This window comes from Nycticebus coucang, chromosome 22 (genome assembly GCF_027406575.1).
Source record: "Nycticebus coucang isolate mNycCou1 chromosome 22, mNycCou1.pri, whole genome shotgun sequence".
Classification (NCBI taxonomy): Eukaryota; Metazoa; Chordata; class Mammalia; order Primates; family Lorisidae; genus Nycticebus; species Nycticebus coucang.
In genome coordinates, this window is record NC_069801.1 from 43089453 (window position 1) to 43233631 (window position 144179).

General features: G+C 41.5%; 3 protein-coding genes across 7 annotated transcripts; 1 reads left to right on the top strand and 2 right to left on the bottom strand.

The window, feature by feature from the left end:
- Positions 1 to 6105: 6105 nt before the first annotated feature.
- Positions 6106 to 50717, bottom strand: ATPAF1 (ATP synthase mitochondrial F1 complex assembly factor 1). Of its 3 annotated transcripts, none has more exons than XM_053575741.1 (9): positions 50254 to 50717; positions 47312 to 47420; positions 43919 to 43969; positions 43042 to 43104; positions 38167 to 38217; positions 36351 to 36398; positions 28176 to 28271; positions 25411 to 25518; positions 6106 to 6496 (listed from the first exon to the last, which is right to left on the bottom strand). In XM_053575741.1, the coding sequence occupies exons 1-9, from the start codon at positions 50583 to 50585 to the stop codon at positions 6440 to 6442; spliced, it is 915 nt and encodes a 304-aa protein (XP_053431716.1). In that variant the 5' UTR covers positions 50586 to 50717; the 3' UTR covers positions 6106 to 6439. The 3 variants fall into 3 exon arrangements, with proteins under 3 accessions (XP_053431716.1, XP_053431714.1, XP_053431715.1); XM_053575739.1 differs by lacking the exon at positions 6106 to 6496 and adding an exon at positions 11864 to 16693 and having other exon boundaries at positions 50254 to 50714; XM_053575740.1 differs by lacking the exons at positions 6106 to 6496; positions 38167 to 38217 and adding an exon at positions 11864 to 16693 and having other exon boundaries at positions 50254 to 50715.
- Positions 50718 to 54756: 4039 nt separating this feature from the next.
- Positions 54757 to 56082, top strand: TEX38 (testis expressed 38). The gene is made up of 2 exons (XM_053575742.1): positions 54757 to 54808; positions 55408 to 56082. Exons 1-2 carry the CDS (start codon positions 54772 to 54774, stop codon positions 56013 to 56015), a joined length of 645 nt encoding a protein of 214 aa, XP_053431717.1. The 5' UTR covers positions 54757 to 54771; the 3' UTR covers positions 56016 to 56082.
- A 2579-nt stretch (positions 56083 to 58661) lies between these two features.
- EFCAB14 (EF-hand calcium binding domain 14) lies at positions 58662 to 108664 on the bottom strand. Of its 3 annotated transcripts, XM_053575736.1 has the most exons (11): positions 107497 to 108664; positions 105688 to 105836; positions 90866 to 91011; positions 79073 to 79171; positions 75147 to 75257; positions 73081 to 73185; positions 71856 to 72044; positions 70286 to 70372; positions 66689 to 66800; positions 65352 to 65477; positions 58662 to 62118 (listed from the first exon to the last, which is right to left on the bottom strand). In XM_053575736.1, exons 1-11 carry the CDS (start codon positions 107679 to 107681, stop codon positions 61943 to 61945), a joined length of 1485 nt encoding a protein of 494 aa, XP_053431711.1. In that variant the 5' UTR covers positions 107682 to 108664; the 3' UTR covers positions 58662 to 61942. The 3 variants fall into 3 exon arrangements, with proteins under 3 accessions (XP_053431711.1, XP_053431712.1, XP_053431713.1); XM_053575737.1 differs by lacking the exon at positions 71856 to 72044 and having other exon boundaries at positions 107497 to 108661; XM_053575738.1 differs by lacking the exons at positions 70286 to 70372; positions 71856 to 72044 and having other exon boundaries at positions 107497 to 108659.
- Positions 108665 to 144179: the final 35515 nt, after the last annotated feature.

Sequence of the window (144179 nt, forward strand, 5' to 3'; positions counted from 1 at the left end):
TTTTGCTGAACATTTATATTTGCCCCAGTCAGATATTTTTATATTACATTTTATTTTATATTATATTTGTATTTGCCCCAGTCAGTGTATTTTTATGTCTGAGTCTTAATTCAGCCCCAAGTCCCCTATAAACAAATACTTGCCTATGGAGGAAATTCAAGTATATTCTTTTATTTATTTGATATTCTCTTTTTTTAATTTTTTTTTTGCAGTTTTTGGCCAGGGCTGGGTTTGAACCCTCCACCTCCGGCATATGGCGCCGGTGCCCTACCCCTTTGAGCCACAGGCGCCGCCCTTATTCAGTATTCTTACCAATACCTTTGAGCACGAGTCTATACACTGAGGTCAGGGGCCTGGGTGATGAAGCTGACTGACCCAGTTGCTGACCCCAGGCACTGACGACACACACAGATAACACAAAGTCCCAGCTCAGTCATGCAGGGGTGATAACGTGGTTAGGGACTGATGGGGCTTCCCAAGAGTGGGAGTATCTGCAGGAAAGATGTGGAACACCCAAATTGGGTATTTTGAGGAGCGTTTAATGAAGGCACTATTTAGAGGTGTAATCAGAGTGTGGGAAAACCAAACAGAACTTGTATCCCTCAGGGCAGTGGGTGGCTGTCAATCTAGGCTGAAAGAGTGTGGAGAGGGAGTGGGGGGTGACAGCCATCAGGAAAGGGCTGTTGTGGTCTAAGGTGGGGCCGGCTGGGGAAGGCCCAGCCCACAGCAGTCATACAGGGAAGGACTGGGGGTAGATAAAGGCCCTCTCAACTCTCCCTTCCTCCTATCTGTGGCCACATTTCCCCATTACCTAAATCCTCCCAGAAGCTAAGGACAAGGGAACCGGTTGCTGCAGCCCATAGAGGTCAGTCATTTGGGTTATAGTACCGGGTGGTAGGTAAAGAGTCATCTGGAAGAGAAACTTCACAGAGGAAATGACTTAGAAACTGCTTGTGCTTTCCTTATCATTCTGTTCTAAACATTTCATTAATTTTGTTGCAATCTCCTTTTTAACTCTTGGATGATTTAAAAGTTTGTTTTTCAGTTTCTCAACCTATGGGAGGTTTATGTTTTTCTTGTTGACTTCTAATTACATTGCATCGTGGTCAGAGATTTATGGTCTGTAAGATTCTTTGGAATTTGACGTGACTTCCTTTGTGGCTTTGTACATGGTCATTTTCTGTACCTCTGAGCTGGATTTTATAGGCTAGGCAGGAGTTTGGTGAAGAGTTAAAAGCACAGAAACCTACACTGTGAGAAATATAGATGATCCATTTTGAAGGACCCTCAGAAGTTTCCACCTCATCTACAGAGTTCCTGGGTGTCAATGGGATGGGAGGTAGATGGAAAGGTTGGAGGAAGCCGGAGAGCCCAGATCCCTCAAACACCTGTAATCTCTTTTTGCTGCTTTCAGTCTGGGCTAGAGAGACTGGTTCTTCCAGGAGGCTCTGCTAGGGCTGAGAAGATGCAGACCTTGGAGAACAAGGTCATGGCTTTACCATGTATTAGCTGTGTGACTTTGGGTTAGGCCTGCCCTCGCCGGTGGCACGCTGTGAACCGACAGCACTGCATACCTACACAGGACAAGTGCTGTTCCCCGCTACTCTATCCTGAGAATGATGAGTGGGTCTAGAGAGGCTCACACAAAAGCCCATCTCTGAAACCTGGTGGGAGCTAGTAAGGACCGAGGAGAGTATATGCCTTTTTCCACTGTACAGCTTGGGCACATGCCGCCCCAGTGGTGTTCCAAGTGGCAGCAGGGTGGTGTCTCTGGGAAAGCCCCTGCCCTTCTCTGGACCTCAGTTTCCACCCCTACTTACAGAAGCACTTTCTACCCGTACCAAGTACTATTCCAAGTACCTTATCACAACCAGCTTCCTGCTTTTTCCCTTGCTAGGCCTGTACCCAGTAACTCATGTATATAGAGTGGTCTCTCCCTGGAGACTCCCCAGCCCCTTCTATGCCAGAAAAGGTCTCCCATCTATACCCTAGAATGAGCTGTTGCACCTTAAGTCGCCTCACCAGGCATCTGGCAGCTGCTATTGCCTGAAAGGGCCCACCCTGTCCTCACTCTTTCCCAGGAAAGAGTTTTCTATTTCAGTTTCTGCTCCTCCCTGCCCACGAGGCAGGATCTCCCTGCATCTAATAACCTGGCCCATTAAGGAAAGTCATGGACACCCTCATGGCTCTAAGAGGAATTGAGTTAGACTTCCTTTAGTCTGAAGAATACAAAGTTTAAGGGAATAAGACAGAAGACGACAAGGTTGACAAGGATGTACACTGAAATTCTATGTGACCTTGGACAAAGCATTTAGTCTCTCTGAGCCTATTTCCCCTTTTCTAAAAAAGAAACAACATCTGCCCCATGGAAGAGCTGTGAGGCTCTAATGTGGTAGCTCTTGCACACAGCAGAAGGCTGTGACCAGTCTGCTTCAGGGCTGCCTTCCAGCACTCAGCAGCTGTTTGTACAGAAGAAGGGCTGAGCTTGTTCGGGGTCCGGGAGGGCAGTGGGCAGAGACCCAGGACAATATGGGGGGACTTGGGGCACATCAGAGCTGTCCAACCATGCAGTCTGGATGGAACCCACTTATCAGGAGGAAGGGGTGCAGGTCAGACCACTGTGACACAGCTTCAGAGGGTTTCAGTCCCTCTGAAGAGGAGGGGGGTCCTCTTGCCTCTGTGAATCTCAGAGAACCTTTGCTGTCTGCTCTAAAGTCCTACTCCCTTCTAGTTGCCCCCTTGAGTTGGAGCACTGCCCTCACTTCTCCAGTTTTAGGGTCTTCCATCTGGGGAAGGAGACCTCTGGAAGCTGGAGTGGAAGCCTGGTGTGGGTGAGTGCCTGCAGACGATGTCATAACCCCACACCTTCCGCCCAGCATGGTCCTGATAGGCATTGTGCCCTCCAACCATTTGCGTTTCCAGCCAGGGATGCTGCAGCAGTGGAGTGATAGTTGGAGGGTGGTTTCATCAGTGTTCCAGGCTCAGCCTTCCATGGAACCCACCCTGAAGCCTGCATAGGAAGTTTTATCCAATCCTATCCCCTCCTCTCCCATTGTGGTACCTCAAGTTCAGCCTCTGGAGCTGCCTTCCTTGAGCACCTCCCAGTTCAAAGCTGTTCTCCTGCAGAAAGCCTCCTCAGACCACCCCGGGCCCACGTGCTTTCTTCTTTCTTCCACAGCATCCTGTCTTCAAGTGTGTTCAGTAACACCTGCTTTGGAGTTGCCAGTAGGGCGGGTGTTCCTCATAGTCCCAGAGGGCTGCGGTGCTATCTTTTAGTTTTTAAATTATGATTTAAATTATTAATAAATTATTATGGTGGGGTGGAAATAGCACATCCATTTCTCCCACATTTTTTCATGTATTCATTCATTCATTCCATAAAAAGTGTTGGGTTTTTTTTTTCTTTTTGAGACAGTGTCTCACTCTGTTGCCCAGGCTAGAGCGCCATGATGTCAGCCTAGCTCATAGCAACTACACATTCCTGGGTTCAAGTGATCTGCTCGCTTCAATTTCCCAAATAGCTGGGACTACAGGCACCTGTCATAACACCTGGCTATTTTTTATTTTTATTTTTTGCAGTTTTTGGCCAGGGCTGGCTTTGAACCTGCCACCTCCGGTATATGGGGCCAGCACCCTACTCCTTTGAGCCACAGGGCGCCACCCTAATTTTTCTATTTTTAGTAGCAATGGGATCTCACTCTTGCTCAGGTTAATCTTGAACTCCAGAGCTCAAGCAACCCACCCACCTCAGCCGCCCAGAGGGCAGGATTACAGGCAAGAGCCACTGTGCTAGGCCCTTCCATAAGGACTTACTGAGGGCCCACTAGGTATCAGGCACCATATCGGGGCCAAATGCAGACCCTTGCCTTGCTTGGTGGGTGATGACAAAGGCCTCAGTCTTCTAAGGAACTTTCACTAGGCTGAGGCATCCCACTGGCTATAGAGGATCATTAGCTGAGCAACAGATCAGGGAAGAAGTGGCTCTTAGAAGGGAGGGGTCCTCTCAGCAAACCTTCAGAGAGAGAGAGGAATGGAGGGGCAGGAAAGACAGAAAGAGTTCTACCAAGGACAGAGAAGGGATGGGACATGTTTGGATGGTTGAACGTGTCTACCCTGTGGTTCTGTCTAGGTCCTCTCTAGGCTTCATTTACAGGAAATGGGAGAATTGTATCCACTACAGTGATTTGGGCAATGGGTGGGGTCCACTTCTTGGTGGAGACTTCCTGGGCCTGTAGAGTCTGGATTCCACACAAGTCCAGCCTGTGACTTCCCACAGTTGTTATCCAGCTTGTCTTCTGGTGCATTTGGGCCTTTGTCAAGAAGCAGCTGTAGAAGCTCAGCTTTGCCCAAGGCTAAGTAAACTAAGGGTGTACTCTTCTTTTCCAGGAAATCTTCCTGAATCAAACCAGCTGCTTGGAACCAATCTTGGGGGTCTGCGGGGTGGGGGTGGGGGTGGGGAGGCTTGACACAAAAAAGTTCTTAGTGCTTTGCAGATGTGCTCCTTGGTCAGGCCCATGGAGATTGTGCCTTTCCCTTTGCACTGCATGCCCTTAAAGGTGGGGTTTTATTTATTTATTTATTTTTTATTTTTGGCCGGGGCTGGGCTTGAACCCACCACCTCCGGCATATGGGACCGGTGCCCTACCCGTTGAGCCACAGGCGCCGCCCAAAGGTGGGGTTTTATTATGTTATCTTCTCCCATGTTACCTTGTCACAAGAATTTGACAGTTGTAAGGAATTTTCTGGTTTACAAAGTGTTTTTCACTACTCTGGTCATTTTTTGAGTCCTGCAACAATGTTGGGATGCGAGTATTGGCTCCAAAAGGACTTGATTAAGAAGAGCAGCCTGAGATGGCAGAGTTGGGCCTCCCAACTCCAGTTGCATGGCCCACCCTTCTGCCCCACACCGCTGCGCGTGTAGTAGACACACTGTTTAAGTGCTATCTCACACGACCCTCCAGCAAGTGAAAGAAAGGAAAACAATTCAGTTTGAAAGTGGGCTAGGCACTTTCTTTTTTTTTTTTTTTGAGAAAGGTTTATTTTCAAATACCATGCACATGGGGAGAACCACAAGAATGATGTCCCAAAGTTTCAGTGATAGTGGCTTTTTTTTTTTTTTTGGCCAGGGCTGGGTTTGAACCTGCCACCTCTGGCTTATGGAACTGGCGCCCTACTCCTTGAACCACAGGCGCCGCCCGGGCTAGGCACTTTCTAAAACTATTCTCCTGGGAAAGTAGATGGTAATATAGACATTTGTATCCGGAATCACATTCAAGCAATTAATAGCATTAGGTACACTGACCATCCTTAGTAACCTTGACACCACCTTAGATTTCTCATTCACTCTTTTGGATACCCTTGCAAAAATCTGCTGGGGCCAGTCATATTCCAACATTTTACTGAGGACACCCAAGAGAGAAAGTCCTTTAGTGTGAGCTCAGAGTAGAAAAGGAGGAGACAGGAGGGAGGCTGAGTGCAGAGAGGAAAAAGGGGTTTTGGAAACAAAAGGCTGTCTGAGGGTCACTGGTTTCAAGAGTGGAGGTTATCTGCCTCTGAGAAGAGGGCCCAAGGCAGACTACCATAGAGGGGTCCAGAGCTTCCCTGACCTTGAGAGCAATCCCTCTCTACAGGGGCACCCAGTGGACACGGTGCAGCTTGCTGGCTCTGAGACAAACTGAGAAGGGCCAGGAAGTTCCAGCCAATCAATCCCAGCTCCAATGGGGTGTGAGTCTTCCAGTTGAGCTCTGTAGCCGCCTGGCTCGCCATATATCATCCCCTTCTGCTCACTACCACAGGCAAGAACAGATGCACACAGGATGGATGGAGAGCTTCAGCCTGCAGAGGCAACACACAATTCTCTGTGCAGCTGCAGGGGCCAGGCACACATAATCCAGGGCAACAGATAATCCCACAGCTTGCTCCACGGGTCACGAGCCTGGGAAATTCTCAGCTCTCAAAATCAAACAAGGAAAACATCTGAATTCCAAGCAGCTAGGAAGGCTTCTGCTTTCCTCTTGTGTCTCACTGAGGTCCTTACCTAAGACGTTCTGAGAACAGCTAATCTCACCACAGAAATCTTCCCTAGAGGCAGGCAATAATAAAACTCGTTTTTTTCCAGATATTTTCATCATTTCACCTGGTTTGGGGCCTCATGATTTTAAATTTATTATAATAACTATTATTGTTATTATTATTATTGAAACAGAGTCTCACTCTGTCACTTGAGTTAGAGTGCAGCGGCACCATGCTATCTCACTGCAGCCTTAAATTCCCCGGCTTAAGTGATCCAGCTGCCTCAGCCTCCCAAGTAGCTAGGACTACAGGCATACGCCACTATCACATCCAGCTAATTTTTCTATTTTTTTGTAGAGACGAGGGGCTGAGGCTGGTCTCAGACTCCCGACTTCAAGTGATTCTTCCTCCATGGCCTCCCAAAATGCTAGGATTGCAGGTGAGTGCCACAATGCATGGCCTGGTTTGGGTCCTTTTTACTCAGCTGTTAAAAAAATTAAAAAGCAAAATCACTAACTTATGGCAGGAGTTCCCAAATCAATCTGAGCTTCAGAGTTACTTGGAGAGTTATATAAAGAAAAGAAAAAAAGAAAAATCATTTTCCAAGTCCCACCCCAGAATAATAGAATTCATATGTCAGTGGTAGAGCCCAAAACTTGACAGCTTTGACAAGTTCTTTAGTTGTTTCTGATGTTCATCCAGATAAGAAAATGACAATATTAGATGGATTTAGTTTCTTTAAGCTACAAATAGTTGTCTAATGAATTGACAAGGAATTAAATAGAGGTCTGTAACCAGAAATAATTTTGTCTCAGATAAGCCATCTACAATCAGATAGGCCTGCACCTTGGCCCAGAACTCCAAGTGTTACCTTGCTCCTGATCCACATGTTAGCTTGCAGGCCCCAGGTCTGTCTCCCTGCCTACTTCTTACCCCGCTACCCTATGTCAGATGTAGGTACAAGGTCGAACCAGCTGCTGATGATAGATAAATGGAACCTACCCCAACCTGTATGATTTGGCTTAGACTTAACCCAGTCTTCCCTTCCTGTTGTCATCCATCAGCTTTCTGGGGGGTGGGGAGTGTTCCTTCAGATGACAACTTATGCAAAGCCCAGTGAATCTAGCCTTGAGATCCCCAAATCCCTAATGCTTGGCCCCTGGTCTGGTATTATTACTATTGTTCAACTCTCTATAAATTCCTGGAAGAGAATTTCCTAAAACAGCAACATGGTGCAGAAAAATAGCACAAAAGAAATGTGTTCTAAAAGTAGAAGGTTCTAGATTTGTTCTAGAAACAGAAGGTCCTACCTCCTCCCTATAGGAGATGTGTACCTTGAAAAGGTAAAGTACTTAATCTAACAGCTACTGTTTTGCATTTGTATTATATGTGAAGCATAATGCTAAACACTATACACTACATCATTTAATCCTTTCTTAGCTTTTGAAATAGGACTATTTACTGTACAGAATCGAATTAAAGGCTCAGAGTAACTTGTCCAAGGTTAGACAATTAATAAAAGGCAGGACTGGGATTCTAATTTAGACCTGACTCTTAACAAGTATGATGATGTCTCCTCAGTGTCCTCATCTGTAAAATGGGAGCAATATTACTCTCTTAATATTGTTGCAAAGATCAAATGAAAGAAACTTAGCCAGTGGAATCAAACATCTCAGAGAGTCTGCTGGGAGTCATGCACCAGCGAGACTCAGCAAAACACATCTCTGACTGCAAAATTAGTCTCAAAGTGTAAGATCTAGTGTGGCGGGCACCTGTAGTCCCAGCTGCTTGGGAGGCTGAGGCAAGATAACCCCTCACTTAACCCCAAGAGTTTGAGGTTGCTGTGATGCCACAGCACTCTACTGAGGGCAACACAGCGAAACTCTGTCTCCAAATAAATAAATAAATAAATAAATGAATATAAAAAAACAGACAAACAAAAAAGAAAATGTAAGATCTAGGCTGGACGCGGTGGCTCACGCCTGTAATCCTAGAACTCTGGGAGGCCAAGGTGAGTGGATTGCCTGAACTCAGGAGTTCAAGACCAGCCTGAGCAAGAGTGAGACTGGTCTCAAAAAAAAAAAAAAAATAGCCAGGCATTGTGGCGGGCCTGGAGTCCCAGCTATTTGGGAGGCTGAGGCAAGAGGATCACTTGAGCCCAAGAGTTTCAAGTTGCTGTGAGCTATGATTCCACAGCACTCTACTGAGGGTGACAAAGTGAGACTCTGCCTCAAACAAACAAACAAAAAATCAAAAATGTAAGATCTGTCTGCTGCTTCCCATCTGACCAGAGGTCAGGTCAAAATGGGAGGATGAACATGGGTCAAAGAAATGAGAATGCAAGTTGGGGATTCATGTCAGATCATGAAGGGAGGAGCAATGATGACAACAAAAGTGGTGTAGGATCACAGTGTACCCAAGTCAAGCATGATTCGGTGGTGATGTTTCAAACCATGGCAAGGACTTTTTTTTTGATAAATAGCGAGCTTTAGAGTTTACCACTTGCCTATGATTACTGCCACGTAGATTTAGAAGAGGAACAAGGAATTCCACATTTGTTAGTAAGGACACAGGTTCTAAGCAATAATGTGAAGATTCAAGTGAAGATGCGATGGGAACACTAGACTAAAACCAACCAGATGAAACAGAGAGATGTGTAGAGGCCTCAAAGTCAAAAGTTACAGGTAGGAAAATCCATGTTTGACAACTGATCATGAGAAGATAGGAGAGGGTAGCAGTGGGGATGAGGGTGGGCAATGTTAACTCCCAAGGTACTATTACTACAAATCCGCTCGGGTGACCCCACGAGGCCATCTTGGGCTCAACTCTAGGCCTCAGCTGTGAGGCAGACACTGATAAGTCTGCCCAGAAGTAGGTCAGCCAGAGAGTGAGGGGCAGGGGTTTTGTGTCATATAAGGAAAAACAGGGCTGAGCGCAGTGGCTCACGCCTGTAATCCTAGCACTCCGGGAGGCCAAGGTGGATGGATTGCCTGAACTCAGGAGTTTGAGACCAGCCTGAGCAAGAGATCCTGTCTCTACTAAAAATAGAAAAATTAGCATGGCATCATGGCAGGTGTCTGTAGTCACAAATACTGGCGAGGCTGAGGCAAGAAATCTCTTGAGCCCAAAAGTTTGACATTGCTGTGAGCTATGATGCCATAGCATCCTAGCCTGGGCAACAGAGTGAGACTGTCTCGAAAAAAAATAAATTATCTGTTCCAAAAGTTCATTATCATTCAGTTCTTTCTGCTCACAAACACTGGACATGGCTGCTTCCTCTGATGACTCCTTTGCTTGGTTTTCCACATGTAGCCTCTGCAATAAGAGCAAGAAAAATGGCTGCTGCCTGGGACTGGGATATGACCACAATGTGTTTGGCAGGGCTGGATCTCATCATGCAAGGACATTTGTAGGTGCAGGTGTCTGAGGTTAGTGGTCACCCGAGAAGGATTTATTTAGCATTCACATTCTCTTTGCCAGGTTTCATGCTGGATACTGCAATATAATGTCAAGTAAGATATGGTCCATCTCCTAGGGGTGTCCTGTCTAGCGGGAGGACAGTCTTGCAAAGGCTTGAGTGCAAAATGCTGGGGAACCACAGAGGAGCACATGATCCAGGTTAGGGGGCAGTGTGGAGGGGAGTAGGCCCAGAAAAAGGCGTCTGGTAGAAAGGCTTCAGTGGAGCTTTAAAGACAGACAAGCATTAACCTGATGAAGGGGAAATAGGCATTTCTATCAGGCAAAAGTATTTGAAAAGAGCAGAACAGAGGTAGGAAGAGCAGAGTGTTCAGGGAATTGCCAGCCATCCAGATTGCTGGAGCTAAAAGAGTGGGTGAGGGCCTAGCATGGGATGTTCTTGAAGTCACCACCCACTGATTCTGAAGCTCTTGTGAGCTGATCCACAGGAACTTGAATGTTCTGGGGAGCCTGGGATGATTTCTAAGCAGCTTGAACCAATTTTTTCTTGTAGATATTTCAGTTCCTAAGGCCTGAAGAGCTCAGAAGTAACCCTGTACAACTGAATGTGAGGAATGAGCCTGCTCAGTAGACATTGCAAATGATCCATTAAGCCTGGAGTGTGGACGGCTGCCTCCTGTTTCTGGTTTGGCTCCTGATGCAGGCAGCAATCTTCAAGTCATCTCTTCCCTTTCTGCGCCCCAAGTCTTTCCTTCAGCAGAACAAAGGAAAAAGATGCAGCCACCAACATGCCACATTAGAAGAACTGAGACCATTTGCCATTAAACACAGAGCACAAAAGAAGTCTTCTGTAGCTAGAACATGATGTTTTTCAAAATAGTTTGGAGGAATAAGAGACATAAAATATATGCACTTTGTTCTTTAGTTACCAGCAGGAAAATTGGTAGACATGTTTCTCAGTGCTGGTTCCAGAGACACCCTTGCTTTTTTTTTTTTTGACAGTGTCTCCCTCTATTGTCCCAGGTTAGAGTGTTGTGGCATCATAGCTCATAGCAACCTCAAATTCCTGGGCTCAAGCAATCCTCTTGCCTCAGCCTTCCGAGTAGCTGGGACTACAGGTGCCTGCCACAATGCCTGTTTTTTTTTTTTTTTGCAGTTTTTGGCTGGGGTTGGGCTTGAACCCGGCACCTCCTGCATATGGGGCCGGCACCCTACTCCTTTGAGCCACAGGTGCTGCCCTAGTTTTTCTATTTTTTAAGTAGAGAAAGGGGTTTTGCTCTTGCTCAGGCTTGTCGTGAACTCCTGAGCTCAAGCAATCCACCTGCCTCAGCCTTCCAGAGTGCTAGGATTACAGACATGAGCCATTGCACTAGGCCCACCCTTGACTTCTTAAGACTCGAATTTGCTGCTAGAACTGAGGTTAGGGGTGATTAGATTGTCCCCTTTTCTGAGCTGGAGATGGAGGAGGGCACGAGGGTACAAGGAGAGCAGTAGCACATGTTACTGACAAGCAGGTTCCTGCTGAACTTACAGGGTTGTTGGTGGGATTGGATTGAGATAATCCATGTAAAGGCTAAGCACAGTGCTCAGTACATGGTAAGCTCCCATGAAATATCAGTGGTTATGGTTATTGTGAACATAGTTATATGTTGCTTAACAATGGGGAATACACTGAGAAATGCATCATTAGGTGATTTCATCATTGTTCAAACAGCATAGGGTGTACCTACCCAAATCTAGATGGCAGAGCCTACTACACTTCTCGGCTACAAACCTGTACAGCATGTGAATACTGTAGACAATCATTACATAATAGTTAAGTATTTGTGTATCAAGACACGTATAAACAAGGAAAAGTATGGTAAAATTACGCTATAAAAGATAAAAATGGTATACCATGAGTGGAGCTTGCAGAAAAAACTAGAAGTTTTTCTGGGTGAGTCCCTGAGTACTGAGTGAATGTGAGGGTCTAGGACATGACTATACTAGGTCTCATAAACTGTATAATTAAGCTATACTAAATTTATAAAAAATTATTTTTTCTTTCTCCAATAATAAATTAATCTTAGCTTATTGTAACTTTTTTATTTCATACTTTCTATTTTTAACTTTTTGACTCCTGTAAATTTTTTTCTTTATATCCTCATTCTGTAAGTTTTTAAAAATTGTTATTTTTTGGTTAAAAACTAAGGCACAAACACACACTTTAGCTTACATGTGCACAGTACATTGTTATTACTATCTCCCATCTCCACATATCGTTTCATTGGAAGGCCGTCAGGGGTAGTAATAGGCATGGAGCTGTCATCTCTTATAACAATGTCTTCTTCTGGAATACCTCCTGAAGGACCTGCCAGAGGCTGTTTTACAGTTAACTTTTTGTTTTCATACGTAGAACACACGTTACAATAATGATAAGAAGAGCAGTGACATAAATGATTAACAGTCATTTATTAAGTATTATGGTATGTACCGTACATAGTTTTATGTGCTATGCTTTTTTTTTTTTTTTTTTTTTTTTTGAGACAGTCTCAGTCAGTTGCCCTCGGGTTGAATGCCAGAGCGTCATAGCTCACAGAAACCTCAAACTCTTGGGCTCAAGTGATTCTCTTGCTTCAGCCTCCCCAGTAGCTGGCACTACAGGTTCCCGGCAATTATTTTAGAGATGAGGTCTTGCTCTTTCTTGCTCAGGTTGGTTTCAAATTCCTGAGCTCAGGCAATCCACCTGCCTCAGCCTTCCAGACTGCTAGGATTATAGGCGTGAGCCACCATGCCTGGCCTTTCTTTTTTTTTCAGGGTCTTGCTATTGCTCAGTCTGGCCTTGACCTTCTGACATCAAGTCATCCTCCCACCATGGCCTCCCAGAGTGCTGAGATTACAGGTGTGAGCCACCAAGCCCCACTATGTGTTATACTTTTATAAGACTTGCAATGCTATTAAGTTTATTTATATAGCATCACCACAAACATACTTTGTGCTATGACATTACTAAAGCTACAATGTCACTAGGCAACAGGAAATTTTCAGCTCCATTATAATCTTATGGGGCCACTGTAGTATATGCAGGCCATTGTTGATCAAAACATTGCTAGGTTGTAGGTGACTGTAGTTTGTGAGGTCAGCTCTGAACTGTTGTCTGCTGCACAAAACACATATCCTTGGAGATTTTAATACTGTATTTGTTACTTCCTGCTAAGCCATACACTTCTTAGGCAGGTACTATTGTCTGGCAAGCTTTGCATCTTCTGCAGTACCCAGCAGGGTTTCTTAACTCTCCTTTCCCCTCTTCTGAGATGTACTGGTCAGTTTGCCTTGTAATTATTCATGTCAGTGTCTTACCTGCTGACGCATGGCCTCCTAAGGGGCAGGGATGAAACCTTTAAATCTGTGCCCAGAAACGTGCTGTTCTCACGTATCACCTGTCACCTCTGCAGAGATGGCTCTCCTGACCATTAAGTTATTGACTGTACTCCAGTCTACCACATTATTTTTAATTTTATTTTTGTAGCATTACCAGTATTTGAAATAATCTTACTGGTTTACTTGTTTGTCTTCTCCATAAGAACATAACCTACATGAGAACAAGGGCCATATTTGACATATTTGTTACTATATTATTCCCCAGTTTTCTTTAACAGTGCTTGGCATATCATAGGTGCTTAATAAATATGGATGAATGTTGAATCAATGCTAAGTCAAATGACTGGTGGAGTGAGCATTAGTACCTCTTCTCTAATAGACCGAATAGAAGGTTAATATTGTAGAGAATGCGAAAAACAGAACATATGGTTCCAGCTTTTGAATTAGTTGGAGAAGAAAGAAGTACTGGTATGAACGTCCTGAGAATGAGACAAGGTAAAGTATGAACATACACAGGTGTGAGGCACATAATCAGAGGAACAGGGAGACCAGGCGGTGACTGAAACAGAGCTTGAGAGCAGTGATCAGGGATCGGACTCTGCTCATCTTCCCGTGCCCAGCACTTAACACAGTGGCTGCAGAACAGGTGCTCTGTGCACAGTGTAAAAGTGCATTAAGATAATGTAGTGGACTAGGCAAAACACAAAGACTTCGTGCATAGCTTGGTATCCTGGTGTGCAAATATTCCTACTCAGCAAATTCTCAATCTATGTGTGTTAAGAGATTCTCTTAAATCCAGTCTTTAAAGGTAGGTATACACACAAGATAATGTTTTGGCGAACGTCCATGTCATTTATTTACGCAACAAACAACTATTTCATATGGTCCAGGCCATGTCTTTGGCACTGGGAATAGAGATAAATCCTGGCCCTCAAGGAGCCCACAGTTTAGTAGGGAGAAAAAGACACAAGGATAAATAAATTTAATGTAATTAGAATATGCAAAGGGAACCACTATGGGAGACAAAGAGCAGAGGAAACTATTTACTATGGCTAGTGTCCACAGGAAAGAAAAGACCTGGCTAACGTACATTTTTGTGAAGAATAAATAAGGCAACGGTTCCCAAAGTGTGGTGGCTGATTCCCAGTATCAGAATCACGTAGAGCACACATTAAAGTATAGATTCCCACCACCTTCTGCACATACTCTGATTCAGCAGGTTTTGAGGGGGTTTTCAGGCTGAGGAATCTGCATTTTAAGGTGCTCTAGGTGATTCTATTGCATCTTAAAGTTGCAGAACTAGTAAAATAAGCTTTGTTTTTCTAATTGGAATGAAGAATGATCTGCAAATCTGAAATGTTAATCTGTGTTGGTCTTTAATGAGGGGCAGGAAAAATAGAGAAAAGGAAGGGAATTGACATCAATTAAGTTCTATGGTAGTCTCCATGTAGGTTAATTTAATTCCCACAATAATTCTATGAGGTAGATATTATCCTCATTTTACAGATTAAAAAAACAGAATCAGAGATTTTTTTTTTTTTGAGATAGAGCCTCAAGCTGTCGCCCTCGGTAGAGTGCTGTGGCATCACAGCTCACAACAATCTCCAATTCCTGGGCTCAAACGATTCTCCTGCTTCTGCCTCCTAAGTAGCTGGGACTACAGGTGCCCACCAGCTCAGGTGTATGTGGCTGGAGCCTTAGCCGCTTGAGCCACAGGCACAGAGCCAGAATCAGAGATTTTAAGTAATTTGTTTAACATTATAGAGCTAGTGAATAGTAATGCTGGCAATGCTGACATATGAACCCAGAATCATTTACCTCTAAAGTCTGTACACTTTCTATAACATCATGCTAGCACCAAGGGACAAATTTACTGAAAAAAAAAAAAAGAAAAAAATAGTTACGATTTTCTTTTAGTCATTCACCAGAGCTGTCTCAGTAAATAAATAAAAAGAGCAGTCAGATGGTACTTTGGTCATGTCCAATGTAATTATCCATGGATATATACTTCTTGGCAAAAGGGGACTGAAGGCAAAGCCAGGAAGAATGATGAAATGACCAGCCATTTCTTATTTGTTTTTCCATCACTTTCTTATCCTCTGGTGGAGGTGTTATAAAAAGGTACTGTGGCTAAGAACTGGGTCCACTGGAGGCAAAAGCAAATATAACTGGATAACCATGAAAGCAACCCTACCTGATGTCAAAGATTCCTGGGACTCAAAATGCCCAGGTCAGAGGGCATTTAAGGAAAATGGCAGGGCTGCAAAGACTCAAGTTTCTCAAAATAGAACTGCCAGGACCAGAGACAGGTCTAGAATTTGCATTAGGAAAGAGCCCAATCACTAGAGAAATTGTGAAAGGGTAGCAGCTTCTTCAGGTTAAACAAACACTATTTCTCTCTCTCGCCACACAGACACGTCAGTGGAACAAAACAGACACAACTCAGAAAACAATGGGAAGTTCGATGCTATTTAAAGAGCTGGGAGATAGACCCCAGCCACACACACAAACTGTAAATACTTTAAATTGACCATATTCAGCATCATCCAACCAGATCTTAGGTAGGAGCAGTAGGCAAAGCGGAACACGTTAGATCAATAAAGCAAAGGCATAGAAAAGGCAGCTGACAACAACCTTGAGGGGCACTCAGGGCCCTGGATTCAGAAGGCTGGTGTGTAACCACCATCCTCTTCTATCAGTGAGCCACAACAGCAACGCTACAAACAAAAGATGGGTTTCTAGTGCTGAAGAATAACGTTATTTCTGGTGTTCCTAACAACTGCTGAGTCCCAAGATGACTTTTGATAAAATCAGCTCATACAGCTGACACTATGGATAGCATATAGCTTAAATTTCATTCTTTTGTGTAACGAAGATTGTAAGCCAGACTATAATTTTTTATTGCTACATTTTTCCATCCAGGAACATTTGTTTCTTTCTACTTTTTCATATAATGCTTAGAGTTGTTTTTAAAAAATCATGCAAATCTACATCGATCTTCTCTTTATAAAAGTATTTTGATTTATTTACCCTGCACTGATTCACCTCATCAAACACAATTTCTAACCAGCAGTTAGAGAACCAGGTGCCACAAACTATGGTTTAATAATGCAGGCATTGTACATGTTTATCTAACTATACTTGAAATTTGCTGATACTCTAAACCACCTAACTAAAGGCCTCTACTTGAAGACTTTATCCTGATGAGAATATCTGGTTGTTCTAGAGTCTAAATAGGATATCTTGGTTATGCCTTTGGGCAGTTGACTGGAGCATGGGAAGAGTATATAAAGCCCACATCTAGCAATAGCAAGTCTTCAAGCTTATGATATCTCATCACAAGTTTACAAAGATGACAAATCAATCGTTCGTACGCTATGATGTCAAAATGGCCAGAATGCAACTGCACTGTTACAGTATACAAAGTCAACTGTCCTGTAGATCGTTGGCTGTCTCTTGTTATAACCTCAAACACTTAAAAGGAAACATCAAGTATGCTGAGATAGTTACCAGAATATTTGGGTATCTTCATTCCTGAATATTAAGTAATAGAGCTCATCGCCAGAATCACTTCTTCCAATAAGCACACAGGGCAGCTCAGTACAGATGGCTCATTAATAGAAGCTGAACTCTTTGAGTTCTTGATGGGTGGGTGGGCTCTAGATTATCCAGGGCTGAGTGACTTGGTGAAGAGCCAACCCTTTTAGCTCTAAGTCTTATCTTGGTTCTGGGCATATTTCAGTTCTACTCCAAGTCCACTTTGCTCCAATGCAGTGATGACAGACATGTATTTGAACTCATTTGGTCTGAGGTTAAAGGTCTCCACTAACCCATAGGTCTCTTTCTGATCGGTGGCATAGAACAGCTGAACTTGGTTGGCGATGCACTGTGCTTCTGCAACATTCTGTAAGGTAAGAAGAGTAATGCACAGGGTCACAAAGCTCTGTGTCTGACTGCCGTGGGGGATGTGGGGCTTCACTCCTCTAAAAGAGTCACTGCTTTTAGAATGTTTCCCTGACATCCTGACCTCTCCAGTCTTGGTTAGGTGCTCTGTCTCCAGGTAAACAAATCACCCACCCTATGCCTAACTACCATTATAGTATTTTATCACACTGTATTGTATTGTCCTTTTATCCTTGTTTTCTTGTCTAACTTCCCTAGTACAAATTCCTCAAAAAATATAAAGATATAAAACCGGCTTGGCGCCTGTGGCTCAAGCGGCTAAGGCACTAGCCACATACACCTGAGCTGGAGGGTTCGAATCCAGCCTGGGCCTGCCAAACAACAATGATGGCTGCAACCAAAAAATAGCTGGGCATTGTGGCGGTTGCCTGTAGTCCCAGCTACTTGGGAGGCAGAAGGAGGAGAATCGCTTGAGCCTAGGAGTTGGAGGTTCCTGTGAGCTGTGATGCTACGGCACACTACCCGGGGTGACAGCTTGAGGCTCTGTCTCAGGAAAAAAAAAAAAAAAAAAGGCTCGGTGCCTGTAGCTCAAGCTAAGACTCCAGCCACATACACCAGAGCTGGCAGGTTCGAATCCAGCCCAGGCCTGCCAAACAGCAATGAAAACTACAACCAAAAAATGGCCAGGCTGAGGCAAGAGAATCGCTTAAGCCCAGGAGTTGGAGGTTGCTGTGAGCTGTGATGCCAGAGAACTCTTCCCAGGGTGACGACTTGGGGCTCTGTCTCAAAATACATAAATAAATTAACTAATTGAAAAAAAGATATAAAACCAAAGCTTGTTTTTTGCACATAATGACATCTGGTCAACGTTTGCTGAATAAATCAATGCACATGTTCATAATTTCTCTCTTCATTCAATTCCTTCATAACTGTTAAATATATCTCAGGGGGAAAAAAGAGCAATAGTTACCCAGTTCCAAGAACTAGTTTGTGAGTGAATACTAAGTTCCTGACTAACCAGACATATACTTGACTAAAGCCTGTTACTGATACCCATTTAGTCAGAAAATTAGTGCCCAAGCTGGCAGTGATAGTTTTAAAATTTGTTCACAGATTTTTTATGATACTTTCCCCCTTGGTAGAGATTAATTTCCCTTTCCTTAATTGAGGGCTATACTCAGAGACTTGCTTCTAATGAACAGACTATGAAAAAATTTGCTGGGTAAGGCAGCACCAGCCTGAAGTTCCAGCTGTTCTAGAGGCTGAGGTGGGAGGATCACTTCAGCCCAAGAGTTCAATGCCAGCTTGGACAACACAGCAAGACCTCACCTCTTAGAAAAATAGACTATGACAAAATGATAGATAATGGTTTCTGCTATTAAGTCATTAAACACTGCAGCTTCTGTCTTGCTTTGGGGAAAGTCAGTTGCTATGTTGTGAGAACATCCATGCAGACCTCTGGAAAAACCAGAGGTGAGAACAGGAGACCTCTGCCAACAGTCATGTGAGTGGGGCTGGAAGTGGATTCCCAAGCCTATCAACCCTCAGATAAATGTAGTACTATACAACATCTTAACAGTAACATAATGAGCCCCTGAGGCAGACTCACTTAGCTAAGCTGTTCCTGAACTCCTGACTCACAGAAACTATGAGGTAATAAATGTTTGTTGTTTTAACCACTAAGTCACTAAGTTTTGGAGTAATTTGAGTCCCTGGGAAGAGAAGTGGCCACATTCTCTAAAGCTTAGCAGTAGAAAAAATGATAAGCAGAGTATTTTATGTTATAGGTAGGGGGTTAGGACACAGGCTATGTTCTCAAAACCTTATCAAAGAATTACCTCAAACAACTTTTACTTTTGCTTTGTATACCTTCTGTATTTGCAGTTGGTCAGAGACACTTATCCATTATCACCATGTTCCTATGTCCAAAATCAAACCCCAAAAGATAATGGAAAATTCCCATTGGAAACTGAATGCTAAAAGCATGCTATGTCTAGCTGAAGAACGATGAAGATGGGTTACAGATACCATAGGCTGTGCTTCACTGCTATTCCTTCCATGGGACTTTCCAGGTCATTTCTCATGAACAGGCACTAATTTGGGACTGTAGCTTCAATCAAAAGCCTTTCCCCCAAAAGCTGGCTACTTCAAATTAACAGAATTTTAGAGCTGGAAGGGCTCTAAAGGACCACCCAACTCTGAGTTGCCTCTGGCTCTGAATTGGTTTTCGACCCATTTAAAAGGCCCAAAAACCAAGGCAGATGAGATTCGGGGGACAGGCCCAAGGTCAGAGCCAGGACCAGAGGTCTAGAATCTCAAGCTGGTGTTCCCTCTACTTTACCCTGCTAGTTTCTGGAAAGATAATTAAGATCGATCGAGGTTGATAACTCTACATCATCAATTTTACTTTTTTAAAACTCACATGTGCCTCAAGAGCAAACCATTTCTAAGGCAAGTGCGTTGCCATAATCTGGCACCACTTTTCTTAGCTCTTTTTGTTTTGAGACAGAATCTTACTTTCTTGCCCTCGGTAGACTGTTGCAGTGTTATAGTTCACAGCAATGTCAAATTCTTGGGCTCAATTGATTTTCTTGCCTCAGCCTCCCAAGTAGCTGGGACTACAGGTGTTCGCTACAATGCCCGGCTATTTTTAGAGACAGGGTCTTGCTCTTGCTCAAGGTTGGTCTCAAACTCCTGAGCTCAGGCAATCCACCCACCTCGGCCTCCCACAGTGCTAGGATTACAGGCATGAGCCACCATGTCAGGCCTATTTTTCTTAGTGAGCTCTTGAGCTGGAGGCCTCTGACATTAACTTTTATTTGAAGCCTGAGGTGGTGAAGGTAGGGTTAAGGTGAGATGTGTGCATTCTCAATCAGTGCTGTTCAAACTACTCTGCAGAGTCCTAGGGGCTGTGGAGGTGCCTTGAGTCCCTCCACCTCTTGTTGTAGCTATTAGACTCTGGGGATTTACTTAATAGGATTTTGTTTGGATAAAGATTTCCTCCCACCACTTTAACAAGAAGCTTGCAGGCCAAGAGTACAGTGTGTAGGGAGTTAGAGACAGAGAGAGGGGGGAGAGTTTGGTATGTGTCTCTCATGGAGGGTTATGGAAAGGCCTCTCCTTATTCACCCCTGCCTTTTGTTCTCGACTCTCAACATGAAGTAGTTGTCTCCTCTTTCTAAGACCCAAGATGATAAACATACTAACTCCCTGTGTTGGTCAATAAAGAGGTATTATAACAAACGTGATTTCTCCCTCTCTTTTAATCTTCCTATCTGTAATCAATGTACCAGGTCCTGCCCATTTTTATCCCTACATATTTCTGTGGTCATTCTCTCTCTTCTACCTCTACTATCATGCCTCTAACTCAGGTCTGCACCACCTCTTGCCCAGATCATTTAAACTGTCTCCGAAATGATCACACTGACCAGACCTGAACTACACAACTACACAATGTTTAAGAAGCAAATAATTAAGATTAATGTTCTTAAAACCTAGCTTTTTATGGGCTATTCCTTTTTTTTTTTTTTTAAATTAAATCATAGCTGTGGACATTAATGCAATTATGGGGTAAAATGTGTTGGTTTTATATACAATTTGAAACATTTTCATCAAACTGGTTAACATAGCCTTCCTGGCATTTTCTTAGTTATTGTATTAAGACATTTATATTCTACATTTAGTAAATTTCGCATGTACTCTTGTAAGATGGGCTATTCCTTTTAATGACTCTTTCATGTCCTCAGTTTAAAGCCTAACCTCTAAACACAACCCACTAAATCTCCTTTTTTTTTGTTAATACACCAGTGATACCAACCTATTTGCAATACCCAAAGTCATTTTATGACTGTTAGCATTTATTTAATGCTATTCCCTCTGTCTAGAACATGTCCCCTCCCCCACCCCTTGTCCTTCCTTTATCTGGCTAAACTCTTGCTGATCTTTGAAGGTTTAGTCCAGGTGTCACCTCCGGGAAGCCTTCTTACTCCCTGTGGGCCAGGGACACCACACCACCCCCCAGAACCCTCTGCATCTCTCCATCCTAGCACTTACTGTATGTCCATACAATCACCTATTAATATTGACACAGATGTAGAGCCATAGAAGGCTTTGTTTTAAATATTCCACAAACTTTTCAGCAATAAAGTTAGTACAGAAGAAACCTCTAGTTTCCATGTATTTCTGTTCATTTCAGGTTAATGCTTTACCATAGTTGAAAATACTTTGCCTAAACAGTACATTTCATGCATGAGTTTGCAATGGATCATATATTCATACCACATTTCTGGGTTTCTCTCTCTAAATCATAAACCTTTACAATAAATTCCAATATGTCTAGTTTTATACTTGTTTCTGTTGGAACCTCACAGTCAAGGTAATTTATATGAGGTAAATATATGTTGTCTGGTATGCTATCAAATGTTATAACGCCAGGAAGCAAAATTTAATAATAATGATAACTGTGCAGCAGTTTAAACAAACCAGAATGAGGTGGCAAAAATGGCAAAAAAACAGAATGCATCTTCTGTGACCTCTATCTAGGATCCACTTTTAATTTTTTTGAGACAGAGTCTCACTAAGTCACCCTCAGTAGAGTACTATGGCATCACAGCTCACAGCAACCTCAAAACTCTTGGGCTTAAGCAATTCTCTTGCCTCAGCCTCCCAAGCAGCTGGGACTACAGGTGCCCGCCATAATGCCCAGCTACTTTTTGTTGTTGTTATAGCTGCCCTTGTTGTTTTGGCAGGCCCAGGCTGGGTTCAAACTTGCCAGACCTGGTGTATGTGGTTGGTGCCCTAGCCACTGAGTTACAGGCACGGAGCCAGGATCCACTTTTTTTTTTTTTTTTTTTTTGTGGTTTTTTGGCCAGGGCTGGGTTTGAACCCACCACCTCCGGCATATGGGACCGGCGCCCCACTCCTTGAGCCACAGGCGCCGCCCAAGGATCCACTTTTAATATAGTTAAATGTTGTGTTTTGCTGAAGATCAGAAATATAGTGCAATCTCTATTTTGTTACTCACTCCCATGGTCAAATAAAACTTTGGCTTTTTTTTTTTTAGACAGAGTCTCACTTTGTCACCCTGGAGAGTGCCTTGGTTGTCACAGCAACCTCAAATTCTAATGCTCAAGCAATCCTCTTGCCTCAGCCTCCTGGGCAGTTGGGACTACAAGTGCCTGCAACAATGCCTGGCTAATTTTTCTGTTTTTTTTTTTTTTTTTTTTTTTTAGTAGAGATGGGGTCTCACTTCTGCTCAGGTTGGTCTTGAACTCCTGAGCTCAAGCAATCTTCCTGCCTTGGCTGCCCAGAGTGCTGGGATTACAGGTGTGAACGAACCACCATGCCTGGCCCAAGTCAAACTTTGTAATTATCAGCAACTATATACTTCCTCCAAATTTCAATTTGAAACATTTTGTCTATTATTTTCTATCTTCTAGATTGCTCCCATCTCCAACAATCCTTCAATTCTTACTGTCTCTAACCTTCCTTATGTTTTCAATTTCCTGTTTATCCAGCTTCCATTCCATGGTCAGCCTTTGCATTCAGCTTCCTGACTTCCAATTACTTTACTATACCACTTGGCTAAACAGTAACGTTAGGTAATCCAACTCTCAGCCTCCTCTCTCTGTGCCTGTACCTGCATACTCATTCTCTCTTCCATTCTCCAAGACATTTTCTATAAAAGAAGAGACAGTAAATATTTTAGGCTTTTGAGCCATACTGTTTTTGTTGTAGAACAAAAGCAGTCATAAAAATATGTAAGGAAGCTGGGTGTGGTGGCTCACACCTGTAACCCCAGTACTTGGGAGGCTGAGGTGGGTGGATTGCCTGAGCTCACAGGTTCAAGACCAGCCTGACCCAGAGTGAGACACTGTCTCTAAAAATAGCTGGGCATTGTAGAAGGTGCCTGTAGCCCCAGCTACTTGGGAGGCTGAGGCAAGACAATCACTTGAGCCCAAGAGTTTGAGGTTGCTGCTGAGCTATGATGCTACAGCACTCGCAAGGGTGACAAAGTGAGACTCTGTCTCAGAAAAAAAAAAAAAAAAGAATGTAAGTACATAAGCAGGGCTGTTCTAATGAAACTTCACTTACAGACACTAAAATCTGAATCTCAAATACTTTTCCAGTGTCATATTTTTCTTTAAGCTTTTCTTCCCCAACCACTTACAGATATAGAGACTGTTAACTCCAGGGCCTTATTAAAATAGGCAGTGGGTTGATTTGGCCCACAGGCTTTAGTTTGCTGACCTTTGTCCTACTCAATAATCTCACACTTCCTCTTTGACTCAAATATCCAACATTTTTCCATTTTTGCTTTCAACTGATGACCTTTCTTTCTTTTCACTAAGCAATCTAGAAATTCTACAACCTATGATTACCTCTATCCATTTAATTATATCTGTGTCCTTATACTATGGCTTCTCTCTTGTTTTTGTACTCCTGGCAAGTATCAACCCCTCATTTCCAGACTTGCCCACTCAAAAATATCACTTCCCCCTTCTTTTTCCTATATTATCAATATTTCATCTCTACTGGATCTTTTCTGTCAGTATACAATATTATGTTATTTCTTCCACATTTAAAACAAAAAAAATGCCCTTGGCCCCACTTCTCCCTCTCCAGCTAATGCCCCATTTTCTTTTCCCTTTACAAAAATGCCTCTTGAGTTTCTATGCTTGTTTATTCTTCCTAATTTCTCTTCTCATCCTCTCTTAAGTCTACTCCTATCACACTTTTATTGAATCGGTCCTTTGAAACTGCTCTTATGGAGCTCCCCAGGGACTTCCATGTTTGTGAAATCTAGTAAATTCTCAGTCAGCATCTCATTTGCCCAATAAGCAAGTAAAATTTGGCCAGCTGGGCAGTTCCTATTCTTGGAAATATTTTATCTTAGCATCCAGGGCATTCTACCATCTTAATTTCCCACCTACCTCACGACCATTCCTTCTTAATATGATTTAGTGATGTTGCTTCATCTCTCTAGGGCTTGGTTCTCAGACCTCTTCTCTATCTTTACTCACTTCTTTGGTGACTTCATTTAGTTCCATGGTTTAAAATACAATCTGTATGCTGACAATATCCATATTTATATCTCCAGTCTAACTCCAGTTTCATATACATATATCTAACTGCCTACTACTTGGATATATAATAGGCATCTCAGATCAGATATAACATACCCAAAAGTGAGCTCCTGATTTTCTTCCCAAATCTATTCCTCCTGCAATCTTACATGTATCAGTTAATGGCAACCTCATTATTGTCAGATAGAATTCTGGGTAACTTCCGGTTGAATGCGACGAATGGAAGGGTTTAAATGGCAGGAAAAATGGGAGAGATGGGACTGAATACTTTCAAGAGTAATAGATAGGGAAGTAGAGTCCTCACTGTGTCCTAGGCTCAGGGACTACCATTACTGGAGATACTGGCTGAGTGATATCACTTCTTCCTTCCCATTTTGTAGCTGGTAAGAGAAAGAAAAAAATTAGTAGATGTTATAATGAAGAATGTCAGGGGGAAGAGGCTCTAAAATGTCCACCATTTTGAAGGAATCTTGAACTTAGTCTTTGCCAGGTAAATGAGACTGAAATGAGCAAGGAGTAGATAAACAGGTTGTGCAGTAGTCCTAAACTGCTCCTGTCCCCTAGATGTGCAAAGAGAACACAATGGGCATCATTAGTTATGGGTCTGTGCTTTATCCCAGTGACTCTCATCTGGGAATGGGACAAGGAGGAAAGGAAACCACTATGTATGATCAATGCAGCACATGCGAGCAGTGTGGAAGAAGATAATTAGACTGAGAATTATCCTACTCTGAATTCTTCCCTACAATTAAGAACTGGATGTGTCTTAGATTCAGAATTATTGAATTTTAGAAAGGTTAGAGGTGCAGATACTGTACAACTGTATATTATGCAACTCCTCATAATCAAACATATTAATATTTCCCTAGTAAAATACTTACTATAAATGCCCTTACATTATTTTAAGTCAAGATGTAGTTACCAAATGAGGCCCAGTTCAGGTGAAGGCTTTTTTTTGTTTTGGGGTTTGTTCTTTTTTTTGAGACAGAGGTCGTGTTATGTTGCTCTGGCTGGTCTCAAATTCCTGGCTGAAAGTGATCCTCCTGCCTCTGCCTCCCAAAGTGCTGAGATTATAGGTACGAGCTACCATGCCTGGCTGAAGGTAAGGTTTTTTTTTTTTTGTAGAGACAGAGTCTCACTTCATAGCCCTCGGTAGAGTGCTGTGGCCCCACCCAGCTCACAGCAACCTCCAACTCCTGGGCTTAAGCGATTCTCCTGCCTCAGCCTCCCAAGTAGCTGGGACTACAGGCGCCCGCCACAATGCCCGGCGATTTTTTGGTTGCAGTTTGGCCGGGGCTGGGTTTGAACCCATCACCCTCGGTATATGGGGCCGGCGCCCTACTGACTGAGCCACAGGCGCCGCCCTGCAGGTAAGGTTTTGTGACCAAATAAGTATGAAAGAAACATTATTTTCAGAGCCTGTGGATTTCAGAATTGTGTAATAATGACTGATGATCTGTATTAAATTCAACTCGGAAGAGCTTGAGCAAGACAAAATTATTATAAACTTTAAATAACTAAGAAACAAAGTACATGTAGCTCTCTGGAACTTTATCTCTCATAAGCTTTGGCAGAGGAGTAATACCTGTTAAGGCTATTAGGTATGTCCAAAGAGGTAAAAGTTAATTCTTACCAGAAATGTGGAATCCATTTCTGCTGTCATTAGCACTATGCCCTTTTCTTCCTTAAGTTCAGGGTAGTGATATAAAACCAGTTGGCTGGCTGCAGCTTCCCCTCGGGTCTGCAAGGAGGGACACTTATCAAGGTTCAATAAGATACCATCACAACAAACTGCAATTTCAGAGCAATAGAGAGTCTAGAGGAAATTCTGGCTCTTAAGAGCCCCTTGGGTGGCTAGTGAGTTGGAAGAGTGGTGTGTGTGGGCAAAGTCAGGCCTGCAAAGGCACAGTGAAAGTGACAGTTTGCACAGTGTTATTTGTGTCTTCAGCTGGAAAAGGTTTGGCTTTTTTCTCAGAAAATGTTTACAGTAGGCAGTGAATCCTTCATTGTGGCCATACATTTAAAAACAAAACGGCACAAGCAGATACCAAATCAAGTTCTAAAGAAAGCAATGTGCCTAGTAATTGCCACTTTTATGAACTAGTACATTTCATAGCTGAAATCTACTCCCTTTGGCTGGCTCCAAAGATTGAGCTCTTTAAAGCTGTAGCAAAAACTGGAGAGTCTGCACATGGGCTATATTTGTAGTGTGTAGTTTTAAAACATAATCTGGGTGGGAGGTGAAGGGGAACAGAAGAATGGAAACATAATTTTATGAAGAATGGTTAGGGCAGTGGCTACTAGACTTCAAGCCTAGACAAGGAAGAAAGTATGGGTTCAAAGCTAAAATTCCTATACAATGTAGAAGGAAACAAATAACATTCAAAAAAGATCTCCGGGCTTCATCTTTAACATTTCAGCAAGAGTCATTTTAATTGTCAATTCCTAACTATTACTAGTGTATTCTTTTTTTTTTTTTTTAATTGTTTGGGATCCATTGAGGGTACAAAAAAATTAGGTTGTATTGATTACATTTGTTAGATAAAGTCCCTCTTATAATTGTGTCCCACCCCCAAGAGGTGTGCCACACACTATACTAGTGTACTCTTTTTTTTTTTTGAGACAGAGTTTCACTCTGTTGCCCTTGGTAGAATGCCATGGCATAACAGCTCACAGCAACCTCAAACTCTTGGGCTTAAGCAATTCTCTTGCCTCAGACTTCCAAGTAGCTGGGACTATAGGCACCCACCACAACACCCGGCTATTTTTCTGTTGCAGTTGTCATTGTTGTTCAGCTGGTCTGGTCTGGGTTCGAACCAAGCCCCATAACTAGCATACTCTTAATACTTCAGCCTCTCAGTTCTATTGAATATACTTCTAATATTATACTAATTATTTTTATCATAATTCTATATTATGCTAATCATTTTGATTATAATTATGTTACCAGAACTTTCTCCAAAACTTGGGTATGAGCTTTGTGAGGACACGAACCTGGTCTCATAGATTTCCATCCAGGTCTTAGTTCCCAAGAAAATGACATAATGTTTTAGTTCATAGACTTTGGAGTCAGATAACCTAGACTCAAACCTGACCCTGGTCACTTGTTAAAATAGCAGTGTGAACTAACTTCTTTGAGCCTGTTTTATTCTTCATAAATAGAAAATAATAACAGTAACTATCTTATGGCATATGTATCAGAATGAGATGACATAATGTATGTAAAATATCGGGCATATAGTAAGTACATCAAATGTTGGTGGCTATAGTATGTTCTTTTTTTTTTTTTTTTTTTTTGTAGAGACAGAGTCTCACTTTATGGCCCTCGGTAGAATGCCGTGGCGTCACACGGCTCACAGCAACCTCCAACTCCTGGGCTTAAGCGATTCTCTTGCCTCAGCCTCCCGAGTAGCTGGGACTACAGGCGCCCGCAACAACGCCTAGCTATTTTTTTGATTGCAGTTCAGCCCGGGCTGGGTTTGAACCCGCCACCCTCGGTATATGGGGCCGGCACCTTACTGACTGAGCCACAGGCGCCGCCCTATAGTATGTTCTTAACAAATGATTGCCAGATGAATTACAAAATAACAAAGTAAAAAGCTGCTCCCTCATTCTATTTTGTATCTTCTTGTACTCCAACTTCAAACCCTATATTGTAGATGCTTATTTTTGCCAGATTTGGTCTTTAAATAGAGAATGCCTTTCCTAGTTACGATCTGATTTCAAATATGAATTTTTATTTTAAAAGCTTCAAATGCTTTGACTCTAACTTTTAAATCTAATATTTGGGACTAAAAGAAAGAAAAAGAAGGAAGGAAGAAAGCAAACTAAATAACATTCATTAAAAGGAATCATTCACTTAGCGTGTTGGAAAGTGCTGAGTTGGTTAAGAAAACACATATAAGACAGGGAACCTTCCTCAAGGGGATTATAACTTGAGTTAAAAAGATAACGAAAGATAACCATCATAACTTCATGTTGTGAAGCCATGTTTGTTAAGTAGGGCACATGCAGTAAGTAGGATGGAGGTCAGGGGAGGAGACTGAAGAGACTTAGGAGGAGAAGGTGTTTTGGAGTGTTTTCCAATTTCTAGGTGTTGAGTGGGGCCTAAAAAACTAGTCCAACAGGGCGGTGCCTGTGGCTCAACAGAGTAGGGCGCTGGCCCCATATGCCAGAGGTGGCGGGTTCAAAACCAGCCCTGGCCAAAAACTGCAAAAACAAAACAAAACAAAACAAAAAAACCTAAAACTAGTCCAACATAACAAAGTATGACAATTTCATCAGTGGTATAGCAAAAAATGCTAGGACTTGGTAGATAGCTTATGCCTCTGAGTCTCAGCAAAGGCTCCTAGTCTCATCAAGGGGTAGTCCTCTTGAGGAAGAATGCAAGCCACTTACCTGAACATTTATAAGTGCAGTGAAGTGGAGTTCAGTACCTGTCCATTGTCCTACGAAGAACTCATAACCTTCTCTTCTTGGCAGCGCACACAGAAACTATGGGAAGTAGATACATAAGAGATAAATGAATAAATGAAATAATTTGGTCTATAGCTAACCACCTGTACCATTCACTCTGTTTCTTCAATATTTGGTTTTACAATAATTACGAAATTCAGGCCAGGCATGGTGGCTCATATCTGTAATCCCAGCACTTTGGGAGGCAGAGCCAAGAGGACTGCTTGAGGCCAGGAGTTCAAGACCAGCCTGGACAACATGGTAAGATCCTGTCTCTAAGAAAAAATAAAAGAAAAATTAGCCAAGTGGAGTGGTGTATGCCTGTGGTCTCAGGAACTCAGGAAACTGAGGGAAGAGGATTGCTTAAACCCAGGAGTTGGGAGTTGGAGGGTGCAATGAGCTATGACTGCACCACTGTCTTCCAGCCTCAGCAAAAGAGTGAGACCATATTTCTAAAAATAAATAAAAACACATAAATTATGAAATTCATATGATAATGTAATAAACAGTCATACACTTCTCAATCCACCTAAAAAAGAAAGCGTTAGAGACACAACAGAGGCTCCCTCTATACCCCATTCTAATCCCACCCCCGGGTTACCATCTACCCTGCATTTGGTTTTTCTGTGGGCTAAATTAGCCATACCTGGCTCAGGGCCTCACTATGTTGCCCAGTCTGGTCTCGAACTCCCAGCCTCAGGTGACCTTTCTGCCTTAGCCTCCTAGAATGCTGGAATTAAGGGTGTGAGCCACCACGCTTGGCTTATTCTACATTTGGTATCTGTCATTCACTTTCATATTTTTATACTTTTAATGTATATGTGTATAAATATAAACAAAAATAGTTTGGATGTTTAAAAACTTAAATTTTATCAAAGTGCATGTATACTTTTGTAACTTGCTTTTCTAATTTCACATTACACTTCTGAGATCTACCCATGTTGATAAATGCAACACTATGAATTTTTCGCTGTTGTATGAAATTCTACTGTAGAAATTTATCACAATTGGGTTTATCTGTTCTTTTCTTTTTTTCAGACAGAATCTCAAGCTGTTGCCCTGGGTAGAGTGCTGTGGTGTCATAGCTCACAGTAACCTCCAACTCTTGGATTCGAGCAATCCTCTTGCCTCGGTTTTTCTATTTTTAGTGGAGATAGGGGTCTCGCTTTTGCTCAGGGTGCCTCGAACTCATGAGCTCAAGCAGTCCACCTGCCTTGGCCTCCCAGAGTGCTAAGATTATAGGCATTAGCCACCAAACCTGGTTATCTATTCTTTTCTTAATGAATATTTGGGTCTTTTTCAATTCCTAAACTTTCTTTTTTTTTTTTTTTGTAGAGACAGAGTCTCACTTTATGGCCCTCGGTAGAGTGCCGTGGCCTCACACAGCTCACAGCAATCTCCAACTCCTGGGCTTAAGCGATTCTCTTGCCTCAGCCTCCCGAGCAGCTGGGACTACAGGCGCCCGCCACAACGCCCGGCTATTTTTTGGTTGCAGTTTTGGCTGGGGCTGGGCTTGAACCCGCCACCTTCGGTATATGGGGCCGGCGCCTTACCGACTGAGCCACAGGCGCCGCCCAGTCAATTCCTAAACTTTCTAATATTGCTAAAATAACTTTTGTTCCACTTGTTGTAAATTACTTCATCTTCTATCAGTTGGGGCTAATATTGGAACATGGCTTAGACTAAACACCAAGAAACAATTAGTTTCTTGTTCAAGATGTTTAAAATTGGGGAGAAGCGAGGGAGAAGAGAATGGTGCCAGAACAAAATTAAGTATTATCAGTCTAATGAACAAAAGTCACAGAATTGGCTTTGTGTTGTTTTTCATTCTATGCCCTGTGTAGGTACTGTGGTGTCCTATCTCACAACCTTGAACCCTGGGGCTCAAGCAATCTTCTTGCCTCAGCCTCCCAAGTAGGTGGGACTACAGATACCTGACATAATGCCCAGCTATTTTATTTCTATTTTTAGTGCAGACGGGGTCTTGCTTTTGCTTAGGTTGGTCTAAAACTCCTAAGCTTAAGCAATCGACCATCTTGGCCTTCCCAAATACAAGGATTATAGGTGTGAGCCATTGTGCTTAGCCCAGAACTGGTTTCTTATTGCCAACATCTCAGGCTCCAATTTACTGTTATTAGATGAGATAAACTTATCTATCAACTGCCTGATAGCTGATCCCTTGCTAGAGAAAAAAATTTTTTTTAGAGTTTTAGAAAATTTAATAAATTGCACATATTTAAAGTATATAATTTGATGAGTTTTATATACATGTACTGGGAAACCAAAACTACAATTAACATAACAAATGCCTGTATAATCTCTAAAAGTTTTCTTGTGTCCAACTATACTTCCCAGTATTCAACTGTTCATAGGTAATCACTGATTGTTTTCTGTCTCTATAGGTCAGTCTGTACACTTTGTAAAATTCTGTATAAATGGAACCACAGACTATATACTTCTTTTGGTTGGTTTCTTTCACTCGGCATAATTGTTTTGTGATCTAACCATGTTGTTGTATGTGTTATAGTATATTCCTTTTTATTGAAATTATGTACATACATCATTCTGTCTTTCCACAATTTCACCAAATACATTCTCTCTTTCCACAATTTCTATGCACCTGTGATGGACATTTGGATCATTTCCAGTGTTTGGTTATTACAAATAAAGCTGCTTGAACATTTGTACAAGTTCTCTTGGGAAAGTATCTAGAAAGGGAATGGTTAGTTAGTACAGCAGATATATGTCTAACCTTTTTTTTTTTTTTGAGACAGAGTCTCACTATGTAGCCCTGGGTAGAGTGCCATGGTGTCGCAGCTCACAGCAACCTCAAACTCTTGGGCTTAAGTGACTCTCTTGCCTCGGCTCCCAAGTAGCTGGTACGATAGGTGCCCAACACAACGCCTGGCTATTTGTTGTCGCAGTTGTCATTGTTGTTTAGCTGGCCCGGGCCAGGTTTGAACCTGCCACTCTTGGTGTATGTGGCTGCTGCCAAGCCTAACTTTTTTTTTTTTTTTGAGACAGAGTCTCAAGCTGTCGCCCTGGGTTGAGTGCCATGGCATCACAGCTCACAGCAACCTCAAACTCCTGGGCTTAAGCGATTCTCTTGCCTCAGCCACCCAGGTAGCCGGGACTACAGGCACCTGCCACAATGCCTGGCTGTTTTTTTTTGTTGTTGTTGCAATTGTCATTGTTGCTTTAACTGACCCAGGCCAGGTTTGAACCTGCCAGCCTCGGTGTATGTGACTGGCAGTCTACCCACTGAGCCACGGGCACCACCTATATGTCTGACTTTTAAAGAAATCACCAAACTGTTTTCTGAAGTGCTTATACCATTTTATATTATCACCAGCAAGAAAGGAGAGTTTTAGTTGTCCAAATCCTCACCAATACTTAGTATGATCAATCAAAAATTTTAACTAGCAATAAAGATTTTAGCCAGTGTAGTGGTATCTCACGGTGGTTTTCATTTGTATTCCAATTATGACTAATGATATTGAATATCTTATCTGCCATTCTACTTCTTTGGCAAGCTGTCTATTCAAAACTTCTGTCCAGGCTTGGTGCCCGGAGCACCGTGGTTATGGCGCCAGCCACATACATCTAAGATGGTGGGTTTGAACCTGGCCCTGGCCAACTAACCAACGACGACAACTGCAACAAAAAATAGCCAGGTGTTGTGGCGGGCGCCTGTAGTCCCAGCTCCTTGGGAGGCTGAGGCAAGAGAATCACTTAAGCCCAAGAGTTTGAGGTTGCTTCTGTCCATTATTACTTTTTTTTTTTTTTGAGATAGGCTCTCACTCAGCTGTACAGGCTGGAGTATAGTGGTATCATCAGAGCTTACTATAACCTCAAACATCTGGGCTCAAGTGATCCTCCTGCTTTAGCCTCCTAAGTAGCTGAGACTACTAGCACGTGCCACCATGTCCAGCTAGTTTTTCTAATTTTTGTAGGGTTAGGATCTTTTTAAACATTTTTTTCATTTTATTTATTTATTTATTAAATTATAAAGAGGTAGATCATCTATCTATTAATGCATTTATGGAGTACAATGTGCTGATTTCATACACAGTTTGGAATGCTTACATCTGTACTGGTTAATATATCCCTCACCTCATTTACTTAATTATTGGGATAGGATCTTAAGATGTTGCTCAGGCTGGTCTCAAACTCCTGGCCTCAAGCAATCCCCCTGCTTTGGCCTTCCAAAGTGCTAGGATTATAGGGACAAGCCACCATGCCCAGCCTTTTGTCTATTTTTATTTTATTTATTTATTTATTTATTTATTTTTTGTAGAGACAGAGTCTCACTTTATGGCCCTCAGTAGAGTGCCATGGCCTCACACAGCTCACAGCAACCTCCAACTCCTGGGCTTAAGCGATTCTCTTGCCTCAGCCTCCCGAGTAGCTGGGACTACAGGCGACCACCACAACACCCAGCTATTTTTTTGGTTGCAGTTTGGCCGGGCCGGGTTTCAACCCACCACCCTCGGTATATGGGGCCGGCGCCCTACCGACTGAGCCACAGGAGCCCCCCTATTTTTTATTTTTTGTAGAGACAGAGTTTCACTTTATGGCCCTCGGTAGAGTGCCATGGCATCACACAGCTCACAGCAACCTCCAACTCCTGGGCTTAAGCAATTCTCTTGCCTCAGCCTCCCTAGTAGCTGGGACTACAGGCGCCTGCCACAACACCGCCTTTTGTCTATTTTTAAATTGGGCTGTCTGTCTTCTTATTATTGAACTATAAGAGTTTCTGATATAACATGAATTGCTTCCACCTTTTGCTATTGTGACTACTGCTGCTATGAACATAGGTGTACAAATAGAATGTCTTAAATTTGATGAAATCTAATCTATTGATATTTTTCTTTTATAGTGTGTGCTTTTTGTGATGTACTTAAGAAATCTCTGGCTCAGCACCCATAGGTTAGGGTGTTGGCCACATGCACCGGGGCTGGTGGGTTCAAACCCAGCCTCAGCCTGCTAAACAAGGACAACAACAACAACAAAATAGCTGGCGTTGTGGAGCCTATAGTTCCAGTTACTTGGGAGGCTGAATCAAGAGAATCACTTAAGCCCAACAGTTTGAGGTTGCTGTGTGTCTCAAAAAATAAAGAAATCTTTGCCAAATCTAAGATCACTGAGATAGTCCCTTTTATCTTCTTCTATAAATTACATTTATGTCTAGTCTACAAGGTCAGGCAATTAAGTTTGTGAACTCATCCTAGAAGTGCTTTGAAGAAGAGGCACTGGCGTCAGTGTAGTTTCCCAAGGGGAATATTTTGAAGATGACCATAGTGATATTCAGCAATGATGTACGTAGTACTTTCTCTAGGACGAGTTCATAAACTTAATTGTCTGAGCTCATATTTTGAGTTAATTTTTGTATATAGTAAGGTAAGAGTAGAGGCTTTTTTGCACACTATATTCAATTGTTTTAGTAGCATTTGCTGAAAAGATTATCTTTTCCTACTTAATTTCTTGGCACCATTGTTGAAAAACAGCTAACCACATATAAGTTAGTCTATTCCTGGACTCTCTGTTCTGTTCCATTGATCTATATGTCTGTTTTTATACAAATACTATATTGTTTCATTACCATATCTTTGTAAGTCTCAAAATAAGGAAATGTAATTTCTCTAGCTTTATTTTTTTCAAAATTGTTTTAGGCCATTTGGATATTCAAATAAACTTTTATTTATTTTTTTTCTGAGACAGAGCCTCACTATGTTGCACCCTCGGTAGAGTGCTATGGTGTCACAGCTCACAGCAAATTCAAAACTCTTGGGCTTAAGCGATTCTCTTGCCTCAGCCTCCCAAGTAGCTGGGACTATAGGTGCCTGCCAAAATGCCCAGCTATTTTTTGGTTGTAGTTGTCATTACTGTCTTTAGCCAGCCAGGGCTGGGTTTGAACCTGCCAGCCCCGTTGTATGTGGCTGGCACGCTAGCCAATGAGCTACAGGTGCCTACCCCCAAATAAACTTTTAAAACCAGCTTTTAAATTTCTGGAAAAAAAAAAAAAAAAGAAAGCCTTTTGACGTTTTGATTGTTATCATATCTAATCTAGAGACCAATATAGGGAGAACTGTCATTTTAACAATATTAAGTCATCCAATCCATGAATATGGCATATACCGCTCCATTTGCTCAGGTATTCTTTATTTTCCGCAATGTTAGGAAAATTTTTGAAAACCCTAGAAATCATTACTGATACCAAGTTAGCTGGTTCAGGCCACCTTCTCCCTTTTCTTCAGGCTTTCTGGCAGCTTATTACTCCAGCAACAACCTCATAATTCCTTTTAGGTACATCTTAATAGGATAGCATAGCCAAAACTAGAAAGAAAACTGGCAACAAAACAGGCATCCCACCCTAGTTAGAATAGCTGTCATCAAAGATAAAAATTAACAAATGCTAGTAAGGATGCAGAGAAAGGACAACTCTTACAAATTATTAGTAGGAATAAAAGTTAGTGTAGGCATTATGGAAAACAGTATGATGGTTTTGCAAAAAAATAGAAATACCACATGATCCAACAATCCCATTACCATTTCCTTTTCTTTGGATATATAATATATATATAACTATATAACTATATATATAACTATATATCCAAAGAAAAGGAAATCATCAATATGTTACTGTAGCACTATTCACAATAGCCAAGCTATGGAATCAATCTAAGTATCCATCAATGGATAAAGAAAATGTGATGTACAAATAACAATGGAATGTTATGGCTCGGTGCCTGTAGCTCAGTGGCAAGGGTGCCAGCCACTTACACCAGAACTGGTGGGTTCGAACTCAGCCTGGGCCTGCCAAACAACAATGACTACTACAACCAAAAAATAGTCGGCGTTGTGGCGGGCGCCTGTAGTCCCAGCTACTTGGGAGGCTGAGGCAAGAGTATCACTTAAGCCCAAGAGTTTGAATTTGCTGTGAGTTGTGATGCCACGGCACTCTATGAGGGCGCAACACAGTGAGACTCTGTCTCAAAAACAAACAAACAAAAACCCCCAAAATAATGGAATGCTATTTAGCCATAAAAGAGAAAGTCTTGGCTTGGCATCTGTGGCTCAAGCAGCTAAGGCTAAGGTGCCAACCACATACATCTGAGCTGGTGGGTTTGAATCCAGCCTGGGCCCGCCAAACAACAATGATGGCTGCAACCAAAAAATAGTTGGGCATAGTGGTGGGTGCTTGTAGACCCAGCTACTTGGGAGGCAGAGGCAGGAGAATCGCTTGAGCCCAGGAGTTGGAGGTTGCTGTGAGCTGTGATGCCACAGCACTCTACCCAGGGCGGCAGCTTGAGGCGCTGTCTCAAAAATAAATAAATAAATAAATAAATAAAATAAACTCTTTCTTTCATGGTAATGTGTACAAGCTTGGTGAATACGTTAAGTGAAATGAACCAGATGCAGAATGACAAATACCACGTGTCACTCAAATGGGGAAGCTAAGAAAGTTGATCTTGTAGAAGTAGCGATTAGAGCAGTAGTTACCAGCAGAGAAGGGGGGTGGGCACAGAGGGACAGGCAAAGGTTGGTTAATGGATACAGAAGAACAGCTAGACAGGAGAAATAAATTCTAGGGCACTATAGGGTGACTACAATTAACAATTTAGTGTATATTTTCAAACAGCTAGAAGAATGGATTTTGAATGTTCCCAACAAAAAAAATAAAGATAAGTGTTTGAGGTGATGGATATGCCAATTATCCTGATTTGACCATTACACATTATATATGTGTAATGAATATCACTGTACCCCATAAATATGTGTAATTATGTGTTAATTAAAAAATAATAATAAAGGCCAAAAAAAAAAAGTTATCTTTCAAAATGCACTTATACCAACAGATTAAGATCCATACCAGAAAGGGATGAGATGTGGTAGACAGCTAAAAAGCCAGAGGCTTATTGAGCCAAACTCACACAATTTCATAAGGCTGAACTTATGAAATGATACTTATCAGTATAATCAACATACGAGCATCTTTGTTAAATAAACAGAGCATAATAACATGCAAGACAATATGGAATATGATGTGATTGGTGGGAAAACACCCTTGTTTTGCAGCATTGATAAGCAATCCTTAGATGGTCATCGAAAACTTACTGTTGGACAGGACTGAGCCCGGTTCCAGATCAAATCAAACTTTTCTTCCTGTAAGGTGGAAAAGAATAAAATTAAGCCACAAACAGGAGAACAGAAAAGGCCATATCACATTTAAATTCCCCAAGACTGGCTCGGAACCTGTAGCACAGTGGTTACGGCACCAGCCATATACACAGAAGTCGGCGGGTTCGAACCCAGCCTGGGCCAGCTAAAACAACAATGACAACTCCAACAAAAAATAGCTAGGCATTGTGGCTGGCACCTATAGTCTCAGCTACTTGGGAGGCTGAGGCAAGAAAACTGCTTAAGCCCAGGAGATTGAGGTTGCTGTGAGCTATGACTCCACAGCACTCTACCCAGGGCAATAGCTTGAGACTCTGTTTCAAATAAAGAAAAAAAAGAAAAGAAAAATAAATAAATTCCCCAAGACTAAATTCTAGAACTAAATACAACTAAAACAACCTTTCAAATTCCATTGTTTACAAACTGACAGAAAGACAGGAAAAAAACAGACATATGTTTTACTGTTCATTGTCAGAATTACATGCGAAGAGTAGTTGCTTCAACATACCAAACTCTCTGGAGACCTCTGGCAAGTGGTAGAGACATTAAGTCAGTCAGAGGGAGAGCTAAGGTTTGTTCAAACAGTGGGTATCAGAGATCTAAAACATCATGAAAAGTGCAGCTCTTTTGGCTATTGAACTCACAATGGGTAAGAACATGTATTTTTAAGAGATTGAAAAATACAGTGATACACATGGCTCGGCGCTTGTAGGTCAGCCAGCTAGGGCGCCAGCCACATACACTGGAGCTGGTGGGGTTGAATCTAGCCCGGGTCTGCCAATCAATAATGACAACTACAACCAAAAAAAAGAATAGCTGGGTATTGTGGCAGGCGCCTGTAGTCCCAGCTACTTGGGAGGCTGAGGCAAGAGAATCGCTTAAGCCCAAAAGGTGGATATTGCTGTGAGCTGTAACGCCATAGCACTCTACCCAGGGCAATAGCTTGAGACTCTGTTTCAAAAAAAACTCTGTTTCAAAAAAAACTCTCTGTTTCAAAAAAAAAAAAAAAGAAAAAATAGTGATATACTTACAACCAAAGGCTCAATTTTATCCTTCCATCTATATGTTTTTCTCCTTAATCTTATATAAATTTAGCACTATTTGTGTGTGCTTCATATAAACTTAAGCTAAGTCCCTTCATCAGGGAAGAAGAATAATTAAAACTAGTTGATAACCCAATGCTTCAAATGCTTTATTACAGTGGCTGATTTCCAGCAGCATCCCTTCTCTATCACAGATCTTAATGGTCAGGCAGTGGCTGGTGATCATCTCTAAGACAACAATTTCAAAAAGGGAAAAATAAAGAAAATGCCACTTGGTAAGGAGAAATGGCAGAGAAAGACTAGGAGAGGCTCCAGATTAGCTCAGATATAAGCTAATCCCCCTTACAGACAAGAAGGGGAAAATATGCTAGAGGCCTTGTCTTAAACTCCAACGTCTTGGTTGGAAAACACCAAAAAGAAACAAAAGACATCTGGAAATTACTCAGCAACAAGAACTTATACCATGTTCCCTTGTCAGAGACTTGACTCAAAGACATTTCTAAACCAGAAAGAGGGAAAACAAGAGCCATAAATATACCATAAGGAGCTTCCAATGTTTGGTGCTCAGGGCATAATAAAAAACCTTAGAGTTGTAAAAGGGTAGTTCTCAAGAGGCAATAAACATAGAAAAAGTAAAGGCAACTGCCTGCTAAGGTTAGAGAGGTGACCTTCATGCTGAAACACTTTCATTTTCCAACTAAACTACTTACTGGAATAACTGCGTAGACTGTATCTTTTGCTGCAAAATACTGCTGCCAAATCTGTATAAAAAAGAGAGTGTCTGTGACATGTGGGTAATCTTTTCAACCTGTGCTAAGAAATAGTGACAAGCATTCATTGTCCAGAGTAATGTGTTATTTGATAACGAGGAGAGACCCAATGTAATACTTTTATTATTAGTATGTAATTACAACAAGGATTTTATATAATCCACTCTTCTATATGATTAAATGGTAACTCTTAACAACAATTCCTGTCAGAGAAAGTGATTCTATGACTCTTTAAATCACTGCTTTCAAGATGCGCCTTGTGTGTGATAAACAACCTCTTTATTTCCATTTCTTTCTTTCCTCCCTAAACCTGCATGTCCCAGCCAACAATGGGCTTTCTCAGGGAGCCAGGATATCAGTCACTCAGAATGTAGGGTTTGGGGTTAGGCAGACCTAGATGTGAATCTTAGCTCCAATCATTTACTCACTATGCTACTGTGGGCAAATTACTGAAAACTACCTAAAAAACACCAATAAATAGCAATAAAAGCAACCTCACAGAATCACTGTGAAGACTAGCTGAAGTAATGTAGATTTGTGCCCAACACAGTGCCTGGCACAAAGTAAACACTACAAATAATAAAACTTTTATTAAGTATCATGCCGTGTTATAGGTAGCTCTTAAAAATCTTGCTTCTACAAAGTCTTCCATCTGGGGAAGAGATGGAGTCTGCTGGATCTAACTATGGCATAGAAGTTCTACTTTGGGCGGCGCCTGTGGCTCAGTCGGTAAGGCGCCGGCCCCATATACCGAGGGTGGCGGGTTCAAACCCGGCCCCGGCTGAACTGCAACCAAAAAATAGCCGGGCGTTGTGGCAGGCGCCTGTAGTCCCAGCTACTCAGGAGGCTGAGGCAAGAGAATCGCTTAAGCCCAGGAGTTGGAGGTTGCTGTGAGCTGTGTGAGGCCACGCACTCTACTGAGGGCCATAAAGTGAGACTCTGTCTCTACAAAAGAAAAAGAAGTTCTACTTCTGCTTGGCACCAAAGAACAAAGCAGGCACAATTGTTCATGATGCAAAACACCAAAAAATAAAGAATAAAAATGTATAAAGTAGAACCTCTGTAAGTTGACCAAAGGACTGTAACAAACTGGTCAACATAGGGAACTAGATCTACTGTACTGATATGTAGATATGGTGCATGCGTGGTCTATGAAAATCAGGTCAATTTAAGGAGGTAGTTAATGTAGAGAGGTGGTAGATGATGAAAGTTCTACTATGTAATGAAATTACAAAATAAGAAAATAGGAAAAAGGAAAAAAAAAAAACACCCATAGTCCTACTACCCTAACACTGCTATTTTGATGTATTTGTTTCTGGTATATCTTAGTATTTTTTTCTTTTTAGTATACATAGATATAACGTATAGTCAATCCTGTGTCCTGCTTTTTTATCATTTAGCATTATATCATATGGATGCTCTGTGCTCAGAGTTTTTACTACTATTCATATTGTCCTACATGTCTTTTCATGTTATTGGCTCTAAATGAAAAGCCTTCCCCTCTGTATCCCTGACCCCCCAAATTCTTCCTGTCCTCTAAAGCTGAGTTTATATGCCTCTTCTTCCAGGTAGTCTCCCTTGATCATTTCAGTCAAAAGTCTTCCTATGAATTGCTTTTGTACTTTCTACCTCTATAAAGAAGCCTATGATATGCTAGTTCATTACAAGGTCACCTGCACATGGATCTAGCTCCCTCACTTATTTGCAAAGGTCTTATAGGCAGGACGTCTGCTTGAGTTGTCACCAACGTCTTGCAATAAAAAATATTCAGAAATGCTGCCTGTGTTAGACGACTATGACATAGCGTAATAAAAAACATATATTTGGTTTCTGCCTTGGTTCCAGCCACAGAGCTTCTAAATGAAGCATTTAACTCAGGGAAGTTAATTTAGGGACATTTGAGCTGTATCATTAAGAATGATCAGGGGTTGGCAGCGCCTGTAGCTCAAGGAGTAGGGCGCCGGTCCTATATGCCCGAGATGGCGGGTTCAAACCCAGCCCTGGCCAAAAACCACACACACAAAAAAAAGAATGATCAGGAGTCAGTCAAGTAAACAAGCAGGCTGGGAAGGTGAAAGATAAGGCAGGAGGAGATAAGAGACATGTTCTAAGCAGGGAATGACAACACTAGCAAAGGCACAGAAGTAGGGGAAGGCATCATCATCAAGGTGACACCTGAGTGAGCTGGTGTTGAAAAATGGGTTACCCTCCTTTAGAGTTGCTCTGCTCTGGTAACATTCCTGTTGAAATGTGGGGCTCCAACTGTAGATACACAGAGCACAGATACACACAGCATAGATACACAGAGCACAAAAGGATGATTACCTCCTAGGACCCATGCAAACCACACCATTTTTTTTTAAATTTTTTTTCTATTACATCATAGCTGTGTACATTAATGCAATCATGGGGTACAATGTGCTGGTTTTATATATAATTTGAAATATTTTCATCAAACTGGTTAATAACAGCCTTCATGGCATTTTCTTAGTTATTGTGTTAAGACATTTATAGTCTACATTTAGTAAGTTTCACATGTACCCTTGTAAGATGCACTGTAGGTGTGGTCCCACCAATTACCCTTCCTCCACTCCCCTCGCTTCCCCTTATTCTTGGGCTATAATTGGGTTATAGCTTTCATATGAAAACTATAAATTAGTTTCATAGTAGCAAACCACACTATTAATGCAGCCTAAGGTTGCTTTGCTTTTTTTGTTTGTTTTTTGCATGTTAAAACATGCCTTCTCAATTTAAGGAAAGCATATTCTGATTATTTTGATTAATTTATTATGAACCAACACTGAAATTTATGAGACTGATAGATAATTCTTAATACAGCTGAACTTGGTTACTAAAATTTTTTTCAATCAATACAAATTTGTATCTAAAGCTATAGGTCTAAATCATACTTGTCATAATCAGGTCTCCTGGGCCTGGCTTCTCTCTCCCCTAAATGATTTTCTTAGTGTCCATTTTCCACTGGTACTTCTTCCCAAAGGCACAGCCTGAGTTCTCCCTGCGACTTTGCATAAGCCTCTATTAACAGAAGTTAGAACCTTGTCTGATCTAATTTGTTTTTGTGTCTGTCCTTCCACTAGGCTTAAACTTCTTGAAGGTTGGGAATTCTCTGATTTATCTCTGTCTGGCACAGAGATAGACTGATACTAAATAGGTATCAAATAAATGTCAAACCTATAGTCCTAGCTACTCAGGAGGCTGACGCAAGAGAATCACTTGAGTCCAAGAGTCTGAGGTTGCTGTGAGCTATGATGCCCTAGCACTCTACCGGGAGCAACAAAGTGAGACTGTCTCAAAATAAAGAAATAAAGAAACAAACAAATAAATAAATGGCACTGCATTCAAAGAAAACCCATGACAATGGGCACAATTCTCTCTAAGAGAATATGATACAGAGTCAAACAGACATGAGTTCAGTCCCAGCTCTATCACTGACCAAGTCACAAAATCTCTTTAAGTCATAGTTTCCTCAGTTGCAAACTGGGAACAAGAGCACCAACTTCACAGGGTTGTTAAGAGAATTTAATGGAGTAGTGCATATGAAACGCTAGGCATAGTACCTGACATACTGTATACTGCTTTCATTATTATTTTGATTCTCTCAATTTATCTAACATGTAATTCACAGGACTATACAGAATGCAAAAGAAATAGCTTACTACTGTTTAATTACAAAGAAAAGTATTGTAGACATGAGAATGTAAATAGGAATGCAAATCAAATCAAAGTACATGCGATAGATCCTAAGTGCACTGAAAGGTCTCCAGGAAGCTTCCTGCAGAAGGTCCTGTAATAATTGAGAACTACGAATGCAGGAAAAGGAATATGGAAAGTCATGGAACATTTATGAGCAGGTTCCCAGGATTTATTTTCTTTGTTGATTTAAAAACATAAATATAGCACTTACTCTCTGCCAGGCACTATTCTAAGTGCTCTATAAATGGTAACTCATTTAATTCCTCAATAACTCATTTAAACTCAATTTGAGGAATTAAATGAAATAATATATTATCTCCACTTTACAGTAGAAAAACTAAGGCCCAGAGAAGTCAACTAACTTGTCCAAGTCACACAGCTAATACGTGGCCCTTCCTGGACTTAAAACTGGCAGCTTGGTAATATACTATGCTCTTCCATAATGAAAGAAGAACTTTAAGAGGACTCAGCTGGTAAGGATATTACAGGTGGAATGGGAAAAACTAGAACAAGGTGAAAAGGCAGTACAACAATCCAGGCATTGAGTGCCAATCATTTTAAATAAAATGTGGGACAAGGCACAGTGGCTCACGCCTGTAATCCTAGCACTGGGAGGCCAAGGCAGGTGGATTGCTTGAGCTTGGGAGTTTGGGACCAGCCTGAGTAAGAGTGAGATCCTGTCTCTAAAAACAGCCAGGCATTGTGGTGGGCTCCTATAATCTCAGCTCCTTGGGAGGCTGAGGCAAAAGAATCACTTGTACCTCAAAAAGAGTTTGAGGTTGCTGTGAGCTATGATGCCACAGCACTCTACTTAGGGCAACAGAGAAAGACTCTGTCTCTAAAATAAATAAATAAAAATGTGGGCAATAGGAATGAAAAAGAAAGGAAACATTAGTTGATCAGACACATAAGAGTAAGACCAAGAAAGACAAGTTTTGTTATGCTATTAGTCTTCCTGTAATTCATCGTTTTTTGCCTTTTATTACTACCTTTCATTATGGTTAGAAAGGTGTCAGAAAATGCATGCTCTTTTCTACTCTCAGATGTAGTCCACAGAACACATATTTTCATAGAGTGTGCCAACCCATTTTCATTCATTACCTGTTTTATGTCCTCTGCAGTTTTCTCTTTTACCATCTCAATGTTAAAGACTGAACTGAGAGTCTTGAAAAAGAAAATAAAAGTAATTAATGCCAACAATTAAAAAATAAAACAGAACAGCTTAACTATCTCTAAGCTTGTGAGAGACAACATGTCAGGACAGTGAAGCAAATCTGTCATAAGTAAAGAACAAGTATAAGAAAACCTGTGTGCTCAGATAAAGTGAACCCCAAGCCCAGGCAGGTTTTCATGGTTCTATTCTTGGGGAGTATCTGTTACATCACTGCATACTTCCCAAATGCTTCTCCCTCACCAGTAAGTCCTGCAGCACTATTCAGCTGGTTAAGATGAGAAAACTTGGTTATTTTTATTTAACTGCTAGTCTACCAGGAATAATTCCTTATTTGTAAATTAAGTGACAGACTAAACATGTTTTTAATTTTTAAAAACTACTCCCTGTAGCTGGGTGTTGTGATGGGTGCCTGTAGTCCCAGCTACTTGGGAGGCTGAGGTAAGAGAATCGCTTGAGCTCAACTGTGTGAGGTTGCTGTGAGCTATGATGGCACAGTGCTCTACAGAGGGCGACAAAGTGAGACTCCATCTCAAAAAAACAAAACAAAACACTACTCCCTACAGAAATGAAGGGTGTTGCTACATTTTCTTCAGATGTCCTCTAGCATTCCCAGGACTCACATGTAGGCAAGGAGTCATGTCAAGGACACAAAAGTTCATAGACATATTTCTCATCTCTATACTTGGAATATCATCTTATACAAAATCATTGGATCACAATTCATATGTTCAAATTTGCAGCCTCTTATTACAGATGTACCATATAACTTCAGACCTGGGTCCCTCTATCTAATTAGAAACCCACCTTGGCCTTAGTGAATCCCCTGCTGATAGGCTGTTTCCCCATGGCATCTGTCTGAAATACACAATAAGACAGGGTGTTAATCTATATGTTAATGACAAGGAACAAATCACCAACCTAGATGGGATATCTAATCTCCTTAAGTAATTTTGTACCTCAGAACCCACTTCTCTCTACTTTTTATAATTGTACACCTTGTTCTAAAATTATTGTCTGTGAGACTTTTCTCTCACTAAGATTCTGAGATGCAAAGATGAGAAATTTATCAGTAACCACCATCTTCTGGTACTGAGAGTCTATTATATACCTGCCATTATGAATATGAGGAACTTCTTCCATAATCAGGCCTGTGTGGATTTACTGTGCTTTACCCTCTGACCTATTCCACACTGAGCAACAGTGGAGGTGAGAAGTGGAAAGATGTGTTATCAAAGCCCCCTTATTTCTGACAGCTTTTTGATGGCAGTCATCCTTAGCAGATTAGAGTCTTTTTTAGTACTCAGGCTTTGTATTTTCTTCATCAAATTAGACTCCCCCTCAAAAATGGCCAAAAACAACTGAAAGTGATTATTTTTCCTTCTGGCCCATTATCTCTGATAAAGGCTACAACCAGTTAGCATTTGCCGCTTGTATGTTCATGTATATTTCACAAAGAGGTGAAGAGCATCCGATGACAACCTTAGGTCTCACAGTATGGATGTGACCCAAAATTTACATACTAAAATATGTAATTTATTAAAAAATACTTTCACTTATTCTATGGTTAGGCCATCATACTGATCTCCCTTCCCAAACTATGCATGTAGGTAGGTTTTACTGTCTGCATTCCTGTTGTGCTTCATTTTAGGGTAGAAAGGGAGAATTAAAAAATTTTATTATAAAAGGGGGTATTGTGTCCTGTGTGGTAGGGAATTAGTGACTCAAAGAAAAAAAAAGACACTGGGGACTGTGCACAGTGGCTCACATCAATAATCCCAGCACTTTGGGAGGCTGAGCTGGGAGGATCCCTTGATTCAAAACCAGCCTGGCAATATGGAGAGATCCCCATTTCTACAAAAATTTTAAAAATTAGCTGGGTGTGGTCCTAGCTATTTGAGAGGCTGAGGCAGGAGGATTGCTCAAGCTGTAGAGTTTGAGGCTGTAGTTTGCTATGATCAGGCCACTGCACTCTAGATTGAGCAAGAGTGAGAATCTGTCTCAAAAAAAAAAAAAAAGCCTTTGGAAATGGACAGTATAGTTAGCCATTAGCCTTCCTCTCTAGCTACCTAGATAAGGAAGACAGTAAGTGAACATTTACCTAAGAGCTGCCATAATTTAAATTACATCTTTACTTATTCTTTATTTTATCATCATAAAGTTGAATTTCTAAGTCTGTTTATTAAAAAGGGACAAAGAGCTTTTCCATGTAATATTGAGAGTTTATAATATAGTAATATTTCCAAGAGCCACTGACTTATATCTTGCTATTACAAATGTTTGCCACAGTAAATGACGATTGTTAAAATATTTGTAGCAGAGAGCTGTTTGCTCACATAAAGTCATAAACTGTGTTTGTCACAAGAGGTTGAATTTGCTCCCCAACATTGTGATGATTAACCCACTGACTATTAACCTGGTTCTAATTAACTAGTTATCAAGACTGAGTACCTTCTCTTAAAATTTAGGACACCCAAGGTAAAAAAAAGTCCTTTCTAAGAAGAATAAATTATCTCTAATTTGACTTTAAAATGTAGAATCCCAATTTTCCACTGTAACTACCTTGTTTCAGGCTCCCAGCAGCCCATTCCCTGTTCTGGCCTCTCCCACTCCAGTTTGCTCTATGTTTCACCCTAGATTAGTATTTTTCAAATAATAGGTCGTGAAATTAGTAGATTATGATTGGAATTTTTTAAAAGATGAAAAAGAAAAATAAGAATGAACCATATGTTGTAGAAGCAAGCATTGGTTCATAAAAATTTTTTATTAATAATCATATACATACATGTGTACTGATTTGCAATGTAAAATTTTTTCTTACTGTGGGTCATGGTCAAAAAGTTTCAAAGACTACACTAATCTTCCTATACACAGCTTCCCATACACAGTATGGATATGTCCCCAAATTTACACACTGAAGCATGTATTTCACTAAAAAATATGCTTTTGCTCAGTCTTAATTCCTATTTAAGGGTAACAATGGCTAATATGTATTAAGTACATATTATGTGTAAAGGGTTTTACGTGATATTATCTTATTTGATCTTCAGCACAACTCTATGTTAACTCTACTGTTAACATTCCTATTTTACAGATAAGTAAACTGAGGCATGGAAAGGTTACATAATTTGTTCAGAGTCACCCAGCCAGTAAGTGCAAGAGTTAGGTCCTTGATACCTGGCTTCAGATCCCATCTCTGCTCCCAAATGCTTCAGCTTGGAGTTTAATGACTAACTTACGTATTTAGTCTTAACATTTCCCTCTTTATTTTAATTGGACAAGGTATCTCACTGTCCTCTGAAACACCTTTTACTTTCAAAGCTCAAAATGGGAGTGGGTGGCTGGTTGTCGGCAAACTATATCCAACTTGCCAAATGTTTTTGTAAATTAAATTTTATTGCAACACAACCACACCTATTTATTTGCTTATTGGCTATGCCAGCCTTTGCATTGTAATAGCAGAGTTCACAGTTGCAACAGGGACCACATGACCAACAAAGACTAAAATAATTACTATTTGGTCCTTTATAGAAAGTTTCATAGGCCAGACCCCGTGGCTCACGCCTGTAATCCTAGCACTCTGTGAGGCCAAGGAGGGTGGACTGCTTGAGCTCACGAGTTTGAGACCAGCCTGAGCGAGAGTAGAGACTGCGTCTCTAAAAAAAATAGCTGGATATTGTGGCAAGCACCTGTAGTCCCAGTTAAATGGGAGGCTGAGGCAAGAGGATCACTTGAGCCCAAGAGTTTGAGGTTGCTGTGAGCTATGATGTCATGGCACTCTACTGAGGATGACAAAGAGAGACTCTGTCTCAAGAAAAAAGAAAAAGTTTCATGACCCCTGCTCTATATCAAGTCCTACTTTCTCTCTGCTTAATTTAGATACTTCATATCCTTCCTAGCCTCGGTCAGGTTCTATTCCCCAGGGAACTTTTCCCTGATCCCTACCACCCACTGCCTTGTGTGCCTTGCCTTGACCACTAGACTGCACCTTCTTGGAGTAGGAACTACCCTTCTCCATCATGACCACAGTGCCTTGCCCAGAAAGAATAGGATACACATCTATGGAGGCAGACTGATGGAGAGAGGCTGTTTGGTTTACGCAGCTGACCCATCAGTGAACCCACTTCAAGGACAAGGGTTAGGGGAAGGAGGTTGGAGGAGTGCTGCTAAACTAACAACATAAAAAGGGGCAGGTCTTACCTTCTGCTCCATACATTTGATGAAATCACCTTGCCTCGAGCGCCCCACTGGTTGTTTTCGAAACTCACTGCGCTTCTCCAGGCGAGACTCAAAAGCAGCTGGGTCAGACCTGATCAAAGGTAAACCAAAAGGTAAACCACCTGGATGTTTTGGATTTTGAAATAAAAAATAACAAAGCATTATGATCCACTCCAAAGAGAAAGGACACTGGCCATTCAGAGAGGCTTAAAGATATGCTTTCAGTTATTAAGGACTAGGCAGAGGGTAAAAAATCAAGGTAGAAAAAGAAATCCAGTTTTATTCAACTACTGTTACTCCTCAAGGGACCTGTGTAACATTTTTCTCCTGCAGGAGAAGAGAGGTTGGTCTCTCCAGATACTTACACTCTGGATCACCTCCTCAAGAAAGAATCCTATAGTATTCCCACTAGGTGTCAAACTTTTATTTGGACACATCTGGACATCTTCCTCTTCCTCCCAGGTTAAATATCTGTTTTATTCTGATCCTGGTGATTCAGAGGCTCAGGCAGCCTATTTTGCAGATTTAACATATGAATGTCTTACTGACCTATGCTCCAAAAAACCTGCTCCAACAGATAAAACATCAGAACTCACCCTTCATATCAAAATGGGACTAGTCTTTGTGCCAGAAGTCCAGATTGGGGTGCTGTCCTTGTTAAGAATTCTTCAGGCTATGTAGCTGATCATGGGATATTTGGCTTTGTTTGCTTTTGTGAAGATACCATCTAGGGACTCCAGCTCCTTGGTTGTGAGACTCATACTATTATGGATGACATCTGGCAGGGGTAAAGAAACAGCAGGCTTAAGGTAAAATGTGGCCTTCTAGGTCCTGAGCCTTTTGACTGAATCGAAATTTTACACAAGAAGTTTTTATTAAAAGAGGTGCATCAGAGGAAGATAAAGCTTTTCTTGCCATCTTTGGTAGTTTAAAAAAAAAAAAATCTTGCAATCAGAAGGCTGCATGTTCTCTACCCCTGGTAGGATCTAGGGACAACTTGACTATCCCTCTGCTGGAATTTCTTAGACAAGGCATTATAGAAAGCCTCCTTTCCGTAAAATTGCTTTCTGGAGGTGACATCAAACACCATTCCCTTCACTGCCATGATGGATGGGCTGATCTTTCTTCTTTCCATAGTGAGCCAGTTCCTCCTCAGTGAACAGGAGGAGGGACTTCCTGCTTAGTGGGGCACAGTACTTCCCAGGCCAGGGCTACAGGCAGTCCTAGGACCTACACTAGGACCAGGGTCAGCCCTGCTAGTAGCCACAAACACCTGGGCTTGCTATGGTGAGCACGTAGAAAGGATGAGGGGCAATCTGAGCAGCAGAGATCTTGCTGGCCTCTGGGGATAAAAACAAGACTGAGTCCCTACCTCAGGGAGCTTACTATCTAGCTGCAGAGAGATAGACAAGTAAGTAAGTATATGAGAGTGCTACAGGTATCATGATGACATTTGTTCAAACATCCCCAAATGATTAAGATGGTTTCATGCCTCTGTGCTTTTGTTTATGCTGCTGCTCCTCTTACCTGGAATATGCCCTCCTCTCCAATTTTTTCTGTGATGGACCATAATGCTCAAAGAAGTTTGGGTAAGAAATAAGGCTAGAGAGACCAGCAGGGACCAGGGCATGAGGACCTGTGTGGAACACTAAGAAAATTGGATGTTATTCAGTCAATGGGGCACCTTGGGAAGCTCACTCTTCAGGAGATAACCGTATATGTAAATATTGTTGATGGGAATGATCTAGCAGAGAAAGAAAACAAAACCAGTCATTCATTTGTTCAGAAGCAGGTGAGAATGAATGGGAGTTGACAAAGTCGTAGTCAGTATGAGTGTGTAACTCTTCAGAGATGCTTTGTGTAAACGAGATCAAAGAGAGATAAAAGACAGACAGCTGGAGGGGAATGGAAGCCAAAGAAAGGTTTTTAAGATGAAAAATACTTGGGACTATCTAAATGCTGTTGGAAGAAGAGCAAAATACTCATTCATTAACTCCATCATTGTTTCAGAAAATGAGAAAGATCACTATAGTGAGAGTGAAATAATTGAGGTAGAGGGGTCCAAGAACAGAAGTGGGAAACATTAGTTAGAGAATGAGGGCAATGGTTCAGGTGAGGATAGAGTAAATTAAGGAGTGAACTGAGGCAGTGAAAAGTAGAGATGAGACAGAACTCATAGAACTTAAGGCAATTGCCTTCCTACCCTGAAAAACTCTCTCTCAAGCCTTTAATTTTCACCTTTGATCTTCAGTTCTTTCCACCTGAACTCTTCAGACCCTCCTACCGCCCCCTTGCACCCCGCCAATGTATCCAGGCACTTCATCTGGGGCTGAGGGGTAGTGTTAAGAATCCTGGATTCAAAGTCGGACAAATCCCAACTTGCTGCGTGACCTTTGGCAAGTCTCTTACTTTCTCTGATCCTCAATTTTTTCATGTTACTGAGAAGGTTCAACTGATGATCCAACTGTGACACTATTAGTCTTTGATTTGCTCCTCCCCCCACCCCCAACCTCTTTTCCTTTGCAGTCAGGGGACTAAGCTGTAAGCAGAGGAGACTGAGCTCTGGGCCAGGCCTCAGTTGACTTAGCATATGACCTTGAGCGAGCTAAGTCCCATCTGCAGAAGGTGGCATTTTTCATTTTTACAATGAGACTAGGTCTTTCTGGACTGCTTGAACTGACAGTAGTCATAATAGTCCACCCTCGCGTTTCCAGATCTAAAAAGTACAGACACAAAAGTGTAAACAGCCAGAGCTTTGCAGACTCCCAACTCTGACACTATTTGAGCGACCTTAGGCAAATCATTTGTAGAGTGGGGACAGTATTAGTGTCCACCTGACAGGGCTGTCGCAGGACCCCGAGTTGGGGCCGTGCGCCGCCCCTCCTCCCCCTCCCTGCCAGTCACCAGCCAGCCAGGACCCGCACCTGCGCAGCTGCTGGATCTTGTCACGGTAGCGGTCGTAGAAGGGGTTGGCCTGGAGTTCGGCTTCTGCCCCAACCCCACTGCGGTCGGCGCCCCACTCGGGCTCGCCCGAGGCGCGGCGCACCGGGAACACACGCAGCTGAGCAGGCGACACGAGCCCCAGGCCTAGGGCGCGACTACGCACCGCGCACAGGCCCCGGTAGAGGCCGGCTACCTGCAGGACCGCGGGTCCCGCGACACCCGCCACAGCAGCCATGGCCGCCCCCACCTCCACCGCTTCCTCCTCCTCCTCAGGCGCGTTGGCCTCGGCCCCCGGCCCGCGCGCCCGCTCCATCCCCCTCCGAGTCCTCCGCGCCGGCGCTGCAGCACCGAGGTTCCGCGCACCCAAGGTTCCGGGTGCGGGTGAGGGTGAGGGGTGAGGCGGGGCCGGACGCGGTGGAAGTTCGCGGCTCCGGCCTCCGCACCGCGCGCTCCAGCCGCGGGGTGTGCGCCACGGCCCGCCTCCTCCCGGGAGGCTGCCTGGATTTACGCCCTCCCACTTGGGACCGGCAGCCTTTGCGTGCCAAGTCTCTTCTCTAAAGAGAAGTCCGGCTCGGACTTAAAGGTTCTTTCGGTGTTTGCTTCTTTTTGAATCTACTTGGCACTCGCTGTAATAGTGTGTCCTTCAGCATCGAAGGCCCTTTTTCATCAACTACAACCACAGCAGCAATTTCTCTTTACTGAGGTTACTAAATGCAGGTCATTTTATGGGTGTCATACCCTGTGAGGCAGTTATTATCCTCATCTTACAGGTGAGAAAACTGAGGGCAAGAACCATGAAGTGACTTGTCCAAGCTCTACCCAAGAGCTGAGTTCTTTTTAAGACACCAGCTACCTCCAAAGCTTCCATTCCCTTTTTTCCCTGACATCCACCTTGAACTCCAGCCAAACTGAACTACTCTTCTCTCCCTCAGAGACACCAGCATTTGTTCTTGGACATATCTTTATTCAGGCTCTTTTTGCTCTCTGGAATGATGCTTCTCACTTGAATCAGGAATGAGCTCCTAGGATCAAGGGTGGTGATCAATATCTTTGTGTCTCACATGCTCATAGCCCAGGGCCAGGCTGGGAGCAGGCTCTTTGTGACAGCACTCACCAGTCAGCTTTGCATGGAAGTCCTTCCTGGCTCGCTTTGACCTGGTAGAAACCTCTCCTGGGGCAAAGATAGAGCCTTCAACTTTTGCTCAACTCAGCCTGCACTCGTGGAGATAAGTCCTGGGTCAGGCCTGCCCTGTGCCAGGAACCGTGTAGTGAAAAATTAGTAAGTCCTTCAAATGTGCCGACCTGTAGATGGACGCTTGCTATTCTTTCTGCTGTGATCTGTGTGTGGCTTCCTTATCATTTAGGGATCAATTTACATGTCAGCACCTCAAAAGAACGTATCTTGATGAACCACCCATCCCTCTATAGTCTTTACCCATGACCCTGTTTTATTCTCTTTATAGCATTTGTCATTATCTGAAATTCTTAGATCTGTGTTTATGAGGTTGGACAGTTAAGTTTGTGAACTCATCTTAGAAAAAGTGCTACATACTTTATTGCTGAATATCACTAAGGTCACCTTCCAAGTATTCCCCTTGGGAAGCTACGCACAAATGCCAGCACCTGGTCCATTTTTCAGAGCAATTTTGGAACTCTTTTCTGGCCATCAGAGCGGCTGTCATATAAGGTCTGCCAATTAAGTTTTCGAACTCATCCTAGAAAAAGTGCTTTGAAGGGTGGACTAGGCCACTGGCATTTGTGCATAGCTTCCCAAGGGGAGTACTTTGAAGGTGACCATAGCGATATTCAGCAGTGAGGTATATAGCACTGTTACTTTAACATAAAGGAAGGATTTACCTTAAGATAATGAGGAATGATCTGTATGGATATCTAGAGGAAGAGACTTTTAGGTAGAGAGAACAGAAGTGCAAGGGCCTTGATAAAGAGTTTACTGTGTCTGAGTGAGGGCACGGCAGTAGAACTGAGCCTAAGAAGGTATAGGGAGGGTTAGATTGCTCAGAGCTTTGTAAGCTTGGTTAAGGACTAAGATTTTAAATCAGAGTGAGATGGGAAGTCACTGTAGGTTTTTCAGCAGAGGAGTAATATGATCAAATTTTAAGGATCATTCTGGCTACTGGTGGAATTTAGGGTATGTGGGATAAGGATGGAAGCTCTCCCACAAATGATTAATTTGTTACCTAGGATTTAACTTGGTTTTAGCATCCAAACCCCATGTCCCGAGAACCGCCTTAGTCCTGGGAAAACCAGGATGTTAGTCATCTTACAGGGAGACCAGTAACCCAAGTGAGAGATGGTAGTATTAACAATGATGGAAAAGTGGTCAGTTTCGGGTGTATTTTGAAAGAAAGCTTGAAGATTTTGCTAATGGAGTGAATGTGGTTGTGACAGAATGGACAGAGTCAAGGATGACTTGCAGGATTTTGGCCTAAACAACTTGAAGGGCAGAAATGCTATTTATGAACAGGATGGAGGATGCAGATAGAATAGATTTTGGAGGTTAGATGATCAGAAGTTTGGTTTTGGACATGTTAGTTTGAGATAATTTCATAGACTGGCAAGGAGGGATGTAAACCAGGCTGTTGGGTATATGAGTCTAAAGTTCTGAGGAGCATTCCAGGAGAGATACAGTTGTGAATTGTCAGTGTATGTATGATGTTTAAAGCCATGAATCTGGATGAGATAACTGAGGGAGTGGATATAGATAGAGCACTCAGGATTGAACCCTAAGGCACACCAAAATGTAGAGATCGGGGAAAAGAGGAGAAACCAGCAAAGGAGACTGAAAAGCAGGGGCCACTAATGTAGGACGACAGCCAAGGGTAAGTGGACCCTGGAGAGAACTCTTGTGCTAAAAAGTGCCCTAAGTCACACACTGGAGGATTAGAAAGAGGGGAGTAATTAAAATGGTGCCAAGAAGCCTTGCTAGGATCAGTGATGCAAGCTGCTGGGAGGCCACCTTAAGCTTCATTAGGGAATGGCTTTCTAATCGAACTGCTTGTAAATGAACCAGTCTGCCTCAGGAGTTGGTGAACAAGTTCCTGACTTAAGTAAGTCCTGAATCAGAGGGAGTAGTGGCTGGGTAGGGAAGATCCACCCCCACGACTCATGCATCTGATGGGAGTTGGGCTAGACAACTCTCAAAGTCCTTTGAACCTAGAGATGATGTGATTCTGGGAAGTCAACTAAAAGGACTGTTAGCCACAGAGTAAGGGTTGAACTGAGCCTGGAGGGATGAGCAGATGGTGGGAAGTTAGGGAGGGGGCTCCCCAGAGAAGTTACAGCATGAGCACAACTCCAAACACCTGAATGAGCAGGGTCCATTAAGGAGTCTGGCCTGGCCAGAAAGTGAAGATTGAAGAGGGAGGTGATGCTGGAAAGAGATGCAGAGCCAGATGGTAGGGAGCCCCCACTGGGCTTGATAACCCAGGAAATAGCAGCCAGCACTTGTTGAAGGAAGGCAACGAAACAAAAGAGAGATTTTTTTTTTTTTTAAATTGAGACAGAGTCTCACTTTGTCACCCTCAGTAGAGTGCTGTGACGTCACAGCTCACAGCAACCTCTAACTCTTGGGCTTAAGTGATTCTCTTGCCTCAGCCTCCCAAGTAGCTGGGACTACAGGTGCCTGCCACAACACCTGGCTATTTGTTGTTGTCATTGTTGTTTTTAGCAGGCCCAGGCTGAGTTTGAATGGGCTGGCCCCGGTGTATGTGGCTGGTGCCCTGACCACTGAGCTATGGGCACCAAGCTGATTTTTTTTGTTTTTTTTTTGAGACAGAGTCTCACTCTGTTGCCCTTGGTCGAGTACTGTGGCATCATAGCTCAAACTCCTGAGTTCAAGCAATCTTCCTGCTTTAGCCTCCCAAGTAGTTGGGACTATAGGTTCTGCCACGATACCCCCTCTTAGTTTCTCTATTTTTATTAGAGATGGTGTCTTGGTCTTGCTCAGGCTGATCTCAGACTCTTCAGTTCAGGTGATCTACCCACGTCTACCTCCTAGAGTGCTAGTAACAAAAAGAGAGATTATAGGAGCCAAAGAAGGAATATTGACTACATGATTCCCTTGAGAAAGTTTTCTCCTGACAAACTTGGTCAGAGACTTGTTGAGGGCCAGCAGGGCTGCCCAACGCTGTGTGTTCCTTGCCCCCCACCCAACTATTTCCTAAAGACCAGAAACATAGCTACATCCCTAAGGGAGCAAGGGCCCTTTCCTGGGGGCTGCTCTGTGGATTCGTCATAAGGGGTAGATTGGCCCCTTTGGCCCAGAAGATACCACTGGATGGAACCCCTTCCTTCTGTGAATACAAGACCACTCCATAAGGACTGCCCCTGGAATACCCAATGCTCAGAACCCAGGGGCCTCTCCTTTAGGGAACAATGGGGCCTGGGCATTCTGGGGATTCCTATTGGCTGGACAGATGGGTGGGTGAGTTCCCTAGTTCCCTGCCTAGAGCCACCAGCCAGGTACCAAGCTTAACTTTATGGATTCCCCACAGAAGGACTTGAGCCTCCCTGGTGGTAAGTGCCCCTTGCTTTGTCCCCTAGGGCTTAGGGGCAAATACTCAGTGAAGACCCTTTGTATGGATAGCATGGTGGCTGCTTGCATGGAGGAGTGCTAAGCAGTTAGGAGATAGTCTGCTCTAGAAAACTAAGGCAGAGACCATGCTCTGCCCACCAGAAGAGATACTGTGAAAAGCCCAGGACAAACGCAGTTCAATGTTGAAGGTGTGTGGTGGAATGGGAAGGAACACTGGTGTCCCTATCAACTGGTGAACTTTTACTCCCTTCATGGCCTTGCCCTTTGCGAGGCTTCTCAATCTAATGGATCAGATGGGTCCTGGGCTGGGAACCAGAGGCTTTCCTGAGCCTGGGCAGGCCATGCCTACATCTAGCTTTCCTGCTCTGTAAAGGCTAATAGTGGCACTTAAGCTCCCTGGAAATCTAGTTTTGAGTGAATAAGAGAACAAAGGGGCAAGTCAATGAGGAGGGATAGAAGGAAAGGAGAGAGCAGATAAGAGAATGGACTGATGAATGGGGTAAGTGAAGGAGAAGAACAACTCTGGCTCCAAGCTAGAGCTCTCAGCCAGCCATCCTCTTTCTCTTTCTTATTGCCTCAGTGTGGGTGTCACTGTACTTTGGATTCCTGGGGCTGTGTTCGGTGGTAACTGGAGGCTGCATTCTCTTTCTGCATTGGAGGAAAAACTTGAGGCGGGAACAGCAAGCCCAGCAGTGGGTGGAGGTGATGAAAGCTGCCACTTTCACCTATAGCCCACTGCTGTACTGGATTAACAAACGACGACACTATGGCATGAATGCAGCCATCAACATGGGCCCTCCTCCCACTGTCACCAAGACTGAGACTGCAGTCCAGAATCCAAATCCTCGGTGGGAGTTGGACATCCCTGAAGGCAGGAGCTATGCCGTCCAAGACAGCAGCCCCAAAGTGGAGGCCTCCATTCCCTTGCAAGCTGCACTGCATCTGGCCCCCCAAGAGCCTCTACTGTCCCCGATGCTGCAGCCCCAGAACAGCTCCCCACTCCCAATTCCCATCTTTCAGGAGATGCCCTTTGCCCTGTCCCTCTGCAACCTACCTCCCATGCTGAACCACTCTGTCTCCTACCCTTCGGCCTCCTCTCCTGAAAGGAATGTCCACTTCCATTCCCTGCCCACACTGGCTCATGGAGACCACTGCTTCAATGCCAAGCCTCTGGCTTCAGAATTGTAGCCTCCTCTCACTGAGAGTGGGAGCTGCAGATATCAGGTGCAGAGTAGGAAACGGAACTAACCTCAGGGAGGTAGTATTGACACAGAGATCAGAGCTCATCTGGATGTCACATTATGAAAGATTAAAAAAAAGTCCAAGGTTCCCTTGTGTCTCATTTGCTGTTAGGAGGGCAAGGCTCTTCCACAGCTGAACAGGAGTACTTTGTAAGCCAAGATGGTCACAGAATCTCACCAATGTAAATGGGGACTTCAGGTTGGCTGTGGGGAGACATGCTGAACCAATATTTGCGGATGTACTCAATATCCCTCCTCCCAGCATTTATTTAAGACCAAAAATGTCTATCAGGCCTTGGGCTAAGTACATAGACACTGCTATTCTGTGGGATGTAAAGCACAGCTGCCATAAGGGTGATAGCTGCTGGGGGCATATGAGCTTTGGTGACTCACAGTAGCCATGTTGAAGGTTCAAAGCAAGTCAGCATGAGACCATCAGTCAGCATGAGCCACACCACACCACTAGCTGAATTGTATTCTTTGTTATTATCTACGATGTTTTGAGTTCTTATGTGGCCATCTTTGTACATTATTTCTAATAACTCACAAGAAACTTGCCAAATTCAGGGGTCTTCAAACTATGGCCCACGGGCCACATGTGGCGGTGATTGTATTTGTTCCTGTTTTGTTTTTTTACATCAAAATAAGGTATGTGCAGTGTGCATAGGAATTTCTTCATAGTTTTTTTTTTTTAAACTATAGTCCGGCCCTCCAATGGTCTGAGGGACAGTGAACTGACCCCGTTTAAAAAGTTTGAGGACCCCTGGAAGAGACAGGTTCCAAGGGCCTTAAGTTGGAAAGCCAGTTCTCAAATTTACATCTGCCTGGCATCAAAGTAACTGATCTTCCCACCATACACCAGGGTGCCATTTCCTGATGATGTCTTCTTAGAAAACACTTGGTGGGGCGGCGCCTGTGGCTCAGTGAGTAGGGCGCCGGCCCCATATACCAAGGGTGGTGGGTTCAAGCCCAGCCCGGGCCAAATTGCAACAAAAAAATAGCCGGGCGCTGTGGCGGGCGCCTGTAGTCCCAGCTGCTCGGGAGGCTGAGGCAAGAGAATCGCGTAAGCCCAAGAGCTGGAGGTTGCTGTGAGCTGTGTGACGTCATGGCACTCTACCGAGGGCGGTACAGTGAGACTCTGTCTCTACAAAAAACAAAACAAAACAAAAACACTTGGTGAATGCCTGTGTGTTAGGGTGTCAGTAATGTAGTCCATGTTTTGGTTTGGAGGAAGGGCTGGGTCACTGAACCTCCTAAAATTATACACAAAGATATATCCATAGCTTTTATCTTTCTTAAAGCCATCCATGGCCCCGCAAATATTAAGATCCACTACATGGGAATATTAGTAATTTTTGTACCTTCTAAAATTGGTCCTAAAAGGAGAAACAAATACTGGATATTTGGACTCAGTTTCAAGATAAGAAAGCCCAGCTATGTTACAAGATGTAAATTTCTCCCTTTCATTTTGGAAAGGAACGATTATCAATGACCTAAGCTTTCTGTATAGTCTTCCCCTTCCCTGAGGGGAATGGCCATCCAGATTTTAGGGGTAGGGAGGAGATTCTCAAAATCTAGCAAATATATGGAGTTGATTTTTTTTCTTATTTTTCTGTGTGTAAAAATCACTCCATCCCCTGTATAACCCCTCTCATGATGGATTTCAGGCAGGGGCCCTACCCCCTTTTTAAAGGCAGTGGAACATTTCTTGCAAACATGCTCTTATATTCAATCGCTAAATATAAAACAGGCCTAAGTGGCGCTTGTTGGCTGACTCATGGTAGGGGCTCACTCCTCCCCCACTTCATCTCTTCCCACCCTGTAGATGCCTCAAGCCTGATGTGTTCAGGCCAAATACTTCAATACTTAAACAATACTTAATACTTAAAGCAGATTTTTCTTCTTCTTCTTTTATTTTTTGACACAGTCTCAAGCTGTCGCCCTGGGTAGAGTGCCGTGGCGTCACAGCAACCTTTAACTATTGGGTTTAAGCAATTCTCTTGCCTCAGTCTCCCAAGTAGCTGGGAATACAGGTGCCTGCAACAACACCTGGCTATTTTTTGTTGCAGTTGTCATTGTTGTTTAGCTGGCCCAGGCTGGGTTTGAACCCGCCAGCCTTGGTGTATGTGGCTGGCACTGTAACCACTGTGCTACGGGCACTGAGCTAGATTTTTTTTTGAGATCGAGTCTCACTTTGTCACCTTTGGTAGAGTGCCATGGCATCATAGCTCATGGCAACCTCAAACTCACGGGCTCAAGCAATCCTCTTGCCTCAGACTCCTGGGTAGCTAGGACTCTAGGCATCTGCCACAACTCCCAGTTATATTTTTAGAGATGGGATCTCAGTCTTGCTCAGGCTTGTCTCGAACTCATGAGCTCAAGCAATATACCTGCTTTGGCCTCCCAGAATGCTAGGATTACAGGTGTGAGCCACTGTACCCATTCCCTTAAAGCAGATTCTTGAATATTACTTTGTGCCTACCATCTGTTAACGCCTTGCTTTCAAAAGAAGGAGTCCATAAAAACAGGGTTCAAAGCAGACTTTTTTCCTTAGTAACTGGGGAAGTGGGAGAGGTTTTACTCAGACACAGTAAGAGAAAAAGGAAATGTTTTATTTAGATAAATTAAAATGGCTATATTACTGATATGAAATAAGCAAAGTTCAAATCAAGTCATAGAAACCTCGAATTCACTCTCTAAACAGAACAAAAATTGCTTATACATTACCAAAATAGCTCCACTAAAACAAAGTATATTTACATTTCTTAATATGAGAAAACAAGGTAGGTTAGGTTCATATAACAAACAATACACACTCTATAAAGTCTTAGGAATGCCCAAATGTGTTCTGGTTTGGATGTAAAAGAAGAGACCACATCTAGCTGGTGTTGGTAAGCAAGCCAATGAGCTGTGTAGCAAACAACACCTGACACTAAAAACAACTCAACAGGCCATTATAAGTATGAGCCCATCATAGTCAAAATCTTCAACTGTGACCAGCGGGACCAGTAAGGGGGGGGTGCAGGGGAAGCAACCGTAAAGAAAAGAAACTCCAGTGAAAGGGAGAATGGCCATCAGCAGGTGAAGGGTGTCTACTCTTCAACTTCGTTGCATCAGACACATTCCTGAGTAGGAGGCACATCCCTGCCCTTTGAATGACACGGCCGTCATCTGATGTCAGGTATTCTCTTCTTTTGGCTCTTTGTCTATACTACCTTTTGCCTCTCTGTTTTATGGGGAGGCTCTTTTAGTAAATATATCAGTGAGTACAAGGCAAAAGAAAAAAAGGACCAAGAAGCAGTGCTTTGGGTAACTTTGTAAAGCAGCAGTAGGAGCTGCCAGACTACAAATGTAAAAGGATTTAAAACCAAAGCCAAATTCACCACCACTACCAGTCTTCCCCTTGGAGCTGACTACAGGTGGACTCAAGTCACAGGCTAGGTAAGTTAAGACAAATAAAAATCCCAAATTAACATTGAACATTTAGGCTTATGGGGTTCTTTTCTTAAGCCAGTGAATCTGTTTAAATTAGAGCAAAGAAGTTCAGGATACCCTGCTTCTGCCTGGAAGATATGGTACTTTCTCAGGCAGGATGACAAAGGTATTCTTAGGTCCCATAGCATAGCATGAACACCTCTGCCAAACTTGGCAGGGGAGGAAAATGGTGGGCACTACACGCTGGCTCAGGGATGATGCTAGTCACACAAGCTTGAGCGAGGTAGAAGAACAGAAGATAAACTAAAAAACAAAATGGACTTCTCCCCCTACTGCTATCTGATGTAAAAGAAAAGTACATACAACAAAGAGTTAAAATGTCTTCAAAGTATCTGCCTATGAATAAGAATTTGAAACTAAAAAGGACAAGCTACATTACCCTCAAGTATATTTCATATAAATCAGCTCTTGAAAAAAATACCTTCCAGGTAGACATACTATTTATGGTACAGTATATACAAAAACAGCAGTATAATTCAATTTATTGCTAGAATTTTATTTGGTTGTTATAAAGTCTGTAAGGACATATATATTAAAAAAAGGCGGGGGGGGGGGGAGGGGAGGGGAGCATGGAAGGCAGCCAGAAGAGTAAAGTTATTTTCAAGTTATCTAAAGTGCCAGGCTAATTCTATACTACACTTTAACCTTTCCAAGAAAGTGAAATAGAGATCAACAAGGGAAATGTTAAGGAAAAATAAAAGGGAGAATCATAAACCATTATGAGATAAGCAGACACATACACGGGAAAAGACCCATCTTGCTTTAACTAAATTTTAATAGTTCCAGAAAAAAAAATTAGTCAACACCAAATGAATATCATAAAGAAAATAAGTAGCCCTTAAATATTTAAGGGTACTAGACTGTATTCAAGGCTGACAGGGCAACTTGGATGAAGTCAAAAAGCAAATGATCTCTACTAAAGAAGTCTGTGCCATGAAATCCTCTCTAGTTTCTCCCTGATTTGGCCTAAAGCAAGGTTATTATGTAATTTTTTTCCTTTTGTGTTGTCCAAAGACTGCTTCTAGGAGCAACACAAAGTCTAGACTCAAACACAGAGGACATGGAGGTATTATCCTTCCAGCCCTTTTGTGCCAGGTCTACAGAAGTACTGAAAGGGAATATTGCGTTTGTTTGTATTCGATTTGTGAAAACTTGTTACCATCACATGAAGTCCCCTGCTTCAGTCCTACCCCACTATAGTTGGGCATCCTCTGGACAGAAAGCCTAATTGTAAGGATATTGAATAGGATTTCATGCTTCATTTTACAACCTTTTTAGCCTTGCTCTTCCCATAGCAAATCATACCAGGTTCTTTATTAGCTGCCGGATAAAATCTCATGGGGTATGGTTTCCTGGGTCAAAATTAGAAGCGTACGTAACTCTCCTCTATAGCTCTGGGATGGTCAATCTGAGACAGTGACCCAGGGATGTTAGCCCTGCCATTCAGAATGGAAATGGAAATGGAGATGGAAGCCAGCTATAACTTTAAGATAAACTTGAGTGGGTGGGTGGGTGGGTGGGGGAAGACGATCTAGCTTATTTAGGAGGGAAAATGGATAAGGTTTTAGGCTCATAAACCCTGAAATAGCATTACAAGTGAGAAAAATTCCCAATAAGATTTCTCTGATTCCCAGGCTGGGATTGTGTGAGAGAATAGGAACAAAGGACCAGAATCCTACTTTCCTGAGCCTGAAGTCAGCACTGTTTTCAGTGTTTACTCCCTGAATCTATTCCCCCAGCCACCAGGCCAAACCCCATAGCAGCATCTGGGCCTTTAAGGGATGCTTTAAGGAAATGTGGACACAGTTTCAACTGCTACCCAGATCAGATTAGCAATTTTTAATAATAAGTCATTTGTTCATGTCTTGTTCGAAGCCATTCTTCCAACTTTCCACACAATATGCACAATCCTTTCTTTTTAAATATTTACAAACAGAAAAGGCCTATCTTTTAAAGAAAGGACATTTTCTGAATCTCTGTAAAGTGCAGCTAATTTAAGGCAAATTTATGTGAAATATAAAAGGTGGCTTATTCTCTCTATATACACATAACCCATGTTTAAAGATAAGATCTCCTCCCCTCAAAAAAAGGAAAGAGAAAAAAAGAGGGCTTTTTTTTTCTGTCAATTTAAAAATGTAAGATCTTACTGGTGCCAGGAAATCATTAATTTCTGAACATCATTTTATTATACGTAAAACAGTCTTCTTTCTTAAAAAAATAACTTTTATATAGCTTCTTCAAACAATTAAAAGGTGGCAATGTGTCTGCTACAATAGTTAGGAGGACTAGAGGACTGATGGGTACGGGCTATTTTTGTTAGGTCAGTAGTTATTAGGCAGTCCTGGGTATATAGCCATTTCTAAAATATGCCCGATGAGGCTAGACACCTAAAGCTACTCTTAGCTCCAGGAATGAGTATCTTCCATCTTCATCGGAATCAAATGCTTTTAAGCTCTCTGGTCCTGGCATGGCAGAACCTAGTGAGTTCCAGATTTCCTGGTAGGTCAGCTTCCCATCCACGTCCTGGCCAGTCTTGAGGAATAAATCCTGAAGATCTGTCAAAAGGAATTACAAAAAAATATATATGTCTACCCACATATAGCTAAATTAGCCTCAATTGAATTTAAAGCACTAAGAGAAAGCTACTTTCCATATTTTGTTTCCAAAAGGTAAAGTTTAGAGTTTCCATAAATCAGAAAGACTAATTTTTGATCCATTAAGGATGAAAGGAAAACTATATGGCACTATAACCTAAGACAGAAGCAGGGACAGAAGATCACAGGAGAAATGAATGAAATGAATTTCTCCCTGTCCAGGGCCTTCCCTTTACATTTTCCAGACTTTATTCTTAAATTGAAGGGGAGAAAAGGAATGCAGAGTCCTAAGGATCACTTGATAGGCGCTAGCTTGTAAAATAGCCCATGGCATATTGTGAGATTTCTTATTAGAAGACTGGGGTGGGCATTGGAGGAACAATCCCAAACACTCACAGTTTTCTCATTTTCATAGGAAATCTGAAGGTTAAAGAGAAAAATAACTTGCTTAAGGTCACATAACTCTTAAGTGGACTAGAATACAACTTATTACCTTCTCTGGTGCTTGTTCTACTATGGGATATTGTCTCTCCGGATCCAGAAATAAAGCGGCTCTAGAACCAGGGACTTAAAAACCACAATGAGATACCACTTCATAATTACTAAGATGGCTATAATCAAAGAGACAGGTGATAACAAGTAATAGAGAAGATGCGGAAAAAGTGAACTGAACCCTTATACATTGCAGATAGGAATGTAAAATGGTGCAGCCCTTTTAGAAAACAGTTTGGCAATTCCTCAAAAAGATAAAGTTATCAAATGACCTGGTAATTCCATTCATAGGTCAGCACTGCCTTCAGTGAAAAGAGAAACTCGAGAGAAATAAAAACTTATATCTACATAAAAATCTGCATGTTATTCCTAATAACAGCATTACTCCTAATAGCCAAAAAGTACAATGACCTAAATGTTCATCAACTGATCAATGAACAAAATGTCACTACAATGGAATATTATTCAGTCAGAAAAAGGAATGACATATCATTACTTGCTACAGCATGAATAGACCATAAAAAATTAATACTAAGTGAAAGAAACGTATTGGAACAAAGAAGCAGACACAAAGCCACATGGTGTATGACTCTGTTTATATGAAACATCCCAATTAAGCAAATCCATAGAGACAGTGGTTGCCAGGGACTGGGAGAAGAGGGGCTGGGTGTGTGCATTTCATGGGTACAGAGATTCCTTCTAGGGTGATGAAAATGTTTAGAAATTAGATAATGGTGATGGCTGCAAAAAACCGCTAAATTATACATTTAAAAAAGTGAATGCTATGGTACGTGAAATTGTATCTCCATTTAAAAAAAGAACTAGAGGACTCTACATATTTTCAAAGGATGCCCTCTTCCCTTTTTTTTTGCAAATAGGAAACAGGGCAATACTATCGGTTGATCTAACTTCTTTTTTACTTCTAAGGCACTTTTTGAGCCAATAGAATTGTGGAATTTCTATCAATAGTCTCTTCTGATATTTTTCTTAAGGGCCCCATAATAAACACTTAGGAAGCCCAATTATCTAACATTTTAAAAGGACTTGACATGTCCATAATCAAATAGAAGATTTAGTCTCTAACACTAAAGAAGGACAGTGGGGCTTATGTCCCTTTAAAAATTTTCCTTTATTCCTTTACTTTCTTCATTTATTCCATGCCACATATAGATTTAATAGGCCCTTGCTGTTTGGTACTCAGGAAGAATAAAAATGGCCTGAAGGGAGGGAAAACAGTTGTAGTGCAAGGTCTAGTCTATCAAGGAATTCTTGTAAACAAGCTTCTGAATTGAGCCCTACTCTCGCTCTAAGAAAGGCCCAGCAATGCAGCTAATAAAACCTCAAAAGCGCTCTGAAATCTAGAAAAGCAAGTGATACACTTGTTCCCAGTGCCTGCCACCAAGCAGTTAGCTGTTATTTCTTTTTTGGTGTGTGTGTATTGTGTGTGTGTGTGTGGTGTGAGTTTATACAATATGCTATGTACTTGGTGGTGGTATTCAAATAAAACTATTATTGCTGCTTCAGGTCACTTGAAAAGCACTAAAGCCTATGTTGCGTATTGAAGCAGAAAACGAACAGTCTTTGTCTATTCGTTCTCATCAATTCTTGATGTAAAAATGGAGGGGGGGGGAGACAACTTGTGTTGCTATTAAATACACCTAAACATTCTCTCTCTTCCCCAGAAAACAGAAAAAGAAATCAGAAATAAGAAAAAACAATAATCCCATTTAGATGGTGATAAAAATTTTTAAGTCTTCTATGCTTTAAGCATTTAATCGCAGCATGTAGGTGACTCATTCATTCACTTGAAGTACTGTGCTAGGAGCTAAGAGTAAACAAGATATAGTCCTTGCCCACAGGAAGTTAAATTTTGTATCTCTGCAGGATATTACAACACAGTGACAGGTGTTAAGCAGGGGCAAACAAAATATAAGCACACACAGGAGAAGCATAATATAGTTCTGAGAGGTAAGGAAACGTTTCAAAGTGGAATGGTATGTAAGCTAAAGAGAGAGCCAGAGGAAGAAGGCAGGTAGACAGGAGCTGTGATTTGCCAGGTAGCCAGAAAATGCAAAATCAGGAGGCTCTAAACACCACAATGAGGGACAGAATGCATACTGTTGGAAGGCAAACATATCTTCCTGTGAATCATAACTTCCCTACTAAAGTTTATTTTGCTGATTTTTGGCAGAAGAATCACTTGTTTTTTGGAAGCCATTGACAAACAAGGTCAAATTTAATTTTGCTTTATTTTACTAATCTCACTGTGTTGTATTTGCTTTTACAACTTCTCCACTAGATTGTAATAAGGAGAGAGAGATCTTATCTTTTATCATATTTTTACTGTCAGAACTGGTCTAATGAGGCATTTGGTGAATGAATGAGGACCCTAAACAATATTAATAGAGAGACAGTAAAGTACATTGGTTCAGAGTGCAAACTTTGGTGTCAGACTGCTTCAGTTTGAATTCTGCCTCAACTAATTATTTGCTGTATGGACTTAAGACAATTTCCCTGCCAGTAAAATGGGTATAATACAAGAATATTTATGTTCATAGGAAGGTTATCAGGATTATATAACATAAAACTTATCTATTTGGCCCACAGGAAGTGCCCAAGTATAATTTTTTATTAAGTTAAACAAAAATTAAAAAGCTATTATTAGAATATTCCCATCATTATCTCATGATATAAAATTTTACCTTTAATGCTGGAAATTCCTGGTAGAGAGACAGGTCTGAGTTGGGCAGCTTTCTTGACGGGGCCTCCAGGAGGCTTTGAAAATTTTGGCAATGCTGATGGATTTGATGTGAAACTCTGTACTTGGTCTGTAACAAATACATATGGTTTTACTTAGTATTATTGACTCCAACATCACATTAAACTAGTATTGAAGGTGACCTTTTAGAGCAATTGCATGTATATTTATTTGAAAAACAGTTGAGAATTAAGTAGCATAGTGACTATGTGAAGTAAAGGCTTAGACCAGCGGTTCTCAACCTGTGGGTCGCAACCCCTTTAGGGGTTGAACGACCCTTTCCCCTTTCACAGGGGTCGTTGGTCTTGGGAATGGAGACACCAGTCCTTGTGTGTGCGGGTCACCACAACATGAGGAACTGTATTAAAGGGTCATGACATTAGGAAGGTTGAGAACCACTGGCTTAGATGAAGATGTGTCTGCAGGCAAGTAAAGATCAATCAGTATTATGTTACATAAAGGTTTGAAGCAACAGTCTCATTGAAGATCTTATGGTATGAGTTAGCATTATACATGTTTAGATGGCAAGTGACAACAGCACAGTGGCTGGATATTAAAGGTGTATGACATCGTGGGAGATGTGCTGTAAGACCAGCCTGGGCATATGTGTCAGCAGACAACCTGGTACTACAGTGCTGTCACAGCAGTGTTAGGACAAGGCTTCCCCCTGTAGTTCTATCTCCTAACCAAAAGAGAATTCTAGGAGATTGTATTATTTTTCCAAACTTAAAAATACTTGTGTGTGGGAAGGATTGAAGCCGACACAGTCGGTGCCTTGGTTACATCCTTATAGTCCTAAATCAGAGGAGGTCGATGCACCTGCTAATATTGATTAGGCAGGTCCCTACCTGAAACTAAGGTCCCTTCCAATCCAACAATCCCATCACTACTTGTTAATGATTTTCAGAAGGACTAGTATTTATTTTAAAGTAAATTTCTATGTACTTAACAGAAATGAAAAGACTCCCATAAACAATATTTAGGGCTGGTTTAATATCCTCTACGACAGTAACATTTTTGCCTATAATTGGATGCAGACAGCATGGAAAAGTCTATTTCCAGCTAAACATTACCCATTCTTCCCTTAATAGACTAGAGTAGAAATCATGTACAAAATGGGCTTTTTCTAAATGAAAGCAAAGTGTTTCAGCTTCATCTCAGAGCGCTCAGGCATCACTCACTGGGCTCGATCAGGACTGCTGGAACACCTGCCCAGCTCCCTGTGTGGGAGGCAGGCTGCCCATGCCTGCATGAAATATTCAGAAGCCGGCTGGCTCTCACCTTCACTGGCGGTCTCTGGAGGCCTGTTGCTCTCAGGTTTGTTTGCGAGAGCACTGATCAGCTGTAGTTTCTCTCTTAGCTTGAATACCTGAGAATTTGAACTATCTTCTTTCTGCCCAAAACAAAGATCATAGGTTTAATTAAGGTGCAAGTAAGACCTCATGAGTTTCTGCTATATTCCCAGAGCCTATTTAGCATGTAATGCTTGACCCTCAGTAGGTTCCCTACAAAGGCAATGAAGGAATGAATCAACAAATGCCAACAATATCTTTGGGCCCCAGCATTGATGAGTATCTGGTTGGATTTGAGACCATTAAGGGAACATTATGCTACAGATGATCTGATTCACTGTGAACATTTCAGCTGATGCAGGAGGCATGCATGTGTCAGCAATAAAGGAAATGTACCCTTGCTCAGGTGCCTACGTGACACCCATTTCCTAAATGAGTAGGATATTGTTTTTCAGAGCTATTTCACACAAACTAAATAACTCTCCTGAACATCTCACCTCACCTTGTGACTATACCACGTTAAGCAGAATTTCATGCTCTTACTGTCTTAAAAAACAAACGAAAAAAAACAAAGCAGTTTCCCCCCACCTTCCCTCTATCCCCCAGATGACAATTCAACTGGTGGCAGGAATTGTTAGAACATAAAGAAGAGGCTGTAATACTTCAATTCAAAGTCCCTCACACCCTGCCTCATTCCCAGGAGGATCCAGAGTGGCGAAAAACAAACAAACAAACAAAACAAACACATTTAATTATAAAGAGAGAAGTCTAGTTTCTATGTGTGAAAGGTCCTGATCCTATGTTTAACTAGAACATCAACTTACTATATATTTTTTTTATTCCATATGTATTTACTCATCTCTCTATTTTTTTTATTTCTGCCCAAATAGTTACTATACAGTATTCACTCTTGATTTAGGGAACTAAAATATGAACATATGTAACAAAAACTAGGTACTAAATGCTTGAAGAGTTAATGGTAGGGAGAAATTATATATGGTTAGGATGTTTAGATGAGGTAGGACAAAAGAAGGGAAATACTGGGATGATAGTTAAAAACACAAAGGGTCTGGGCCAGGTGCTGTGGCTTACACCTGCAATCCTAGCAATTTGGGAGGTGGAGGTAGGCAGACTGCCTGAGCTCAGGAGTTTGAGGCTGTCTCTACTAAAAATAGAAAAAAACAAACAAAAAAAAACCTAGTTGGGTGCTGTGGTGGGCACCTGTAGTCCCAGCTGCTCTAGAGACTAAGGCAAGAGGATTGCTTGAGCCCAATAGTTTGAGGTTTCTGTGAGCTGTGACACCATGGCACTCTACTGAGGGCGACATAGAGATACACTGTCTCAAAAAAAATAAAAATAAAAATAAATAAATAAATAAAATAAAAATCAACCAACCAACCAAACAAAAAAATCCACACAAAGGGTCTTAAAGTAAACCCAAGAAATTTAGGCAAAAGTGAATACAATACTAGTGTTGTATTCTGATGTTTACTGTTAAAATGTGAACTGCTGCCAAAATCACTATTACTTTTTTTTTCATTAAATCATAGCTGTGTACATTAATGCAATCATGGGGCACTATACACTGGTTTTATAGACCGTTTGTAAAATCACTATTACTTTCTAATAGTAACCACCTGTTAGCATTTTTGTGCTCTTAAATTTTGTGTTATTCCCTTGGGGGAAGTTTAAAAAAAATTCTGCAAAAGTGAGACTCTGTCTCTACAAAAAAAAAAAAAAAAAATTCTGCAGAAACAGGCAACTGTTTCTAGTTGCCAAAAGCCTAGCTTATGATGCATTAAAACCTTAATATATGTGACTTTATCTAGACTATAAAACTGTTCAGGAAGAAAAAAATAAAAATGGAAAGCATCACATCAAAAGCTGCCTGTACTGTGGTTCCAGTCCACATTCCTTTCTTCTGAACCTCATTATCTTCTCAACTTCTCAAATGCAATGTGCACCTGAGATGAAATTTTAGTTACTCAGTCATAATCTTCCTGGATTTTCTTTTATCTTCGCCTAGGGTTTATATTAAACAACACGCTAATGAGATAATATTGTAATCAAACTTTTTATCTGGGATATCAAAGTCTATCACAGATTGCTTGTCTTATCTTGACAGTTTACCTGCAAAGAACTAAAAAGGGGAAGGTACAAGGTGAAGGGAATTGGCTGAGGCTCTTAAATGGACTAGGAATACATTAGCTTTATTATTTATTTATTTATTTATTTATTTATTTTTGAGACAGAGTCTCGTTATATCGCCCTGAGTAGAGTTCTGTGGCGTCACAGCTCACAGCTCACAGCAACCTCAAACTCTTGGGCTTAACAGATTCTCTTGCTTCAGCCTCCTAAGTAGCTGTGACTACAGGCGCCCACCACAATGCCCGGCTATTTTTTTTGTTGTTGTTGTAGTTGTCATTGTTGTTTAGCAGGCCCAGGATGGGTTCAAACCTGCTAGCCCCTGGCTGGCGCCCTAACCACTGAGCTATGGGTGCCAAGCCATAAATTGCATTTCTTTCCTTTTTTTTTTTTTTTTCCTGAGACAGAGTCTGACTAGGAATACATCAGATTGCTACCTAAAAATAGGAAATGTTTTTTAGGTTAGACATCATTTTTAGATTATCTGTGTATAGATGACTCTCTTAGTTTAAGTCATTTTCTTTTTTTTTTTTTTTGTTTTTAGAGACAGAATCTCACTTTGTCACCCTCAGTAGAGTGCCATGGCATAACAGCTCACAGCAACCCCCAGTTCTTGGGCTTAGGCAATTCTCTTGCCTCAGCTTCCCGAGAGCTGGGCACCAGCCAGAAAGCCCGGCTATTTTTTTGTTGCAGTTTGGGTGGGGCCGGGTTCAAACCTGCCACCCTTGGTATACGGGGCCAGCGCCTTACTCACTGAGCCACAGGCACCACCCAGTTTAAGTCATTTTCTTAGGGAAGCCTTTCTGATTCTCTGACAGCCCCCTGATTATTCCTATACTTTTCCTTTGTAGCATTTATCATACTTCTGATTTATGATCTATGCAATCATATGTTAATGATTTTCTGACTGGTAGACTTTGAGCTCCACCAGAATAGGGATCATGTATCTGTCTTGTTCATATGGTCACCCCAGGTATCTGATAAAGTATTCATTTATTCATTAATGCACTAATTTACTAATTGCTTTGTCTTGAAGTTTTAACATGAGAGATTAAACTTCTCCCTCTGAAAAGATCAAAAGCCCAGAGAGAAGCTGGGATGTATTTATTTTTACTTCAGGGGAAGCCTCCTCTTTTTTCTTTTGAGACAGTGTCTTACTCTATTGCCCTAGGTAGAGTGCTGTGGTATCATAGCTCACAGCAACCTCAAACTCCTGGGCTCAAGGGATCCTCTTATCTCAGGCTCCCAAGTAGCTGGGACTATAGGTACCTGTCATGATGCCTGGCTAGTTTTTCTATTTTTAGTAGAGATGAGGTCTCACTATTGTTAAGGCTGGTCTTGAAGTCCTGAGCTCAAGCAATCTACCCTCCTCAGCCTCCCTGAGTGCTAGGATTACAGGGGTGAGCCACTGTACCCCCACTATAAGCCTCCCCTTATTTACCTTTATGCTTTGGATTTTTACTGTATCTGTATTATTGGTCACTTGATCCAAAGACTCTCTTTTCAGAGTGGCAGCTCTGTTACCCATCTTAAAGGGCAAAAAGAACAAGGGAAGATAAAAGGCAAACATTAAAACTTCAACAACTATCACTTTTAAACAAATTGGTCAAACTTATTTAAAGGGTCTCAGGGTACATTCAATAGAAATGACAGGAGTGAGAGATGGGAAGGAGAAAGGCAGAAAGGCCACATAGAGACATAGCTGAAACTGGTGCTGCTAGTAGTTCGGTCACAAACTTTTGAACTTTGAAGTAGAAAAAGTGATAGAACTTTTATCCAGAACCATGCTGTTGGAAGAAACAGCAGGACAGATGGCTATTATTACCAATTTCTCTGCTGGAGAAAGATAAAGTGGGGAAGGCAGACACAGGGGAGCTTGGGGGTGGCAAGTTTTCATAATAAGCCTTGAAAACCTTCAAGGCACGCAATGCTCATCATTCGAAATTCCTAGCCCATACTTATCTGAGTTCAAAAGGGCTTGTTAAAATAAGGCTCCTTTAATCTTCACAGCTTTCTAGTAAATTACACACCCTTGTAAAGCAGGAGGGGAAACAGGTCTTCCTACTCCACCCTTCAAAGCCACGTCCAGGCAACTTGCCAAGGCTCCACTGGGGCAGAGTCAGTTCAAACACTGCTTTCCATATGCCAGAGTTCGACTTTATTTGTGGGCTTGCTTCCAGCTTTGGTGGTTACTTGAATTCATAGTACAATTTCCTGGATTTGGTTTCCATTTTAAAATATATGCCTGTGTCTTTGCTGTATGAAATCTTTAAGGGCAGGGCCTTTAGCTACTAAAAAATAATCCATATGTTTTGCGCACAATGCTTATGTGAAAGGTGATTTTAAAAACCCCACATTTTATTAATGATAAAGTGAAAACCAGTATATGTGTATGGGCTGTCAGCATCAGTGACTTAGAGGCCACTCAATTTCCTTATATATAAAATGGGAGTTAGACTGAATGATATCTTAAGTTGGGGAGCTGGCATGACTTGATCTGTTTTAAATGACTTTCTGCATATGTGCAAAAGGTTCCCTTTAACATATATAGAGAAGCAGGATAACTCTGAAAGCCAAGTTCAGGCATAAAGAAATGGCAAAAGATTTTCCAATAGTGTTACTGTCATGGCTTCCATCCTTAACAACTTAAAAAAGGAAAGATCAAGAAGCCTTATCTTGGAAATATGTACCAGAGCTTCCCTACCAGATGGATCACAAGTAACATTATAGGAAGCTTGTCATCTCTGCCAACAGCCTGTGGTGAGGCCTTGGCAAGCAACTGGACTTCTCCATATCAATGTTGCCCCTTCCAAATCCGGCTATCAGTGCCTGTGCCATTCACATCACAGGGCTGGTGCAAGGATTAAGGGAGCCATGGATTAAACAAAACACCAATCTGTAGCCTTTCAAATACGCCAGAAAACTTCTCAAAAGGTTGTGGAATGTCATCCATGTACAGACAAAACATGCTGCAACACAGAACATGTCACAAAAGATCTGAAAGAGCTTACCATGCTGGAGGACAGGTCTTTCTTTTCTAAATTGCTCATAGCAACCACACTGCTTTCTATTAGGTTGACTCTTTGGGCAAGATTACTGACTGTCTCATTCATCCCTTCGAGTTTAAGATCATTCTGTCTCTTGTACCCCACTAGGGCACTGTTTACCTCCTCTAAAGAGTTGTGAAGGTACAGGATATCCTAGAGTGGAAATAAATCAAGTTGTGGCATCCACTACAGATGTATATTAGACATGCAGGCCAGTAGCACTGAACAACCATTGTTGTGTCAAGTTACAAAAGTAAACTCTTTTTCCTGGTTTTGACCATCAACTGTCTGTCTCTGCTTTGTCCCCACCCCTCTAAATTGCTCTCAGTTTACTTCCTCTGGAATTGTTTGACCTCAGCTAGACAGGATGGGAAAAGAGGGAAGAGGACTACCTACATGATTCACTCTTTGGTCCTCAGAAGCTGCGAGCTTGGGAATTGATTTCCCAGTGTTTACCTCACCTGCTGGTGGGAAAGCTTGCTGGGTTATTAACTGCAAGGCTCATTAACCTAATTTGTCAGAACAAAACTACCTTAGGAACAATACCAATTACTGAATTGGCTCATGTAACAAAACCAGAACAAGTGGTGCATTATTTAGTACAAGATTCAATTATTTTTATTGACATCTTCTAGTACAGATCGCTACTTAAAAAGGAATGATGACTACAGGTTTTAAAGGGCATTAAACTCAGGACAGGAATTCTCAGTGAAGATTTCTTTTATTCTCTTTAACGTGATTCTGAACTCAATATCCTTTCTTTTCCTTCTTGCCTTTTAGTCTTTAGACTTTAGAAAATTCTGATTTTCAAGGATTTGCTTTCTAACACCCTTAGAATTTAATATGGTTCCAAATAGCCACCACTCTGGATTAATGTGCTATCCATCCATCTTTAACTTGCCCAGATTGCTATTTTTCATAAAGAATTTAGGGTAATCTTGTCGTTCTATGTCTAGATATGAAAAGGAATTCATTCCACTTACTGACATGCAGGGGGAAAAATGCAGTGTGCTAAAGAAAAGACAGGATAGCATTATGGATCCCAAGATACCAACATACTTCCTTCTCTACTCAGATCCCAGGCAGGCAAACACCACATAAAAGCAGGAGATATCTGCAGAGGCCCAACACTCAGCTGCCTCCACGACCCATTGTGCTCACAGAGAGCTAAGCCAGACACAAAGAATACCTCTTTCAAATTCTCAGTGTGGGTTTTATTGCCAAGTTCTGATGTGGCTGAAGGTGACAGAATGATCTGGGTGTCATCATCAGTCTCCCCCAACGAGCGCTGATCCTGTGAAGAGGAACAGAGGTTAGTGTAGGCAACAAGTAATTATTAGGTTGTATCCACAGATTAACGCACAAGTATTTACCAAGCCCATACAGTGTGACCAGTCCTATACTAGGCCTCCCTGGGGTCACCATGAACTTTGCTCAGTTTGAAGGATGAGCTGTTCAATAACACCTAGATTACCTATCTCAGGGAACTGGGATTCTCCGAGTCTGTTTCTTGGTCTCTTAATGGAATGAACTCCCTAGAAACCATTTCTCCCCTCCTTCATTACCTGTACTCCCAGAGAAACTATAAAATCATTATAACTTTCCAGAGACCAAGTCAGTCTGAACCTGGGACAGTGTTATCATTTCCACTGGACTAAAGAGGTTTGGACATTAAAAGGGCAGCCAGTCATGTAAGCACTGGCTTTGGTCATTGAGGACAACTACCAATCACACACATCATTAGTTTCTCCCTTTTAGCACATACCAAGATTTCATCTGAGGAGTTCCCCTCCCTTGCTATTCCCTTCCCACTGTCAAGTCTCTTTTTGCAGAAACTGAAGTAAAAGTTTATATGCCATTTTTCCCTCAAGTGGGGGGAAAAAAAAGTTTGCGTGGCTTAGTCCCCAGAACCCATAACTAGGACTTATTCAGTACAAAGTAGGCCAGCAGGATTATTATTAGAAGCCATGTAAGTTTAAGAGAGGCAGACTTAATTACAACAGAATGCAATTGGTAAAAATAAATTGTTTTCTTGAAATCTGAAATCACAGCTATTTACCAACCCTGCTTTTATAAAAATAAAAGGCAACAAGAAAATGAAAAAGAGGAAGGGGATAACCAATGGTTCCAGAAAGCAGAAGTTTTAGTAAGAAAAACATACTGTAGAAAAGAATTACTTGAGAATATAATGATCAGGATATTAAAATAATGATAAAAGAAGTGCTGTGTTAGAAGAGTCTTTTGTTATTACTGATCATACCGTTACTCAGTGGCAGTTAGAACTAGAATCAGCTGCCTAGACACTCAGGTCAAAGCTATTTCCTCTGAGTTAGCCCCATTAAATAACAGTGAGGAGTACTGGTTCTGGAGAAATTGAAAAACCCTCCCTTCTAGAACTCTCTAACATAGCTTAAGTCTCCTTGGTACAACATGCCCAGTTTAAACTCAGAATTTTGAAGCTTGCATAGTATAGGGGGATAGGGAGCAGATCTAGAAATTGGTGGAGAGGCTAGGGAATTTTTGTGTGCCTTGAGTAATCCTGATTTCAGATGAGTTATATATAACTCATTTCCCTAGCAAGGGCCATGTCATCCTCTTTACTCTTCATTAATCTTTCATGGAGCTGTTACCTATTAAGTGATTAATTAAGGCCTCTCAATGACTATGGATAACTTACATCTGCAACAGTGTTAAAAGACCCAGACATTTGATTTTTTTTTTTTTTTTTTGAGACAGTATCTCACTCTGTTGCCCTGGCTAGAGTGCCATGGGGTCAGCCTAGCTCACAGCAACCTCAAATTCCTGGGCTCAGGCCACCTCCTGCCTCAGCCTTCAGAGTACCTGGGACTACAGGCACCTGCCACAAGACCTGGCTAATTTTCCTATTTTTGGTAAAGACAAGTCAAGCAATCTACCTGCCTCAGCCTCCCAGAGTGCTAGGATTACAGGTGTGAGCCACCGCGCCTGGCCTTCTTTTCCATTTTCTGTCCTACCTATCCCATCCTCAAGAACTGTCTTATCACTGTATTTCCTCCAGTACCATGTTTGCAAAAGACTTTCTGCTTTTAATTCATCATAACTGCTTAATTCACGGATTGTAGAACCATCATTATATATTGATTATTTTGATTGTTGGATCTTTTAAACAGGTGTTATAGTAGGGCCTGTTCATATCAGTGGAAAGTATCATGACTTTCCCACAGAAAAAGAGTGAGTAGGAGCATGTTGACTTACAGGACCTTTTGCAGATCTTACCATATCACTCTGCAGTAATTCCAAGGTTTTCTTATGTTCATCCACAGTTTTCTGTATTGCCTCCACAGCAAGATGGACACTGTTTAAAGTATTGCCAATGGAAGCTACACTCTGAACAGAAACAGGAAGAAAGGTCAGTGTTCTTCTTTTTTTTTAAAAAGATTTATTAAGACAAAAGTGACATGCAAGAAACTTTATATATTAAAAATGTATGATCTGATTATTTTGACACACATACAAATGGGAAATTAGTCCCACGATCAACATAATAAACTTTCCTCACCTCCTAATGTTTCCTCATATCCTTGTGTACTTATTTCCTTTTCCTCAAGCAATCACTGATCTACTTTCTGTCACTATAAATCAGTTTGCATTTTCTAAGATTTTATACAAACAGAAGTAGTGGGTGAGGACCACTTTTACAAGTCTGGCTTCTTTCACTCAGTATAACTGGGACTCATCTGTGTTGTTGTGACTCAGCATATTGCTGAGAAGCATTCCATCATATGGCTATACCACAGTTTATCTATTCACCTGGACATTCAGGTTGTTTTCGGTACCTGACTACAACAAATAAAGCTGCTGTGAACATTCACACACAAGTATTTATGCGGACTTCATGCTTTCATTTCTCTTTATCATCTGCTTATTATCACACCACCTAGGAAGTGAATGGCTGAACATATGGCGGATCATGCTTAACATTTTATTTCTGAGACAGAGTCTCACTGTGTTAGCCTGGGTAGAGTGCCCTGGAGTCACAGCTCACAGCAACCTCAAACTCTGGGGCTTAATTAAGTGATCCTCTTGCCTCAGCCTCCCAAGTAGCTGGGATGACAGGCATGTACCACAATACCTGGCTAGTTTTTCTATTTATAGTAGAGATGGGGTCTTGCTCTTGCTCAGGCTGGTCTGGAACTCCTGAGCTAAAGCAATCCACTAGCCTTGGCCTCCCAGAGTGTAGGATTGTAGGCATGAGTCACTGCACCCACCTGTACTTTACTTTTCAAGATAGCCAAACTGTATTCCTAAATGGTTGTAGCATTTTATACTCCCATCAGCAGGATATGAGAGGTCCCATCGTTTCATATCCTCATCAATACCTTTTCAATTTTAGCCATTCTAATGGAAATGTATGCCCTGATTTTCATTTATGTTAAACACTGACCTATTGGAGATAAGTGGCTTTACTTCAAATATGTTCAAAACATGAATTCCATGTAGCATATACTGTAACAGTAATCTATCTCCTGATCTGTCAAGCAATTTTCTCAATTTAAAGAATGTCTCCTAGAGGAAAACAAAGTCATTCCTAAAGAAAAAAGTATTAGTTTATAAATCAGGACCCACAGGTAAGATTCTCTCACAAACTGCCTGTCAAGCCCTGCTGTGGGCAGGCAGATGGTGAGAGCTAACATTCCAGATGGCCACTGTGTCAGGAGAAAATGACAACTTTTGAGCAAAAATAGGCAGAGCCATTCACAGCTTTGGGAAACCTAGCATTGAAGAGAAGGAGGAAAAATTTCATTTGGCAGCGTTTGTTCCTCCTTTACTACAGAATCCCCTGAGCAGCCACTGATAGTTAGACATGGCTAATAGCTTACTTTGCTTTCATTAGGCTTAAGGAGCCCAAGTGGACTAGGGACTTGGAGATATAATTCAGAAGCCATCTTTTTAAAAAGGCCTGTCCTAAGGAAACAGCCAGAGAGTGTGACTGTTTGGTGGGTTTTGGCCTTTTATCAAGAACGTAATGACAATTTTATAGTGGTGCATTAGTATGTTTAACCAAAATCATTTTTTATTATACTGATATCCAAGAGAACGAGACGACATTTTCAACTTTTAAAAATTACATGAGATGCACTGAAGTTAGGTATTTGAGATGACCTACTGTATCAGAACTGCAATGAAAGCATCATCGGGCATTACAAAGGCACGATTTGCAGAAGACAATACATCGGGTGGAGGTTTCCAAGCTGGCATACTGTCTATGTGAGCTCTAATTAAATAAGCTACAGGCATTCAAAGACACCTACTGTTGGGGAATCCTTACTGGCTGGATGTTTGAGCCCATGAGGATGCAGAAGATAGATAGTAAGCTCTTGTTCAGATCTTTCTGTGTTTTGAGGAAGCAGCTGACAGAGCCATGTGAACTCTGGAGTCACAAACTCTGAAACGAGTATTCCCACTAAGTGCAAAAAGTGTCTGGTACATGCTGGAGGAAGCTCCGCAAATGTTTATTAAATTAATGAATGTGAGAAAAAAACCAATTTCCTTTTCTAATGCAAGACTGCCAGAGTTGCTTCTGTACTGAAGGCTACAGAGGCCTTTCCCCATTTGGCTTAGGGAACAATGGCAAGAATCTGGTTTCAGCAAAGCTGTCCCTACACTTGTTTTTCTCAAAGTTGTAAGCAGATGACTGCACTGGACAAGTAGCAAATTATGGAGACTGAGCACACACAGATGGTGGAGCCATGAAAGAGCAAGTTTTGTTTTTGCTTGTGACTTAGGAATTTTTCACTCCTTTGTGGAAACAACTCGTATGCCTGTATCGCCTGGCATATTATCAAATCAAACTTATCATACACGAGGTCTTAAAAGTCAGATCTACATTTGATATCCACTGGTTGGGGAATCCCTCCTTCCTTTCCCTGCTGCAGGGGAGGCTGTTCCTTGTGTTCTAATTAGGAACCTTCTTCTGCATTCCTACCCCCGTCTACTCTTCCCATTCAGCTCTAAGGATCCCCAAGGTAGGATTTATCTGGTTAGCCCTTGCCTTCTGCTCTAGGCCTGAGTCCTAGAAAATATGTAAATAGAAATTCTGAACTACTGTTCGCTTCGGCCCTAGAGTCTAGGGCTGCTATCCCACCCCACCCGGCCCCAGCCACTCCCCAGCACTCACATCACCGCGTAGATCATCCCCAAACCATCCCTGCCCGCCTCCGTGGTCTATCAAAAATTGTTTTCCATAAAACTTGTCCCTGGTGCCAATAAAGTTCATCTAGGGTATATACTTAGAGGAGGGATCCTTGGTGGGAATAAAGGAAGGAGGATATACCTGGGAGTGATTTGCTTAGAGTATGCATGTTTACCTTTCTAAAAGGTATCAATTTATTTTCCAAAGCAATTTTTGCCAATTTACAGTCCCACAGCTATTTGAAAGTTCTTTTGCTCTAATCCTTGCCAAACACTTAGGTGTTTCCAGAACTTTTTTTTTTTTTTTGAGACAGAGTATCTCTGTTACCCTCAGTAGAGTGTTATGGTGTCACAGCCCACAGTAACTTCCAACTCCTGGGCTTAAGTGATCCTGTTGCCTCAGCCTCCAGAGTAACTGGGACTGCAGGCCCCCACCACAATGCCCGGCTATTTTTTGGTTGCAGTTGTCATTGTTCTTTAGCAGGCTCTAGCCAGGCTCGAACCCACCAGCCTCAGTGTATGTGGCCGGCGCCCTACTCACTGAGCTACAGGCACCGAGCCTGTTTCTGGAATTTAAAATTTTGCCATTCCCTAAATCATTTTTTCCCATCAAATTCTTTCTCGGTCATGGAAAATAGAGATTTAGAGTAAGTCTCATGTATGTACCATTGGTGTGCTTTTAAGAACACATGGTGAATGACCAATTGAATAGCATTTTCAGGTATTGAAAAGCAAACCCATATATGCAAAGCAATTCTGGGACTTGGAGAGCCAAATAAAAAGGTACGAACCCAAATAAACCATAGCTAACGTAACTTGTTACACATTAAAAGTCCAACTAGCCAGACCAAAATACAGTTGCCCTTAACTCTTTAGAACACAACAATACACTCTATTATTGCTTTCTTAGAGCAGCTGATTTCAAATGCCAGGCTTTCAAAGAAAACTTGTAAGAAGCTAGAGTTACAGCCACAGGTTAGTTAATCTTTGTACTCATACATAGCACTTACCTTCTGAAGTCCCTCTACAGTGGCAGGCAGGCTAATTAAGTCTGCAGCTGACTTAACGTTGGCTTTGAGGTGGTTTACTGCAGAAGTCAACAGAGAAATCTGAAAGAAAACCAGTAACAAACAATAAAAATAGTGTTCGTAGAGTACATGCTTCCTTCATAAACTCTGTGGTTGATGATGTTAAGGGACTCTTGGATTTTATGCATTTCTGTGATTCTGTCAGCTCATAGGAGTAGAGGAACTACTTGGACAGACTAGAGATCTAGGGGCAGCAATAATACCCCCCTTTTCCCTGTGCCAGAGAGGGAAAGGCAAGCATTATTCTTTGCCCTGGTCCCGGTAGCTACAAGATCCAAAAATCTTTTTTTTTTTTTTTTTGGCCGGGGCTGGGTTTGAACCCGCCACCTCCGGCATATGGGACTGGCGCCCTACTCCTTGAGCCACAGGCGCCGCCCAAGATCCAAAAATCTTAAAAGATATAGTAATTACCATACAAGCCTTCAACAATTGATCAGGAAGAAAGCTGATGATCAACGGCCACATCAAAATTTCATTTTGGTAAAATACAACACCTCAGTTATTCATTGAACTTTTGTTCCCGCCCAAGTGGCAACATACAATGCAAAAGCCCATCATCACAAAATAGTCTACAGGAACTGTACCTTGACAATTTGAACGGCACTTTCAACTACTTAGGGATTTGGTTTTGGTTTAAAAATGTAATTAATATTTCAAACTCAATAGCTCAACCAAAGCACTACTTTATAGCCTGAAGGGGCTCAATAAATACCCTCTGACTCACTGACTGATGTAACGAAAAGTATTAAAATAAGAACTGCATCAAAATAAAATGTGGCTTCTCTTCTGCTGCTTAGGGGTAGAATTCTAAGTAGCTGGACTTCTCTTTTGAATGGGAACGGGGGAACATATACAATACTTGGTTTCAGACTACAGAGACAATATGCTACTAAGCCTTGCAGTGTGGCTCCAAACATTCTCAAAAGATCCTTGGTTCCAAACTGCCTTCCTATTCCAAAATTTAGGATGAGAACACAGATCTACCAACAATAATTACAATATGGAGCAGCCTCATAGGGTAACTAGGGAAGTTTCTGGGCACTTGCTACAGGTCAAGCACAGTAGGAGACACTGATGCCTAAAATACAAAACAGAACATGAGTCCCTTCTTATTCCTTCAACCAGTGTTTGGCATCTTCTTTGTGCCAGACAGAAAAACAAAGGAGAAAAGAATCAGATAGTAATAAGCACTATGCAAAGAATTCAAATAGAGCTCCCTAAGTGAACAGTAGCATGGTCTGAACAAGGAGTCCAGAGAGGAGCCTGGGAACTTGGGTTCTCTTCTCCCTCTTTCTCCTTCTAGGACGGATAAATTCAAAGCCTCAAGATGACTTTTCACTCATTTGTTAATGCAACAAATATTTACTGAGCTCTATTATATACCAGTGGTGAACAACACAGATGTCAGGATGTGGTGTTTACATTTCAGTGTAATGAGACAGACTATTTTACATAAGAAACAGATACCGGGAAGCATTAGAAAAAATTTAAAATAAGGTGACTTGATGAGAGTGACTGGGTAGCTATGTTTGATTGATTGCTCAGAGAAAGCCCCTAAAAGGAGATGAAATTTAAACTGAGATAATAATAAGAAAGAATTAATTATATGAAGACTGGATGAAGTACATTTCAGGGCAGAGGAAACTGTTGGGCAAAGGCCCCGGTACAGGAAGAGCTTGGTGTATTTAGAGAACAGAAAGAAGGTCATGTGGCAGCGGCAGGATTACGTAATACGTATGTGAGAGAGAGACAAGTAGGCGGTGAGGCCAGAGATGCAGGAATGAGACAGAATGGGTAGGACTCTAAACCAGAACAAGGATGTGGACTTTCTTTGAAGTGTGATGGAAAGGGGAATGTAAACACGATGATTACATGAATGGAGACAGATTACTATGGCTTTAGTGGAAATAGGGAGACTAGTAAGATGGACATCTGCACAGTCCAGGCAGGAGATAATGGTTTGGACTTGAGTGGTAGCAGAGGCAGTCACAGTAGAGATGATTTACTGGGACTAGATGTGAGGGGTGAGGAAGATACAGGAACTGAGGGACACTCCTACATCTCTCACCTTAAGGAGTTTTCAATATAGTTGAGAGACAGGTGACGGCACACTAAAGAAATAATTAAGCATTAAATGTGATACTGAATAAATAAAGTTCCTAGAAAAGGTTATAAGTATAAGCTAAAAGGGATAGGCTTCATTGAAGTAGGGCTTAAACTAGACTGATGGAGAAGTCACAGTTTTCTACATGAAAACAAAGCAAGCATTCTTTCTAGACTAGAAGGGTAAGGGTCATATGGGGGAATAGACAAGGAACAACAGTATGAATAGGCTCGAAAATACTTTTTTCCATAGAACTGCTCAAACTGACAATGATTTCTTTATTGATTTATTGACTATCTGACTATTGACTATCTTCCTATCCTCAAGACTGTTAGCACCATGTAATCAAGAACCATGTCTGCTTTATTTTCTGCAGTATGCCTGGCACAAAGACAAGCATTCAATAAGCTTTTGCTGAATGAATGAATGGCTGAGAATGAACATTCTTTTTCTGGGATGGACATTGATAAACTTAGTCAAGCACAGGAGAGCGCAGAGGCCAGAAGGTGTAAGATAAGTAGTGAACTTATTTTCGTCATCAGTAAAATGGATATAACAACATCTCATCGGGAGGTGATGGCTTTGAAATATGTCTACAAGTTCTTCAATAGTCCTCTCTTGAAGAGGTGAAACCTAATTCTCTTCCCCTTGAGTGTGGCCTAACTTAAATGACTTGCTTCTAGTAAACACAATAATGTAGAAGTAACAACTGGCAACTTTAGAAATTAGGTCACAAAAGGCGATGCCTTCTTCTTTACTCTTTCTGGGGAAGCTAGCTATCATGTTGCCCCAGGGTACAGAAGCCCATGTCGGGAGGCACTGAGTTCTCCTACCAATAGCCACATGAGTGAAGATCCTCTAGCCCCAGACAAGCCTTCAGATTACAAAGTCCCATCCAACATCTTCTTCCTTCCTTCCCCTGACAGTGTCTCACTCTGTCACTCGGCCTAGAGTGCCATGGCATCAACTTAGCTCACAGCAACCTCAAACTCCAGGGTTCAACCAATTCTCATGCCTCACCCTCCTGAGTAGTGGGGACTAGGCACCTGCCATAACAACCAGCTAATTTTTCTATTTTTAGTAGAGTTGAGGTCTTGCTCTTGCTCAGGCTGGTCTTGAACTCCTGAGCTCAAGTGATCCTCCCTTCTCAGCCTCCCCAAAGGCTAGGATTACAGGCATGAGCTACTATATATCATAACAGCAACCTTAGAGATCCTAGCCAGAACTCCACTGCTAAGCTCCTCCCAAATTCCTGGCCCACAGAAACTACAAGATAATAAGCGTTTATTGTTTTAAGCCACTAAGTTTTGGGATAATATGTAACCCAGCAACACATGACTAATATAGTCTATGAGAATTAAATGAGATACATTAACTAAAGAACTTAGCACAGTACTTGGTACAAACAAAATGTCAAGTGACAGCTTTTTAGTAGCAAAATTTAATAAGCACTTAAACATACAATACTCCATATAAATGCTCCAAAGTATTCAGACTAATCATCAATATTCTAACTTTATCCACTTAAAAACAAAATGGGTGAGAAACTTTAGCCCACAAGGAGATATTCTCAGCAAACTATAAACCTCTAAAGAGCAAGCAGCAATTGCATCAAGGAGTTTTTCGCCCATTTCTTTAAAAAGATACAAATAGCATACAGCTTTAAAAAGGATGTATGGAAACAGGCATTCTTTTACACTGTTCATGGGAGTATAAACTGGAGAAAGCTTTTTAGAAAATTTTCTAGGAATAACCATTAAAATTTTGAAACATTTACATCCTTTAATTCAGCCATTTCACTTCTAGAACTTAACAATTATGAACTCATGTGCATAAAGATGTATGCATAAGATGTATGCACTCTCTTTACTTCTAAGTGCAAAATACTATAAAAAATTTAAATGGTTATCACTAAGGATGTAGTGTATTCAGTGAACAAAGTGTAGAATAACATATCAAATGACCCTACTTACACACACACAAACCCATAAGCTAATTTGTATTAAAAGCTACTATGACTTTGCAAATACACAGGAAGAGGACTAGATGGATACAGCCTATATTATTCACAGTGGACGGACACCTATGGGTACAGGGAGCATGACAAATGTGTGTGTTTGTGTGTGTGATGTAAGCACAAACAGAGATGGGGATTGAAGGAAAACTGTCACAGGAGTTCTATGTATTTTATTGTTTAAATCTAAAATATGAATGCATTCACAAATTACTTGCAAAAATTTTAAGAGGACAAAAGATGAAAAGAAACGTACACATAAAAGATACCATATACCTTTGGAAAGGGTTTGATGGGTTTTCTAGGCTGACCTTTTCTTCCATGCCCTCCACTGGGCCTTCCAAGACCACCTTAACGTGCCATAAAGTGCTAGAAAGGTGGCCCTCCCTCAGGTATGTTCTCTTCAGTGCCCCAAAGTATGTATATAGCTGGCTCAAAACTAGTTTGATGGGCAAGAATACTGTTATTCCAAACACCTCTCAGCCACCTAAGGGAACAAACTGTCCAGTGACAACTGACCAGATCCTGAATGGACAACAAGCTGTAATCTGGACAGAAACTATTCTCCCAGGTACTCCAAGTTCCTGAGGCTGCAACAGAGCTCATTGTTAATAATTAGTATCTCAGGGAAGGTAACAGCTGTACATGAAACCAGTGTGGCTGGCTGGCAGCTGCCATTTCATCCAAAGCCAGAGAAGCAGCTGAGGCCAGTGCCCAGAGGATTAGAGGAGGTGCTGCTGCACTTTCCCCCATGCTGCAAAACTCTAGGCCTAGGTTATCAGTGGCCTCATCAAAAAGCATCCTATGTGCAGTTTACTGAACTCTCAGGGTCCCAAACCTCCCTTATAAGACCTGAATCATGCAGAAGCCCTTAGGCTTCAGCTATATTCCCATAAATTACAAAGCTGAATTCCATCTTTCAATATTCTTCTCCTTAGTGGAATAAAACCAAAATCTAAGGAAAAGTACAGCAAAGCTACATGTTTAACTGGAATGAAGAGACAAGGGGCACCCTCTGGAACCGCTCTGGCCTCTAACAGATGCATTCTAGAATGTCAGACTGGATTCAAACATTACAGGACTTATCCCCAAAAGTTACACACTTTGCAATTTGAGGAGTCTAGGAAGTTGAATTAAATAGAAGCCATTAAGAAAAAAAAAAAATCCATATTCCAGCCAAAAGATGAGCCATGACTTTTATGCATATTATATGACTTTTCATTATAAAAATTAAAAATAGCTATTATAGACCATTGCTTAATAGATCATTTCACACTATAAAGTCTGAAATGCTGCCTTTTTTCTTTGGGCTTAAAATTAAGTGTTCTTTAAATAGTAAGGGAAAAAGTTACTAAGAGACAATCATTGATGAATGATTATGAGCTCGATAGGGACCTGGCATCATATCTTTCAACTTTATCTACAGAGCACCACTGAAACCTACAGGAGATACAAAGTTGGGAGGCAGAATGAGAAACTGGAAAAAACCAGGCTCTGAGGACTTGAGTATTTCTATGTTAGCATTGCCACACAGTTGTGTGACTTTGTGCAAACTTTAAACTCTTTAAATCTCAGTTTTCTTATCTGTAAAATGGAGATACCATCTGCTACACTTCATAGGGTTACTGAAGCAAAGAAAGGAGAACACACGTGTAGTGCATGTGATACTGACCAGAACAAAGAAAGCACTTAATGAATGGCAATTATCTTCATACCATCATCATCACCATTGTTATATTCCCCGCCAGGCTTAAGGCTCAGAGTACAGTTTACAATCTTTTTTTAGTGCAATTAGATGCACATGCATGTGCAAATAACCATCACATTAGGTTTATTTGGACCTAGTGCTAAAAAAGAGATACACAGAGTACTATAGGAGAAGGGCAGTCAAGGTCCTTCTTGATGTGGCTCTTGCTTTATCTCTGGACTCTTTCCTCCAAATCATACTGTAGTTATAATGAATGACTATAATTCCCTGAACATACTATGTTTTCATTCATCTATGCTGTTGCACAGTTAACTCTCATTATTAGTTGTAGTTATGTTTTAGAAATTTGCAGCAAACACTGAATTAACGATTATTGAACACTGCACCTAGGGGAAACACAGGATTATGTGTCCGTGAGTCCTCTGCTCACATTTGTATTAACCGGTTAATACAATACATAAGCTCATTTTATGTGTGTTCTGTTTAAAGAGACCTTATTTAATTTATATTATTGACTTAGTACGAAATTCACAGCCAGTAGAACCATAATTCATGCCCAAAAGAAGTCTATCTAATACAGGAATTTTCTCCATAGGGTATGTCACAGTCTCCTTGCATTTAGGAACACCTAGATAGCACTTTACCACTATGTGGAGGTAGCGGGGACATTTTTTTTTTTTTAATTTATAAACAATAGTTTATTTGGCTCATGATTCTGGAGGTGGGAAAGTCCATGAGCATGGTGTTGGCATCTAGCAAGAGTCTTCTGCTGTATTTTCCCATGGCAGAAAGGCAAGCAAGCACTTGAGACAAAGAATGGGGGCCAGAATTTACCCCTTTTATTGGAAATTCACTCCTGCAGTAACTAACCCACTCAAGACCTAATCATCTCTTAAAGGTCCCACTTCTTAATAGCATAACAGTGGCAATCAATTTTAACATGAATTTTGGAGGGTACATTCAAACCACAGCAGATGTTAAGTCATTTACCCAAGGTCACACTTTGGGTAAGTAGCAGAGCTGGGATTTAAACCCAGCTGCCTCTGTCTGGTATATTATTCTCATTCTAGGCACAGCAAGGATTTTAAGACCCAAGGTTGAAATTGGAGGAAAAAAGGTTAGGAAAAGTAGATTTTTTTTTTTTTTCCATAACATACTATCCAAAACAAAACAATCCTTCCACCAGGACTGTTTGAAGTTTTTTTTCTTTTCTTTCTTTTTTTTTTTTTTTATTGTTGGGGATTCATTGAGGGTACAATAAGCCAGGTTACACTGACTGCAATTGTTAGGTAAAGTCCCTCTTGCAATCATGTCTTACCCCCATAAAGTGTGACACACACCAAGGCCCCACCCCCCTCCCTCTGTCCCTCTTTCTGCTTTTCCTCCCCCCCATAACCTTAATTGTCCTCATATCAAAATTGAGTACATAGGATTCATGGGTAGCAGGGACATTTTAAACAGTGGAAAGTACAAAAATGTGACAATATATATTTTTTAAATTTTTATTTATTTATTTTTGAGACAGAGTCTCATAATGCTGCCCTCGGTAGAGTACCGTAGCGTCACAGCTCACAGCATTCTCAAACTCTTGGGCTTAAGCGATTCTGTTGCCTCAGCCTCCTGAATAGCTGGGACCACAGGTGCCTGCAACAACGTCTGGCTAGTTTTTCATTATAGTTGTCATTATTGTTTGGCAGGCCCAGGCTGGATTCAAACCTGCCACTGGTGTATGTGGCTGGTGCTCTAGTCACTGAGCTACAGGAGCTGAGCCAAAAAATGTGACAATAAATATACTGTGAGAAAGATACTTATTCACAGTAGGAGAGCTGAAACAAGAAGGCAGCATGTCACTGTATTTGACCTCAGCAATAAATATGTGTTTTGGGTGACTCAAATTTTTCACCAGCAGGCTGGCTGTGATGGCCCTTAGCACTCTGGGAGGCCAAGAAAGGTGGATTGTCTGAGCAAGAGCCAGACTCTGTCTTTGCTAGAAATAGAAAAAAATAGCTGGGTATTGTGGCAGGTGCCTGTAAGTCCCAGCTACTTGGGAGGCTGAAACAAGAAGATAACTTGAGCCCAAGAGTTTGAGGTTTAGCTATTAGCTACGAAGATGCCACGGCACTCTACTCGGTTGACAAAATGAGACACTGTCTTAAAAAAAAAAGCTATATGTATACATATATAGTTTGTGTATATGTGTGTGTACATATATATGTATATGTGTATATATTTACCTACATATATACACATATACATATATCTATTTGCCACTATATACATGTTGGTAAATAACTGTAAAAGTGCCACTAGGATATGTTTTAGGGTTACAAATAAATTTAGCAAGCAGGAAATTTGGAAATACGGGACTCATAAATTATGAGGGTTAACTGTATTATTTTTACCTACAATACCCTTTTTTTTCCTGCAGAATTTGCCCAGACAACTCCTATTTGCTTCAGGAGTCAGCCTAAGGTCTCTGGAAATCTCACCTGGCTCCAGTCTAGGTTATATACCTACTTAACTATGCCCTCTCAATGCTCATTTGGACCCACTTCTCATTGCTTATCAGGCTCTTTTACAATTGTTTACTTTTCTGTGTCTTCCATCTTACTGTAAGATCCTTCAGGGAGGAAGCACATCTTTTTTGGTATTACATTACTAGAGTCTGACTGTTAGTGTTCTCCTAAAATTATTATGTTGAAACTTGTGCCTCAATGTGGTAGTAGTAAGAGGTGGAGCCTTTGCAGGTGATGTGGGAGGACTCTACCCTCACAAATGGGATTAGTGCTCTTAAAGCAGGAGCAATAATTTTCTGTTGTTTGTAGGTCACCTAGTCTAAGGTATTTTATTATTGCAGCCTAAATGGACTAAGACAGAATCCAAAGCCTAGCTCCACCAAAACAGCTCAGTGAACATCTGATAAATTAATGGTCTTCAAAGAAGTGGGAGAAGACTCCCTATAATGATCAAGAGGGAATGGGTATAAAATCAGAGGTTTCATGAATAAAACAGAAAAGTAAATGGGATTTCAACTACTAACTTCAAGCTTTTTCAAGGTAAAATTTGATTCTAACTTTTTAACATTGAGCTGGCTTTTTTCAGACTGCATTAACTTCATCTGACATTGTGCTAAGAACAATTCTTACATGTATTAAGTGAAGTATTTTCTTGTTGTTTAAGCTACTTTGAATTGCTTTAAAAAAATTGCCACTAAAAGCATCTTTATTGACAGTTACCTTTAGATATAGAAACATGGCTAAATATTCATTTTATTTTTATACCTACTTTGGTTTAGAACAAATGCCTCTTAGTTGAACAGACCATTAGAAACTTGTAACATTAATTTTAGAAAACCACTCACGCAGAGAGTACCAAGTTTACTTTGGAAACAACATGAAGCTCTGCCTCACCATCACCCATCCTTTGGGCCCCAAGCCAGCAGAGAATTCCTCTGTGTCAGGTTGGCTTCATATGTAAATCTTAGCACCATGGAAGGTACATTGAAACTAACATGGAAAGGGTTTCAGTTCAATCCCTCCCACTTTCCTATATGAAGCCCTAAGACTGAAGTAAACTTTACTATTGACAGCAGGTCCTTGAATAACATTGTTTCATTCAATGTCATTTCGTTATAACCTTATTGAGAAAAAAAATGATTCCGGGCTGGGGCGACTGTGTGGAGGCTGGGGCGACTGTGTGGAGTTTGCACATCTTCCCATGGCTGCATAGGTTTTCTCCAGGTAATCATTTGCTCCCACATCCCAAAGCTACACAGATTCGGTTAGCTGGCGTGTCTAAATGGTACCAGGCTAAGGTGTGTGTGAACAAGCCTGCAACAGAATGGTGTCCTGGTCTAGGCTCAGTTGCACCTTGCATTCTGAGCTGCCAGGATAGACCCTGGACACCTTCAACTCCGAATTGGAATAACTGGGTAAATAATTACCTTAGTTATTTTTAATATATTTTTTAAAGTATGTATAGTTCACATTTAATTCAATACTTAATGTTAGAAGTGTTTCAGTCTTTATTTATATTAGAAGCTTGGTGATGTTTCTGTGACCAGAAATATGTTATAGGAACTTTTGTTTCTACCAATTAGCCTATGATAAAATTGGTTTCATTATATATCATATCACTTAAAGTCATAGTTTCCAAGAACCTGTCAATAAAGTGAGGACTTACTGTACCTGCCTTCTAGGTGCTTCTTGCATTAAACAGCCAGACCAAGAATACATGATTCTTTCGTGTCCAGATTCCCAGTTAAAGAGAACTCAGAAACCATTACATGTATGAAAGAGTTAAAATATCCATGTGTGTTCTCACACCATGTACCAATTCTCCTTTGACTCTTCCCATATGTCAATTTATAAGAAGGACATAGGAAAGGTAGCTGACTTGGCCTCTTCATGCTGAACAGCCTCATCCTCTTCTTAGAACGGTACACTACATGACTGGATACCCATATGGAAGTCACAGTATGCCCCAGAAGAGATGCTAATTGTTTCTCAGTGCTTCAGTGTGGTCTACATCATCTGATGTAGCTTCTGGTCAAATTGCTCATTTGCTGTGTTAATGGATGCAAGGCCATAATTTATCCTATTCTTTTTGCAAGAAAAGAGGTGAATACTTACTTTGCCCTAATTACTAAGAATCCAAGAATAAATGACAGGTAGTAAATACTAGGTGCTGCAACTCATCAATTATATCATGAATACTTTAAAAAAATGAAATAGAACTAAATAGAAAATATCATAAGAGATTATCCATATTAAGGGTAAGCTGTTGTTTCAGAAATGTTTATTTCAGTTACTTATATGGATGTATGCATTTACTGGGTAACAATGTAAAACATTTTTTACTACAGGTTCTAGGCAAAAGTTTGGAAGCCAGTGTCCCAGGCCATTGATCTTTGGTCTTAAATGCTGAACTGCCCCATTCCCAAATCACTGCTGAAAGGTATAGCTTCAGAAATATTTGCAAGCTCTTTCTTCTATCACAGTGCTTCTACCTGCCACTGGCTCATTCTGAGATTTGTGACTCAACTCTGAAGATACCCTCTTAGCCCCAACAAGGACGACATACCTATTGTTAAGTACTTTGCAGGTATACTTGAGATTTCTTTTTCAATGCACATACCTCTCCTAACTAAACTGAAAATACTAAGGACTTGGGCTATAGTTACCCAGTGGCAACTACAGCACTCTCTTTTTTTTTTAAGTGTCAGAACATAAACTAAAAACTTGTACATATGAGATACTTGATCAACATTCTTAGAATAAGTCCTTTTTCTCTGGCAAAGTCCCCCTCTTTTGGAGTCCATGCCCACTGAGCTCTTGTCAACTTAGGGACTGGAAAAGTTCATATTCTAGGCTTGCTTGCCTGGCCAAGGTACTTACCCAGCCTGATCCTAAGCTATTCTAGAATGACTACTGTTGATGGTTTCCAGATTTGTTTTAGCATCGTGTGAAGCGCTACAACCTGCATCTATAAGTTTGTAAACCCAATTGAACAAAGTAAGCTCTCATGAGTTAATAAAAATAGATGATTCATTTTTCTTGGTTAGATGACATTCCTTTTCTATTTGAAGAGAACTCATACTGTTCTGTAGGAAAAGCTGACTCAAGAATTTCCAACTCTCTCTAAACTGCTATACTTTGTAGAACTCTGTTCCTTTGCAAAAAGGGGTAATATTTTAAGTATTTATAAATATATAACTATCATTTGTTTTACCTGACTTTAATGCATTGGGATCATAGCATATAAACCTCATTTCAAAAACTAAAACAATCTGAAGTGAATTCCTTATACCTACAAATTCATACTAAACAACCAACAAACCAAACTAAAATACTCATAGCTTACACAGAAATAAAATCACACTTTTGCTACCTGCTTATTCATTTCTGTGACGTTTATCCAGACTGTATTCAAGCCCAGATCTCCAGATTCAATCTCTTCAAGTTGTCTTTGTTTGCTCAGTAGTTCTTCATTAAGTTTGGGGATTTCTTGGAATGAATTTTTCTGATTAGATTCCACTAAAAAGATAAAATCAGAATAATCATAAATATACATCAAGCTCCTCCCTGGCCTTAAGACAAAAAAAAAAAAATCATACAATAGGAAAGAAGATGGATTAACAAAAGCTAATTCTGAGATAATAACTGAATTCATATTTATCAATTACACTGTTATTTATGTAAATGTGTATCTTTAACATTAACGCTTTGTTTTAACTGGAGCTATTTCATTACTGGCAATGCAACTTAAAAAAAAATCATTGACTAAAAATCATAAAGAATATAAGCAGAAAAGTTGGATTTGAATCTCAACTCTGTTAACTTATTTTTTTTTTTTTTTTTTTTTTAGACAGAGTCTAACTTTGATGCCTCACTTTGACTGCTGTGGCATCATAGCTCACAGCAACCTCAAATTGTGAGCTTTTGCCTCAGCCTCCCGAGTAGCTGGGACTATAGGTGCCCACCACAATGCCCGGCTATTATTAGAGATGAGGTCTTGCTCTGGCTCAGGCTGGTCTCGAACCCATGAGCTCAGGCAATCCACCTGCCTCGGCCTCCCAAGTGCTAGGATTATAGGCCTCAGCCACCGCGCCAGGCCTTACTATGATCTTGAGGAAATTACTCAAATTCTTAAGAGCTCAGTTTCTTCATCTGTAATATATGATAAATTATACTTCACAGGATTGTTAATATTTAGAGAATGGCTATAAATGAGTTAACAAAGCTGTCAACATACAGGCATACAACAAGTGATAAATGTTAAGTGCTGACCAGCTCAATTAAGGAGCCTTTTGATTAGTCAATGAAGATTTATAAACCTTACTCCATTAATGCTCAAGGTGACATTGTAAATTATACTTCTAAATGCTTAAATCTATTTTTCTGATCTTAAATTGGTCAACTGCAAGGTGGCTTTTTACCACCTTTCAAACACTGTTATGAGGGCTATAATTTTTTATCTTTTCCAAAAATAGCAAATATTGTTTTTGTTAAGTCTTAACCCAAAAGCTTAAAATGAAATAGAAGATAAAGGAACATTCTAAGTGAATTACAGGGTAAATTTTGGCCTTTCTTTTGGAAAAAATATCTCCAGAATGGTTTAGAGATTTGCTAGCGTGAAAATAGAGGCCTGAAAGACTATCTTCTCTTCTTTCTTTAAAGAACATTTTTCCTTGTCATGGGAAATAAAATACTGATAAAGGTTGGTTCTTCAGAATAAAAGCTATTATCATTTTTTAAAGCCACAGACTACCTGATTAGTTACTATATGCTTTCTTAATACAAACAAACAAACAAACAAAAAAAAAAACTGGCATGGAGGACCTCTTTAACTTTTTATTTATTTATTTATTTTTGAGACAAAGTCTCATTATGTCCCCTTGGTAGAGTGCTGTGGCATCACAGCTCACAGCAACCTCAAACTCTTGGGCTTAAGCAATTCTCTTGCCTCAGCCTCCCAAGTAGCTGGGACTACAGGCGCTCACCACACCACCTGGCTATTTTTGGTTGTAGTTGTCATTGTTGTTTAGCAGGCCCGGTCCAGGCTTGAACCCACCAGCCTCGGTGTATGTGGCTGCTGCCCTACTCACTGAGCTACTGGCGCCAAGTCAGAGGAGACCTCTTTAAAACAATTTAACTAGCCGGGCGCGGTGGCTTATGCCGGTAATAGTAGCACTTTGGGAGGCTCAGGCAAGTGGATTGCTTGACCTCAGGAGTTCGAGATCAGCCTGAGCAAAAGCCTCTACTAAAAATACAAAAGCTGTAATCCCATTAATTTCCTTTCCCCCTTTTCCCTATTCTTAGTAAATGTGGAATGTAAAGGTCTTAGCAAAATAACTAAGAAAATGCCAGGAAAGCTATGTTAACTAGTGTGATGAAAATGTGTCAAACGGTCTACGAACCAAGTGTATGGTGCCCCATGATCATACTAATGTACACAGCTATGATTTAATAAAAAAATAAAAATATAAATACAAAAGCTAGCCAGACATTGTGGTGGGCACAGCAACTCGGGAGACTGAGGCAAGGGGATTGCTTGAGCCCAAGAGTTTGAGGTTGCTGTGAGCTATGATGCCATGACACTCTACCTAAGGTGACAGAGTGAGACTCTGTCTTAAAAAAATGAAACACAAAAACCAAGTTACTAAAATGTAACCTCCAAGACCTTGTCTTGTTCATTTCTACATGGTGAGCACTTAGAATTCTCCTGGCACATTTTAGGCACTCAACAAATCTCGGGCTTTTGCTTACCTTCAAGCCACATGTCTCATCACTTCACTTCCCTGTTCCATCTACTTTCCAGCCAAGCTGACCTTGCTGATACACTAACCTCTTAAGCCTCAGTGACCCTGCACATGCTATTCTTTTGGCCTAGATGCCCTTGGCTTGCCCTTTCTTCATTTCTGCCACCTTGCCCTAGTTAATTCTTGTAAGATTCAGCTCAAACAGCCAGGCTCCCCACCTTGGGCCGCTGCTACCTCTTTACCACTCCAAACTCTACCAAGCACTTAACACGTTGTGTGTAACTGTTTACTAGCCTGACTCCTAACCAGATAGAGAGATGCTTAAGGGCAGAGACTGGATCTTATTTGGTTAAGTATTCCCAGTGGCCAGCACAGTGCCAGGTTCACAGAAGAGTGTGAATGCTTATCCAGTGAAATAATTGTAAGGTATAAAATGGAGTTAATGTTATAGTCTCAAGTTAAACAGAGAAAACTCAACAAATCAAAAACTCAAATAAGCAAACACACTTAAAAACAAAATCTCGGGTGGTGATGGTATCCTTATTTCAAACAAGCCTACTGAAAATTTAGAATAACTAAAAGAAATTAGATATTTTTATTTGTTTTTCAAAAATGTTTGACAAAGGATTTCATTATAAACATTAGACTTCCTAAGTGCTTTAATATAGTACTTGATTTACACAGTTTGTGTGAATACATCCATCTCACAGTAGGAACATTTTACCACTCAGTCTAAATTAATGCAGCTCTTAGAATTACACTGAATTTCTTATACATTTTCAGTTAGGATGTAAAGAAAAACCCATTCTACAAATGTCTGCCATCCTCAGGGGGTCAACATTCCAATGGGCGTGGGGAATTACAGGGAGACTCTCCCTTTCTTGGAGTCTATATGCATTAACTAAGAGGGAGAAGCAGAAGAGGAAATAAGACAAACACATGAATAGTCTAGGCTGTGATTATTAACTAATAATTATAGGAGGCTGAAGATCACTGAAAACATTCTGAATCCTGAGGACTGCGTGTGTCAAGAGGGGATCATAATCGTTATCTGATTTGGGGCTCTTAAAGAGACAAGCCAAGTAGAGGTACTTTGATTACAAAAACGGAAGAAGTGTAGCAAACAGACAAACAACTTCCGATTACTAATTCATTTTTCTACAACATGGAAAGCAACTAATTTAAAATATAGTAGCTTAATATAGTAGCTTAATATCCCAAAGAATTTACTTAGTTCTTTTCATTTCCTAATCTTTAAAATCAGGAAATGGAAATTTCTTTATACACCCTTTGAACAGAACATACAGTGCTGAGAGCAATATTTTGTATTTATACAATGTCTTTACAGTTTACAATAAACTTTCATGTAATTATTTAACAACTTGTTATTGAGCCCCTACCACATGCCCAGCCCAGCATTTAGCACCAGTGTATACAAAGACCCTGAAGCTCTCAGTCTAGTGGGGGAATGAGGCATGGTCACAGAATGACTATATGGTGTGACAGATGTTAAAACAGGAATGCTCACAGTGCTTTGGAAGCACAAATACATCTTTATGTGTTATGGGTGAGAAAATGAAGGCTCAGAAAGAATAAGTGACTTGTCCAAGTGTTAGAGCTAGTAATGAGAAACCAGAATTGAGTCAAACCTTCTGCTCCCAGGACCCATACAGACAGTCCCCGAGTTACAAAAATCTGACTTATGTACAACTTGGACTTACAGATAGAGGTATTACAGTAAGTCCTCAAGTTGCAAACATCTGACTGATGTTCAACTCATACTTGTAAACATACCTGTTCCAACTTATGTACAAATTCAACTTAAGAACAAATCTATAGAAAGGATCTTGTTTGTCACCCGGGGATTGCCTGTACTCTTTCTACTATATTCCAGAGGGCACAGATACTTACATCCCTTAAAGGCCTCATTAGCATAAGACCATTTTTAAGTTCTGTACTAACTGGCCTAACCACTACTTCGTTTGCTTAACCACAAAAGAAAATGCCTGATTTATTAATATTTTCCTTCTCTTCCAAATTCTGTTCATTTACTTTAGAGTTTCATAGTTGAGTGAAAAAGAGGGATGGTTGGGACCAGAATTCTTCCTCAGAGTAACTGTGGAGGTCTTTTGAAGTACTTAGTTTTGGAAAAAGAATATGAGCTAAGAGTTTTAAGCCAGTGCTTTTAGCTTATGTACAAGTTAGTCCTTGACAATAAGGAAAAATGAAAAATAAAAATTGTCCTCTTGAAAAACAAGAAATAGAGGTGGAGAAGATGGTGGCCGAGTAACAGCTTCCCTACAACTGAGCACGGTGAGTCTGGGGTGATAAGACTTCAGGCATCTCTGGCTGGTGGGATCTGCCTATAATCATCCCTTTGAGGATACAGGGAGTCAGCAAGGGACTTCTGGACCCCAAGAGGAGGACAAAAACAGTGGAAAACTGGCAAGTGGTTGCGTGTGTTCGATCGACCTAATCCTACCAGCAGCGTAAGTACAAGCAGCAGTGAGATTGCAAAGCGGAAAGGCCTTACGTGTGAACTGTTTCGGTGTTTTTGGACTTGGCATTCAGCCGAACTGCCTTGGGGAGAGCTTGAGCAGGAGTGCGGAGAACTTTGGGCATTGTCTAGGGCCGCAGACTGAGCCGCTGAGCAGGACAGAGCTAATAATGTTCAGCAGTGGGCTGCAGGGAGCCATTGTGAGAGAACTGCCCTGGCAAACTCCACCCTCAGGGTCGCTGAGAAAGGATCAGGTGGGAGCTAGTAACATAGTGACTGAGCAGCCTAAAGGTGGGAACTGAGCTGCCTTATAGCCTTAACCCTCAGGGGCAGAGTGAGACCGGTTTTGGCACACTGAAGCCTTGGGCTATTGCCCTGGGTAGAGTGCCGAGGTGTCACAGCTCACAGCAACCTCAAACTCCTGGGCTTGGCACTGCCTGGACCTCCATAAGAGCTGTGCCATGACCCCCAATCCATGACCCGCCGGGCCTCTGCACACCCTGACCAGGAACTCCGGGAGCTGCGCAACACTGTGTCCTCCCTCCTGTACCCTCCCTGCCTCCACATTGACTTGCTCATCTGGCCAAGGATTCTGGAAGCCGCGGGCCCTCTGGAGCCCTCCCTGCCTCTGCACAGAGCCCTTCTCCTGGCCAGAGACTGCTGAAGCCTTGGGCCCTCTGTGCCAAAGTCACTGGGCACCAGGCACTCCCACAACCATACACACTGCCTCCCGCCCTGTTGCTGGATCTGGGTGTGTCACACTCCGGAGCTCCTTCCACAACCAGAACTCCCCAGCTGGGGCAACCCCAGAGGAACTACACAGGGTCACTCCCTACAAAGATCCAGCAACAATAGAGTGATCCCGCTGGGGTCTAATCTTGGACAGACACTTCCCCAACTCTAAGGACGGCCAGAGGCAACAGTGAAAAACAATCATGAGGTGAAATCAACAGAAAAACTATGGCAATATGAATAATCAGAGTAGATCAACTCCCCCAAGGATCAAGGGGGCAGACACGGCACAAGATCCCTTGCACATACAAATAGCAGATATGTCAAAAATCGAATTCAGAATCTTGAGAGCAAATAAGATCGAATTAGAATTCCAAGCAGTAACCCAAAAGATATCTCAAGAATTCAATGAATTCAAAGACCAAATAACCAAAGATTTTGACACATTGAGACAAGAAGGTGCAGCCCTCAAAGATCTGAGAAACACAGCAGAATCTCTCAGTAACAGAATGGAGCAAGCAGAAGAAAGGATTTCTGACATTGAAGACACACCTTTCAAATGCTCCCAAACTCTCAAAGAGGAAGAGAAATGGAGGGCAAAAACAGATCACTCTCTCAGAGAGCTCTGGCATAATTCGAAGAAAACCAATATTTGTCTTATAGGGATCCCCAAAGTGACGAAGTGGCTTCACAAGGCACAGAATTTCTTCTCCATGAGTTTATGAAGGAGAACTTTCCAGACATGCTAAGAGATTCTGAAATTCAGATAGCAGACAGTTTCAGACTTGAGCACGACTCAACCCAAATAAGACATCCCCCAGACACATCATAATCAATTTCACTAAAGTTAATATGAAGGAGAAAATTCTGAAAGCAGCCAGATGACAGAAAACCATCACCTACAAGGGCAAGAATATTAGAATAACATCAGATCTCTCTGCTGAAACCTTTCAAGCTAGAAGAGGATGGTCATCGACTTTTAATCTCCTAAAACAAAATAACTTTCAATTCAGGATCCTGTACCCAGCTAAACTGAGTTTCATTTATGATGGAGAAATTAAATACTTCAATGACACTCACATGTTGAAGAAATTTGCCATAACTAAACCAGCTCTCCAGGATATTCTCAGACCTATCCTCCATAAAGACCAGAGAAATCCTCCAAAACAAAAGTAAACCCACCCAGAAAATTTTGATCAAATTCCAACTTCCACAGTCGCAAAAGGATTAAAAATGTCCACTGGACCCTCCAAAGGCTTATCAATATTCTCAATTACTGTGAATAGTTTAAATTGTCCTCTAAAAGGACAAAGACTTAGCCAGAATGAAGTGGAAATGTTGAAAAGTCCTATATCAAGTTCTGAAATAGCATCAACTATACAAAGGCTCCCTAAAAAGAAAAGCCCAGGACCAGATGGGCTTTTCTGACTTTACATCAGAATTCTACCAAACCTTTAAAGAAGAACTAGTACCTATATTACTAAACCTCTTCTAAAAGAGGCATAGGTTGGCTGACTGGATACAAAAACTCAAGCCAGATATCTGCTGCATACAAGAATCGCATCTTACATTAAAAGGCAAATATAGACTCAAGGTGAAGGGATGGTTGTCTATACTCCATGCAAATTGAAAGCAGAAAAAAGCAGGCATTCCAATCCTATTTGCAGACGCAATAGGCTTTAAACCAATGGAAATAAGGAAGAATAAGGATGGATACTTCATATTTGTTAAAGGTAATACTCAATATGATGAGATTTCAAATTATTAATATTTATGCACCCAACCAGAACACACCTCAATTTATAAGAGAAACTCTAACAGACATGAGCAACTTGATTTCCTCCAGTTCCCTAGTAGTTGGAGATTTAAACACCCCTGTAGCAGTGCTGGATAGATGCTCCAAAAAGAAGTTAAGCAAAGAAATCTTAGATTTAAACTTAACCATTCAACATCTGGACTTAACAGACATCTACAGAACATTTCATCCCAACAAAACTGAATACACATTCTTCTCATCAGCCCACGGAACATAGTCCAAAATTGACCACATCCTAGGCAACAAATCTAACCCCAGCAAATTTAAAAAATAGAAATTATTCCTTGCATCTTCTCAGACCATCATGGAATAAAAGCTGAACTCAATAACAACAGGAACCTGCATACCCATACGAAAACATGGAAGCCAAACAACCTTATGCTGAAGGATAGATGGGTTATAGACGAGATTAAGAAGGAAAGCACCAAATTTTTGGAACAAAACAACAATCAAGACACGAATTACCATAACCTCTGGGATACTGCAAAGGCTGTCCTAAGAGGGAAATTTATAGCACTGCAAGCCTTCTTCAAGAAAAGGGAAAGAGAGGAAGTTAATAACTTAATGGGACATCTCAAGCAACTGGAGAAGGAAGAACACTCCAACCCCAAACCTAGCAGAAGAAAAGAAATAACCAAAATCAGAGCAGAATTAAATGAAATTGAAAACAAAAGAATTATACAACAGATCAATAAATCCAAAAGTTGGTTTTTTGAAAAGATCAATAAAATAGATAAACCTTTGGCCAACCTAACCAGGAAAAAAGGGAGTAAAATCTCTAATTTCATCGAACAGAATGATAGCCATGAAATAACAACAGACCCCTCAGAAATTCAAAAAATCCTTAACAAATACTACAAGAAACTCTACTCTCAGAAATATGAAAATCTGAAAGAAATCGACCAATACCTGGAAGTACGCCACCTACAAAGACTTAGCCAGAATGAAGTGGAAATGTTGAAAAGTCCTATATCAAGTTCTGAAATAGCATCAACTATACAAAGGCTCCCTAAAAAGAAAAGCCCAGGACCAGATGGGCTTTTCTGACTTTACATCAGAATTCTACCAAACCTTTAAAGAAGAACTAGTACCTATATTACTAAACCTCTTCCAAAATATAGAAAAAGAAGAAATATTACCCAACACATTCTACGAAGCAAACATCAACTTGATCCCCAAACCACGGATAGACCCAACAAGAATAAAAATTATAGACCAATATCACTAATGAATATAGATGCAAAAATACTCAATAAGATCCTAACAAACAGAATCCAATAACACATCAAAAAAATTATATACCACGATCAAGTGGGATTTATCCTAGGGTCTCAAGGCTGGTTCAATATACTTAAATCTATAAATGTCACTCAGCACATAAACAAACTAAAAAATAAGGACCATATGATTCTTTCGATTGATGCAGAAAAAGCTTTTGATAATATCCAACATCCCTCCATGATCAGAACACTTAAGAAAATTGGTATAGAAGGGACATTTCTTAAACAGAGGCCATCTACAGCAAACCCAGAGCCAATATCATATTGAATGGAGTTAAATTGAAATCATTTCCACTTAGATCAGGAACCAGGCAAGGTTGCCCATTGTCTCCATTGCTCTTTAACATTGTAATAGAAGTTTTAGCCATTGCAATTAGGGAAGAAAAGGCGATCAAGGGTATCCACATAGGGTCAGAAGAGATCAAACTTTCACTCTTCACAGATGATATGATCGTATATCTGGAAAATATTAGGGATTCTACCACACAACTTTTAGAAGTGATCAAGGAATTCAGCAATGTCTCAGGCTACAAAATCAACATCCATAAATCTGTAGCCTTTATATATACCAACAATAACCAAGCTGAAAAAATAGTCAAGGACTTTATTCCTTTCACAGTAGTACCAAAGAAGATGAAATATTTGGGAGTATACCTAACAAAGGACTTGAAAAATCTCTACAAAGAGAACTACGAAACTTTAAGAAAAGAAATAGCTGAAGATGTTAACAGATGGAAAAACATACCATGCTGATGGCTGGGAAGAATCAACATTGTTAAAACGTCTATACTACCCAAAGCAATATATACTTTTAATGCAATTCCTATTAAAGCTCCATTGTCATATTTTAAAGATCTTGAAAAAATAATACTTCGTTTTATATGGAATTAGATAAAAACCTCGAATAGTCAAAACATTACTCAGCAATAAAAACACAGCAGGCGGAATCACGCTACCAGACCTGAGACTGTACTATAAATCGATAGTGATCAAAACAGCATGGTATTGGCACAAAAACAGAGAAGTAGATGTCTGGAACAGAATAGAGAACCAAGGGATGAATCCAGCTACTTACCATTATTTGATCTTTGACAAGGCAATTAAAAACATTCAGTGGGGAAAAGATTCCCTTTTAACAAATGGTGCTGGGTGAACTGGCTGGCAACCTGTAGAAGATTGAAACTGGACCCACACCTTTCACCATTAACTAAGATAGACTCTCAATGGATAAAAGATTTAAACTTAAGACATGAAACTATAAAAATACTTGAAGAAAGTGCAGGGAAAACTCTTGAAGGAATCGGCCTGGGTGAATATTTTATGAGGAGGACTCCCCAGGCAATTGAAGCACTATCAAAAATACACTACTGGGACCTGATCAAACTAAAAAGCTTCTGCACAGCCAAGAACATAGTAAGTAAAGCAAGCAGACAGCCCTCAGAATGGAAGAAAATATTTGCAGGTTATACCTCTGATAAAGGTCTAATAACCAGAATCCACACAGAACTCAAACATATTAGCAAGAAAAGAACAAGTGATCCCATCTCAGGGTGGGCAAGGGACTTGAAGAGAAACTTTTCTAAAGAAGATAGATGCATGATCTACAAACACATGAAAAAAGCTCATCATCCTTAATCATCAGAGAAATGCAAATCAAAACTACTTTGAGATATCACCTAACCCCAGTAAGAGTAGCCCACATAACAAAATCCCAAAACCAGAGATGTTGGCGTGGATGTGGAGAAAAGGGCACACTTCTACACTGCTGGTGGGAATGCACATTAATACGTTTCTTCTGGAAGGATGTTTGGAGAATACTTAGAGACCTAAAAATAGACCTGCAATTTGATCCTATAATTCCTTTACTAGGTTTATAATCAGAAGACCAAAAATCACAATGTAACAAAGACATCTGTACCAGAATGTTTATTGCAGCCCAATTCATAATTGCTAAGTCATGGAAGAAGCCCAAGTGCCCATCAACCCACGAATGGACTAGCAAAATGTGGTACATGTATACCATGGAATATTATGCAGCCTTACAGAAAGATGGAGACTTTACCTCTTTCATGTTTAAATGGATGGAAGTGGAACATATTCTTCTGAGCAAAGTATCTCAGGAATGGAAGAAAAAGTATCCAATGTACTCAGCCCTATTATGAAGCTAAATTCTAGCTTTCACATGAAGGCTATAACCCAACTATAGCATAAGACTATGAGGAAAGGTCCAAGGAAGTGGAAGGGTGGGGGGAGGTTAGGGTGGAGGGAGGGTAATGGGTGGGGCCACACCTATGGTGCATCTTAGAATGGGTACAGGGGAAACTTACTAAAAGCAGAATACAAATGTCTACATACAATAACTAAGAAAATGCCACGAAGGCTATGTTGAACAGTTTGATGAGAACATTTCAGATTGTCTATGAAACCAGCACATTGTACCCCTTGATTGCACTAATGTACACAGCTATGATTTAACAATAAAAAAAATTAAATAAAAAAATGAGAAATAAAAATTGACTTTTTTTTGGAGACAAAGTTTAACTCTCTTGTCCAGGTGAGAGTGCTATGGCATCAGCTTAGCTCAATGCCAGGCTCACAGCCTGATCCCCTGCCTCAGCCTCTCAAGTAGCTGGAACTAATGGCACCTACCACATCTCCAAGCTAATTTTTCTATTTTTAGTATTGACGGGTCTTGCTCTTGTTCAGGCTGTTCTCAAACTCCTGAGCTCAAGCAATCCTCCCGCCTCAGCCTCACAGAGTGCTAGAATTACAGGTGTAAGCTACTACACCTGGCCAAAAAAACCCCTGACTTTTAAAAATACTGTATATTTAAAGTATGCCAGGTGTGGTGACTCATATCTGTAATACACACTTTGGGAGGCTGTGGTAGTAGGATTGCTTGAGGCCAAGAGCTTGAGATCAGCCTGAGAAAAATATCAAGACCCCCTTCTCCATAAAAAATAGAAAAATTAGGCAGGTATGGTGGCATGTTCCTAAAGCCCTGGCTACTTGGGAGACTGAGGCAGGAGGACTGCTTTAGCTCAGGAGTTTGAGGTTGCAGTGAGCTATCCTGCATTCTGAGGCAACAGAGTAAGACTCTGTCTCAAACAAAAAAGGGGGTGGGGGGGGTGCTGGCTGCAGTGGCATATACCTGTAGTCCCAGTTACTCAGGAGGCTAAGGCAAGAGGATCACTTGAGCCCAGGAATTTGATTTTGCTGTGTGCTAAGATGCCACAGCACTCCATCCTGGGGCAACAGAAGGGAGACTATGTCTCAAAAAAACAAAACAAAACAAAACATACATATATGTATGTGTATGTATATTTTTAAAGTTGAAATATAATTCAAAGAAAGATTAAACTTAACAAGATTGAACCCATTTAGTCAAAATATTAGTTTTCACAAAATACTCTTTTTAATTAGTCTACCATGGTTCGGCCTATGGTCTAAATGCCCTAGGCCCTATTCTCTCTCCTTTCCTCCCCCCCAGGAAATCCTACTTTTAGACATTGCAGGTGCTAGCATTTCTATTGTAGCAAATCACAACCAACAAAACAGCTGGACTGACAATTCCGAACATGGTTCATTCAGCTGACTGACAAATATAGTCAGGGTCCTAGGGGAATGCTGCTCAGTGGCTGAAAGCAGGCTTCACAGTCTAGGGTATAATTCCTGGCATCTCCTGAAGGTGGTATAGTATTTCCAGAGATTGATATTAACAAATGCTCAATAAATATTTGTTAACTGATTGATTGCCAGGTCTACTACATGTACAGGTACTACATTTTAAATATGCATTTCCAAACAAAGAAATTCCCTAAAAAGCTCAGGGGAGGTATAAATTACATGGATATCCTATAAACACAGGCATAGAGGAGTCAGAGAAAGGAATCCCTGGAGGGCAGAGCTGAGCAATGTTATGAAATATATAAATAAATAACTGCCATATATGATCAAAACAAGCTATGGTACAAGCCCAGGAGGCCAAACTAATTATGGAGAGATGATGACACAGACAGGTGTCTTCAATGGCAATTTATAGCTAAACATTATTTCTGAGAATCTCATTTCCAAGTTATGATTATTACTTATACACAGGCCTTAAAAATACCTTGCAATACTGCAAGAATAACCATTAAGGAGGAAAAATAACTGTAGAGTACAAATCTCATTCTTTTTTATACTGAACTCTGAATTCAACCAGTTGACAAAACATACAGGTCAGAATGATTCTGGCTGAAGTTGTGTCTCACCCAATCCCATTCCCTGAATCAGAAACTTAGAAGAAAACTAAAGGTAGTTATTTCAACATTTTTAAAAAGCAATATCACTGAAAACATCATTAACAAACTAAAGATTAGCTATTTCTAGGTTGGGTTTAAAACCTGAATAACCACAGGCAGCAGTAAGTCCCTTAAACTTTAAAACTCACTCAGGAGGCAAATATTTCTGGCAGCTGTATAGTCTTCAAGGTAGGCAACATAATGGTTATTGTAAATACTTCATGATTATGTAATTAGTTAAAAAAAAAATCATACAGGTCTCCTGAAACTGCAAAATGATTTCACTCTTTAACAGTATTTAAAGTGTTTTTTCCTTGAAGCTGATAATGTCACAGCTAAGCACAGGAGAGAAATCTATTAGTACGTTCTCTAAGATTGAAAACTGATAAATGTATGGGGTGGCACCTGTGGCTCAAAGGAGTAGGGAGTCAGCCCCATATGCCAGAGGTGGAGGGTTCAAACCCAGCCCCAGCCAAAACTGCAAAATAAAAAAAAAAACCCTGATAAATATGTCGAAAACCAGCTCTTCCAGAACTTCTAACAAATTTCTTTTAGATTACTGATCAATTTGATACCAAAGGGATCTGTGGGCACTTAGAGAAATGTGCATAGGCTTACAAAGAGACTAGGAACAGTGATGCAGTATAGTAGTGGTTATTAACAATTACATGAGCAGCAAGGGGCACGAGGACCAGGTACAAATCTCAGCTCTGCTATACTTAATTGCTGGACAAGTTACTTAATCCTTCTAAGCCTGTTTAAGAGCATAAAAATAATAAAAATAATACTGATCTCAAAGGACTATTTTGGGGACTAAAATGATCTATTTGTAATTTGGCACAGTAAATATTTCATAAATGTTGGCTATTATAATTATCGTACATTCCTATGTTCTTAGATATTTTCCTTAAGAGGAAATCACTTGGGGCTGGGCATGGTGGCTCACGTCTGTAATCCTAGTACTCTGGGAGGCCAAGGCAGGTGGACTGCTTGAGTTTACTAGTTCAAGATCAGCCTGAACCAAGAGTGAGACCTCCTCTCTAAAAAAATAGCTGAGTGTTGTGGTGGGTTCCTATTGTCCCAGCTACAGAGGAAGCTGAGGCAAGAAAATTGCTTGAGCCAAACAGTCTGAGGTTGCTGTGAGGACACCATGGCACTCTACTAAGGGTGACAAAGTAAGAATCCATCTCAAAAAAAAAAAAAAAAAAAGAGGAAATCATTTGATAGATGCTCTCACATTCTTTTCCAATTGGCCCTGTTAGATGGAAGTTATCCCATTGCTGCCACTGCCACTTTGTACTTGGGGGTAAGTTCTAGACTCTTTGACCTTAGCTCTTCCCCTCTGCACTCTAAGTGTTGACTTGCAATGCTATCATTTCCAGATATTATTTGTCCTGGTAATGTATAAGCACTGTCTTTTGTTTGTGAGTTTAAAAACAAATCAGTGTTACAACATTCAAATTCAAGCTGACAGCTGAGAAAGAGTATAAAAATGGTGAAAGGAGGGTTCGGACCCTGCCAGGGCCTGCTAAAATAACAATGACAACAATAACAAAAAAATGGCTGGGTATTGTGGCCAGTGCCTGTAGTTCCAGCTGCAGCAAGAGGCTGAGGCAAGAGAATCGTTTAAGCCCCCAAATTTGAGGTTGCTGTGAGCTGTGATGCCAAGGCATTCTACCGAGGGTGACATAGTGAGACTCTTCTCAAACAAAAAGAAATGCTGAAAGGAACGTATAACTGCTTCACCAGAGTAGGCAAAACTCTTTAATTCAGCATGATCCACTTTTTCTTAGAACCTGAGAAAGACTTCCAAGATTATAGTCTGAAAAGGATGACCACTTACTTGTTCTAAATTTTTCCTTGAGGGCATCCAAATCCTCCTTGAGAGCAACTTGCATCCACACCAAGCCAACGCAGGCTACAACACAGGCAGCAAGGATGACAAAACCACAGAGGGGATAACAGATCTTGCAGCATCGTAAATAGTCTCCCCTGCTCAAAAGAACAAATTCAACCAAGAGTACAAAAGTGACTATGAGCATAGCTTTATTAGAAATAGTACACATCTGTTGCCACACAATTATCTTCTCTCATGGATAACCAGTGAATTTATCAGGAAAGGTAGGCTAATGCACTTAAATCTCAACAGCAGGTTGGAGAATGACTAAATAACATAACCTATAAAGAGTTCACCTATTGGGTACAAAGGTTTCAAACTTCATGTGAAACAGAGGGAGTCCCTGTGGGTGATAGGAAGAATCTAATAGCAATGCAATTCACTGCCAACATTATCATCAATTTGGGAGATAGGTCTTTGGAGACAAGCTCAGGTTAAAAAAGTATAAAGATCAATGCTTCTCTGCAATTCCATCACTGCACTGTAATTTACCTATTTCTCTCTCAAATACATACTCCAAGGTACCCTGTTTCAGTTTATTGAAACTTTGTAAATTTTGAGTAAGTTTTATTGCAAATGGAATGAAAGAAACAGGATCTGTAGATTGAAGTGGTCACATTCTAGCTTATCGGCTCAGAAGGAAGGAAACAGAAACGGTTTAGATTTCACACCAAACTTCAACTGACCCTGAAGTGGGAGGTGGGGGCTGACGCCTTGGGGCTATATGTGGCCTTCTGGGTCCTTGAGTGTGGCCTTTTGACTGAATCCAGATTTTATAGAACAAATCCTTTTAATAAAGTTTGGATTCTGTTGAGGGGCTGTACTTGGGCATCTGGAAGGCCACATACGGCCTTGAGGCCTCAGGTTCTTCACCCCTATGGGGTGCATAACTATTTCACGATTAACACTTATCACTATTAACTATTATTAACACTTAAACCTATTTCAGATCATCGCACCTTAAACACACGGTTGCCTTTAATTATCAAATATGGCAAAGCTCATTAGAAACCACACTCTTCCTTTAACAAAATAAAAAGAGCACAGATATTTTAGACCAACCAACCAATCTTTTAGTGACCCTGGCCAGCCCTTGTTTCCTCATCCTTAGCAGAATGCTCTTTTCTTTTAGTCTGCATCCTAAGAGGGTCAAGGGTATCTTCAAGATTCCCTTTAGTCCTCCCCACCCCCAAGCCTCAATGCCAAATGTTCTTAAATCCCACTACTTTGTCGAGTGGTCCACCTACAAATGGTTTGGGAAAAAGATGTCTCTTCTTTTTGTTCCCCACTCTCCATCTTTTCTCAAGGCTCGTGTTTCCTACAGTATGCCCCTCAACATATTGCCCCATCACCAAGATTCAGACTTATTAAGAGTGCAAAATATAAGTAATCTGTAGCCTTAAGGTCCTCCCTATCTCTCCTACATTGTTTTTATAGAAGTCTAGACCAGAAAGCATCTCTGCTCCTGACTCTGTTCTTAGCTTCTTTACTCCTCTCTGGGTTATTGGCACATTCCCCAAATCCACACTTCCACCTTAGATTTGGACCTTTTCTTTCTACACTTAAAGACAGATCTCTACTTATCCTTCATTCAGGATCTGAAGTTGCCTTCTTCCTAAAACCTTTTCTCCCTCTTTGAGTTCCAAGGTCTACTCTCTTTTTCCTTTTTAAGGACTTCCTTTTCCCTTCCTGTTAATCCGCCCCCTTGGCAGTGCAAGAAGATGCCTTTTCTCTATCCCATACCTCACCACTCACTTGATAAAGCGAGAGCGATTCCCAGCCACACCGAATTCCTCTTCCTCCTCGGAGGTAGACTCAGAGTCTGAGTCAGGAGGCTCCGTGCGAAGTAGGCGGTGGCTGCTTGAGCCTTTCTTGGGCTTCTTTCTCCGGCTGTCCCCCGCCAAGCCGATCAACGCATTTAGTTCTTTGCGCTTTTTCATCTTCTTGTGTGGGGTGAGTGGAGCACCCACTCCTGAGCAGCCAGGTTGGTACCCGACGCCCAATTCTCTTACTGTTTTGGAGCTGCCTTCCAGGGTGGGGAATCCCGGGCCAGAGCCCCCGGTCACTCCCACCAAGGGGTGGGACTGACCAGATCCACCGGGGACTGGAGATAGGAGCTCAAAGGAAACTGGAACTCAGATGGGTAGGGGGGAGTCACATAGAGATGGCTAGGGAGCTGGTGATCCAAATGGATAAGGCTCTAGACATACAGTGTCAGTTGAGAGGGTGGAAAATGGGGGCAACCTCTGACTCCCAAAGGGGAAAAAACGCCAAGTCAAGAACGACAGATACTCAGACCTGATAATACGCAGTATTCTAAAGGTGCTCCAGGAGGTGGAGAAGGACACAGAATAGGTGTTTTGTACTTCCGGGACAGGATTTCCAAAAGAGAGAGAAAAGAAACTTGTTCGTGAACGGGACGAGCAGGGGATGCAGAGCAAGAACGTGGGGACCTGCTAGTCCTTTTCCGGCTAGGGAGGCTGCCGCAGAAGGGGGCTCCCACCCACGACAGCCCAGCACTGCGTGGACGCCGAGAAAAGGCCGGGGCCAGGAAGCCGGCTGGGGTCTGGAATGATCGCCGTCTTCCGGCCTCCGTCCTGGCTTGTCCCGAGAAGAGCCAGTCCTAAGCTCAGGCAGCCCCCAGCCTGGCTGGCTGGGCCTGGTGAGCGCGGTGCTGAAGGCGACAGGCCACCTAGAGCACTCCCGCTCAGAGTTTGAGGTGTTCCAGCGCGGGCAACTCTCGGCAAAACTCACATGTGCCGCCCCCGCTCCAGCCGCGACTCTGGCCCTCGCTCCCGCTCCAGCCGCGGCTGCTCCCAACGCGCTGGTAGCGGCGGCGGTGGCCGCGGGCTCCAGACCCGGGCCATCGCTTCAGCCGCAGATCACTTCCCCTTTGGCAGCGGCCGCCAGCACCGCCTGCCAGTAAGCTGCTCCTCCATTGGTCGTCTGTCGGAGTGACGTCAAGTCGGAGGGCGAAAAGGATGGTGGGGAGGCGGGGCGTTAAAGGCGCCGGGGCTCTGGCAGGGGCTGGTCCCACCTGCCGGTTAGAGAAGCCCCGCCCCCAGAAGGGCAACCTGGGACCTCCAGCTCATCTGAGCCCAGCCGATCCGAGTTTTGTTTCTCAGGGAGCTGGGGCGGGAGTAGGCAAAACAGTCAGCTGATCGATTTGCGTGGAATGAGCCTCAGCCACCCAGGTCCCCAGTTGCAAACAGGACTAACCCGGCCTAGAGGCTCCGCCCCTCTGACTCGCAGGGTGTTTATTAAAAGTTCAGGCGCCTTTCAGGTTAATGACCCAGTTGAACACATTCATTCACTCAATATTTATTGAGAACTTAACACACGTCAGGAGCTGTTCTAGCGCTGGGAATACAGCAATGAACTAAATAACTGGGGTCCTTGCCTTTCTGTATCGGGTTGCCAGATTTAGCAAATAAAAATCAAGTGACACAGTAAAGTTTGAAATTCAGATAATCAGTGAATAATATTTTAATATATATAAATCCCGGGGGCGGCGCCTGTGGCTCAGTGAGCAGGGCGCCGGCCCCATATACCGAGGGTGGCGGGTTCAAACCCAGCCCCGGCCAAACTGCAACAACAACAACAAAATAGCCGGGCGTTGTGGCGGGCGCCTGTAGTCCCAGCTACTTGGGAGGCTGAGGCAGGAGAATCGCCTAAGCCCAGGAGTTGGAGGTTGCTGTGAGCTGTGTGACTCCACGGCACACTACCGAGGGCCACAAAGTGAAACTCTGTCTCTACAAAAAAAAAAATAAATAAAAAAATAAATCCCATGGCGCGTACGCACACTAAAAAATCATTTTTTCCCCCGAATTCAAGTTTAATTGGGCATCCTGTATTTTATCTGCCAATCGATTCCTAGCTTATCCTCTAGTGGGAGGGAAACGTATATATTAAATGTCAGGGGATGATAAGTGTTGTGAGGCAAATGGAAACATGATAAGGTGACAGGGAGTGACTCTGCGATGAGGAGACATTTGGTCAGAAGTGGGAGTGAGAGAATGAGCTGACAGGAACATCTGGTGTGGGTGGACCTGACCAGCATGGAGTTAAGCAGTGGGCAAAGAGGTCAGAGAAGCATCAGAGGACGGAGAGTATAGGGCCTTAAGGCTCACTGCAAGGACTTTGGGGAACATTAGGGGCTTTAGCTGACAGCAGGCATTCTCTGGATTTTCAGTTTTTAAAAACATTACTTTGGCTAAGAGTGGAAAAAGAACTGGGGAGAGAAAAATACTCAAGTAACACTTTAAAACCATTACTCAAAATGATTAGAAGTATAAGGTGCTCTGAAAAGTGTCCTGAATATTAACAGCCTGTAATAAAATGCTTTAAAATGAAAAAAAAAAAAAAAACAAAAAAAAAAACTGGGGAGAGTGAGGGACAGAAGAGGGCAGTTTGTTACAAACTGGCTGTGGCAATGGTGTGTTGATGATGACAATGTTGACAGATTAGGAGGCAGTGATGGAGATTCTGAGTGCTTCTTGAAGATAGATCTAACAATTTTTTGTTTATAGACGAAAGGTGTGAAAAAAAGAGAAGTCATGGATGACTCCAGGGTTTTGAGGTGAAGCAGCTGGAAGAAAGGAATTGCCATTTTCTGAGTTGAGAAAAAGCAGGTTGGGGCAAGCTTGAGAAGCCATTTCAATATTCAAACGGAATATTTGGTATATGCCTCAGGAGTTGTGGACAGAGTTCTGAAATATAAATTGGGGGACATCAGTTATAAATGGTATTTAAAGCAAAGTTCTTTGAGCTACTTGAAAGAAAGTCACTTGAGGTAATTTTTATACCCATATTCTTTTTTTTTTTTTTTTTTGAGACAGCGTCTCACTATCTTACCCTAGGTAGAGTGCCATGGCATCACAGCTCACAGCAACCTCAAACTCTTGGGCTTAAGAGATTCTCTTGCCTCAGCCTCCCAAGTAGCTGGGACTACAGGTGCCTGCCACAGTGCCTCACTATTTTTCTTTTGTTGCTGTTGTCATTGTTGTTCAGCTGGCCCGAGCTGGGTTCGAACCTGCCAGCCTCGGTGCATGTGGCTGGCACCGTAACCACTGTACTACGGACTCAAGACTCCCATATTCTTATTGTGAGAATTACCCTGCCTTTGTCTGGGGTTACCCACCCAAAGTCTTGGCTTGTGTTTAATTTGTCTATAAATGTTTAGCCTAGAGGTATGCACTTAATAACAATGACCCAATAAATGTGCTATGACTGCTAAGTGAGCAGTGTTGCACAGGTATATGAATGGAGTTTTGAAATTGAGAGATCTGGGATTAATCATGCTTTCAATACCTCCTAGCTCTGTCAACATGGAACAATTTAATTTCTCTTCAGTTTTCCTCTCTGAAATATGTAGAATGAAGACTTATTTCACAGGACAATGAGATGATTATAAAAGTGCTTTTGAAACATCAAATCACAGCATAGTTATTTCATTTTTGTTTGCAAGCTGTGCCGCCCAATACTGTAGCCACGAGCTACGTATGGCAATTTAAATCTATATCTTATTTAATTAAAATGAAATAAAAACTTTAAATTAGTTCCACAACATCACTGACCACTGTGCTCAGAAACCATATATGCCTAGTGGCTATTGGACAGAACAAAATAGTACAATTTCATCATCACCAAAATTTTAATTGGACAATTCTGTACGAGCACTTCCCTGAAGTACTGGGCATGGACAGGTGAGACTTCTGACTTCAGGAACCATTTCACAAACACATCTTGAGTTCACCAGAAGCCCCAGGCAAGAAAGATGGCTGGTCCAGTTGGGTGGTCCTCCTGTGTCATAGATGGCATCTCCTTACCAAAGGAACCAGGGGCTGAAGAACTCATGGGCATGGGTCAGGGGCCAGGATGCACCACCCCAGCTGCATGACTTCTGGTCAGCTAGATCCTGCCTTCTGTGTTGGAGGCCCTCCCCAGGACTGGCCATGGGTTGGTCATGGGTGGGAAGGTTACAGGAGTGCAGGTGACAGATAAAGAGATGCTTCCATTGGATCTATCTCTTGGTCCCTCTGGCTGCTTTTTTGCTATGATCTGTAGAGACAGGATGTTGTCACCTTTTGAAAGCAGCTATCTAAGTGTTTCTTTTCTCTAAGGAGCTCTTGGGCACCTTCCTGGCCTCCTTCCTTAGACCTGGCACCTTCAAGGCCAGGGATTAAGTTAATCCCCTTAGAGCAGGGGCATCTGTGCTGAGAAAAGTCCATGTTGCCCTGCACACCAGGACTCCCAAGGCTGACCCGTATTCTCCTCAGGGATGTTCATATTGTGACCCTGTGGAGGCCTGTAAGCCTATTCAAAATTTGCCTAAAATGCAGTGTGAACTGGGGGAAGTCACTTTTCAGTTGTAGTGATTCAAGTACATGTGTGTAAAATGGGGATCATAATATTCCTTGCTCAGCCTTCTGCTTAGTGTTGTTTGAGGGAGGAGTGGCATGGAAGTGCTTCATAGGCTATGAAGTGTCACAGAGGGAGAGCACTTGTCCACTGAGCCAGCTTTGTGGAGGAGGTGGGCAAAGATTCTCTGTGCCCCAAATCACGGCTTGTGTAAGTAGCAAAGCCAAGTCTGGAGCACCTGTGCTACCTTGGAAGACTCAACAGAGTGTTCACGTGGAAAAACTGAGAGAGTGGGGCACATTTGCCCAGAGCCAAGATCAGAAATTGGATCCAGATCTCCTAATTCCTGGGTGGAAGCTCTGTAAGATTATACAGTCCTCTGTTGTCTGGGATCTAAGTGTGTGTTTGAATGCTGCCCTGGGCAGCTATATGATCTTGGGCAAATTAATGAGCTTCTCTGAGCCTCAGTGACCACTTTTGTGAAATGGTTGGAATAATAGTACCCAGGACCTGCTACATAACTTGTGGGGACCATTACAAATGACAATGCAGGGCTCTTTTTTTTCTTTCTTCTCTGATTTCTCCATCAACTTGTCGCATTGTTATTCACTCTCTAATGTCATGCTCCTTTGGGCCTGGTGATACCCATGAGGAGAGTGCAGATCATTTTGGGGGAGTGTGCCTGCGTCCAGGCCTTGCCTGAGTGGAGGGGAAGGCAGCATAGTAGCTGAGAACCCATCTCTGGGAGGAGGAGATAGGGAGACAGGGAGGAGAAGATGCAGGCTCATGTATACCAAGGCTCTGAGTGCACGCTTCATTGTTCTGCTGACCTCACTCACAAAACACAATTTCAAAGACTGATTTATTAAGAATTTCAGGATGGTGACTATAGAGCACTAAACTGCATGTATAGAGCACGGGGCTGAGTAGGAGACTCTATGCAGCTGCACTGGTCACATGCCATGAAGTTGGCCCTGATGGCTCCTAGCTCATAGAGTGTCTGTGCAGAAGCGATGTGCCTAACACATGGCAAGTGCTTGGCAAATGTCATTTATTCCATTAATGTGATTATAAATGATTAAATGTGACCAATTATAGATTTATTAAATGTCAGTTTGCTGATGACCCAGTTGTGGGAAAATATCTTCATTTACCTAATAGAAAGTTTTCACATGCCTATAAGAACTCTCTCCAACATCATCTTTCTTGGTGCTCTGTTATGGTGAAAGTGGGAGGAATAGAAAGGAACAGAAATGAACCTTTTAAAGTATTTAGGTATCACAGGGCACGGTGGCTCACGCTTGTAATCCCAGCACTCTGAGAGGCTGAGGTGAGTAGATTGCCTGAGCTCAGGAGTTTGAGACCAGCCTGAGCAAGAGTAAGACCTCATATCTACTAAAACAAAAAATTAGCCAGGCACTGTGGTGTGTGTGCCTGTACTCCCAGCTACTCGGGAGGCTGAGGCAGGAGGATCACTTGGGCCCAGGAGTTTGAGGTGGCTGTGAGCTATGATGATGCCACAGCACTCTAGCCAGGGTGACAGAGTGAGACTTTGTCTAAAATAAAATAAAATACTTAGGAATAACATATTTTTGTGTTAATCCTCATTACAATAAGTCATTCCTCACTAGAAAAACACTTTATGGGCGGCGCCTGTGGCTCAGTCGGTAGGGTGCCGGCCCCATATACCAAGGGTGGTGGGTTCAAACCCAGCCCCGGCCAAACTGCAACCAAAAAATAGCCGGGCGTTGTGGCGGGCGCCTGTAGTCCCAGCTACTCGGGAGGCTGAGGCAAGAGAATCGCTTAAGCCCAGGAGTTGGAGGTTGCTGTGAGCTGTGTGAGGCCACGGCACTCTACCGAGGGCCATAAAGTGAGACTCTGTCTCTACAAAAAAAAAAAAAAAAAGAAAAACACTTTATTCTTGCTCTAACTAAGAAAGAAACTGATGCTCAAAGAGCAAAAGAAACTTGCCCAGGGACACACAGCAAATCAGCACATGCTGGGGCTTGGATCTGAATCTGTCTTCCTCTGAAGCCTGAGTTCTGCACCCAATGCCCAGTGCCATACTGGCACAGCCGGTTGCCTGGGGTCTTTGTCAGTTGCTTATCTGGAAAGGGAACTCTAGCTGAAGCCTCTTAGCAATCTCAGATAGCCTCATCTGCTTCCCCTAGCTCCTTACCATTCTTTTTTCTGCTGTGTGGGCAGCTGCTTCCTGTGTCCCAATGAGGGTCCCAAGGACAATGGGAAGAGGAAGGACTGGGTGGTAGGAAAGGGGTCAAGTACCAAGCTAAACAATGGCTTCTCAGCTGGTGGATCCTAAAGAGCCGGAAGCAGCAACTGGTTCCCAGCATTATTGTGTCTGGGGGTAAGGGCTACCCCTGCTAAAATTCTCCTTCTATTCCAGGTATATCCTCTGAATTGCTGCAAGCTTTTGTGCTTCTGCTTCAACTAGTAGCCTTAGTTACCCCATTTATACTGTGTCTTTAGCATACAGAACAGGGCCCAGTGCTGGGGGAAAACTTCAGGAGCTCTTCGCTGAATTAAATTACTGGAGCAGATGTCTCTTAGCATCGTCCTTCATCTTGGTGATCCCATCCATCCATCCATCCATCCATCCATCCATCCATCCATCCAATAACCTTGCCCTGATTAGTCCCTACTGTGTGTGAGTACCAGAAGGACATCAGTAATACTCAGGCTCTGCCCGCCAACAGTTTCCAGGAAGCAGGTGATGCCCTGCTCCTTCCTTAGGGGCTAAGTGCCACAGAAAGGTTTATAGTGTGGGAATGTTGTGGGAGGGAATACCAAGCCTGGAATGGCTAGGTTTATTTTAGGATGAGAATAATAACCCTGAGAGGAAAAAACACATGACCCCCACCTCCTGCCCACTTCCTCTGGGCTTCAGCTGGAGAGGAGGCTGCAACTGACCGTGGAGGGAACCCTGGGCCATCAGCCTGAGGTTTAATTTCAGCTTCTCTTCACTCACTGGCCATGTGATCTTCTGCAAGTTCCTTTTCCTCCTTGAACCTATTTCCTTATCTGTAAATTGGAACTAACACATGCTCACCTCCTGGCAGTGCCTGTGGTGAAGATTAAATTTATTATTATTTTTTTGATTTAAAGTACAACTTTTTTCCCCCCCAGGTTACACTAATTGAACTTGTTAGCCAAAGTCCCTCTTATAATTGTGTCCCACCTCCAAGAGATGTGTCACACACCATGACCACCCCCAACCCCCTCCCTGTACTAGGTCATCAATTGTCCTCATATCCGAATTGAGTACACTGGATTCTTGCTTCTCCATTCTTGTGATGCTTTACTAAGAAGAATGTGTTTCAGCTCCATCCAGGTTAACACAAAAGATGTAAGGTCTCCATCTTTTTAAGTGGCTGAATAGTATTCCATGGTATACATATACCACAGTTTGTTAATCCATTCTTGGATTGGTGGGTGTTTAGGTTGTTTCCACAGTTTAGCAATTGTAAATTGAGCTGAGATAAAACAGTCTAGTGCAATTGTCCTTATGGTAAAAGGATTTTTTTCCCTTCTGGGTAGATGCCCAGTAATGGGATTGCAGGATTAAATGGGAGGTCTAGTTTGAGTTCTTTGAGGATTCTCCATACTTCCTTCCAAAAAGGTTGTATTAGTTTGCAGTTCCCCCAGCAGTGTAAAAGTGTCCTCTTCTCTCCACATCCATGCCAGCACCTGCAGCTTTGAGATTTTGTGGCGTGACGAAACAAGAATATACACTGGGGGAAAAGAATCCTTCTTCAATAAATGGTGCTGGGAGAATTGGAACAGCACTGGCTCTGTATGTCTAAGTCAGCCTAAATATGCAGTATCACACCAACCACTTTTATTTTATTTTATTTTAATTAAATCATAGCTATGTACATCAATGCAATCATAGGGTTCAATGTGCTGGTTTTATATACAATTTGAAATATTTTCATCAAACCAGTTAACATAGCCTTCACAGCATTTTCTTAGTTGTTAAGACCCTACTATGAAACCAATTTATAGTTTTCATACGAAAGCTATAACCCAATTATAGCCCAAGAAGATGGGAAAGGGGAGAGGGAGGGGATGGGAGTGGGGAGGATGGGTGGAGGGAGGGTAAGTCGGTGGGACCACACCTAGGATGCATCTTACGAGGGTACATGCGAAATTTACTAAATGCAGAACACCAGCCACTTTTAATATGGGAAGGCTGGCGTTAGGGGAAGAGCAAAGACAGGCACGGCCTTGTGCTGCCCTCTGCTGGTTTCATGAAGAAGCGTGCGTCTTAGATAAGGACAATTTCCCGACACAAAGTTAACTCTCTTAACCCTGTGCTGGGTAGTGGGGACGCACAGAAAAGATTATGTTCCTGTTCTTTAAAAGCTCCTGATATATATATTTCTCTCTCTCTTTGTATATTTCTTTATCTCTATCTATATGTATATATGTAAATTATATTTTATGTTATTTATATTATATATGTATTACATATTATTTATATGTAATATAATTATATATACATACATATATAGAAAGAAATATACATATATAGAGACAGAGAGAAAAGAAAGAAGGGGCAAGAGAGAAGGAGAGCGAGCAATATGAAGGATAAAAGTGTGCTCAACATAATACAAGATGCAGAAAAGATAGGAATGGCACGAGGGAACAATTTCAAAATGATGATCTTTCATTCATTCATCAACTATGTACAGAGTACTTAACGCATTTTTTTTTTGAGACAGAGTCTCATTTTATCACCCTCAGTAGAGTGCTGTGGCGTCACAGCTCACAGCAACCTCCAGCTCTTGGGTTTAGGTGATTCTTTTGCCTCAGCCTCTGGAGTACCTGGGACTACAGGCGCCCGCCACAGCGCCCGGCTATTTTTTTTGTTGCTGTTTGGCCAGAGCTGGGTTTGAACCCACCACCCTTGGTGTATGGGGCTGGCACACTTCTCACTGAGCCACAGGCACCGCCCGAGTACTTAATGTATTTCAAGACCTAATATTTATGCTAGAACTGTAACAGGGAACAAAATGCACAAAAATTCCTGCGTGCATGAACTGTACATTCTAATAAAGGGAAACAATTAATAAACTAAGGTACATAAATATATAAGGTTGGGTGATAACTTATTAATAAGGAGAAAAATGAGGCTTGGTGCCTGTAGCTCAGCGGCTAGGGTGCCAGCCTAATCCAGCTGGTGGGACAACTACAACCAAAAATAGAAGTTACCAAATGGAACTTCTAGAGTTTAAAAGTATAATATTTGAGTTTAAAAATGCACTGTGTAGCTTAACAGCAGATTAGATACTAAAGAATAAAGTATCAGGAAGCTTGAATATATAGCAATAGAAACTACCCAAACTATAGCACAGATAGAAAAAAGACTTAAAAATAAAAAAAAAGGTGCCATAGTACCAGTGGGACACTATCAAATGCTATAATGTATGTGCAAACAGGGTTTCAGAAAGGGTAGGGGCAGAAAAATATTTGAGAAAATAATAGCCAAATTTTTTAAACTTGAAGACTATAAACAACAGACTCAAGAAGGACAACCAATCCTAAACAGGATAAACACATAGAAAATTACACCAAGGCACATCATAATAAATTTACAAAAAAAAAGTGATAAAGAGAAAATATTGAAGACAGACAGAAAAGAAGACATATATTATATATAAGGGAATAAAGATTAGAATTATTGATTAATCATTAGACCAAAAGACAATGATATAATATCTTTAAGGAGCTGAAAGAAAAAAAAAAGTCAAACTAGAATTCTATATTCAGTGAAAATATTCATCAAAATGAAGACAAAATAGAGACATTTACAGACAAACAAAAACTGAGGAAATTTATGCCAACAGTTCTGTACTATAAAAAAAAATGTTCCAGAGGGCGGCGCCTGTGGCTCAGTCGGTAAGGCGCCGGCCCCATATACCAAGGGTGCCGGGTTCAAACACGGCCCCGGCTGAACTGCAACCAAAAAATAGCTGGGCGTTGTGGCAGGCGCCTGTAGTCCCAGCTACTCGGGAGGCTGAGGCAAGAGAATCGCTTAAGCCCAGGAGTTGGAGGTTGCTGTGAGCTGTGATGCCATGGCACTCTACCGAGGGCCATAAAGTGAGACTCTGTCTCTACGAAAAAAATAAAAATGTTCCAGGGAGATCCTTAGGCTGTAGTAAAATAATACCAGCTGGAAATTTAGATCTATACCAAGGAATAAAGAGAACTGGGAATATTAAATTCAGAGCCATTTTTCTTAGTTTAAAATTTTTTTTAATTGACTAAGGCAAAAATAACAACAATGTATTGTGGTGTTTATAACATGTAGAAGCAAAATACATGGTGGCAAAGAATATGATGGAGAATATGGAAGGATTTTGTTATGTTTTCTTTAATATATGTGAAGTCATATAATATTGTTTGAAGGCAGACTGTGGTAAGATGTATATTGTAAACCCTAGAGAAACCACTAAAAAGTAAAAGATTCAAGTTTATAAGCTAATGGTAGAAGTAAAATGAAATAGTAAAAAATACTCAATTCAAAAGAAATCAGGAAAAGAGAACAATGAACGTACCAAAAGTTGAGAATAGCGACTAAAATTACTTAGAAGAAAACTTATAGCTTTAGATTCTTATGTTAGAAAAGAAGACAGTTTAAAAATAAATTATCTAAATTTCTACCTTGGCTCGGCACCTGTGGCTCAAGTGGCTAAGGCGCCAGCCACATATACCTGAGCTGGTGGGTTGGAATCCAGCCCGGGCCCACCAAATAAAAATGACGGCTGCAACCAAAACAAAACAAAAAAAATGGCCGGGTGTTGTGGCGGGCGCCTGTAGTCCCAGCTACTTGGGAGGCAGAGGCAGGAGAATTGCTTGAGCCCAGGAATTGGAGGTTGCTGTGAGCTATGACACCATAGCACTCTACCAAGGGTAACATAGTGAGACACTGTCTCAAAAAAAATAAAATAAATAAAAATAAAAATAAATTTCTACCTTAATGCACTAGGAAAAAAAGAACAAATTAAACTTAAATGGAAGGAAGGAAATAATAAAAATATGAATAGAAATCAATAAATAGAAAAAGTTATACCAAAGGCTGCTTCTCTGAAAATTTCAGTATAAATGATACACTTTTAGGTAGACCAATCAAGAGAAAAAAAGAGAAGATACAAATTATCAACATCAGGGATGAAACAGGGAACATCACTACATACCCTTCAGACATGAAAGGGATAATAAGGTAATAATATGAAAAAACATTATGCCAATAAGTTTGACAGCTTAGATAAAATGGACAAATTTCTTAAAAAGTATAAACTGCCAAAGCTTACCCAAGAAAAACAAAAAAAAAAGATGACCTAACTATCCTTACATCCATTAACTAAGTTAAAATTTTAATTAAAATCTTTTCTTCTATCCTCTAAAGATAATAAAGAAAAGAAAATCCAGGTCTATATAGCTTCACTGGTGAGTTCTGCTAACCGTATGAAGAATAAATAATGCTAATCCAATACAAACTTATTCAAAGTATATAAGGGAAGGGAAAAATCCCAGCTTACTTTTTGAGGCAAATATTATCCTGATATTAAAATCAGACAAAGATATTATAAAGAAAGAAAAGAAAAAATAAAGTAAAATAAAAAGGAAAGAGAACTGCAGATCATGTTCTGTTATGAAAAAGATGCAGAAATCTTTAATAAATATTAGCAAATTGAAATTAGCAACATATAAAAAGGACATATCATGGTCAATTATATTTCATCCCAGAAATGCACGGTTAGTTTAATATTTAAAAATAAATGTAATTTATGATATTACAGAATAAGGGGGCAGGGAACAATATGATCTATGAGAAAAAGGCATTTGACAACATTTACCATCTATTTATAATAAAAACTCCAAGAAAATTAATAGTAGAAAGGGACTTCCTCAGTATGATTAAGGGTAAAGCCTGCAGCTAAATATCACACACTTAATGCTGAAATATAGAATATCTTTTCTCTTAGACTAGGAACAAGGCAACTATGCCTGTTCTCACCGCTTCCAGTCAACATTGTATTGAGATCCTAGTCAGTGCCTTAAGCCAATCCCTCCCCGCAAAACCAAAAACAAAGAAACACATCTCCATAGGTAGATGCGAAGAAGTAAAATTGTATTTGCAGCTGATACAATCATATAAATTAAAAGTCCTAAGGATTCTACAAAATAAAAAACTATGAAGTATTAGATCTAACATATTAATTTAGCAAAGTCACAGGATAAAAGATAAATATACAAAAATCAATTGCATTTTTATCTTCTAGGAAGGAATACTTGGAAAAGAAAATATAAAAAACAATACCCTTAAAAAGAACATAAAACATGGAATATTTGTGAATGTTTCACAAAAATTATGTGTAAAATCTGTGCACTGAAGCTATGAAATACATATTTCTGTGAGATCAAAATAAGACCTAAATAAATGAAGATATGTACTATGTTCATAGAGTGGAAGACAATATTGTTAAGATGTAAATTATTCCCAAATTGATGTATAGATTCAATGCAGTCTTAAGTAAAATGCCAGCAAGCTCTTTTCTTTTCTTTCTTTCTTTCTTTTTTTTTTTTTGGAAATGAATAAGATGATCCTAAGATACATATGGAAATGTAAAGAATCTAGAATAGTCCAAAAATTTTTTAAGACGTTCAAAGACACCGTTTGATTCCAAGACTTAAAGAATGTGACAGCAACCAACATGTGAGGTAAGTGAGGAACCAAACAAAGCATGTGGAAATCTGGGGAGAAAGTATTTCAGACAGGGAGAAGAAAAATGCAAAGGTGGGAGCACATTTGACATATTTGAGGAACAATGAGGATACCAGTATGGCCCCAGCCGAATGATGTATGCAGAGCATAGCAGGAAATTAGGTCAGACAGGTGACAGAAGTAACAAGTAACAGATAACACGGGGCCACGGAGATTATTATGAAGATTGTGGATTTTACTGTAGGTAAGTTACGGGGCCATTAGAGAGTCTTGATAGGAAGAATTACGTGATCTCTCTTAATGTTTTAACAGGATCATTCTGGTTGCCATGTTCATAATAGAATAAAAGGATGCAAAAGCAGAAGCAGGGGAATCAATTTTGAGGCTGCTGCAATAATGCAGAGATGATGCTGATCTGGATCAAAGTGAAGGTGATGAGAACTGGTTGGTTTATGCGCACATGTTGAAGGTGTGCATAAACTGACAAAATTTGCCGATGTATTGGCTATGAACTATGGAAAAAAAGGAGAGCAGTTAATGCCTGAGTAACTGAAAGAAAGTTGTTTATTATTGAGATGGGAAAGATGGAGGGAGTAGTCATTTTGGGAGGTAGACCAAGTGTTTTGTTGAAGATATGTTGAGTTTTAGATGTCTATTGAACATCTAAGTGGATCTATCAAGCAGTTAGTTGAATCTGAAGTTGAGGGCAGAGATCTAAGCTAGAGATATGTTTAAAACCATGGAACTAGATGAGACCACTAATGGGATGCATGGAAACAGAAGGACAGAGGTTTCAAGAACTAAGCCCTGGTGATACTCTGAACCTCAACTAGGGGGAAATCATTAGAGAAGTAGGAAGGAAAGCTTTGCTATGAGCAAAGCTCCTAGGAACAGGGGCTACCAATAGTAGGAATAGGAGCTACCAATAATGTTACAAACAAGGGAGGGGGAGGTCAGAGGGCCTTGAATGCCAGGATAGGGGCATCACTAAAGTCTTTCTTTCTTTCTTTCTTTCTTTCTTTCTTTCTTTCTTTCTTTCTTTCTTTCTTTCTTTCTTTCTTTCTTTCTTTCTTTCTTTCTTTCTTTCTTTCTTTCTTTCTTTCTTTCTCTCTCTCTCTCTCTCTCTCTCTCTCTCTCTCTCTCTCTCTCTCTCTCTCTCTCTCTCTCTCCCTCCCTCCCTCCCTCCCTCCCTCCTTCCTTCCTTCCTTCCTTCCTTCCTTCTCTCCCTCCCTCCCTGCCTCCCTTCTTTTGAGACAGAGTCTTACCGTGTTGTCTTTGGTAGAGTGCTGTGGCATCACAGCTCACAGCAACCTCCAACTCTTGGGCTTAAGCGATTCTCTTGCCTCAGCCTCCCAAGTAGCTGGGACTACAGGTGCCTGCCACAATGCCCAGCTATATTTTTTGTTGCAGTTGTCATAGTTGTTTAGCTGGCCTGGGCCGGGTTTGAACCCACCAGCCTCATATGTAGCCAGCATCGTAACCAGTGTGCTACAGGTGCTGAGTCTCTTTCTTTCTGGGATTATAGGCTCCTGCCACAATGCCTGGCTAGGTTTTTTTTATTTGTTTGTTTGCTCATTTGTTTGAGACAGAGTCTCATTTCGTCACCCTTGATAGAGTGCTGTGGTGTCATAGCTCACACCAACCTCAAACTCTTGGGCTCAAGTGATTCTCTTGCCTCAGCCTTCCAAGTAGCTGGGACTATGGGCACCTGCCACAAGGCCCGGCAATTTTTAGAGACAAGGTCCCACTCTGGCTCATGCTAGCCTTGAACACGTGAGCTCAGGCAATCCACTTGCCTTGGCCTCCCAGAGTGCTGGGATTACAGGTGTGAGCCATTGCACCTGGCCCTTGCCTCAGTTTTTTCATTTTTAGTAGAGATGGGGGTCTTATACTTGCTCAGGCTAGTCTCAAACTCCTGAGCTCAGGCAATGCACCCACCTTGGCCTCCCAGAGTGCTTAGATTACAGGCATGAACCACATACCTGGCTACCAAAAGTTAACTAAAAAGGCAGAGTCATAATCAGATTCATGATTTCGAAAAAGTGTTCTGGCAGCAATGAGAAGATGAAATGGTGCTTAGGGTGGGGTAAGCTTATAGGCAGAAAGACTTGGGAAGAGGCAAGAACAAACATGAGGCCATTATATCAGGCTAGATAAGGGCCGAGACGGTCCACTAATCTGGAATTTTTCTGCCCCTGGGATCCTCCTGCTGGGAATATCAAACTTTTCCAGGAATTTGTTTGCCAAAGATTCTACCTAGGTCTTCTTGGTTTGGCATGAACACCGAGAAGGCATTCCTTCAGCCTCTATTCATGGTGCTGATGTGTAATCCTCCACATCCACCTTTTATGGGCACACCGGCATTCCCTTCTTAGATCTGGCACCAGCACAGAATCAACAACCCCAGCATCACCCCCACATATGGCCAGAGGCACAGAGACCTTGGGTTCTGACAAAAAATTGTTTGGGGATGTGTCTGGTTCCACATCTGGTTCAATTCTCCCAGGTTATAGGTGTTTTGGTAGACTCTGGCTGGCCTAAGAAAAGCCTCATTCTAGGGAACAATAGGGTTCGGACCCAGTTACTTTCCTAGGCTCCTTCACTCCTGTAGTTGAAGCTATTGGAGGTGGCTCAGGACTTGGCTAGCCCTTAGTCTTGTTTCTCATAGTGGCATGGTTTCCACTTTGCTCAGCAGGTGTCCTGAGCAACCTGTAGGCCTAAACTTTCTGGCATTTTGTCGTTGCATGTTAACTTTTACTGAAAATCCTCTTAATGACTCCTTTATCTGGCAAAATCCTAGGTGCTGTTCAATGCTCAACTTAGGTATAAAGATGTAACTCAAAGATATTGCAGGCTCCTTTCCAGACCACAGCAGGAAAGCGAATGTCACAGTAAAGCAAGTCATACACATTTTTTACATATAAAAGTTGTACTTATACTGTATTATAGTTTATTAAGTGTAGAATAGCATTATGTCCTAAAAGTGTACGTACCTTAATTTAAAAAATATTGCTAAAATGCTAATGATCATCTGAACCTTCGATGGGTCTTAATATTTTTGCTGGTGAAGGGTCCTGCCTCAGTGTTGATGGTTGCTGACTGATCAGGGTGGTGGCTGTTGAAGGCTGGGATGGCCATGGTATTTTTTAAATAAGACAACAATGAAATTTGCTGCATCTTTTGACTCTTCCTGTCACACAAGATTTTTTCCTGTGGCGTAAGATGCTGTTTGATAGCATTTTATCCATAACAGAATTTCTTTCAAAGTTTGAGCCAATTCTTTCATAACTTGCTTTTGCCAGGTGGCACCTGTGGCCCAAGAAGTAGGGTGCTGGCCCCATATGCTGGAGGTGGCAGGTTCAAACCCAGCCCCGGCCAAAAAACTGCAAAAAAATTAACTTGCTTTTGCCTTACCGACTAAGTTTATGTAATATTCTAAATCCTTTGTTGTCATTTCAACAACATTCACAGCATCTTCACCAGGAGTAAATTCCATCTAAGAAAACAATTTATTTGCTCATCCACAAGAAGCAATTCCTCATTCATTCAAGTTTTTATCATGAGATTCATGATAAAATTCAGTCACATGATCAGGCTTCACTTCTAATTCTCTTGCTATTTCCACCACATTTGCAGTTACTTCCTGCACTGAAGTCTTGAACTCCTCAAAGTCATCCATGAAGGGTGGAACCAACTTCTTCCAAACTCCTGTTAAAGTTGATACTGTGACCTCTTCCCATGAATCATGATTGTTCTAAATGGCAACTAGAGTGGTGAAACCTTTCCAGAATATTCTCAAAGATGCAACAAAAAAATAACTACCTACAGCAGCTATGGCTACAGCTGCCATCCATTTATAAAATGTATTTTTAAAAATGATAATGAGATTGGAAAGTCAAAATTACTCCTTGATTCATGAGCTGCAGGATAGATGCTGTGTTAGCAGGCATGAGAACAGCATACCTCCTTGCACACCTCTATCAGAGCTCTTGGGTGACCAGGTGCATTGTCAATGAGCAGTAATATTTTGAAAGAAATCTTTTTTTCTGAGCAGTAGGTCTCAAAAATGGGCTTAAAATTTTTACAAAACATTCTGCAAACAGATGTGCTGTCATCCAGGCTTTGTTGTTGCATTTATAGAGCACAGGCAGAGTCCATTTAGCCTAATTCTTAAGGACCTTAAGATTTTTGGAATGATAAGTGAGCATTGGCTTCAACTTCAAGTTACTAGCTGCTTTAGCCCCTAATGAGAGAGTCAGCCTATTCTTTGAAGCTTTGAATCCAGGCATTGACTCTTCTCCTCTAGCTACAAAAGTTCTAGATGGCATCTTCTCATCAACATTTGAAAATCTATTGCCTGGTAGCCACTTTCATCAATTATCTTAGCTAGATCTTACAGATAAATCACTGCATCTTCTACATCAGAACTTTATGCTTCACCTTGCACTTTTCTTATAGAGATGCTGCTTTCCTTAAACCTCATAAACCAACCTCTGCTAGCTTCAAACTTTTTGTCTGCCGCTTCCTCACCTCTCTCAGTCTTCATAGAGTTGAAGAGTAATCTAGGCCTTGCTCTGGATTAGGCTTTGAGTTAAGGAAATGTGGTTGGTTTGGTCTATCCAGACCACTAAAACTTTCCCCATATCAGCGATAGGTCTGTTTTACTTTCTTATCTTTCATGTATTCATTGAAGTAGCACTATGTATACTGAGGGTGCCAAACACATATATACATATTTTAAGAAAGAAAAAAAACTGTATTAAAATTTTAATACTCAATATATACCAACAACAAAAGATAAATTAAAGTCACATTTGACTTCTTATATAACCTTATTATACTTTAATTACCTTATTATAATAGGTACTCACGGTGGTTACCATCAGCGTCCAGACCCTTCTGAATATGGGGAACTACTGCTTGAGAAATGTTGACCAAAGTGTCCACTTGTATTGCTGTACATATGCCATTTCAATTTCTGGTTATTTGTGGTACACCCCATCCTTTAAGGCACCCCTCAGGTAAAAGTCAAGGGGTGCTAAGTCAGGAATACTTAGGGGAAACTCAACCATACCTCTTTGTCCTGGCACATTCTCACTGACGTAAGCTCTCATATCTCTGTGCATGTAATAATCTTGGAATGAAAACTTTCCATTTTACTGTTCTGAGAATGTGTTCTATGCTTGTTCTTCTAACTCTTGTCTCATGTGCACATTGCTTGGCAGACCTCTGTGGGGAGCATGTGAACTGTTCCAACACCACAGCAGAAGAAGCAGGACTTGTTGTTGTGACAGGCCTCCCAGGTCTTCCTGACTATACTGTGCTTTCACACTTATGAATACGTGCTACTCTTAGGCACGTTGTAGGTTCTGTGCATACTCACACCTCCATTGTTGTACTTCCACAATGTTTTCAAATTTCAAATACCACTTCAAAATGGCTTTGTGCTTCTCCAGTGACAACCCCACTTTTACTACTTTTTTGGACTGTCCTACCTGTCATATGGTGATGCTAGCATTTATTTGATTAACACCATCTTTTTTTATTTATTATTAAATCATAGCTGTGTACATTAATGCAATCATGGGGCACCATACACTGGTTTTATATACCATTTGACATATTTTTATCACACTGGTTAACATAGCCTTCCTGGCATTTTCTTAGTTATTATGTTGAGACATTTACGTTCTACATTTAGTAAGTTTCATATATATCCTTGTAAGATGCACCATAAATGATTAACACCATCTTTTGAGCAAACTTCATACTATACATTCGACCATAATTCAATTCAACTTTGAAAAGTAATAAATACATAGATAACATCTTTTAAAATGTGTATATTTATGTTGGCATCTCCAGTATAATTTTATTTCTACTGGAGTAGAGATTTTCATTTCCATTCCCAATTTGGTTGACCATTTGGTGCAAGACGCCTAACTTTTGGCCTATGTTAGCTTTCTTTCTTTTTCTTTTTTGTAGAGACAGAGTCTCACTTTATGGCCCTCGGTAGAGTGCGGTGGCCTCACACAGCTCACAGCAACCTCCAACTCCTGGGCTGAAGCGATTCTCTTGCCTCAGCCTCCCGAGTAGCTGGGACTACAGGCGCCTGCCACAATGCCCAGCTATTTTTTGGTTTGCAGTTCGGCCGGGGCCGGGTTTGAACCCGCCACCCTCGGTATATGGGGCCGGCGCCTTACCGACTGAGCCACAGGCGCCGCCCTGTTGGCTTTCTTTCAACATGCTTTCTTTACCAGCTTCATCTTTCTAGCTTTTACTTTAAAGTGAGAGATAATAAATTCCTTTCACCTGAACACTTAGGGGTCATTATAGGGTTATTAATTGGCCTGATTTCAATATTGTTGTATCTCAGGGACTACGGAAGCCCAAGGAGAGGAAGAAAGGTGGGGGAATGGCTGGCAGGTGGAGCAGTTAGAGCACATAACACAATTATCAATTAAGTTTGGATGGTTCATGGTGCCCCCAAAGAATTATAACAATATCAATGATCACTGATCACATATCACTGTAACAGACATAATAATAATGATGAAAGAAGTTTGAAATATTGGGAGAATTACCAAGATGTGACACAGAGACACAACCTGAGCATATGCTGTGGGGATAATGGAGCCAGTAGACTTGCTTGGTGCAGGGTTGCCACAAATCTTCATCTTATAAAAAAACATACTATCTGCAAAGTGCAATTGAGTGAAATGCAATACAAATGAGGAATGCCTGTACCTGGTTCCAAGAGCCTACCCCGATCCCTCCCAGATTGCTTAGGTGTCACTGCCTGTTCTCTTCCTCCTCTTCTTAACTGTCACTATGACCAAAACTGGCTTATGTGTATCTATAATCTTGGCTCCTGACCCTGTCATCATTGGTCCTTATACAGACTTCTTTCCCTTCCTCTCTCCTTTCCTTCCATCTTTTCTTTCTTTTCCTTTCTCTCTCCTTTTTCTATTCTTTCTCTCTCTCTCTGTCTCCCCCCACCCACACACACTTCCACTGTTACACACACAGAGGAACTCACAACCTGACCTAATCCAATAAGCACATCAACAATAATTTGCATTTAAGTGTCCGGTCCATTTCCCCATGTCCAAGTAAACATCATCCTGAAGGCTGTATTTGTTTTTTTAAAATAAATACATATCTAACTTATTTTTTGTTTTAGTTTTCACTGAAGTTTATAAAAAGGGTATTATGCTGTATGCACTCTACTGAGGCTTGCTTTTTTTTCTTTTAATATAATGTCACCAAGAATTCATTTAAATTGTTATATGGGCTGTAGTTCATTCAATTTTGCTGGTATATATAAAATATTCTTTTGTGCAAATATATTACAATTTATTTATCCATTTTCCTGTCAATGAGCATTGGAGTTGTTGCCATTATTTTGCTATTACAAATGGTACTGCTAAAAACATTACGGTCCATGTCTCCTGGTGCATGTCCTGTAGTACATTCTCTCTCTCACACACACACACACACACACACACAAAAGCATGTATCTTGATGTGGAATTTCTGGGTTGTAAAATGTGTGAAAATTCAACTCTATGAGATAATACTAAATTACTTTTCAAAAACAGTTGTGTCAATTGACAGACATTCCTTCCCTCTAACAACATAGAGTAGAATGGTTGACCCAGACTTGCTGTTGGCAACCTTCTTAATCTTTGTAAATTAAATGAGGGTAACTGGAATTTCCTAATAGTCTTTATTTTTGTGTCCCTCATTACTAATGGTGATGAGCCAATGTTTATTGAAGATACGGTTTCCTTTCCTATGAAGTGTCTGATCATGACTTTCATTCATTTTTCCTATTGTTTTTCTTGCTCTGAATGATTTGAGGAATTTTATGGATTCTTGATATAAATCCTTTGCTGGTTATCTGTTACAATTATTTTCTTCCAATTTGTAAATTAACTATTTTTTTCCTTAAAATGTCTTTCATTTACAGAAGTAATTGTTTCAGTATAGTTTGATTTATCAATCTTTTCTTAGACAATAAGTTCTATTTTGGGTAGTTGTTTTTAAGAAATTATTCCCCAGGCCAGAGTAATAAATACACTTAACCTATATTTTATACTAAATGCTTTAAGATTTTTATTTTCTCTTTTGGTCCTTAGTCCATCTTAAGTGGAGTTTTTATAGATAGAGAAAAATGGGAACCCAATTTCACTTTTTCCATTTCTATCATATTATGTGGTAGGTCTGTTTGGGGGGTTTCTAATCCATATTGGCCAATTTGTACCCTCACACTGTCTTTTTTTTTTTTTTTTTGAGATAGGATCTCACTCTGTCACCTGGGTTAAAGTGCAATGGTGTCATCATAGCTCACAGCAACCTCAAACTCCTGGGCTCAAGTGATCCTCCTGCCTCAGCTTCCTGAGTAGCTGGAACTACAGATGCGTGCCACCATGCCCAGCTAATTTTTCTATTTTTTATAAAGACAAGGTCTTTTTCTTGCTCAGGCTACACTGTCTTGTACGTTCTGATAGCTGTTAGGATAAAATTGAATGACTTTTATACAGCCCATGTAACAATTTAAATGAATCTTGGTACCTATATCTTCTTCAGAAATAATTTGCATACGAACTTTTCATTTTGTTTCATTCTATGTAAACAACATTATCACTTATATGTAATGATCACTTTACTTCTACCTTTCTGATCATTTATGTCTGAATGTTTTTTCATATATTAGGGCTGAAGTTTTCCCTTTGTGCTCTCCTGTGCTTCTTTCAATCATAAAACTGATAGTGTGTATTACTGATATTGGATTTTTTTTTTTTTTTTTGAGACAGAGTCTCAAGCTGTTGCCTTGGGTAGAGTGCCGTGGCGTCACAGCACACAGCAACTTCAAACTCTTGGACTTAAGCAATTCTCTTGCCTCAGCCTCCCAAATAGCTGGGACTACAGGTGCCTGCCACAATGCCTGGCTATTTTTGGTTGCAGTTGTCATTGTAATTTTTTAGCTGGTCTGGGCTGGGTTCAAACCCGCCAGCCTCGGTGTATGTGGCTGGCACCGTAACCATGTGCTACAGGCATTAAGCCAATGTCATATTTCTTATCTAGCTCCTTTACTAGCCTGAGAATTCCTTGAAAACATGGTTTTATTTCTCTCAAGTCATGGTACTCAGTAAATCTTGGCCCAGAGTGAATGTTTGGGAGTAATATAATACTACAGAGAAATCACTTATTGAGCACTGTGCTATGTCTTTTACACAAATAATTTCATTTAATCCTCATAACAACACTATAATATAGGTACAACTATTATCTCCTTTTAAAAATGAACAAACTGAGACTCTGAGAAGTGAAGCAACTTGTCAAAGGACACAGCTAGAAAGAGGATGAGCTTAGATTCAAATTCAAATTTGGCTCCTAATACTTTTCTCTTGATCACTATTCTTTACTGCTTCTTTAGTGAATTAATGAGTGAATGGGTAAGAAGAAGGATCAGGGTGCCTACTTTGGTCTGTAGGTGGTTTAGGAAGATTTTTTGGGGTCCCTCTTTCCCTGGAGAGGTTTGAACACAAGACTGCTGGTTCTGGTTATTTCAGGAAGTCCTACTGGTCCCCCTTGCAAAATGAAGAGGCCCATTTTATATTCTGGGCCCTCTCCAGCTGTCCTTGGGAGCAGTAATATGCTAGGGTTTCATAGACCAGCAGGGCCATCACAGTGGCTGCTATGCAGGGACAACCTTTGTCAATTCAGGCAATTTGAGAAGTAGCTTAAGACTTTTCCTTGGGTCCAAGCAATGACCAGGCAGTTCTGATTCTTCAGGGACCATAAGGTCATATTCTACCCTAGTAACTTCTCTAGATTTGACAGCAGATGAGCCTTTAGTGGGAATTCCCAGGGCCAGTCCATGGCCTCTAGCCTTAGGCTGCCTCCTCAGCCTCAAGCTGAGAAGTCTTTGCCAAGCTGGAAATAGCCAAATCTAAGATTCAGGGGCTCACATTATTATTCTTTTTTTTTTTTATTGTTAAATCATAGCTGTGTACATTAGTGCAATCAAGGGGTACAATGTGCTGGTTTCATATATAATCTGAAATATTCTCATCAAATTGTTCAACGTAACCTTCATGGCATTTTCTTAGTTATTGTATGTAGACATTTGTATTCTGCATTTAGTAGGTTTTGCCTGTACCCATTCTAAGATACACCATATTTGTGGCCCCACCCGTTATCCTTCCTCCACCATAACCTCCCCCCTCCCTTCCCCTTCCTTGGTCCTTTCCTCATAGTCTTGTCCTATAGTTGGGTTATAGCCTTCATGTGAAAGCTAGAATTTAGCTTCATAGTATGGCTGAGTACATTGGATACTTTTTCTTCCATTCCTGAGATACTTTGCTAAGAAGAATATGTTCCACTTCCATCCATGTAAACATGAAAGAGGTAAAGTTTCCATCTTTCTTTAAGGCTGCATAATATTCCATGGTATACATGTACCACAATTTGCTAGTCCATTTGTGGGTCGATGGACACTTGGGCTTCTTCCATGACTTAGCCATTATGAATTGGGTTGCAATAAACATTCTGGTACAGATGTCTTTGTTATATTGTGATTTTTGGTCTTCTGGGTATAAACCTAGTACAGGAATTATAGGATCAAATTGCAGTTCTATTTTTAGGTCTCTAAGTATTCTCCAAACATCCTTCCAGAAAGAACGTATTAGTGTGCATTCCCACCAGCAGTGTAGAAGTGTGCCCTTTTCTCCACATCCACGCCAACATCTCTGGTTTGGGGATTTTGTTATGTGGGCTACTCTTACTGGGGTTAGGTGATATCTCAAAGTAGTTTTGATTTGCATTTCTCTGATGATTAAGGATGATGAGCTTTTTTCATGTGTCTGTAGACCGTGCGTCTGTCTTCTTTAGAGAAGTTTCTCTTCAAGTCCCTTGCCCACCCTGAGATGGGATCACGTGTTCTTTTCTTGCTAATACATTTGCGTTCTCTGTGGATTCTGGTTATTAGACCTTTATTGGAGGTATAACCTGCAAATATTTTCTCCCATTCTGAGGGCTGTCTGCTCGCTTTACTTACTATGTTCTTGGCTGTGCAGAAGCTTTTTAGTTTGATCAGGTCCCAGTAGTGTATTTTTGATAGTGCTTCAATTGCCTGGGGAGTCCTCCTCATAAAATATTCACCCAGGCCGATTCCTTCAAGAGTTTTCCCTGCACTTTCTTCAAGTATTTTTATAGTTTCATGTCTTAAGTTTAAATCTTTTATCCAGTGAGAGTGTCTCTTAGTTAATGGTGAAAGGTGTGGGTCCAGTTTCAATCTTCTACAGGTTGCCAGCCAGTTCACCCAGCACCATTTGTTAAATAGGAAATCTTTTCCCCACTGAATGTTTTTAATTGGCTTGTCAAAGATCAAATAATGGTAAGTAGCTAGATTCATGTGTTTGTTCTCTATTCTGTTCCAGACATCTACTTCTCTGTTTTTGTGCCAATACCATGCTGTTTTGATCACTATCGATTTATAGTACAGTCTCAGGTCTGGTAGCATGATTCCTCCTGCTGTGTTTTTATTGCTGAGTAATGTTTTGGCTATTCGAGGTTTTTTCTGATTCCATATAAAACAAAGTATTATTTTTTCAAGATCTTTAAAATATGACAATGGAGCTTTAATAGGAATTGCATTAAAAGTATATATTGCTTTGGGTAGTATAGACATTTTAACAATGTTGATTTCTTCCCAGCCATCACCATGGTATGTTTTTCCATTTGTTAACATCTTCAGCTTAAAGTTTCAAGTTCTCTTTGTAGAGATCTTTCACGTCCTTTGTTAGGTATACTCCCAAATATTTCATCTTCTTTGGCACTACTGTGAAAGGAATAGAGTCCTTGACTGTTTTTTCAGCTTGGTTATCGTTGGTATACGATACAAAGGCTACAGATTTACGGGTGTTGATTTTGTAGCCTGAGACATTGCTGTATTCCTTGATCACTTCTAAAAGTTTTGTAGTGGAATTCCTAGTGTTTTCCAGATATATGATCATATCATCTGTGAAGAGTGAAAGTTTGATCTCTTCTGACCCTATGTGGATACCGTTGATCACCTTTTCTTCCCTAATTGCAATGGCTAAAACTTCCATTATGATGTTAAAGAGCAATGGAGACAATGGGCAACCTTGCCTGGTTCCTGATCTAAGTGGAAATGATTTCAATTTAACTCCATTCAATATGACATTGGCTATGGGTTTGCTGTAGATGGCCTCTATTAGTTTAAGAAATGTCCCTTCTATACCAATTTTCTTAAGTGTTCTGATCTTGAAGGGATGCTGGCTATTATCAAAAGCTTTTTCTGCATCAATTAAAAGAATCATATAGTCCTTATTTTTTAGTTTGTTTATGTGCTGAATTACATTTATAGATTTACGTATATTGAACCAGCCTTGAGACCCTGGGATAAATCCCACTTGGTCATGGTGTATAATTTTTTTGATGTGTTGTTGGATTCTGTTTGTTAGGATCTTATTGAGTATTTTTGCATTAATATTCATTAGTGATATTGGTCTATAATTTTCTTTTCTTGTTGAGTCTTTCCCTGGTTTGGGGATCAAGTTGATGTTTGCTTCGTAGAATGTGTTGGGTAATATTCCTTCTTTTTCTATATTTTGGAAGAGGTTTAGTAATATAGGTACTAGTTCTTCTTTAAAGGTTTGGTAGAATTCTGACGTAAAGTCAGAAAAGCCCATCTGGTCCTGGGCTTTTCTTTTTAGGGAGACTTTGTATAGTTGATACTATTTCAGAACTTGGTATAGGCCTGTTCAACATTTCCACATCATTCTGGCTAAGTCTTTGTAGATGGCGTACTTCCAGGTATTGGTCGATTTCTTTCAGATTTTCATATTTCTGAGAGTAGAGTTTCTTGTAGTATCCATTAAGGATTTTTTGAATTTCTGAGGGGTCTGTTGTTATTTCATGGCTATCATTCTGTTTGATGAAATTAGAGATTTTACTCTTTTTTTCCTGGTTAGGTTGGCCAAAGGTTTATCTATTTTATTGATCTTTTAAAAAAACCAGCTTTTGGATTTATTGATCTGTTGTATAATTCTTTTGTTTTCAATTTCATTTAATTCTGCTCTGAGTTTGATTATTTCTTTTCTTCTGCTGGGTTTGGGGTTGGAGTGTTCTTCCTTCTCCAGTTGCTCGAGATGTCCCATTATGTTATTAACTTCCTCTCTTTCCCTTTTCTTGAAGAAGGCTTGCAGTGCTATAAATTTCCCTCTTCGGACTGCCTTTGCAGTATCCCAGAGGTTCTGGTAATTCGTGTCTTGATTGTTATTTTGTTCCAAAAATTTGGTGATTTCCTTCTTAATCTCATCTATAACCCATCTATCCTTCAGCATAAGGTTGTTTGGCTTCCATGTTTCTGTATGGGTATGCAGGTTCCTGTTGTTATTGAGTTCAGCTTTTATTCCATGATGGTCTGAGAAGATGCAAGGAATAATTTCTATTTTTTAAATTTGCTGGGGTTAGATTTGTGGCCTAGGATGTGGTCAATTTTGTAGTATGTTCCGTGGGCTGATGAGAAGAATGTGTATTCAGTTTTGTTGGGATGAAATGTTCTGTAGATGTCTGTTAAGTCCAGATGTTGAATGGTTAAGTTTCAATCTAAGATTTCTTTGCTTAGCTTCTTTTTGGAGGATCTATCCAGCACTGCTAAAGGGTGTTAAAATCTCCAACTACTATGGCACTGGAGGAAATCAAGTTGCTCATGTCTGTTAGAGTTTCTCTTATAAACTGAGGTGTGTTCTGGTTGGGTGCATAAATATTAATAACTGAAATCTCATCATATTGAGTATTACCTTTAACAAATATGAAGTGTCCATCCTTATCCTTCCTTATTTCGGTTGGTTTAAAGCCTATTGCGTCTGCAAATAGGATCAGAATGTCTGCTCTTTTCTGCTTTCCATTTGCCTGGAGTATAGATGACCATCCCTTCACCTTGAGTCTATATTTGTCTTTTAATGTAAGATGCGATTCTTGTATGCAGCAGATATCTGGCTTGAGTTTTTGTATCCAGTCAGCCAACCTATGCCTCTTTAGAGGACAATTTAAACAATTCACATTAATTGAGAATATTGATAAGCCTTTGAGAGTCTGGTGGACATTTTTAATCCTTTTGCAACTGTGGAAGTTGGAATTTGATCAAACTTTTCTTGGTAGGTTTACTTTTATGATGTAGGATTACGTTGGTCTTTATGGAAGATAGGTCTGAGATTATCCTGGAAGCTGGTTTAGTTATGGCAAATTTCTTCAACATGTGAATGTCATTGAAGTATTTAATTTCTCCATCATAAATGAAACTCAGTTTAGCTGGGTACAGGATCCTGGGTGAAAGTTATTTTGTTGTAGGGGATTAAAAGTCGATGATCATCCTCTTCTAGCTTGAGGGGTTTCAGCAGAGAGATCTGCAGTTATTCTAATATTCTTCCCCTTGTAGGTGATGGTTTTCTTTCATCTGGCTGCTTTCAGAATTTTCTCCTTCATATTAACTTTAGTAAAATTGATTATGATGTGTCTGGGGGAATGTCTTATTTGGGTTGAGTCATGCTGGAGTTCTGAAACTGTCTGCTATCTGAGTTTCAGACTCTCTTGGTATGTCTGGAAAGTTCTCCTTCATAATCTCATGGAGAAGAGACTCTGTGCCTTGTGAAGCCACTTTGTCACTTTTGGGGATCCGTATAAGACGAATATTGGTTTTCTTCGAATATCCCAGAGCTCTCTGAGAGAGTGATCTGTTTTTGCCCTCCATTTCTCTTCCTCTTTGAGAGTTTGGAAGTGTTTGAAAGCTTTATCTTCAATGTCAGAAATCCTTTCTTCTGCTTGCTCCATTCTGTTACTGAGGGATTCTACTGTGTTTCTCAGATCTTTGAGGGCTGCAACTTCTTGTCTCAATGTGTCAAAATCTTTGGTCATTTGGTCTTTGAATTCGTTGAATTCTTGAGATATCTTTTGTGTTACTATTTGGAATTCTAATTCAATCTTATTTGCTATCCAGAATCTGAATTCGATTTCTGACATCTCACCTATTTGTTTGTGCAAGGGATCTTGTGCTGTGTCTGCCCCATTGATCCTTGGGGGAGTTGATCTACTCTGATTATTCATATTGCCAGAGTTTTTCTGTTGATTTCACCTCATGATTGTTTTTTACCATTGCCTCTGGCCATCCTCAGAGTTGGGGAGGTGTCTGTCCAAGATTAGACCCCAGCAGGATCACTCTATTGTTGCTGGATCTTTGTAGGGATTGACCCTGTGTAGTTCCTCTCGGGCTGCCCCAGCTAGGGAGTTCTGGTTGTGGAAGCAGCTCGGGCGTGTGACACACCTGGATCCAGCAACAGGGCGGGAGGTGGTGCGTATGGTTCTGTGAGTGCCTGGTGCCCAGTGACTTTGGCACAGAGTCCCCAAGGCTCCAGTAGTCTCTGGCCAGGAAAAGGGCTCTGCGCAGAGGCAGGGACAGCTCCGGAGGGCATGCGGCTACCAGAGTCCCTGGCCAGACGAGCGGGTCGGTGTAGAGGCAGGGAAGGCACAGGAGGGAGGACGCAGGGTTGTGTGGGTCCTGCAGTTCCTTGTCAGGGCATGCGGAGGCCCGGCAGACATGGGGGGTGAGTTGGGGGTTGCGGCACAGCTCTTATGGAGGTCCAGGCAGCACCAAGCCCGGGAGTTTGAGGTTGCTATGAGCTGTGACACCACAGCACTCTACCCAGGGCAACAGCCTGAGGCTCCAGTGTGCCAAAACTGGTCTCACTCTGCCCCTGAGGGTTAAGGCTGTAAGGCAGCTCAGTCCCTGCCTGTAGGCTGATCAGTCAGTAGGTTACTAGCTCCTGCCGGATCCTTGCTCTGCGATCCTGAGGGAGGAGCTTGCCGGGGCAGTTCTCTCACAATGGCTCCCTGCGGCCCACAGCCGAACACTATTAGCTCCATCCAGCTCAGCGGCTCAGTCTGGGGCCCTAGCCAATGCCCAAAGTTCTCCACACTCCTGCTCAAGCTCTCCCCAAGTTAGTTCAACTGAGTAGCAAGTCCAAAAACACCAAAACAGTTCACAGGTAAGGCTTTTCCGGTTTGCAGTCTCACTGCTGCCGGCGGGATTAGGTCAATCGAACACATGCAACCACTTGCCAGTTTTCCACTGTTTTTGTCCTCTTGGGTCCAGAAGTCCCTTGCTGACTCCCTGTATCCTCAAAGGGATGATTATAGGCAGATCCCTCCAGCCAGAGATGGCTAGAGTCTTATCTCCCCAGACTCACTGTGCCCAGTTGCAGGGAAGCTATTACTCGGCCGCCATCTTGCTCCACCTCCCACATTATTATTCTTATTACTTTTGAGACAGAGTCTCACTTTGTCACCGTTGGTAGAATGCCATAGCATCATAGCTCACAGCAACCTCAAACTCTTGGACTCAAGCGATTCTCTTGTCTCAGCCTCCTGAGTAGCTGGGACTACAGGCACCCATTGCAATACCTGGCTATTCTTTTTAGAGATGGGGTCTTGCACTTGCTCAGGCTAGTCTTGAACCTGTGACCTCAGGCAATCCACCTGCCTCAGCCTCCCAGAATGCTAGGATTACAGGCGTGTGAGCCACCATGCCCAGCCTTAGGGGCTCACATTAATGAGCCTGGTCTAGAGCCTAAGGGTGTTCACAGGTGGGAGGAAATATCCACCAACTTCAGCAACATCTGCGGCCTATAATACTATGGAATAACAGCTATATCTTGTCTAGAAATGCTAAGATATTATTGGTGGAGGTAATTCTATTTCAGACCTAAGATGCATGCTTTCTGCAAATGCTAATGAGCATTATGGTTAGCACTGAGCTCCCTGGAAGCCAAGGCACAAAGGAAACCACAATAGCTATCAGCGTTTCATTTCATGAAGTCCACTGAGCCCATTAAGATGTTAATAAGTCGGGCGGCGCCTGTGGCTCAGTGAGTAGGGCGCCGGTCCCATATGCCGCAGGTAGCAGGTTCAAACCCAGCCCCGGCCAAAAACCACAAAAAAAAAAAAAAGATGTTAATAAGTGTACCTTGAACAAGCACTTCTTTAGTCAAATAAACCTGAGAAATACTGCATATATGGCACTCCACATTCTGTTAGAAGATTTCTGGTCATATTAAATAATGAAGTCTGTGATGTATCTTGCAGCAAATTTAAAATTTAATCAGTCCCCCAAGTTTACTTGCCCATGGAGTCCCTTTCTCATGGAAAGTTTATTAACATCTTGCAAGAAACTAGCATTATGAGTAGTTCATTTTGGAAAATGCTTATTTACATAGTTTTCCTCATCAGAAAAACATTTTTTTCCTTGATTCTTAATTCTAAGTTAGGGCCAAGTATATCACTTGTCAGTTTGTCCCTGTCTGCTGGTCTGAACCTCTTTCTATCCATATTATTGTTTGTCAATTCCCATATCCTCTGGAATTTCTTTAAGTTTCGGGGAGCTAGGGTAAATTTCCCTGGTAGAAACCCACCTATGGTGATATAACAAATTTAGTGAGGTGAAGTCAAAAGGGAGCTTTGGAGGTGAGAGTAACTGTGAAGTCCAGTAGGAGTTAGCCCAGGAAATCTGGTGGGAAAGTATTATAAAGGATAGCAGTGTCTTGCCAGCCTTCCCTGAATATGATATGATTTATACCACTTGGAGACAGCTGTGGTTTTAGCTAATACTCTCTGAACACCCCCTTCCACATTTTCCTGTTTGCTCCTTCAGGGGAGATGGGCTTGAGGGGCAGAAAGAAGGATTATGCCAAGAGGTGCAATGGTTGGAGGCCTGCAGATCATTCTGGACTTGGCATTAGTCTGTGTTCTTTTAGGGCCAAGAAAGGGGGCCTTGAAACAGGCTTATCTTTCCTTGGTTCATCCGGGCACACAGAGTCTTCGTCCCATTGCATCAATACCTGCTGGCAGAGTGACTATCTCCTCTGACAGACTGGTGCTCCTGAAGGGCAGGGGCAACTTCTTAAATCTTCCTGGGCTCTTCAGCACCCAGCATGATAGGAAAAGAGCACCAGAAAGTGCTTCGCCATTAACATTTGGAGGTAGCTCAGATTTCCTAAAAAGTTCCATGGACATAGTCTCATTTGGGACTCCCAAAGACCCTGTGAAACACATCAGGAATCACCGTCCCACTTCATAGCCAAAGAAACCGAGGTTCAGGCACGTCAAACAATGCATCCAGGGGCGGCGCCTGTGGCACAGTGGGTAGGGCACCGGCCCTATATACTGAGGGTGGCGGGTTCAAACCCGGCCGGTCAAACTGCAACAAAAAATAGCCAGGCTTTGTGGCGGGCTCCTATAGTCCCAGCTACTTGGGAGGCTGAGGCAAGAGAATCACCTAAGCCCAGGAGTTGGAGGTTGCTGTGAGCTGTGTGACGCCACGGCACTCTACCGAGGGCCAAAAAGTGAGACTCTGTCTCTACGAAAAACAATGTGATGTAAATGTGTCAAATGTTCTATGAACCAAGTGTATGGTGCCCCATGATCATATTGATGTACACAGCTATGATTTAATAAAAAAAAAAAAGAAAAAACGAACAAAAAAATGCATCCAACTTCACACTGTTTGAGGTCTATATGCTACATCCTTTCCTCTACTTGTTGTAGGATCCACGCTGAGATTGATATCCTATGGGGGCAACGCTCAAGGTAGGAGGATTCCTAGCCTGAGGAGGAAGCCAGGAGCTGTGTCTGGTCTTAGCATCCTGTTTCTCTCTCCAGAGGAGCCTGCTCCTTTTGGCCAGCAGAGGGAAGCACTGAGCCACAAAACCTGCTAAAACTTAGGTTCATCATCAGTGTATATCACCAGAAGCAAAGCCAAATTCAAGGCAAGTAAAAATGACTGTCATTTACAGAACACCCACAATATGCCCGAATTATTGTTATCATTAGTATTTTATTATGCTATTTTTATTTGTTTTTTGAGACAGTCTCACTATCTCACTCTGTCGTGAGATAGAATGCTGTGGTATCATTGTAGCTCACAGCAACCTCAAACTCCTGGGCTCAAGCAATCCACCTGCCTCAGCCTCCCAGAGGCAGACCAGGCCCAGGCCATCCTTGGTCTTGCAAGCCAGGCTGAAGAGTTGCTGCTTTATCCTAGAGCCAGTAGGGTGTTAGGATTACAGGTGTGAGCCTCCGTGCCCAGCTGAGATTTGAACTCAGGTCCTTCTGCCTTGGCCTCCCAAGTAGCTGAGACTACGGGCTCCCACCACAATGCCTGGCTAATTTTTCTGTTTTTAAAATAGAGACAGTGTCTCACTCTTGCTCAGTCTTGTCTCAAACTCCTGAGCTTAAGCAATCTTCCCGTCTCAGCCTCCCAAAGTGCTAGGATTACAGGCATGAGCCACCCCCCCGGCCCCTGAATTATATAGGATTGTCCAGAAAGTATCCTGTCATGCAGTATGAATAACAGAGACATACATGGCTTGATGCTTTCCAGACAACCCTCATATATTATTTCTAATCTTTAAAACAGCTCCCAGGACATCTCCCTTTCCCAAACAGAAAACCGGCTCAGAGATTAAATCACTTTCCTGAAGCCCTGGAGCTGGTAAATGGTTTGGCTGTGATTCGAACCAGTTATCCTAGTTCCAAAGGATTGGTCCCTCTCTCTTAGCAGGCCCAGGACACATACTGAATGAAGTCAGGGAAGGGTCTTCCTCCCTCCTAGATGTCCTACTCCTCCCAACCCTCCTGCCTCTCCCTGTCACACCACACAGGGCTGAGTGCACATCCCTGGCTGGAGGAGGGAATCATCCCAGTCCCTGCCTCCTACTTCCCGATTCTGTCACTGCCCAACATCCTCTCTTTTCTTTCTGAAGCTGCCTCCAATATCTGTTTTCTCTCCAAAGCTGGGACAGGAACTAGGTGCTTGGTGCCAGAGTCTGGGATCCTGGACCAGCTTGAGTCCTGACCTCTAACCTCTGGCCTTATTGGTCATCCTGGTCTTGCTGCTGCTCGTCCTGCACCCAAGTGCTCTAGGTGGTCACTGGCCTAATATTAGCCTTCATTATCTTTTGCCAGCCATCCTCACTGATCTCCCACTCTCCAGTCTATCTCCCTATAATCATCATATTAATGGGCATCTATCTCTGTACGTAACAGCCAGAGTGGGCCTCATTGGCAATGCCTCCATTTCCTTGAAACCTTCCTATGCTTCCCATGGCTTTAGGGTAAAGCTGTAATTTTTCAGCCTTGCCTGCAAGACCAAGGATGGCCTGGTCCTGGTCTGCCCCTCCAGGCTCTTCCTTCCATCTGTTTTATTCTCATGCCCACTGCTCCAACTTTATCCAACAACTATTCAACTATCATCTGCCTTTGTGACCTTGCCTGCCCACACGACATCCCTGCTCATTCACTTTTCCAGACTCAACTATAGTGGCCCCTCTTTTAGGCAGGCTGCCGTGACTTCCTCTCCCACCTCAGCTGGAACAAATTCTTCCTCCATTCCCCTCCCCATGGCCCCAGCATTGAAAACATTTGTCTGTCTTGGTCTGTTCTGTGTCTTTCTTTTAATCATCTTTGAGCTCTTAGAGGTGGGGTTCATGTTTGAGATAACTCTTGTACCCAGCCCCCACATTGGGCTGGTGCACAGTAGTAGCTCAGCAGGTGTCTATTGAATGCCTGAACTTGACCTTGGATGGCTTCACTGCTCATGACCATGGCTTCAGGTTACTGCTGCTCTAATCTCCTAGGTACTGGGAAAACTTTTCAAAGATGCATGAAGAAAGAGCTAGCCTCAGTTTCCCTTCTGGTCAGGTTTCTCCTTCTTCCAGACACCCTTTTTTAATTAAGGAACATGCCCTACCATGTCCCACCACAGCCAGAGAGAGATCTTGTCTTTGAATTCTGCCTTGGCATAGCTTAGACGCCTTCTCCCTCCTTCCTCAATCACTTCCGTCTCACTTCTGCTCACAAGTCTTTATAAAATCTTTGTGCATTACTCTTCCTGGCCTCCTCATTACTCATCCTCTGTTGCTGTCATTTATCAGGAAAGAGGGAGAGGGAGAAGGTGAAGCTGGAGATAGGAGAGGGTGAATAATACCTTTATGTTCCAGGGCTTCCATCTTTCTGGTGAGGTGGCAAGTACTGATTAAGCCTAAGAATTTCTCCTCTTTAGCACTTGCTGCTGGGAAGTTGGGAATGGGGTGAATGATTTACTGTCAGGAACCTTAGCATCTCCCTGAGGCAGCATCCTCACAGGCAGCTGGAGCTCCCAAGCCCCTAGGTTTTTTTGTTTTTTGTTTTTTTCTCTTGGCAGAACTTTTTTTTTTTTTGTAGAGACAGAGTCTCCCTCTATGGCCCTCGGTAGAGTGCTGTGGCCTCACACAGCTCACAGCAACCTCCAACTCCTGGGCTTAAGCGATTCTCTTGCCTCAGCTTCCCCAGTAGCTGGGACTACAGGCGCCTGCCACAACGCCCGGCTATTTTTTGGTTGCAGTTTGGCCGGGGCTGGGTTTGAACCCGCCACCCTCGGTATATGGGGCCGGCGCCCTATCGACTGAGCCACAGGCGCCGCCCCTCTTGGCAGAACTTGATTCACATTTTCTGCCCTTGTCTAGTCCTCTCCCACTCCCAGACATCTTTGTACTATGTATGGTTTGATCATTTCATTATCAGACACTAACCATGTTGTGGAGTGATCCAGTTTTCAATCCTTTGATGCTGATTTTAAATGCCTGGTTTAGTTTGGGAGTGTCAATCACTGGAGGAACCATCACCCACCAGTGCGTGTGCCTGGCAGACTCTAGTCAGTGCCAAAGTCAACTCCAGATGCTCATTCCCACATCTAAAAATCACTGTTCCTTCTGTGGTGGTAATACTCTCTTGCGCACTACAAATTTTACACACTTGTTAGATTAATGCAAGCACGTGCAACCTATGGAAACCGAAACCCTGAAGAGCTTCATTGATAAATGCCCAGGGATGAGGGTAGTAGGTTCACTGTCTGCTGGAGGTGACATGCAGGCCACATGTTGTCCTGGGTTCTCCAAAGCCCTCCAGCATCTGGGGTCACACTTCTTGGGATGCATTTCCACACATGCTGGGGAAACTACCCCTTTCCCCAAAAATAAGACAGTGTCTTATATTAATTTTTGCTCCCAAAGATGTCCTAGGTCTTATTTTCAGGAGATGTCTTATTTTTCCATGAAGAAGAATACGGTACACATTTATTGTTAAATGAAAATAAACGAAATTTATTACCTGTATACGGTACGGTAGTAACTTGAGTATCTTCCAGCCTAAACAATGTTGTGGATCTTCTTAAAGACAGTTCACTTCGCTGAAGGAAATTATCCAGCCAGTGTTGTGATGCTTTGAAGTCTTCGGGGGCTATGTCAAACTGTGGTGCCATTGCAAGGGCAAATTCTTGAATCTGAGCCCTATTTACAACCAAAGCCTTTGCTCTCCGGTCAACAACCCATTCACAGATCAGGTTTTCCAGCTTGGAAAATAATGGTTGCCGACCTGATCCACACTTGAGCTTTTTAGCATTTCCCTTGTCCATTTGTTCAATGAGGTTACCATACTCTGCTCGCCATTTTCAGACCAATCGGATACTCAACATCTTCTCTTTACAGAAAGCAGTAAGATTCTGGCCCCAAGAGTCTTCCACGATTCCTTTCTTGTACTCCATGGAGTAGCTTTTTCTTTTTGCGCTCATTTCTAGGGGTAAAAAAAAGGAACTGGGGTATCAGGGTGGGGAGAGGGAATCACTTAAAATGACACAGGGGGATCAGAGGGGGGAATCAAAATGGCATAGGAGAATCAGAGGGGGATTACCATTTTAGTAACCCCTTTTGATCCTCCTGTGTCATTTTGATTGTCCCCTCTGATCCACTTGTGTCATTTAAAGTGATCCCCCTCCCCCCACCCCTGTGCCACTAAACACCTTCATCAGACACCCCCCCACTCCTTTATCAGACATTTGCACCCTGGGGCCTGCCTGGGGACTGTCACTGGGCTGGCTGGGGCTGGACCTGGGCTGGAGCAGGGTCTGCCACTGACTGAGAACCTTCAGTCATCATGAGGGTGGCTGCAAGCATCAGGCAGTGTCACCAGAGACAGACCAGCACTCACCACTTTCCCTGCGACCCATCCGCTCTGATCCTCCTGTTCTTCTACACCATCTGCGAAAGTCTCCTCCTGACCTGGGCTCAGCCTCCACACAGCAGTGACGTCAGGACTCCACCAAACGTCACTGGTTGCTAGACGCCAGTCGGGGCGGCCCTAGCAACCAGTTTACGGTAAATTAATTTTCATTCCGAGACAGAGCTGGGGGGGCATTATTTTTGGGGGAATGC

Coding starts and splice junctions, on each gene's coding strand:
- ATPAF1 (XM_053575739.1), bottom strand. CDS start 50,585: ATGGAGCGGGCGCGCGGGCCGGGGGCCGAGGCCAACGCGCCTGAGGAG. Junction 43,970..47,311: donor TCAAATGTATGGAGCAGAAG/GTAAGACCTGCC, acceptor TGTGTATTTCAG/ACAGATGCCATGGGGAAACA. Junction 25,519..28,175: donor CTGCACTTATAAATGTTCAG/GTAAGTGGCTTG, acceptor CCCTCCTTGCAG/ACCCGAGGGGAAGCTGCAGC.
- TEX38 (XM_053575742.1), top strand. CDS start 54,772: ATGGATTCCCCACAGAAGGACTTGAGCCTCCCTGGTG. Junction 54,809..55,407: donor GGACTTGAGCCTCCCTGGTG/GTAAGTGCCCCT, acceptor TTATTGCCTCAG/TGTGGGTGTCACTGTACTTT.
- EFCAB14 (XM_053575736.1), bottom strand. CDS start 107,681: ATGAAAAAGCGCAAAGAACTAAATGCGTTGATCGGCTTGGCGGGGGAC. Junction 73,186..75,146: donor AATTACTGCAGAGTGATATG/GTAAGATCTGCA, acceptor TCCTCTTCACAG/GATCAGCGCTCGTTGGGGGA. Junction 70,373..71,855: donor AAGACCTGTCCTCCAGCATG/GTAAGCTCTTTC, acceptor TTGCCCTTTAAG/ATGGGTAACAGAGCTGCCAC.